Below are 138067 nucleotides of genomic sequence, written 5' to 3'. Positions count from 1 at the left end.
ACTGCTCTGAATATGGTGGCCTCCACCAGAAAGCACATAATTTGATGAACATGAGAAAGAAATGCAGAGCTGAGGAAGTAAAGAACGTTCATTTGGAATGACTGAATAGCCACCACAGAGCTGCTTTCTAGGATGGGCATGAGCTTTCACTTGCTTTTAATACAACTATTTAAAATGTGCTTTCTCAAATCATTCCCAATCACTTTTCGATACCTCTTTTCAAGAATGCAAAATATCCAGACCCATTGATTTGGGGGCTTAACCTGTTTCTTTGTACCTTCAAATTTTCTGTTTCAAGACATGTAAGACAGCTTAATATTTTCAATATCTGTGGTCAAAAATGTAACAATTTTATAATTTTTGTGCATATTTATTCTGTTATCATTGATTCCCTATACCAGTTATACCAGAGATTCTTTAATGAAATATATTACAATGATGCTTTGGTGATGCAGATGATGGCATCCAGCAACCATGAACCTCTTTCACAATGACTTAGAAAATACCCATCTGTGAATCCTACTGTGAGTGCAAATCTGAGTCAAGAAATAAGGGAATGGCAGGTGGCAGGAGAAAAAACCACAAGGCCAGAACTCCTGACAGCCAAGGGCTTATAAATGTATATAGGACTAAATTTTATTATTATAAAATCAGTGGGATGCTCAGGATGTTGAGGTTGAACATGTGCATAATCACAGGCTTAAGTCAGCACAACTGCTATTTTATCTTCAAAAGACACATGTTTGGCCTGTGGTTACAGTGGTTTGGTCTTTGATTTGTGGATGTGTCGTGTTCCTTCCTCTGTCCTGCACATAATTTTGGATTTATTTTTGCAGAATAAAAGGGGAGCTGTGGTGGGAGTGGGGTCAGAAGGTTTGTGCAGCCATATGAGCTACAGCACAACCCACCTAATCCATGGGAGAACCCTGCCTGGAGTACTGCATCCAGCTCTGGGGTCCTGACTACAGGAAAGACATGAACCTATTAGAGCGGGTCTGGAGGAGGCCACAAGGATGATCAGTGTGAGGGAATAACTCTCCTATGAGGAAAGGCTGCGAGAGTTGGGGCTGTTCAGCCTGGAGAAGAGAAGGCTCTGGGGAGACCTTGTTGTGGCCTTTCAGTACTTAAAAGGGGCAAACATTTTATCAGGACCTCTTGCAATAGGACAAGGGGTAGTTTTTAAACTAAAAGGTGGTAGATTTGGACTAGATACAAGGAAGATATTTTTTACAATGAGAGTGGTGAAACATGGGAACAGGTTGCCCAGGGACCTGGTAGATGCTCCAACCCTGAAAACATTCAAGATCAGGTTGGATGGCGCTCTGAGCAGCCTGATCTAGTTGCACATGTTCCAGCTCATTGCAGTGGGTTTGGACAAGATGATATTTAAAGGTCCCTTACAACCCAAACTATTCTATGATTCTGTGATTTTACCAATAGGTCATAATGTACTCATCAATTTCATATAGAACATCACTAATTTATACTCTATTATGTATGTACAAATATACATGTATATACTTGGTCATTGCACTGTTCCCTCTGTTATAAACCAGAAATACATTCTCCAAAGATTTAACTATTTTAAAACTTTTTGAAAAAGGAAGTCAGTAAATAGTGTCTGCAGTACATTTATCATGACATAGACTCTGGAACAGAGAACACTACTAATCAAAAGCTTTAATCACAGTGTTTAAAACCCATATTTATATTTATATTAAAAGGAAAAACAAGGGAGATCTAGTTATCTGCATCTTCTAAAATTAGATCTCCTTACATAAGCACATACAGATTAATCACATCCAAGAATTTTTAATGAGCCAGCAGAGAGTGTTACAGACTGTTAATATTCATTCTCAGACAGTTTTCAAACATTGGAGAAGTTCCAGAGCACTGAAAGAAAGCAAAGGTTGTGCCAATATTGAAAAGAGATATATAGGTATTATAGCCCTATCAACTTAATATTGATCCCAAGTATATGGCAGAATGACTAATAGGAGATTCCACTAAGAAAGAATTAAAGAAGAACAATTTAATTAATGCAAATCAATAGGAATGTATGGAGAAGTATACATATTTTCAGGATAACTCAATATCCTTTTGTGTGAGAATACAAGTTGAATAGATAAATGTGTTGTAGAAATGTATTTATACTTCTGTAAAATATCTAACTGTAAAATATCTGTAAAATATCTAACTAACAAAACTTTGAGACACCACAATAAAAAAAATTAAATAATTATTTTAATAGGAAATCATTATGGTCCATGTGAAATAAAAAAAGGCTGATATGCTTCAAAAGTGGCCATAAAGGGTATATTGATCTTGACTCCTTGTTGCTTAACTTATTTTGATTATCCTCCAGGAAAACAATAAAATCATTGCTGATAAAAATTTGCACAGAGCACAGTGATAAAGACAGTGACAAATAATTAAAATAACAGACTGACATGATGACAGTCTGATGAGCTAGTTTCAAAAACAGCAAAACTGATTGCAACCCAACCTTGTTCCCACCACTCCGAACAAAAACTTTAGGAGTACACAGTTAAAACAGGGGTCCTTGACTACAAGTAGGGTAAGAAGGTCCTGTGCTTTGAGACCTTCACCCACCTCTATATCCAAAAGGGCCAATGAATTCTGGACATAAGAGTGAGAATATTGAGTTTGGAGAAGGCAATACTTCAGTCTTGTATTACCTCTGACATTAATGCAAGTATTCCTGAAGCATTGTACCTAGTAGTAGTATCAATGATTCACAAAAGCTGTTAAAATATTGGAAAGATATAGCAGTGAAAGAATGAATTCACTGGAGTGAAAACATGGGTGAATTCAATTCTAAAGAAAAGAAATCCAGGAGCTGCTTGATTTCTATTTATACAGGTTCGTAGGATTGTTGGAGAACCCTTCAGGAGGATAATAGGGAGCTTAATAACCTAGTAGACATGGCTGCATGGGGATTGAAAACTGATATTTTTAATATTGTGCATGGCATTTTAGTATTATTCAGGGCATATTTTGCTGTTCTGTTTCTTTTGCATGGCAAAATGTAGTATTAGTATGTGTTTTCAGGATGTGTTAAAGTAATCTCTATGACACTGAAGACTTGGGCTCTTTAATGGGTACATCTTTGGGAGGAGACTTATAATGCCTCCTGAAACTGCCCTCTGCCCTCTGGTAGATAACTCTGTTTCAGATTCCAATGTAATTGTCACAGTGACGTGGCCGCCCAGCTCCCCACTAACTTTAGGGCTGCACTTCTGTCTTTATCTGCTGCAGACATTTAAACACCTCTCTTTAGGTGCATTCAGAGACTTCTGTGGTTTCAAGGATCATTTTCATTTTATATAGCTAAATTGTCTCTATTTCTTGGGTTATTTTTTAAAACCAACAGTAATTTACTTAGGAATCTATTCAGCAAGTTCTTTGATTTTTTTCTAGTTTTTGGGAAACAAAAACTGACAGCTGTCTTTTCTCATTAACCTATCATTTACAGAAGCTTTGATATTAACTTTCTCATGCTGAACATATGTTATAGTGATCAGAATATTTTAGTGCAAAGAAAACTAAAAAACCACTTAAGACACTTGATTTCCTCACTTTTCATCCATCCTATTTATTCATACAATAGTTTTCTACTTTAGAATACTCAGTCTAATAATTAATTTTTTGTTTTAAATGGCAAAACCCATAAGGTCTGATCTTGAGATGTTGTACATTGTTGTAGTTCACCCATCTACCTCATCTAAGTGAACTGGACAGGCCTTATCACCTCAAAACTATGAAGCAAAGACAGTGCCTTTATTTCAGTTGAGCAGAAATGATTTAACAGTATAAACTGAAACACTTCCTGAATTTCAAACTTCTTTCTCAATAAATCTTCCCAGATAAATTTTGTTAGAAATGTCTTGCAGCAAATGTGATCTGAATATGAGAGTGAAAAATACATGGTTTACAACTGGAAAAGTGTCTAGCTGGCACTGATTTCTACAGAAGTCTTGTTGGAGTGAAAGCTCCTCTGGACTCAGGCCCAGAGGGAAGCCAAAGCACAGGGGTTGAATTAAAACCTTTGGACAAGCTGAGATACATGAAGCCACACCAAAGTGAAATAGAAATATAGATTTTTAACTTTTAGTAGAAATATATGCTAAGTGCCTTAAACATTAAAAAGCTGTAGCAGAGACCTTAAACACAGTTCTTGCTGCAGCAGTGGTACCTTTTCACAGAATTCTTTACATTAGATAAAATATAGATAGAATTATACTGTTCACATTTTTTAGATAGAGTGTTCACATAAACAATAAGAGCTGATAGAAACTGTATATGCAAATCTGTGTAATACCTATGTAACATTTGTGTAAGACTTAAGACTGATAGAATTAGACCTGGATAGGTTAAGAAAAGGAAAACTAGAATTGTGTGTTAATCTTATTGGTCAGTTAACAAATATAATCCATACTTCTGTAAGAAAAAAAATAGAGTCTAGAGTACAGAGCATATAGAGTATAGAGCATATAGAGTCTAGAGTACAGAGCATATAGAGTATAGAGCATATAGAGCATAGAGTCTAGAGTATAGAGCATGTAGAGTATAGAGCATATAGAGCATGTAGAAGAAGAAGAAGCTGGTTTTGCCAGCTGTTTGCTGTTGCTGCTTGCCTTTATCATGTAACCCCCTTCGAACTCTGCCTTCAAGAAAGCTATGAGACTATGAAATAAGGAACTTAGCAGAACAGCAGCCTCCTCTGCTCTTTTACCCTGGTCCAAGAAGGAAGGGTACCCCATCAAAAGCTCAACAAAGTCTGATCTTTACTATGACTGGTACAGCAAAAGAGCTGGGTGCTTATGGGGATTGCAATGGAATGGGGGTCCCGTGCTGAGACACCCGATTAAACTCACTCTTAAATCCTTCTGAGAGCTTGTTGGAGGACTCATTCCAGTAATTCACCAATCTGTTGAATTAATTGTTGAAACCCATTTACTAAAACCACAGTGGTATATTTTCTGCCTGGATAAATATCCACAATGATAAACACAGGCCTGCAAATACTTGAGATGTTTGCCAGTTATATTCCAGGCTTTGTACACACATTAAAAATGTCATTAAAATCACCAAATTTTCACAAGGTCATTTTTCAGACTTGCTAGAAAGAATAATAAAATTCTTTGCTAGAGTTTTAAAAGAACATGCATAAAGTAAGGGTGTTTCATTTTTTTCCCCCTCCAGATACTGAAAAGAAAATATCACAAGAGCTGTCTGGCTATAAATACGCCATTGCATAAGCACATTAATATGATCCAGTCACAGTATTTTGTCTCCTATTCCCAAGAGGCAAATTACACAGGGATAGGCTGCTAAAACTTTAGAAGCAGTAGCTGAGAAGACAAGAAGCACAAATGTCAAAACGGAAATAATATACCAGACACACTTCAATTTTTCAGAGTCAAATTCTTACTCATTTGCATTATGAAAATGTGTAACACCATAAATATTATTCCCAAAATCAATCAAGTAATTCCAAATTTATATCACTGTAAATGACAGCACAATTTGACCTCCAGAAACTGTATATTTTACTGAAGGGAAAGGATTAAGTATTTATTACGAGCTGTCTTCTGTTGTTTAATAAGACACAGTTTGTCCTTGCTGCAAGATGAAACTACATACTTTTCAAAGCTCAGTTTACGGCTCTGTAAGGGAACGAGATTTTTTAAATGTTCTTTCTAGAATATGCAAAATCTGAACAATTCTCTTATAACTATCTGCTGGCTCTACAAGAACAATACCTTGAGGCAGTAAGGAAAACTGAACTTTATTAAAAATTTCATCAAAGAGATGAATAGTAGGCTTGGAGAAAAAAAGAGGGACTTAAGACACAATATGGCACTGCATTATACTTCAGAACCTACAAAGATATAAACCTGTAAAAGGTTTTGACTTCATAAGTGCTGTATAGTTCAATGCAAAGTCAAATACTGCTGCATGTCTTTGAAAGTATGATCATATTTTGTTCTTCAAAGAGCATTTTATGAAACAGATCTAAGCTTATATTCTTGTAACTCCATCTACTTTTTTGAAATATGTGTGAAGTGGGGGAACATGGCAGAAAACAAAAACATGGGTTGAAATATTGATCACTGAAAGACCTGAGATGCCTGAATTGAATCACTCAAAAGAGATTTGAAATGGGATCTGTTACCTTTAATGCCTTTGACAACAAGGAGGCTAATCCTTAAGCAGAGAAGCTGCTGTTAATAATGGTTAAAAATAATTCCAGTACTTAATCCCCAACTGTGAAATGAATGGGTATTTCTAGTTGAGTTATTAAGGGGTGTAACTGAACCTCACAAGGAAACTTCTATCCCCAAAAGCATTCTTGTTTGTGTCAAACTAGTCCTTTGCCCAAAGGGCTTTTCCCAAGGAACACAGATTGGCCTACATAAGTGAACAAATTTCAGCTGCTGTTTTTGCCATATTCATGATAAGTAAATAGTTCTCTTTCTCCAGAGCTGTTGGTTTTGACACAAATATCCTTCACTGTTTCATTAAAAAATCCTCCAAGTAAATGTTATTTGAAACATTAGCCTTTCTACTGTAAACAGTATAGAAAGTTGCTCCTTACAAAAAACTCTTGCCTTCTTAGACAACATCTTTTCATTCTTCATCAGCATGTAGATTTGACTTAGAAATTGTAATGCTAATTTAGTTCTCCATAATTATGACTATTAGGTTTTAAATAATTCATTTTTCCTCCCCGCTGGATTACATACTTCAAAAAGTAAGCCTTGCTAAAATTACATGCTCTTGGATCTGGTAGCTTACAGAACTTGCTCATAATGCATATGAGACTATGGTCCACTTTCTTGAGAACAATTTTTAAAGTATTCTGTAAAATACACTGCTGTGATTCAGACCCTTGAGGGAGCAATAGGCATAATTGGTTCCAGTTTCAGCTTTTCACTTGCATGATTTAACTGACTCCTTTGTCCCTCAAGTAAAATGAAGGTGCTCTTCAAGCTGGGCTGGGGTCTAGCTCAGCACTGCAAGCAACTGCTAGAAAACTAATGCAGTAGGATACAAATGAAAACTATATGAAGGGAGAGTGGCAGCTCACAAACAGCACAAAATTAGGATTGTGAGGTAGCTCCACACATCAGACTTTGATAGACTATCCTGTGGCATAACAGCGCTGAACTCGATAACCATCCCTAATGCACCTGTGAAGGATAGGTCCAAGGTTACACTCAAAATCATGATTGTCTGCCTTTTCTTCAGAGTTCCCCTAAATGTATGCCTTCAGCAACTCCAAAAGCATGCTTCCATACAAGATTTTATGTGTCTTAATGCTGCTAGGAATGCCTCATATTAGTGATTCATGGGCTCTCCATAAGTAGTTCGTGAAACACCAAGTGAAGAGGAGTGTGAGGACTGCAAATCATTCAGACATGTCAAGTGTCACACATTGCACTTGCTGCCAAATCACACTGGTAGTAGAGTGCCATGGTCTCTCCTCTCTCACATCTCAACTGATGGGCAGCATTGGTCACTGTTTCTATCACAGTTCCCAAAGTTTGGCTTCTCATACACTGGATGATAAAAAAAATAAGAGCAAGTCATACTTAAGATTACTTTGGAAACTGCTCTTGTGGAACAATAGCAACACAGCCCAGTTTAACATACATGTTATAATTAGATTTTGCAAGCATGAATATAATTTTGTTCCCTAAAGAATGGAGCCTAGGTCCTCCTTGAGATAAAACTGCAGATCCATTCCTGGCTGTCTGTGAGAGATGAGAGGGTCTCCTTTATTACCTGTACTCCACATTTAATTATTGTTAACTCTTCATGGAAGTCACAGCACTGAGAATGCAAAATATACATAAAGACATCTAATAACAATGCTAATTAGTATTATATATGAGCATTAAAATTAACTAGTCATTTGTGATATGTTCTCACAATATGTTCATCAGTGCTCAAAATTTGCCTCTCATTTACTATTTCATGCTTGTGTCAGAGCATGATGGTACTGATTATTTTGGGTTATTTCAATTACCTCATTCTGGATCTGCAGATCTTACACTCTCACACATCTTCAGTTCAAAGAGGGCAGCTTCTGTTTCTGTGCACGGCCATTATATAGGTTGTCATTTGCATCTCTTTTAAAGCCTACTTCCAGTGAAAGTCTGGGAACATTCATCATAAAAATGCAGACTGCATTTCTCTTAAATCAATTAAAAGGTGAACATCATTATGGATTGTCTCGGATAAACAGAATTTACACATCAGCTGGCGTCACAAAGAGCTCCTAATTTTTGTATTACTTTTTTGAAATTAACTCCTTGAATGCTCAAAGAATACAGAGACCCCTTTATCTTCAAAAAGCACTTCCCTTTGATCTGAGCTTCTGTCATTGCTACCTTCATGGATAAAAAAAGATGATAGATCTTAGTATGAAGCTCACAAGTGCTTTAGAAATCTAGCACTCAAAATGAAAAATGCAGAGAAATTATTCTGTAACATTCAGGAGTGGTGCAGTGCTCATAACACGGCTTCATCGTTTGCCCAGTGTGGGGAATCCTATCTGAACACCTCTGGAAGTGTCAGCTTCTCTCCAGCAAAGCTCTCCCCAGGCCAGCTGGCTGCTGACCTTGTGGAATGTACTAGCTCAGCAGAGCTGGGGCTGATCTGCTCTAATTCCCTCTCTCTGGAGCTTTTCTGTCCCACCAGAGGACACTGTGAGCACACAACTGCCTTCAGAGGAATTTAAAATATATATTGTGTACTAGATAAATGAACTGACTTGAATGCCAAGATTTTGTACTCAGTTCCATTCAATGGGGCTGTTAATTCATCCTGTTGCTCACTGGGTAAATTATTCCATTTGCTACAAAAGCAGTTGGTTTAGCATACTTTTGTTTGACTTTGCAGAGTGCTGGATGCGCAGCGCTTTTGAATAAGGCCATTCATTTATTTAGCTACTGAGCTAACTGGTAGTACTGTGCTGGTATTCACCCACATCTCTGGATACCATGGAAATAGTTGCTCCCTGGGTTCTAGGCATGCCTAAAATTTTAATGTAAATAAGAGTCATTGAAACTATTTTTAAAAATGTGTCTACAGTGGTAATTTAGGTGAATTGTGTGGGACTAGGTGCGGGTATGAGGATGGCTGTGAGGAGGGGAGGTAGCAGCACAGCAGGCTGCCAGGGTGCTGGATGGTAGATGTCCTGAGGATAGCTGAGGTCCGTAAAACGGGTGGATTATGACACGTTTCTAAATTTTCATTTTCCTGTATTGTGGCAATACAAGCAGGGGAGAAAGAGGGGAGGAAGAGGAAGACGAAGGAGAGAGAAAGAAACTACGTTTCCCGGCGTGCCCCCGCGGCCTCGGGGCGGTGCGGGAGGAGGGAAAGGCAGGGAGCCACTGTGGGAGACGCAACATGGGCGCCTGAGGCCGGGGCGGAGGTCGGGGTGGGCTGAGCGCGGGGCCGGGCGGGGGTGCGGACGAGGCCGGTCTGAGGTGCTGGGCGGGCTCTCCCGGCCCCGCCGGAGGGGAGGGCGCGGGGTCGGGGGCCGAGGCCGGGAACGGGGTTGGGGCTGGGGCTGGGTACGGCCCGGCACCTCCCGGCACCGCCCCCGTGCAGGCGGCTGCGGCGGGGGCGCTGAGCTGAGCCTGCCCCGCGGGACGCGGCCCGGCAGCCGAGCAGGAGGCGGTGAGGGGCCGGGGCCATGGCCGAGACCGGCTCTGTGCACGCCACCAGGTTCGAGGCGGCCGTGAAGGTGATCCAGAGCCTGCCCAAAAATGGTGAGTGCGGCGGGGGGGCGTCCGGCGGCACCTGCGCCACCGGGGCCAGGCGGGCGGCGGGGCGAGGCCGCGGCCGCGGCAGGATCAGGGTAGCGGGGCCGCCCCGGCCGGGCGCTGTCAGCGGCTGGAGGGCCGCTGGAAATTCGGCATTAGTGCTGCTCTCCGCCTCTCGGGGGAAGCGCCGGCTCGGGGGCTTCCGAGCCCTGCCAGGAGTTCCTGAGTCGGGAGCCTGGACCCGGGGATCTGTCAGCTCCCCGCGATTTCAGCCTCCCTGAAATCTTGAAGTTGCTTTAACAAAGCTGTTACCGTGAGTTCCCCTCTGCTGAAAGAGTGAACAAAATGGAAAAGCAAAAAAAAAAAAATCAGAACGTATCTTTTTGATAAGAGTTATGATAATAATTTTTTTTGGAAGTTGATTATTACATACATCATTAATTCTGGTGTAAGTAAAATCGCATTTTTTTGAGGTTCTGAGGTAAAGGTCACTGTAAACTTCTAATGATTAGAATCCAACCTCAAGCTACTTGATTTAATGGATTGGTTATGAATCTTCACTGCCAGCTGTTAAGAGTTTTATATTTACATTTTCTACCTCTACAAAAGTGTGTTCCACAAAGGAAGAAAAGAAAAACAAATCGGGAGGTATATTGAAACTGTTACTGAAAGTGTTGTCAAATACCTAAAGTAAACAAAAACACTGCAGAAGGCTGTGTTTTGAGTTGTGTTTGTTTGGTTTGTTTATTTTTGAGTTCTGGAGACTCTCAATAAGTTATCATTTGTTAACAGTAAAATGACTTGCAAGATACTTTATTTACTGGGAGCTAAACCTGTCCCTTTAAACTGAGTGAAAGGACATTGGCTTTATGTTACTTATTACCTTTTTTTATTCTAATTGTGGAGTCTGACCTTAGCAGTAGTAAAGGTTATAGTCCTTTAAACTCCATCTGAAACTTGCTGTTTGTACAGTAAATATTTTCAGTAGTGCTGGTTCTCGGTAGATGAGGTGAAGATGTTCTCTGTTGTACTGCTGTGAGTCAGGCTGTAACAGACTGCAGGCTGTTTTCTCAAAGAACCATTAAGCTTGTAAAATACTAATATTCTTGATGACAATTTAATTGTCTTTTAAAATGCTTTCACTAGGTTCATTCCAGCCAACGAATGAAATGATGCTCAAGTTCTATAGCTTTTATAAGCAAGCAACCCAAGGACCCTGTAACATTCCTCGGCCTGGATTTTGGGATCCAATTGGTAGATACAAATGGTAACTTTTCATGAGTTGTTGTTTTGGGGATTTCTTTTATGCTTGGAGTGGAGATGTTTAGAAGAGTAGCGCTTGGAGAAAGAATCTCACTAAACTCCTTCTTTTTAAAATAAAAATAACATTTACAAACTTTGATGCTCGAATTAGTTTTCTGTTGTATTCCAGCTTTCTAGCTCAAATAATTTATAACTTCTCAGAGTTGCAGGTGGAAATGTTCCCTTGGATTATGCAGGTGGGCAGGTTTTTCTTGGACAACCAGCATCATGGTACCTCTGCAGTGTTTATCCCGTGTTGTAAAGTGAAATTTTAGGTGCTCTGCAGAATAAGTGATGTGGATGAGTGTCTGGAGTTCTTCCTTCTTGAGTTTTCATGTGTGATGTGAACCTGAAGTAAATAAGTGCTCACTGGCAACCACTAATACAGCTTTGAGCTCTTTGTGGGGAGGTTGGGTTTATGTGTCTTTCTGGTTTGTCTGCTTAGTGGAAGGGCTTCCCACTGTCTGTGTTTGCCTTGTCCTGGGAAGACCTCTGATTCACCAAATTGCTAAGTTCTGTTTGAAAAACCAATGTGAATGTTTTGCTTACAGTATTTTAATGATGATTTGTCCTGAAGAAAAAAAATTCTTGCTGTGTTATGGTCGTGGTGGTCTTGGGAATCTGTGAAATGATTCCTAGGACTTTTTTTTTCCTCCTTCCTTCCTCCTCAGCCTACCCAAACCAGAGGGCAGGGGACAGACTAGGGCAGTGAGCTTTCATCCACCTGGCTGATTGTAGCTGGAGTGTGAGCCACCAACCTTGGTGGTTTTCTGTGAGTGGGACGAATACTCTGGAATGTCAAGTCATGTGCAAGACTGAGGAAATGTTTTATTACAGTCTGTGTTCTGACAGATTCCTTGTGCAATACTGATAAATTTGGTTAGAGTCTTCTGTCTTGCGGAGTTGGAGAGGGGAAGATTTTATTTAGGTTATAAGTAGCTGCTGTGGTAACTGGGCTGATGGCTACACTATTTGCCTAGTAGGCTGATGTGTCTTTTCCCAATTGCTAAACTCAAAAAGGACAGATTTTTCTTTTTGGCCTGTTCTGCCTCAGTGACAGCTGTTTGTAAGTGCTGGCTGAAGTGTCTGGGCCTGTTTGTTTTATACAGCAGAGGATCTTAAACTCAACTTAGTCAATAGGGTAATGTTTGTATCTTACTTACAGCTTACTGGGTACAAAATCATAGGCAGTCAGTGAGGAGCTCTTCAGTCCCTAGTCTGTTCAGTTTGTTGCTGCTTTTTCCGCTGTGTGATTATCCTAGCAAATTATATATTTGTACTTAAAAAAAAAGTGAATCGCTCTTGCATTTTACTTGTATCAGAGAAACTTCAGACATTACATAACTGACCTACTTAAGGCCAAGTTGAAAAAAATCCAGTATGCCCTGAAGATACTGAAGGTGTGCGACTTTCTTTCCTAGGGATGCTTGGAGTGCCTTGGGAAACATGTCCAAAGAAGAAGCCATGATAGCCTATGTTGATGAAATGAAAAAGGTATGTTTACTAATGCAGGGATTTTCTAGAACAAATGTTCCAGAAATAGAGGAATGTGAGTTGGGTCTTGCTGACTACTACTGCCAAAGCTCGAAATGAGTTATCCCCTATGTGAACTGTTACATTTCAGTACTATACTGTTTGGCCTGTGGGGAGAAGAAAATTACAAAGTTCCTTTGTAAGCTACAGAATTTGTGTTGTTTTCAGAGAAACATGAGAGTTCTAGCTGATTAGAAGCTTCAGTGACAGAGCTAAAGAAAGTGAAATACTGAAATCATGATTAAGGGGGCAGTAAGGAAAAAAAACTGTACTGCAAACTGCATCAGTTCTTAGAGCTGAGAGAGGTAAGTGATCCTTATCCCAGAAAAGAGACTAAAACAACTTTCCAGAAGGACTTCAGGAGAAAAGGTCTCACTCTCATGACTGGAGACATGAATATAATCATATATGTAAACTTAATATTTTTCGATTTTTCAGGAAGAACTCAGCAACCTGAATTTTCTGTACTTGTCATGAAAATACACCATGTATATTATAGTTGCAGTGAAACTGTTAGCATTGAATAATGTGCTCTGTTTTGGAATAGATGTGTAGCTTGTAAACAGTCACAGTTACCATATTAAGCAGGAATTGCAGCATTAACTAAATTAAACAGAGTTAAAGTTTCATGTCTTTTATTAACTAACCCTTTTCACTGCAGTCTTTTCACTGAAACTTCTAGAAATTACTTTTCCAGTTTAAAGATTGTTTGCTGTCAATCTGGATAAAAGTATAATTGTAATCTATTATTATAATGAGGTTAGCATCAAAGGGAGAAGATCAAGGGGAAAAAGTTCTACTCCAAATACACGTGCTTTTTTCCTAGGCCACTATCTTGACATCAAACTCTGAACCTGTTTAATGGACAATGCAACAAAAATTTTTACTAGGCAAGGAGCTGGAGTCTGATTTACTGTTCTTTTGCCTGTCCATAGTTTTGGTAATTTAGTTCCTGCTGGTATTACTGTATCTGCTTTAAAATGAAAAATAAGCTACTCCTGAAAACACAGAAGGCCAAATACTGTTTGTTTGATTAAAAATCCTACTAAATTTTAATAATTACTTTGAATGTGTGCCACAAGGTTTAGTGCTTAATTTCAAATCTTGGATTCAATATATGTTGATATTTCAGTAGATTGCCTTGTGGGTTTTTTTAGGTGCAGTAACTGGTTTGGTCAGGACACCAAAACTAAGTGATACTGCAATGTTTGTTCTAAAACAACTCTAGTAAGCCTCCTTCTAGGAAGTCTGCTTACTTGACCCTAATGAACCACAAATACTCTTCCTCTGTGCGGATTACATGTAGGGATTGGAGAGCAAAGGACTTCTTGCCTTGCTCAGCTTTGAAACTGGAGAGTCTGTTTACCTTGCTTTTGGTTTCAGCTCTCACATTTGGAATACTAGCTTCAGCTTTTCCATCCCAATTGATTCTACTTGAAATGTCAATGGAAGTGCATTTCAAATGTTTCCACTGGGTGGTTCTATCAGCACATACTGCACTAATCCTTGTGGACTTACTGTGGGCAGTCTGCTGTTGCTGCATCCATGTCTAAGAGACCAAAAACCCACTTGCAGGCTGATATCCCAGAACTGTGTTTAAGGGTGTATAAGATTCCCATATTCTCCCAGCCCTGGGGCATTCCCTGGCATTTGCACATTGTATTTGGGCTATACATGCATCAGATGACCCTGTCACAAAATTCTAAATTTGTTTTGGGTTTTTTTTCTCTCCTTATGTGGTAACCTTGAAAATCACAGTTGAGGAATGTGTCTTGGGTGAGATTTTGATATGCTGGTGAGAGATGATGAAATGTCTTATTTTAAAATAAACAAAATGCACCTGAGCTCAGATTCAAGGTTAGTTTGTTTCAAGTAGCATTTCTGAAATTTATTTTGCAATGCTGTTTAAACTAATTTGTTTACATTTCAGATACAATGTTTTGTTACATATTACAAATAAGTGATATCTTAGCCTGAAGCATTAACACTATATGGTGATTCTAATTTAAAACATGAGTATATATGAATTATGTGTCATCCAAGGAAAACAGTAAATCAGGATACATAATAACTTATTTTTCACTGTCAAATTTTGAGATTGCTTATTAAGCCTGGTGGCTATATAAGTAAGGAGTTGCTTTTGTTTGTGGAAGTGTTTTTTCTTTCCATGCTCACCTAAAAGCTAGCAGGTAGAAAAAATTCTAAGAATTGCTCTAAGTAGCACAGAATATATTGAGGTCTATTTAGAATACATGAAGAGCAGTAATGTGCAGACATCATAGAAATGCGTGTATGAAACAGTTTACAGAGCTGACTATAGAAATAAATACGTAACAAATACAAGCCTTATTCTAGAATAGGCTTCTTGTTTCTCTCAATGTTATTGAAGCGAAAAAAGGCAATCACAAAACTGTTCAATCTCTGTTTCATATCCAGCTCTGTATCTGAGTATTTCTCCCTAACAAAGACAGAATGAATTACGTTCACTGGACAGATCAGAGAAGTGGCAATGAAACTGCAGGTCGATAGAATTGTTGTCTCTTGGTATTGTTGACTGGTTTGCAAGTGTTGACTTGCTAGGTGTTAGCCTGCCTGGAGCTCCTGCTTTGTGCAATAACGCTGCAGCTTTTGCTTCTGCTGCTTACTGGTGTGCTTGGTGCCTTTGAGCAGCATGTTCTGTGGCAGCATGTACCTTCATCTGTTGCTTTCTTGGTGCCCTTCAGGAGGAGGAGGTGTGCTGTAGCTGTTAGTTTGTTTCAGTCTGAGTTTCTACCTATAGCTATTGCCACTTTTAAAATATGGTAACTAAAGAAGTAGAGGATGAAAAAGGAACAAAGCTATTGGCAAAAAGCTTGTTTGAAAGGACTTAAACTAGAATGGGACAATAATACCATGTGCTTTTAAAATAGTTTCCAACTATTTAATCTCTTCTGTTTAATTTATTTTAGATTTAAGATTTTGCATTCCTATCATATGATCAAAGGTATTGTTTTTGTAACTTAAAATGAAGAAATGCTCCACATGACTTCAAGAGCAGAACTTGGTTCTAGTTTGTTCTTCTTCTGAGTGTGTCTTTGTGCTGTCTCAGTTTTGCTGTATTGTGTCCATTTCTTCGTTTGGGTTTAGAAGCACCTAGTAGTGCACTTCTGATCTGCTCCTTGTGTTCCATTGAAGATGGCAGGGTTTGACAGTACAAAGAATCCTCTAAGACGAAAAAAGTATTTCCGTTTTATTTTCTTTGTGGAAAGACTTGTCTATAAAATAATTATATCAGATAATAGCAGCCTTTTGAATTTTGAGATGGTTTAGTTCGAAATTGCAGAAATAATGGATTCCAACGTCTACTAATAAATACGGTGTCAAGGGCTGTGTTTTAGTCTTGGCAAATGTGTTAGCTCTCTCGTCTTCACCTGAAGAAAATTAAGTAGAAGATTCTTGTTCAATAACTTAGTTTTATGTTTTTTCCCTGTAATTAAGAAAAGTTTAAAAAAATCAGAATAACATGTTTAGTGACTTAGTGAAGTGTTACTGAGCTTTACAATGACCAGCAGTTTCTAAAATCAGTTGAAATGAATGAATGAATCATTAAAATGCTGTTTCATAAGATGCTTCATGTTTTGGATTTGTGCAGATTCTTGAGAGTATGCCAATGACGGACAAAGTTGAAGAGTTACTACAAGTAATAGGCCCATTCTATGAAATAGTAGAAGATAAAAAGAACAGAGGATCTGACCTAACATCAGGTTCGGACAAATAACTTTCGTTGTACTACTGATAATCACAACTCAGTGTTTTGGGGGGCTTGTTTTCTGTAAATAATTTAAAAGCTAAATGTTACATGTCTCTGTTCATTCTCTTTACCATATGGCAGTTCGAATGGAGAAAGTCTCTAAGTATTTGGAAGGTAGGAATAATAAATTATGTGTAAATCCATCGTTTCCATTGTTTTGGTGCTGTAGGAACTTCCTGCTAACACTTGTGACTTCTGAGCTTGCCACCTCATTAGGCTGGATTTTGTTTTATTTTACTTTTGGGGTGATTAGATCCAGAAAGTTGCATGTTTAGTCCTTGTAGATGGGCTTTTTGAGCTTCTGAAGGAAGCCTGGAGACAGGAGAGTATTTAAAATAAAACAACTCTCCCAACCAAATCAAGTTGTGCCTTTCTATTATGAAAAGGAACAACTAATGTGTACTGATACATTCTGATGTAGCTGTGGATTATCAAACTGAATGCAGTTCTGGTAATCCAGCTCTGTCATCTAATCTAAAATTAAAAAAAACCCACAGTCAAACCCCATGCTTTTTAAATCATGGCTTCTTTAACACACACAAATTTTCTGATGCTCAAGTTCATTAAAGGAATATTTGAATAGTTTAAATTACTGTCAGGTGGCAAACCTAGTGGTGTCACAGCTGCATAAAAATCAGTGTGTTGATTTATATTTAGCAATACCACTGTGAGGCTGTTTTGATCATACCAGTTATTATGTGTTCATAAGGTTGTAATGTGTTCATAAGGTTGTCATGTAAGTCTTACAGTTCTTTAAATCTGGCTTAAAATGACATTTAAGAACTGAAATGCAACAGGGCAAAACTTGAAACTGATTTTAAAAACCAAATCCATTGCACAAATAAATTGGTTAATGTCCTTAAGAAGTATGAGTCAACTGGTTAAGTTGCCTTTTGTGTGTGGCTTTTTTTCCCCTACCTTAAAGGAAAATGGTTTTGTTATCAAGCGTCAGAGAAACAGAAATAGTTTTTCATTGTTTTGGGGGAAAAGTAATGGTAGAAGTTTTTACATGGCCATTTTGAAAGTGCATATGACTTTTTCTCAACTGAAGTTGTGTATATTTCATGTGTGGGATGCAGTAAGTTTGCCTGACAGCTGGATTGATAGGCAGGTACGAGTATCAGTAGATTCAGGTCGGTGATCTGTCTAATAAGGATTTACTTAGTCTTGGTGTCTATGGCACAGTGCCAGAAGCCACTTCTTTAAAAAATGACTTGCCTAGATACACAGAGAATCATGGAAGTTAAAGTGTACCTGTTTCCATAACAAATCTAACATACTTGTTTTTTAAAGAGGCAGTTTAAACATAAGGTGGTGTAAGTTAAACAGAATAGCAGATTTCAGCTTTACCTTGTTCTGTCATTGTTGCAATAATTCTGGTGATATGTCATCGTTCATACCGCTTACAGGTGCAAGCAATATCTGATTATGCCACAATAAATTACGGCAGAATTTTCACAAAGTCCCTTGTGTGTTACAACTTTACCATTGCATTTAAGGTTTTGAAGCCCTTTCTTTGGCGCTCTTAGCACTTCCCTGAATAAAAGCGAAGCTGGAAATAATTATTGTTGTTTACAGTACAGATATCAAAATATTTCACAGAAGTATGGAAGCATGATTACCGTCAGTCTTTCAGATACACACTAAAGAATAGAACCAACGTACCCAAGTCTGTGTTTGAGATAATACACTGGTGACAATACTGTTAAAAATTGACACATGGTTATGTTTTGATTGTTTGAGTTTATCCAGTCCTGTTTCTTTCCTCACCTCCAAGCCCCTACAGTCTGTATATTCTGTTGTGGAAGGTATGTTTTTCAGGGGTGCACAGTTGGTATGTTCTGAAAACTGGGACCCTTCTCTGGACTACCTTGCTTCATATTGTACCCCGTCTTCTGGTCCATTCTGTTTTGAGTTTGCCTTCTGTTCTTCCATCAAACTTTAATCATGCAGATCGTTATCTAACTGTTTAAGAATTGGATGCCACTACCTCAAAATCAACAGTTTCTTGAATTAGTGGAGAAGAATTGTCTGTAAGTTCAGTGTACATCACATATGGATTCTGTATTGTCTCTAGCAGATTGGTCTCAACAGAAAAGTATAGCCTTTTAAAATTGTATTTCTAGTCTTTGTGGTTTCTTTGAAAATGTTAAATACAAACCATTGAAATACTGTCTTTCTGAACCAATAGAGCCTGTGGCTCCTTAATAAAGAACACAGAAGTCTGTCATGTCAGCATTGAAATAAATGACTTGTAACATCTACTAGAAAACCAAGACAAACTTACTGGATCCATGAGTTACAAATATCCAGACTTGAATATGTTGGTAAAGAAAGAAAAACAAATAATTCCCTCCAATAGGCTGAGCAAATCTGAGAGTTATTTTGAAAGCATGTAACCTGGGTAGTGTTTGGAAAGGTCATCCTGCAGCTGTATGAGAAGCTTGACTTCTCTGGAAAGCTGTGTCAGTAGTCTCTTTCTGACAGGTATGAAGTGCTTCTTTACAGAAAAAGCCACTGACAAATTATTTTTGGGTACATGAAATACTTGACATCAAAGAAGAAAGTGGGCTCTTAGCTGACATAGCACTGCAGAAGGGAAGATGCAACTCTTGCAGCATTATAGAAAGACTCTTGTTTGTAGCTGCTGGAAGAGTAGAGGGACTGTCCCATAAGGTGGGACGGTGCTTTAGAGGAGCAGCATTTTAACGTTTTGTACTTGCTAGTAAATGCACAAGAAATCTGATGTCTAAGCCAATGCTAAAAAGGCAAAGAAGTTTCCAAACACCATTGCTCAGTAAATGTGAAATTTTTAGAATGCACATTCAAGCTTTCTTGTGTAATACTTGAAGAAGCCAAAGGTGGGCTAGGATTGGCACCCTAGTCATCTGATACTGTGTGGAAAATATTGAGAGTTTCAGAACCAATTCATGCTTCAGAATGTTCCCCTGAAATGTTTGTGGATGCTTTCTTTTTTCTGAATGAGAGTAAACCAAAGCGGGGCAAGAAAATCCCTGTCTGACAGGCCCACACTAAGTTAAGGTATCTGAACAACTAAGCAAAGTATCTGGAAATTGTTTACAAGTTGTTCAGTAGAATTTTTCTGTATAATCTTTCTGCTTTGTGATAAGACATTTAATCTGTTCTAAAATCCTATCAAATAAAGACGACCCTTTGCCTGCATGCTGAGTAGTAATGGTGTTAGTAAGCCTGTGAAAAAATGAAGTGCTCCCTCCAGTAACAACAAGCTGAATACTGCAGAGGTGGTAGAAAGTTTCAGCATTATAATACTCTTAAACTTTGGCTTCCTAAGGAGTGTTTCTCGCCCGAAAACTTTGCTCCCAGCTGCGTTGCAGTTGCACCAGATGAAGGTCTATTGAAGTAAGGTGCTGTGTATTGTTGCATATGCTGGTTTTGGGCAATGCTGATGGCAGCATGGGCTGTTAGAGAGGAGCCTGTGCAGGGCACTGCTTGTGTGCATGGCAGAAGTTGGCCTGGCTCACAGGCAGACACAGCTGTTTAACAATTTGCTTGGTGTCTTCCTGCATTGGATGTGGGAGCTATGTTTAAAAAACAATACTCACTGAGGTCTGTGTGCTTTTAGAACAACCAAATACATGTAAACATTTGTATTTCAAGGGCAGTAGTTAGTACAGGACGTAGGTCAGCTTTGAAAAAAGTGAACCTGTTCTTCATTATTACTTTCCAAGTGGAAATACTTTTCTTACTCTTAAAACAGTATGTTTTCCAACTGTGTTTCTTTAGATTGCCTATGACTAGTTTATCTTTTTGAATAGTTTTGTTTTATCAAAGACCTTCTCAGATTATTTTCAACATCTTGGCTTTCTAATGGGGAATTTGGTGGCTCTTCCTGCTCGTGTGCGAGCCTTTGCAGTGAAACACACTGTTTGCTTCATAAGCTCACTTTTTCATGGCAGTTTGACTTCAAAGATACTTGCTTAACAGATTTCCTTCTCTTTCCTTCCACCTTTCTTCACTAGAATTCAGTGTTGGTGAATCTTCTTAGTCATTCATAAGAAGAGGAAAAAAAGCTAAAATCCATGTTGCTCTGAAGTGCAGTGCGTTATTAGGTTCTGTTAGTGGCTGCACCATAGTGAGGAAGTGCACTGAGGCAGGAGGAGCTGCTGGGTGTGTGGGTGAATGAGGTTTTTAAAATCCCATCCTTTAAACTTTTCTCCCCTTCTAGTTTCCAGTGATAAATTAACAGGTGTAATCAAGGTTACAGATGATATTCAGAAAGGCTAGTGTGAAACTTACTATACAATTTTTTTTGTTACTATCTCAGCAATTTAACCTTCAGAAGTGTCTAGAACATTCTCTCCAGCATTTGCTGCAGGCTGGGATTATTATAAAAGATTAAGGGCTGGGCCAGCAAGTGTCAGTCAGTGGAGAATCTCAGTGAGATGTGGAATCAGTGTCTCAACAAGCCATGACTTGTCCTGTTGCAATCTATACCTGCTTCAGGTTTTACACGCCAAATCTCAGCCTCCTTTGTGACTCGACTCCAAGCTGATGGCTTTATGTCAGTGCTGTCTAACAGTGCTGGAAATTAGGGCAGAGCATCAGTGTAGCTCTAAGCTTGAGTATTTCAATGGCTCTCCTCTCATTCAGAGTGGTAGAGAATATATTGCCACGGGTGAGCAGCAAAGTATCCTATTGTGAAAATGTAAGATTAAAAATTGTTTCTTTCTAAGTGGAGGGAGCTATGAGAAGATTTCTTCTATGAAAAAAAAAGCCTGTCTGTATTGTGATTCATGCTGGGTTGAGTCAGCAGTAACAGTTTTGGTGCATAACTGGTTGTTGTACTTGGATTTTTTTCCTTCCAGCCAGACAAGATTTCCCTGTAAAAGGGAAAGTAAATGTCAAAAGCTCTTCAGGTTTCATAATCTAGAAGAAGATGTACCCACTTGCTATAAAATTCTGGTGTTTTATATTTTAGCTGTCTCATTGTAGTTAAGATCTTGTGATGAAAGAACTGGAATCCCTATTTCTCACAGCTCTGTTCTATAAAGACAAGCTACAAAGAAGCCGTAGATAGAGGTGTGGGAGGCTGGGGAAGGACAGCTGTAGGTAGTCCTATCTTGATTGCTGTCAGAAAAGTTCCCAGTGGACACGGACTGGTGTTTCATGTTTAACTTTGTATAGCAAAAATAATTAATTATAGCCTTTAAGATGCATGGAAAAGACATTTATTTTACCTCTGAGGCTGTGTTTGATACGGGCTTTGTAAAAGGCAGTTCAGATGGTAGGCTTGGAGCAGATGGCAGGAGAACATGATCTTAGTGTTGTTTCACTTTTGTTTTTTTCTTGTACAGGGCAAAACAATTTTCGATTCGGGCTACAATATGTGACTCAGTAATGTGGCCTTGTGTTGTTTTCAAGCATAATTCAGTTTTCTTTATAGAGTTCTGAGTTCACTGTGCTCGTGTTTTGCATTTTCTGGGACAGAACTCAAGAGTGTAATAATGCTCCTTCCTATTTGCCATGCAAAGTGTAAGTTCCAAATGATGACTGTATCTCGTCTGCACAGAAGAGAGCTTAGCAAGTTTTGCTCCTCCCAGAGGGAAGTAGTACCGAACTTGGGGACATCCTGGATCCTGGAGTGATCTTACTATGCTTGCAAGTTACAATATCTAAGAAGCAGCTGTTGTTCATGTTCATTCTCACATGTTGGCTAAGGTGCTGACAGTAAGCTGGCAAAGCCTGCATCCGTTGGTCTTGCTGCACGTGCACCGCGTAACCAACCTGCATGTGCTTGGTGGCCCTGTGCTCTGGACATCTGGGGGCCTTTGTGGAACTACCTGCTAGTGCTGGGAATGCCTGTGGAGCAGCTGCTGTTCTCCCTGGGCTTCTGTCTGCCAGGAAATCCCAGGAAGGTTGTCTCTACTGCAGAAGGCTGAGGAGCATCAGGGAGGAGGGAAATGCATCCAAGTCAACCCCAAAACTTGGTATCTTTATTTATATGGCACATATTCTGAAAATTCAAGGGAAAAGGTACTGGTGAGATGGATGGAAATGACAAACTCAGTAGATAATATCCATTAGATGCTGGAAAGTGTAAAGGTCTGGGATGACTAGTCAGTAATCCTAAGTACTGTACTTGCAAGTTAATATAAATGTCTGAAAAGTTGCTGTTTTCTGTGTTTGTTCTTATCCACAAGCTATTGTTTTAATGCTTATTAATGGTAAATAAAGGGATTAAATTGTTTTATTAAATACAGTGGCATCTCTTTGGGTGTAACAGCCTGAAAAGCACATAAGCAGAGAGAGGAGTGCTGACAAAACAAGGCTGTAGTCTTTTGGAGTATATTAAAAGAAAAATAAAAATGAGGAGAGGCTTCTTTTTCTGTTATAGTAAAGTTTAGGAAGACTAAACCACAAAAAAAAAAAGGAAAACTATATAGAGGAAGATGTGGCTGCCCCAATATGTGTATTTAGGGTGTACATTTTTCAGAGAACTTGTACCTAATGCACTTAAATTTAAAAAAAATAAAACCATGGTAGTTAAAGTGATGAATTTTAGATTTTTCAGTCTGTGTTTCTGACAGACTCTTCTAAAATCTCTTTTTATTTGTGATGGGCTCTTGTTTGAGTAGTGTAGAACAGATGTTACAGAGCAGGCTGGGCCCCCGGAAATTTTCTTTGTAGTGTCCTACATTAAAAAGAATGTAAGGAAATGAGGGTATAGAAACTCTTGTTCTAGCTGAAGAGCTTATTGCTCCCAGATGCTTGCATGTACCTCTTGTGTCTCCTGCAGGCACTCCTTGCAGTATTTCAGTATATCAGTTTCAAAATGAGGTGGGGATTTGTGTAACCACGTGTATTGGAAACAGCAGAACATGGTTGCACAAACTTGGAATTGAAGCAGAGAGCCTACTTGGATCGGTAACAAGCATGAAACATCAAGGGTTGATGGCTAGAAAATAATTATAGTTACCTGATTATCAAAACAATTTTGTACAGTATATAGGTCTCCTGGCGGTTTAACATAAACACAGGCGTGCAGGGAGATCCCTTTACAAGGTGATACAAGTGTAGGTCATGGAAATAATCTTCTAGTGGCTAAGATTTTGCTGCTATTGAACAGATAATAAAGTTAAGGTATTTCATGAAAGCATGTAATTTTTATTAAACAATGAGGGTGTACACAGCTAGCTAAATATTTTATCATGTCTTTCATGTGCTGTTGTAGACTGGCTCCTGATCACTGGTGTTTTCAAAGCATGTGAGAGGCTGTAGTACTTGTATGAGGATGATACTGGGCTAACCATCAGTACAGGTCCAGCAATGCATGTTAATTTTGTATAAGCATTACATGCCTGTTCATAAAACAAAAATACAAGGCATTTGAGAAAAACCTGCTAGGCAAGGTTCTCTTTGCAAAGTGACCTTCAAGCTGGGGCATATCTACAGAGGCATTTAAGCTCTGAACTCCCATCTGGGTAACGAAAACAGCCTCAAAATATGTGGAGAGTTAGAGATCACATACTTCTGAGAAACTTAGCCCCATTATACAGGTCATTGAAAAGAATTGTAGTGCTCCCTTTAAAGAATATATTTAGAATGGCTTTAGAAATCCCTCAATAGAGCTGTAGAGCTGTGACTAGAAAATAAACATCTAGTGAAAGTTTGTAGAGAAGCTGCATGTCTGTTCTTCACATCCTTTCCATCTTGCCTTTTTTTTTTTTTTTTTGGTAAAATCGTCTTCCTTTCTATTTCGTCTTGTTACTGTTACACAGCTCCTACTATTTAGCTTTAAAAGCTGTCACAAATCTCACAGGTTGATGTTGTATGTAGTGAGATGAAAGTAATAAATGAAGAGGAATTCTATAGTATATAAACTATGGCAACAGAAAGAGCTACTAACATTTTGCATGCAGTTGAAGTGAGTAAATGAAATAAAGGGGTGAGGGGTGGCTGGGTGGGATTAGCACAAACCAAGTAAGGTTTTAAAAGCTTGCTTAACTTGTGTCATTCACATTAAGAATATACATTCCTCACAGAACAGCCATTAACCTACTAACAGGGGATGTAGAAGTCACTGCTACTTGGCTCTGTTTAGTCTTTAACCCTGTCACCCCCAGGATTAGTCATCATATCTGGTTCCTTAGCAGATACTCAGAGCAACGAGGATGGTAGCCAACCTTGGTTTTACCGTGTAGTAAGAGCAGTTGGGGATGGACCTGAGGAGGGATAGCAGTGTAAGGGTTCTGAGGAAAAGCACACAATCAGGCCTGGCCTTTCAAGTGGCCAAACTGTACAGGGTTTTGTTCTTAGAGTCTGCATCAAAGCAATGCCTCTTTATGGTCTTTGGGAGCACTGTTGCTAAGAATGACTTTGTGGAAGAAATATGCTCCTGATGGATTTCAGTTATCCAGGTGTCCTGTGGTGTGATACCATAAATCTGTAACTGTTGATACATTCTCCTAGTTCCTCCTCTTAATTTAAATGTACGTGATGTATCACTTAGAAGTTTCCCCAAATGAATAATCTCCTTACTGAAAGTAAGCGAAGAAAAAACATGCTTGAATGTTCAAAGACCTTCCTTTCAAAAAGAAAATAAGTAAATCTTAGGAAAAAGCTTATGGTATAGCTGGGGCTTTTTACAGTAGCTTTGGTAGGCTGAGGAGCTTTACAGTTTTAATTCGCCTTCACAGCTCAGTGTTCCTCCTGGTCTTGTCTTTCCTGTTCACTCCCACGGCTGGGTAGGACGCATGGATGATTGTGTCCCCGCTCCCTTGTTGTTCAAAAGGAAGGGTGATGTGTGCCTTACGGTGCCAAGGGGGCTGTGTCTGTGCCTAATGCTCATGCTGTGAGGACATAACTGTTGCCTTATACTTCTTATGCTGCTACTTCTCAGAAAAACATCTTGAGAACTTGGATTCACAATTAATGAAACACACACGTGAGAAAAAAGATGAGAATATGTTGGTATTTCTCTTTTGTGAAACAAATTTCTGTGCCAATAAGAAGTGTCCTTCAACAAGGAGAAAATGAGCAGGTGCTTATATTCTTGTACTGTACAAGACAGACAATTGCTTTTCCAATTCTTGTTTTACAATAAAGCAGGGTTTTTTTAATCTTCAGATAAGAGATGGGTTAGCAATCCAAAACAGTGATGCAGGGTGCCCACAGAAACATTACCTTGCAATAAAACTCAGGTGAACTTAATATTTAACATACTCATTGTTACTATACAGTAAGTTATTTTACCTTTTTTTCTTTTTTTTTAAGTGCTGTGGATAAGCTTGGAAACTAGAGAAGTGTGGGAAGGCTCTTCATGGGAAGGTTAAACTAGAAAAAAGCCTTAGCCTTAAATTAACCATGCAGCAGAGAAAGTAGTGAAGCTGATTTGGCAACTCCAGTGTAATTGGATACTATTTTGCTGTTTAATGTTAAGCCTAAATGTAAGAATAAATCTTTCAAGGTTCTGACAAGGGAACGTAGCAATTATGTAAATGAAATGCTGTGGTGACAACGAAAACAGTCAGATTTCAGCCGTGGAGCCAGTAAACTGTGTCTCACAGAACCTCTGTACCTTTATACTCTGTCCTGACATAGGAGGCTTAAATGATCGTCAGGATGTATTTGACTGTAACTTTTTTTACAGGATGTGGTAGAATTGTCCTTTTATATACTTCATATTTTTAAAGAGTCTTTACATTTCAGTTCTTTGTACAGTTACAGTAAATTGTGATCAAAGATATGGAAAACAAGGATTTGGTAGTTACTTAGTCTATTTCAATATTTGTTTTTTTAAATATTTATGAAAAAAATGCTCAGTGTATATATTAATGTCATCAACTTTTTCACTGAAATCAGAGAACTTATTTCCATGTGTCGTTTGCTAGGTAAAGATCTGTATAAATGTAAGTCTTCTTACCATATTTTGCATCTGCATAAATTACAGCAGATGTGTGGAATATTGTATTTACCTTATTCAGAATTCTGTTGTTCACATAATTGAATAGATTGTTTCAAGATTTGCCTTTGAACTGTGAGCAGTTTTGAAGCATTTCAGCCCAAAAGGGAAATTCTGTTAAAACACTGACTTCTGGGTTTAAAAGAACATGGCCACATCAGTCCCAGCTGCAGCTGTAACGTAAATACTGTAATAGGCTTGGTCTGAGTCTTCTTCTGGAAGTGGCTGCAGTCTCTTTCCTGTGGGTTGTCTCAGAGTCATTGAGAATATCTGCACCAGCGGTCAGGCACTCAGTGATGGGCCACAAAAGAGAAACGTTAAACCAATTAATAAAGAGCTTACAGAAATAAGCTGCCATTATTTGGTACATCTTCTAATATGGAAATACTTTCCTAGAACTGTGACTGATAGTTTTGGGGGTGGTGGTGTATGTTTGTTTCTTTTAAACTACATCTTTTTTTCTTTGCTTTTTTTCTTAGACCTTAGTAATGTTATGAATTCCACTCCAAATATAAAGGCTGTAAATGGAAAAGCTGAAAGCAGTGATAGCGGAGCAGAATCGGAAGAAGAAGGGCTTCGTGAAGAGGAAGAAAAAGAACTGCAGATAAATGGAAAGGGTAAGTTTTCCAGACCATTGGGTCTCCCAGAGTTATTCTTAGTCACCTAAGTGGTGAAGTATCATGAATGCTGTACTTTTCTAAGAGAATTAGATGCGAGTATATGTGAATGCGTATGTGAAAAATGTCTGTGTTTCAACCTAGGCTGTAAGAATTAAAACTAGTACAAATTTGTAAACTATGCCATATGATTTTTGACTTGCCTAGCAAGTTCTGTCAGAAGGTTATCTAAACATCTATACCCTGCATTGTTTTGGGTTTTGTTGCCAGTGCTTTTTTGTAAGAACGGTGACTGGCTACATGGCCTGTATGAGTAGAATTGAAAATTATTTTCTTCAGAGAAAATAAAACAGAACTTTCAGTGAGATTCATTCAGAGAGTCCATAAAGAATTGGATGCTGAAATAAGAGCATCTGCTGAAAACCAAATGAAATTGCATACTTAGAATTCTATACCGATGTTCTCCAAGGACATTAGGATTATTATTTCGTTTAGCAGAGAGACGTACTTTGGATTTACTTACTTATGTTTAAAGTATCTGCTCTTTATGCAAATTAAATTTTACATTTATACTTTTTATAAGGACAAGACAATCCACACAAATGGGAATCTAGGAGCATTTACATGTTTTGTTCTGCAGATACATTGTACATACGGTCCATTAGCAAGTTAGGTGCTTGAAGAAATATGTTTTGAGCTATTAGGTGTAGAGCTTTCTCTTTGCAAAGTTTTCTTTTCTTTTACAGATTATAAGAATGTGAAACCTGAATCAGCAGCTGCTAAGGATTTGGAAAGTATTGTTAGTAATGGCTGTTATAAGGACAGCTTTATCCCAGATATGCAGAATGGCATCCAGACCAAATCTGCCTTGAATGGCTTGAACCCAGAGGAAGAAACAAATAAAATGGAGCCAAGCCTAGAAATAGCTCATAATGCTGCTCACCAAGGTATTGTCCTTCCAAGACCATGTTTTCATTTGCATATGTTTTTCATGAAATACATTCTTTTTCTGAAAGCTTAATCCCAGGATTCAGAGAGTAGCAATGGTGTCTTTCAGTTGCAAAAACCTGAAGACAGAATACTAAAAAAAAACCCCAACTAATTCCAGTTTAAAATAAAGCTTTTTTTTTTTACTATGTCCTACAGAAAGAGAGATGAATTCAGAGACAGAGAGGCCCAAGCCTACAGAAATAGAATTGTTTTCTTGTAATATCATTATGTTACCTATGCAAATACTATTTGCCTTTGAAAGTGAATTTGTAGTAAAACAAAAATCACTTATATCTGATCTATCATTCTGAAAGGCTGAACATTTTATAAATGCCAATTTGTTGAAACTGGGATCTGAATATATACTTTTAATACTAATGTAACTTTAGGCAAAACTACTTTATACTGAGCTTAGGAAGGAGATGGTAATGAAAAAGGCAAAATTAAAATTTATAATGCAGAAAAGTCAGTATGAGGTATAGTTTTCCCACAGTAAAGGTTTTATGTAATTCCTAAATTAATATAACATCTTTATTCAGAATCTAAGTTTAGGATGACAGTCGTAGATAGACAGGTCATTAACTGATGCTCACCTACACATTTTAACTCATTGCACTAGTCTTTGCCAGGGTTGGCTCAACTGACTCGCATTTACAAAGCAGGTGTGCTATCCCCCCTTCCCTGCAGGTGCAAGTGAAGAGAATACTGAAGAGATCTCAGCAGCTCAGCATTTAACCAGTGATTCAGACAGTGAAGTTTATTGTGACTCTATGGAGCAGCTTGGACTAGAAGAGGTAGGGGTTTAGTATTCCTGGGTGCATTTTGAAGCTGGTATGCTGCTTATTTTTTAATAGGTTCCTCTCCATCAGGTGAACATGGAGATGCAGAGGTGAATGATGTGGCTCATGCATGCTGTCCTTCTGTTTGAACTATTTGTCAGCATTTTACAACTTGGTTACTGCTGATCTAAAAGCCTTGAAGCCCTCAGAGAATTTATGTGAGGAGAAGGCTTCAAAAACAACAGTATAAAGAAACAATTGTTAAAAAAGGAAGAACAGTACAAAGAAACTAAGGTCTGTGCCCACAAATTAATTTATGGTCTCATAACATGTGTAGGGACCAAAATTCAGCTATTTTTAAGAAACGGGAAGTATCTTTGTAACAATTCACTTTTTGCTTGCTTTTTTTATGCCCTGATGAATTCTGCATTTGTTTCTTAGAATAAATAAAGAATAAGCATTAGCAGGTGGCCTGTAGACCAGTGCCTGCAAGTAGCCTAGGTCTAAAGTGGGAGATAACAAGGACTTCTGTGTTCTCTTGTATTCTCTTCAGTCATAATGTACATCTCTGACTTTCCTATAAAAGGTGAGCACCAACTGTGCTGCCGTAGTTTTGACTGGATTTGTGCTCCTGCTCATTACTACTCATAACTGTAGCCTTAGGTGGCTTACTGGTCTAGACCTCCTTCAGAGGCCCAGGTTAAGTGTGGGCTTTGTAGATTGTACTCAGATACCTTGTTTCCTAATTCTAGAGAGGAATATGTGAATGGGGCCTGGGATCAGAAAAGCCAGTAAGCACTCAAATATTGCATCATTCTCTTGTCTAGCTTTTCCCTGAGTATGTAGGGAATTAATTTTAACAAATCAAAATTTTGCCCAGTAATGAAGCATGCTGGGAAATGTAATTTGATAGAAGTGCTGCAAGCTGTCTTATCTAGCTGATTTCCCAATCTTGTGTATTGTTCAAGCTTGTTTGACATTCTTTAATTGAAGTGGGTGGATAATTTGTCAGTTTCCCAACCTGCATGAGGAAAGTTCTAGTTTTGCACAAAATAACAAATGTTTAGGTATATGTAAATAAATACACAAGTAGAACTACAGGTGAATGAACTCAAACTAGAAGAGGTTCATTTAAAGAAATAAATACAGCTGTTTCTTCGAAAAAAAGTGGCAAGCACTCTGCCCTTCAGTTCTGATGATCCAGAACTGCTGTTTGACAAATCTGGGCAGCAGTTTCCATTTCTCTGGCCATCCTTTTGGTTATTTTGGCCTCTCCATGAAAGTATTTTTTGGCTAACTGAGGTCCTGAGTCTGCTTCAGCATATCCTTGTGCAAGGGCCTGTCCTTGCCCTATGTCAAGGGCTGATAGAACCACCCACCATAAGACAGTCCTGGTGCAGAACCTGAACAGCCCCTGTGTCCTCCTTTTTTAATGTCCTCCTCCAGTACCACCAGTTTTGAGTGAGAAGTCGATAGAATACTCTGCCTTTCCTTTGTGTGGTACAGGGTGCCGCCAAGCTGTTTTGAGCAGGCTGATGATAAAGCAGCGTGCTCTTTTTGCTGTGAGTACAAACTGCCTACCAAAGGTTGCTGACAGCATGGGCCTTCTGACTGCGGGTCCCAAATTCAAGTGAAGAGACTGTTTTACTGTCTAGGTAGCAAAGCCAGTTTTACAGGGAAAACTGAATGGTTTTAGACCTTAATGTTCTATTTTAGTAATTATTGAGTATTAGTGTATGTTGGAAATGTCTAAAGAAATTCCTGTGGCATCACTGTTGTGAGATTTGCCTGAAATGCCTTCTCAATTTGGAAATGACATTTAGACAATAGTAAGTATATTCTACAGGAAAACAACTGCTGCCCTCAAAAGAAAAGTCTTAATTCTGGGCAAAGTATTTTCTTAATGTGAAAGTAAAGATGATATTTTTTCCTTTTTAATGTTTAACTGTCATATTTTACAGAATTTAATTACTTGCTAATGTTAATTTGTAGCCCTTGGAGATCATCACATCAGCTAAAGGATCTTTAAAGCATTCATCCCATTTCTTGGATGTAGATCACAGTCTTCTGTTAGAAAATACGGATTTTCCAAGGCACACTTGCATGACTTATGGGAATCTCCAACCTGGAAATACTGGAGAGGGAGTAGCTGAAGAACAAGGTGAAGTCAAATGTGGAGGAGAAGATGGCAAAGCCAGTAATGGGGGTCCTCACAAGGAGAAAAAAGGTGGAGAAAAATCAGATTTCTACAATGTCAGAAGAGGGAGAGGTACTGTGACCCTGCATTTGTGTTCCCCACTCTCCTCACTGCCGTAAGTTACTGGTGCCTGAGAAGCACCTGTCAACACGGTCCAGTGGGACAGTCATGTGTATAGTGCTTCTGCTCTTCACAATAAAAATAGATGACAGAATGCTAATACAGTGGGTAACTTATACTCCAGCTGCTGCTTATGGCACCTAGGTTTTTAGAGATGTAACCCTCAAAACCAGTCTGTGCCTGAGAAGAGTTTCTTTAGAAGTTACGTATTTATTGTTAAATACATAGGCATTTATAGCTCTGTGGTGGTTTATCTGAAACCATGGAATGCCTTGGAAAGGTATCAGTGACACATTGTTTTGTATGTAATTGGACTGTTAGCCACACCTTTGAGTGATCCTGATACTATCCATTATGATTCTTAAAACTTAATGATTCTTAATCCCATAATAGCCCAGATGTTCAATTTATGTTGAACCTCTGCGCTTTTTAATTCCGTAATACTTCTAATACTGTCACCTACAAGAAGCACCGTATTCCAGTGGCATGATCTGTAAAGTCAAGGATAAAATTAGTTTATCTTGTACTTACAAAAAAAAAAGGCAGAAAGTATTTTATTTATATATAGCATGTCTTTTTGTATAGCACCTATAAGTAATCAGATGGAAAAATTAAAAAGAAAATCCAGATAAAACATTTCTGTTGAAAACTATTATAAAGAACATACTATAGTTAACCATCTCCTCTCCTCTTGTTTTACTGAAGTTTGCTACTTACAGGCAGAAACATGACAGGCTAGTGGTAGTTGTATCTAGTTTAAGCAAGTATTGTAGATTTCAAATAATTATCTTATCACTGTATTCCAGAGATCTTTGTTTTCCAGCTGGACACTTTGCCAAACTTAAAACACATACTAAGACAGATCTTACTTTTTGCTAGGGCAGAATTTACTACTGAACTTGACTGGTTGTGAATTAACAGCTTTTTCTAAATGTTTTTGCAGTTCTAGGAATTTGAGTTGTTCTAGGAATTTGTCACACTGAGGCTGTAGGGAAACATCTCAGATGACATTTCAGTGACCACCCAGTGCTGCTGAACTGTCTGAATATAGCCTGTGACGAGGAGTACCACACTCCAGGGTGAAAATTGAGGGAGGAAATTGAACTGTTAAACATTTTCAGTAGAGTCATAGCCCATTCTGTGTTTTTTGTTTCTGTTTTTCCCCCCTCAAAACAGGACATAGACTTCAGCCTTTAGGACATGGTTCCCAGGGTGGCCAGATGGGCAGTGGAGGGGATGGTGAGCGCTGGGGCGCCGACAGAGGTCCCCAGGGAAGCCTCAATGAGCAGATTGCAGTAGTGCTGATGCGGCTGCAGGAGGACATGCAGAATGTCCTGCAGAGGCTGCATATGCTGGAGGCTGTTGCAGCATCACAGGTACTATTCTTTGGAGTTACTTGATCACCTTTTACTAAATGTCTTTGGATATTTGTGTGCTTTTTCAGATTAAAATTTCAGACAATATTTTCTTAAACTGTAAAGACATTTCAGTTATATTCTGTAGCTGAGTCCAAGTTAAAATTTCCTATTGGTACTTACTCTCAGGAGCACAATTCAGGACTCTGGTACATGTGAGCAAAACCATGCATTTTCACCTAGAAATTAACCATATGTTATTTCACTGATTCTGATCAGACTAATCTTAGCCATAGTTACTGATACACATTACACAGTTTCTATATGGAGACTCCGTAGTTAATGTTAGTAGTACATGATCCCAGAGAATTCAGAGTATTTTCAGAGAAAGTGAGAAATTATCTTCATCTTTCAGATGGTGGATGTTTGCAGGCAGAACTTCAGATTCCATTTTTCAGTTAGCAAAAGACTTGATTGTTCATAGCTTTCTTTCCTCGTGAAGTAATCCAGCTTTATTGGAATTGTACATCGTGTCCTCATGCAGCCAATAGAGCTCTTAAGCAAGTGTGGATGTGGATTGATACAGTGTTTCTTTTTCCTTCTGTTTCAATAGAAATACTGTATTCTTCGGGAGAATAGAACATGTTGTGAATATAGTTGAACCAGCAACCTGAAAATGTTTGGTTTTGTTTGACTTGCTGATATATTTCGATCTCCATGAGAATGAGCAAGCTGTACAAGCACTATCCTATGGGATGCACATGTTCCAAATCTAAGGCAGCCATGGAAAAGGACTTATTAAAAACATAATTTTGCTGCATCACAGATACTCAAGAATCTAATGTTTGGTTAAATACAGATTGATTTTCTTTCTTTGCCTGAGCAATGTGTGAAGAAAGAGTAAAAGATTCTTCCCCAGCAGTTCATGCTGTGCTTGCTGTCCTTATGTAAGGAGAAGCAGAAGCTTCTGTTCCACGCTTACATAAATTAAGAAAGACCTAGAAAACCAGCTGCTTTGCTTCTGTGGTAGCACCACAACAGTGTATGGGAATAGTCTTGGAAAGTTTCTTGTACTTCCATTTTCAGGATTGTCTGGAAGACATGGAACAGAGTATTCTCTTTCCTTTATGGTGTTAGACATGGCTGTAGCTGTAGCCTAGGGCAAACTAAAACAGTGCTTTTAACCTTAGTATAGACTGGTGTTGAGACATGCAGTCATCCAAATTAAGCTGCTGGGATTTCTGCTCTGGGTTGGAACTGGGACTAGACCAGAGTTGAGAAAGTTTTAATGACAAATTGGGCAGGGGAGCCTTCAAAAGCTGTAAAAGAGGTCCAGTAAGAGACACTGATTAATTTTCTAAGACACAGAGATGTGATAAAATTACTATAAAGAGTAGTGGAAACATGAGAGGTAAGTTAGCAGCTATGTGGGATCGCATGGGGGTGGTTCTGTGCATTAAACTGTGATATATACAGATTGCAAAGCCATCACAAGATGAAAAACCTCATATTCTTGTTTTGTGAAGCAGAAGAATTTTAATTGCAATTTCCTTTTTTATACTTACCAGCATTTGTTTGTATTTAAAGGCAAAACCTGCAACACTACAGTCAAACTACCAGCCCGCCTCCTCTGTCAAGGTAAAATACTGTTTTTATGATCTGTAAAAAGTGTGAACTGTGAAAAAAGATGAGTTTTTTATCTCTAGCTCTTGGTACATGCTTTTTGTATTGTCTCTTCCTTGACTAGGAGATAAAAAATAATCTGTCTAAGGAAATTACTTGATAGAGTAATCTTTTCTTCTTGTCTTACTATTATTTTCTGCTTTGGTACTATAGCATTTGAAGTGATGGAAATACACAGGTGGTATTCAATATGTGCACATAGATGGCTGACTGGAATTTTTTTCTATTTTCCTTAGAAACCATCATGGTGGCCCTTTGAAATTTCTCCTGGTATTTTAGCTTTTGCTATTGTATGGCCATTTATTGCCCAGTGGTTGGTACATGTGTATCTCCAAAGAAAGCGAAGGTAAAGAAGTGCATTCAATAGAATACATACACTGTGTGTCACTTGTTTAAACCAATAGGTAGTATTACCATGTTATTTAGACAGGACATAAAATTCTTTGCCTTCCAAGTTTGTCAATATAAGAAAGTATTGGTTAATTTGCCTTTATATGTAATATGCTTTATATGTGGCAATTTATGTTTAAATCTGTGAAATGGGATGCTGGATGAATAATTTCGAGCATACACAAGTGGAGTGAGGCTGGATAGCTTGGAAGCGTCTCCATGATCCTCTCACTTCTCATATCCTCTTGAGCTATTTTCGCTGCTTCTAGACTCCCTATTCCCCTTGTGCCATGAGAATTGTTTTCCTATCACATCCTTTGTAGAGTGCCATCTGTCACCTATATTTACAATCTACTAGCACCTTACTATTATATTTTTGTAACATCTACCTTGACTTCCTTCAGCTGAAGGACAGTTGTACTCTGGTCTTGCCTTTTCTTAGCTCTTTAAGCATCAGATCAAGTGAGTGTTGTCTAGTTGCTGTCTGCTTACTTCAGCCTCATACCTGATTTTGTTAGCTTAGTATGCTCTTGGCTTTTACATTTTTTTCCTCTGTCAGTCTGCAGAGAGTTTGCATGTGTGTGGATCCTGGGAGAATTAGCTGAATTTGTTCTAGCTTTTTAATGTTTGCTAGTTTTCATGGTATAGTTTTGTCTCCTGTGGTAAACCACAGGAACAGAGTGGTTGAGGTTGAAAGGGGGCTCTGCAGGTCATCTGGTCCAACATCCCTGCTTAGCCAGTTGCCAGTTGCCCAGGACTGTGTACAGGTAGGTTTTGAATAGCTCCAAGGAGGGAGGCTCCACCACCTCCCTGGGCAACCTGTGCCAGTGTTTCTCTCTCCTCAGAAATGCTCCAGTCCTTTAATGTGGCCCTTTGTTGGACTCTCTCCAGCTTGTCCATGTCTCTCATGTAGCCAGAAGCAGATAGAGCACTCCAAGTGCGGCCTCTCCAGTGCTGAGTAGAGAGGAAGGATCACCTCCCTCACCCTGTTGGAAGGGATAATGCAGCCCATAAAACCATGGGCCTTTGCTGCAAAGGCACATTGCTGGCTCATGTTTACATGGGGTCCACCAGCATGCCCAGATCCTTTATTGTCTAGCTGCCTCCCAGCTGGGCAGGCCCCAGCACATACTGGTGGCTGGAGTTGTTTCTCCAAGCAGTGCTGGGCTCAGCACTTCCCCTTGTTGTACTCCATGAGGTTCCTGTCAGGCCATTTTTCCAGCCAGTTGTGGTCCCTCTGGATGGCAGCACCAGCCTCTGGTGTATCAGCCACTCCCAGTTTTAATCTGCAGTTTTGCTGAGGATGCACTCTGCCCCATCATCCAGGCCATTGTTAAAGGTGTTAAACAGGACTGGCCCCAGTGGGGACCCCTGGCATTCACCACTAATTACTGGCATCCAACTACACTCCTGTCGCTGATCACCACTCTTTGGGCCCAGCCCATGGCTTTGTAAACAACACAGCACCCACAAAGGCTGCAAATCTGCCAGGGAGTTCCCCAGGCTCAGAGCTGTCAGCAGCAGCACTGGTGTTGCTGCACTGTGATGAAACCAGAGATTGCACTACTAAGGCTTTCAGGCAGTTACACACATTTTGCTTATTCTTTGCACTAGCAAGTGGAAATTTCCCCTTGTCAGCAAGGACAAAGTTGGGTTTTTATAAAACAAAACATTTTTTTTAGTATTTTACGTGAAGCTTCTATGAACTTCAGTGTTCTGGTAATTGCTCTTGCATGGCTGTGTTTTCTCTCTCTCTCTGAACAGTGCTGTTCTTGAACACCTTTTTTGATCATCTGTTCTGATCTCTGTAGCACTCTCAATCCAAGCACTCTCAATCCAGTCACAGGTTCAGTCAGAAATCAGTTTTTAGAAAAGCATCCTTTCCAGCAATTTTTCTAGTATTTTCTCATAGTGATTCAGAGCTTTGATGAATAAATACATGGTACACTATTAAAAAAAAAAAAAAAAGCCCTAGGGTATATTACTGTGTCCTGCAGCCATAGGGAGGAGGAGAGAAGATCCAGCAGGCAGGAATTGTGCAGCAAGATTGATTTATTTAATTATTTTACAAACTCTTGACTTTTTTCTTCATAGTCTAATTGGACAAAGGATCAGCCACCCCTTGGGGTGATTGGCTAAAATCCTAAAACATCCATTGTCAAAATAGTTTTCTACTATACCATAAACAAGACTTTTCAAGGCTGCAGGTGTTTCATTGTTTACATAACTCTGCTACCTCTCCTGTGAGAGAGAAAAGTCTCTCATGGGCTTAGAAAACAGCAAGAAAATCCTTGCTAGCAGCATTTTTGTATCCACAGTACACTACTTTTAGTTTGGATTTGTCTAGCTTCAGTTTTCATCCATTAGATTTTCCTGTATCTTTATGTAGCTGACAAAGAGCTTGTGATGTGTTTTTCCATGGGTACTTTTTTGCTATCACCAGGTCATCTCATAATCTCTTGCTTAAACAAAACAAATGGAGCAACTGGAATCTCATTTTAAAATTGTTTTCGAGTCTTAGGATGATTCTTGTGCCTCTTTCCCAAACGCTTCAGTTTTTCAACATTCTTTTTGAGTTCTGGACACCAGTATTTGTACCAGTGGTAAAACCAGTGCCAGTGTGAAACACAGAAATATAGCCCCATGTTTTGTTTACTCATTCATGGATTGTTTTGAGATGAACTTCAAGAACAGAAACAACGAAAGAATCTTCTGTGTTCTTCAGCTTTTCTGTCTGTTTCTGAAGAAGTCTACTCATAGCCAGAATTTAAGGACTATGTGCTTCTGCAGCACGTTTCTGCCTGGAGTTCTAGCTCCTTTAGCAGTGCGTAGGAAGCTGATCAAGTACACTCAGTGAGAAAATGGAATTGCAAAATGAGTCTTGCTCTCCTGTCCCGTGGCCAGTTTCAGTTTGTGCTCGGTTAAGGTGTGCGAGCTCTTAGGCAACAGCTGTTCACAGTGCCTGCACTGACCATGTCTGTACTTTTTGTTTTAAACTACATGAACTGTCCCTGCAGCAGAAACCATGAGTCTCTGCTACCATGCAAACTTCTCTCATGCTGCAGCTGTGGAGCCATGAATTCTAAACTCTTTTGCACAGTGAAGCAAATTCCGTGTAACTGGTGGAGGGACAGCCTTCTGTAACCAAGAGCTTTGTGTTTAGCTCTTGTCCCTGGACAAAGGTAGCTCAGCTCCCTCTGAACTCCCCACTGTACAGCATCTCTTAACCTGTCCCCTCTTCCTTTATGGGAAACTTAATGCTGAAAATCTGGGTATTCATACTGGGGCCTTCACTGAAGAAGGCTTGAAAACCTGAGTCCTGAGGGCCCTAAACCCAGATAGAAATATATTTTTATAATAATAAAAGTTGTCTAGATTCAGGGCATGATTTTAGAACCCTCTAACTGTAAATTTTTTGGAGTCCTGGGGAAAACAGCTCTTAAGTGCTGCTCTGCTGAGCCAGCACACATGGGGTCAGGGATTGTTCTGAGGAATTCCATCTGCAGTTCCAAATTCTTAGTGAATTTTCTACTCCTTGGTGTAAGAGGGCAAATTTTCAGGTGTCTTGAAGCTGTGTTGTGTTTTATTGAAATGGAGACCTTTCACATGTGACCTTAATTGACTGGTTTGTTTAGACAAATGAAAAATCATGTCATATTTGAAGGTATATTAAACTAACTTATTTGTTTCCTCTTCTAGAAAACTGAACTGAGAATTCGTGACTATGCTTAAGGACTTCTAGAAGATGGCCCTGGAAAGCAAAGGAAGTATGAATTCTCATAGAATCTCAGAATTTGGGATGATCTTCCTTATATTACAGTAATATTTTGTACTACCTTTGAGCTAAACGTTTAAGGACTAATATTATTGAAACTTGAATGATTCACAGCTCCTAGGTTACAAATAAATTTAATAATTCCATCCTCAAAACCATATGAACAATAATTATTTTGGAATGTGCTTGTGGATAGGGCTTCAGTAATTACTGGCCTTGCTGATGTCAGTTGATGAAGAGAATAACGTCTTTGTAAAAGAATAAGTCAAAAACATGTAAAGCTGTCACCTTAACATTGAAATAATTTTACAGTCCCAAGATCCCTGCCTGTTTTTCCATAGGGTTACATATTACCAGGTGAAAGCTCTAATAAAGCATAAATTCAATGCATTATAAGCTGTTGGAAAAATACAATATTGCTCTGAGGAATTCAACTTGTTATTTTTGCTGCTAAATCAGTGTGGGGCAATTTCCATATATATTGGTCTGAAATGAAGTTGAATCCTTCACTTATCCTGTAAAATTGTAAAGGAGATTTGGGAATTTGTATATATCCTGAAAGTTAGAGCCATTAATAACGGGGACTGTCAAATACAAGTTTGGAAACAGCGTGTGGTACAAGGGATCCATGCAAAGAGGCTGCACCTTATCTTTTTAACTTTCATAATTGTATTCTTGTTGACAACAGCTTATTTTAACTGAAATGCATAGTTTAGGCACAAGGTGCTTTAAAATGAGATGAAAACTAGCTCTGTAAGTCTAGCTCTAAGCCTCTAAAGAGCTCAGTGCACTGTAAGTTTTCTGTTGGCAGTTTACGTTAAAATAAATTAAGATTTAATCTGTTGTGGATTTTCGCCAAGTCACATCATGAAACATATCAATTCTGGTATGTCTCTCTTACCCTTCTACTTCCGATCAAAAAAACCTTTTCAGCTAATTTTGGAGCTGATTTTTTTTCCCCACAGAGTATTTATTAACCCATATACAGATAGAGGAACAACATCGTGAAATTTGCTTGACTAAAGCATGCTTTACACTTAATTTTAAAATAAATTATAAGGTGTCTAAATCTCTGGAAAATGCAAATGCACTAAAATTAGATTTGACAGAAAACTTACAGTTTGCTATGAAGAATTGTATCACAACATAATCCATGGTTAAGCTCTGAATCTTCAGAAATTTCACCACTATTGATGTGCTTTCATTTTCCACCTGGACTACATCCTATAAATAATTTTTAAGGAAAGTTTTTTTGGTCCTTCCTGAAAATTTTTTATAGTTTGGAAAACATTTTTCATACAAGCTATACTGTATAAAAATGTAATCACAGAATTTAATGTTGGTTTTACCAGAGAAATTTTAATCTTGTTTTTTAGTTACGTGCAGATTTTTTTAGTTACTTTTCCCCTCTTCTGGTTTTCTTATTGTAAAGCTGAATTAAAAAATAAAATAGTTGTAAGCTCTTTCAAGACTTCTGTAACAAGCAGATGATTTCATGTGCCAGAGATGAGTTTTGGCATGAGATGTACTGAAAACTCAGGTTTGAACAAAGCTTATCCTGGAAGGGAAGTTCCGCTGGGACCTGAAGCCATTGTGCCTGAGCTTAAAATCCTTAAAGTGATTGATTTCTTATCATAAGGGATAGAAATCACACAGGAAGGATGCTTGAGCTTGAAGGTCACATGAAAACCCCAGCCTCCTGAAGCAGCATGTCTTCTGCCAGGACAAAACACCCTGGAGTGCCTCCCCAGCTCAGAACGGTGTCACCTGTAGGAGTCCAGCTCTTAGAGAGGGGACAGACATTCCCAAAGGTACCTAATTGTTAATTTCCCCCTGAAATAAATATAGGCTTGTACTATTCTTGTTATTTATTGATGTTTCAATAAATCACTCCCTTAATATTTTGTATTTTATCTTGAACTTAATATTTACTAAATGCTCTACATCAGATGCTGTGACTGTACAGAAGAGCCTGGTGGCTGTACCATGAAGAATCAGTCTCAACCTGAAAGTTGTAATACAAAACAACATCACTTGAGTAACAATTCACTTGTAACTCAGAACTGGGCCTATCTCAAACTCACCATAATTTGAACAGGTTCCTATTTAGCTGGTATTTCAGCCTAAAGGTAAGGAAAACTGATTTTTATTTTTTTTAATCATTTGCCCAGGTGCAAAGAGACACAGCTGTGATGTGGAGGCAGTAATAGAAGCAGATGGCTGGAGGTCAGACCTGGGTTACATAGTTTCAGCCTGTGCTCTCCTCAGGAGGGCTGGGAGCCAAAGCCCTTCTGCAATAGCGCTGGAAAAGGCCAAACCCAGCCCAAACCTCCACTTGTGAAGCAAACATCAGGCTGGTTTCCTGCAGCAAGTCAAACTTCACCTGAAAGGCAGAAGTTTGCTCTGTATCAAACCAGATTAGAGACATTGCACCCCCTCAGAGCTGCTCAGCTGAGAGCATGGAAGCAGCGCCAGGTCTGTGTGTGTGCATGGTGCGGTTGTTCCATCCTCAGGGCTCTGTTTCTTCTGTTCTGGTGCTGTGGCAGCACAGCAAGTGCTGAGATGGAGCCATCTTTTCTTGACTCATTCTAGTTATGCAGAGGAGGAGACTCCCACCCTGCACCAGTTACAGGCCCGCTCAGGACTCTGCTCTGCTGCCATTAAGTACACAAATGTAGCTGGTACTAAAGATTGCAGGCAGAGGCTAGCAAGTTATGAACTAACTGAAGGACATACACTGTATGAGAAAGTAGTAGGTATTTCCTTACTTAAAATCACTGTCTTTGCTGAGGTAGTGGGATGCAGTCAGGGTTTCTTTGTGTAAAAATCCATCTGCCCCACTCCCAGCACGGGCAAAAGTACCACAGCTTAAAGAAAAACAATATGCAGAAGCAGCAGCACAACTACACTATTTTATTTTATATATTTACACAAAAGTAAAGTAAATTTTGAAGAGTGAATTTTGAAGTAAGTCTGAAGTGAACTTTTGGAGAATGGAGTATAGAGGAAAAGAATGTATTTTATTGCCAGAGTAACCATGGGTAAATCTGATCATGCTGAAACTAGAACCTCTGAGCTTGACAACACATGGCAGCACTTCAGCACCTTGGCCCCCAAATATTGCCCCGTGTGTTTAGGGGAGCCCAACAGCACATGAGGGCTGGGAATAACTGTCCAACACTGCTGCTTCTGTATAACAAAGTGCTACACTGATCTCTACAGTAGTTTTTAGATGGACTGTGCTAATGGCCGATAAACTGTCTCCCAAGATAACCTGGTAGCTACAGAATTTATATGTAGGTTTTGCACATAAAGTTTACGCCTTCAGGGAGCACCATGTAACAGCTGGAGTACTTGTCAAGTGGTACTCCACAGCTCCTACGGATCACAAACTTTTGCCAGCCTACACAATTATTTGTAGACCATTACTAATGAGAAGAAACTTTAAATCTCTTCCAGCTACTATATTACACCTTTTAAACTTTTACCTGTAGTTTCAAGTCAAGCAACAAGTGGGGCAAAACCAGTGGGATTAAGAGTTGACAAGGAATTCCACGTTGAACAATAAAGCTAGGATTCACCTTTTTACAAAAGATAAACCCCACCAACCAAAACAGCCCACAACAAACAAAACCACATTGGGGAGGCCAGTGGGCCTGCTGGACAAGGAACAAAAGGAGTCCTACAGTGAGATAAGTCCTAGGTTCCTTTCCAGCTTATGGTGGCTCAAAAGCTTCCCCCCAGAATGCTCTGTTCTGTTATGTTAATGTACCCCAGTTCTGCTCCCCTGGTTGGCTCCATTGGCCACCACAACCCTTGTTACCTGATACACCCTCAGAGTTTCTCGATTAGTTCCCTTACCCTGGACACCCCATTGCTCTGCCCCAGGACTTCTCTGAAACCTTGCACGAGTGCGGGTGCATTAAATCTCTCCTGTAGAACCCTATGCGAAAACTCTTCCTGCTCATTCATTGTCAGACTGTTTTAGCTGGCTGTCTGTTGTGTGTGCGTGCAAGTGTGCTGGCTGCACCAAGAGGCTTCCTTGGAGGCACTTTTGGGAAGGTCATGGCATGTTACCATCTAATAGAACCGCAACAATTGGCGCCCAAACAGGGACTTCTTCAGAACACCCCTAAAAGTGTCTCTAGCAGCCTGTGCTGCTGGAAGTTCATGTTTGGCACAGCTGCTTCACCGAAGAGGAAGATTACAGGGTCAGTCAGAAGTGGCGAAACAGCTTGCCCAGAAGGCATGGGGATGCTGCCAGGGCCCCCAGGCGCACCTTGGCGCGGGCCACCAGGACACAGCCACTGTGCATTCCTCCACAGGACCCCACCGCCTCCAGCAGGCTGTCCAGCGAGTGCTCCTTCAGCCGTTTCAGCAGCAAGTAAGTGATGGCCTTCAGCTCCTGCTACAGAAGTAGCAGCAGCGCCCACGCCTCCTGTCCCCCGCAACTCCGGGAAGCTGCTGTTGACCACACTGTACAGGCAGCGGCAGCGCTTTCTTGTTCCCCCAGGCCCTCCAGCAGCAGCTGGGGGAGGACGGCAGCGGGAGGAGGCTGTGTTGCCCAGCTGCCGCTCCAAGAAGAGGCAGCAGGTCACAGTCCAGCTGGGGGCGCGGAGCCGGCCCCACGCCACTCCACCAGGAGGTCCCCGTGTGGTGCCGCCTCAGCTGCTGCTCCTCCATCTCCCGCTGCAGCAACCTGCACGCGACCGCAGAGAGGGCCCCTGAGAGTTTTCTTTGACCCCAGAGTTTCGTGAGAGAGATATTAAGTCACTTTTCTCTCTTTTCCTTTTATTATTTTTCTCTCTGCTGTTAAGAAGATGGGAGATAGGAGCTAAACTGAGCCACGCCCAGCAGGACATTTATATCCAAATCAAGTCAGTTCTTTTGTTCAGGGAAATTGCTGTTTTTCAAGGGGGGAGCTGAAGCATTTCGTTCACTGGCTGTGTAAACATTTTCCTTACATTTCACGGGACTCACTCCTTTCTAAAGACTTTTGGGATCAAGTTAGGACAAAGTTGGGCGTTCTACAAGCGAGAGGGGACTTAGTGGTGGGAAAGTTTTATCCTTTATTTGCAATGATTGTTAAATGAGTTAAAGGCATTGAGGAGTGTTCAGGAAATGTTATCCCCAGTTTAAAAACCCCCTCACCATGTTTCTCTCCCCCTGTTCCCAATCCCCTTTCCCTGCCTTGGAGGGGATCGAGGGATGGATCTCGCCCAAGGGCGCAGGGCTGCTGCCGTCTTCCTGGCACTTCCCCTTCTCAGGACGGCACCAGTCCTGCTGTCCCGGCTCTTCTCCAAATCTCCCACCTATACCCACTTTCCAAGCTATGTTCCAACATGGCGCCAGCCATGTGGTGCAGGCTATTTCGCAATCTTGTAACCTCCCCCCCCGCCCTCTCCCGTACATGTCATCATGCACGACATGTCCCCCAACCCCACTGCCACCCCTGGCCGGCCCCTCCCCACCAGCTCCCGAACTCCTGAACCTGAAAGTGGGAGCAGCACCAGCCCAGTGGGAGAGGCCCCAGCCCCCCTGGGCCACGGTGGCGGAGCCGCACAGCCCGCTGTGTTGCACACTGGGATAACCCCTCCTCCCTCTCCTGAGAGGGAGAGAGCAACCTCTCAGATGCTGAAGATTATTGGGCAAAAATAAAGAAAAAAGTGGCAAGGGGGGGGGATTGGGAATTGGCAAACAGGACTGAAGTTAAAGCAGCTCCAGTTCACTATGATAGAGGGAGGAGGAACCCGAGGTGGGAGGCAATCCCTTATGAACAGTTGAAAGAGTTATGCAAGGCCACGAAAGATTATGGGCGGGGGTTGCCCTACTTTGAAAACTTGCTCCAAGTCACTCTCTCCGTCTCACCCTAGTGCCCCAAGGTATTAAAAACATTATGTCACATCTCCTCTCTCCCACGGAATATATGCTGTGGGAAAGGACATGGAAAAGACAATTAAGACAGCTTCTACAGACTTATCAAAGAGACTGTACTAGGGCTCATTTGACAGCCAAGCATCTGAGCGGAGAAAGTGACTTTGAGCGCCCCCAGACCAGGCCCAAATCATCCCCAAGGATGTCCTAGGAGACATAAAAAGAGTAGTAGAGGCAGCGCTTCTCCAGGTCCCAGATGATGCCACTTCCACCCTGAACTTTTCAGATGTTAGGTAAGGCACAGAAGAGACTTTTACTAAATTTATTGATCGTCTAAACAGTTCTATTGAGAGGCAAGTCGAGAATGCAGAAGCCCGCAAAGAGATTTTGCATAGTTTGGCAATCACCAACTCAAATTCAGAGTGTAAGAAAATTTTAAGGGCCCTCCCTTTTGACTTTAAGCCTACAATAGACCAAATGATCGAAGCCTGTGCCAAACTGACATCCACTGAACACATAATAGCAACAGTGGTCTCAAGAGGGGTGGCTGAAGCCTTAGTGGCATCATCAAGGGATAAGCAGAGGTGTTTTAACTGTAGAAAGCCTGGACATTTTATAAAAGACCGCCTAAAACACTGTGTAGCCAAAGACTCTCACCGACCGGGAGGGTGCCCACACCACCAGCAGCAGCATTTGAGAAACAGATATTTTGCAATCTCACGACCTCCCTCCGCCCTCTCCTGTACACGTCATCACGCACAATGCATCCCCCATCGCCGCTGCCGCCCCTGGCCAGCCCCTCCCCACCGGCTCCCTCACTCCCAAACCCAAAAGTGGGAGCGGCGCCAGCCCGGTGGGAGAGGCCAGTGCCCAGCCCCAGTGTAGGCAGAGCGCGGGGTGGCCTTAGCTACACCTTTTCGGGAGCAGTGTTTCCCTCACTCCACACAAGAGAGAAGGCCATAGATACCATCTGACACTTCCTCCTGGTGTTTGCCACCCTGGGCATCCCTGCAAGCCCAAGGTAGCTTCCAGGAAAGAACATCAAGCCTTACACCGGCCCAGCAAACACTACCCCCATGGACACAACCCCACCAGAAACCACCAACAACCTAAAGACCAAAGAAATGCAGCCCGGAGACAGTGCAGATCTCCATTACAGACACCGACCTGCCATCCCGTCACCAGAACTTTAACCACGACATCGACCAGGTGTCGACTATTATGGTGCCTCCTTAAGTCTTTCCCAAATTGCCTTCATTATTGTAATCCCTACCCCCTTCATCCTCCTGTTGCTTTCCCACCAGCTAATACTCCCTACCTCCACCCCTCTGCTTTGCCCTTCCTGCACCCACGCTCCCCAATACCCCTGTTGGGATGCTTTCTGTTGCATTGCATTCCCCTTTTATTTACTCCTTGTTACCCCTTCCTCAGCCACGTAACCCCATACCCCTGTCACCTTACTACCACCCCCTTTTTCCCAGGCTTTTAATTAATAAAGAAAGGGAAATGCAAAGAGGGAGAGAAAGGAAGGCCCCCCTCCTGAAACTTTGCAAATTTTTTTTTAACAATCTTGTTTGAAAACCCCTACAGAAGCAGCTACCCGAGCCCTTACCCGCACCCAACACCATGATGCCTAGCACCTGCCTCACCACTTTCTTCTGGATGCTCTTGGCAACATTGGCCATGGATGCTTGGTTGGTAGTGAAGCCCAAAGAGAACATACAGCGAAAGCATCCATGCCAGCATCCAAAAGATGAAATACTTAATCATAGACTTGAAGAAAGAAAAACCACCTCAGTGGTTTGAGGGCTTGCTGGGAGACTGGGGACTCACGAGGTGCTTAGCTTCCCTGTTGAAAGTTGTGTTATGGATTGTTTTAATAATTTTAGTTGTTTGTGTGTGTTCAGTTGCTTAAAACTTTTGCTGTTGAGATCCCTAGGAAAAGCCCTTTCAATTAATATAGAAGGGGTGTAGTGAAGGCCGGTGGGTCTGCTAGACAAGGAACAAAAGGAGTCTTACAGTGAGATAAGTCCTAGGTTCCTTTCCAGCTTATGGTGGCTCAAAAGCTTCCCCCCAGAATGCTCTGTTCTGTTATGTTAATGTACCCCAGTTCTGCTCCCCTGGTTGGCTCCACTGGCCACCACAACCCTTGTTACCTGATACACCCTCAGAGTTTCTCGATTAGTTCCCTTACCCTGGACCCCCCATTGCTCTGCTCCAGGACTTCTCTGAAACCTTGCACGAGTGCGGATGCATTAAATCTCTCCTGTAGAACCCTATGCGAAAACTCTTCCTGCTCATTCATTGTCAGACTGTTTTAGCTGGCTGTCTGTTGTGTGTGCGTGCAAGTGTGCTGGCTGCACCAAGAGGCTTCCTTGGAGGCACTTTTGGGAAGGTCATGGCATGTTACCATCTAATAGAACCGCAACACCACATCACAAATCTCAACAATCAACATCTGACATTCAACTCCATGTTTGCTATAACCAGGATAAATACAAGATAATGAAGAGAACAGGGTATTGCAATATCTTCAGGGCTAATTGGGAAAAATTTAAATTTTGGACAGCAGTGTAGTGATAACTTTACAATAAACATTCATATTTGTCAATTGGCTTATTTACTGTTCTACATAGTCTATGTTTTTGTACTGCATTAATCAACTGGCAGATACCTCACAATCTTAGAATAAAGTTTTTATAGAAGCTTACTTGACCCTTGTAGATGATTAAGAACTATTTTAAGAGGTTAGAAAAGATTTTATCAGTGCAAAAAGTTTCTTCCACCTTGATGGGAATGTGTAATACTGCCAAATGGCAACAGGTGTAACCATTTGTAAAGCACTGAAGACAAAAAGCTGTTGTGGTGTTCAGTTTATATTATTTCTTCAACATGTAATCATAGATAATTCTTCTAAGACTTGCTTTCTTAAACCACACTACTAGAAATGGAAGAATAAATTGCATAAAATACCAGTGATTAAGGTACCCTCCTGCCCCGGTTTATACATTCTAACTGTACACAGGAAAACCACTAAAGAACTTCTTATCACTTTCAGAGAATGTTGTCTATGAATACTGCTTCAGTAGTGCATTAATTTGTTTGCACCTTTTCCATCATGTAACAATTTCAGTGAGACTGAACAATTTAGAAGTTTTCTGAAACTGCAGTCCTTAGCACAAGGAGTGAGATTCACTGTATGTTTTGCAACTTGCCAAGATTCTGTTTCACAAATTTGAGCTATCACACAAGAGCTGGGATTGGTCGTTCTGAGCTATTAAGAATCAGCTCTCTTTAGATCTTTCTAGGAAACTTCCTTTTTCTTCACCATTCCCCCATTCCTTTCCCAACAACCTGAGGGGACAGCAGGAAGCCTAACAGACAATGTTTGCTCAGAATTCCATCAATAAATCCTGTCTTCCAGGAAGCAGGGTAATGAAGGGACAACTCACTACACTACAAAAAGGGTCAGTTCACGAAACCAAAAGCCACTTGGCAAAAATCAGTGCCAAAATGCTTGGCTTCTGGCACATGGCCCTTGGCTGGCAACAACAGCTAGCACAAATGATCTTTATCTAACATGTATAAACCTGAAAAATTAAAATCTTCTTTAAGTTAGAGGTATCTATGCAAGAAAAATACTGAAGATTATTTAAACAGGATTATGTACAAATAAACTTCTAGAACCTAGCAGACAGAAGTTTTGTATTGCATTTAAAGATAAATTTAAATATACTTCCCCCTAATTCAGGTTTATAATACAGAATATACACTTCTATCTTATGTTCTAGTCAAAACCCAGTCTCTGGCTGTGAGTTTACAGAACAGTCTGTTAGTCTGCAATACATTATGGTCTTCAATATTTGGCAGCTTCAGTATGAATACTACTTGTCAGAAAACAGAAAAATCACCTGTCACTTGTCATCTGACACAAGTGAGCACATACACACTGGGCATTTTCTATATAAAACCAGTTACTACTAAAATGTATGTTCAGTCCAGTTTCCTACAGCCCAGGTGGCTACAATGCAACAATTTGAGCAGAGCAGTTGTTTAACAGACTTGCCCCAAGTATCCATTCCCTGCCCCATTTCTCCAGGGAAGGATAATAACCAGAGGAACTACTGCCAGTCTCATGTGCCACTTCTAGCTGTGTTAACTTGGAATACTTTTGTATCTTCTTGTCCCTTCCGGGGAATAAGATAAACAGAAGACAAGACATTTCAATGCTGCATTAAGATTTCAATTTTCCATCTTGAATAGAAATGACTAGTTTTGCACAGTGGCTATATATGCACACTGATCAGAAAGGACTGCTCCCAACCCAGCCTGTCACCACACTGAACTTACCAATAGGTAAGTTATTAATTAGATACAATTAGAATTCATTTATATCCTTTCCATATTACGTTTAGCTGGGAAATAATGCCACACTTCCTAATTGGAATAACTGATTGCTATTAAAAAGCCCCATTATTGCCAAGCGTTATTAGCTCCAAGAAACACAATGCTCTGGCCTCTTAGTAAGGTGCAGTGAGATAAAAAGTAGGATGAAGGCACTTGATACCAGTTTCATACAGTAGTTTCACTTTAGAATAAAGGAAGCTGTAATAAAAATAGACTGGTAACTTGAAACACACTAAATTTGGCCAGGAAACTTAGCTAAGACCAAACTAGGGTTACAAGACAACCTGTAAGTGTGCAAAACCACAGAGAATGTTCACTTATCTTGATGCTACAAGCTAAATCCAGACACAGTCAGGTGCTGAGCATTGTTTCTAGCATCAAAGTAAGAGGTGTCAGTCTCATCATCCGGTTGAGGTATAAATGGCATAGTTTGATTCTGGAGATTATCCCAGTCCACCCCGTGAAAGAGGGGGTGATGCTTCAGCTCTGAAACAGAAGTTCACATAAGCATTATAAACTTATTTATGTCCAAGCCCCATAGTGACTTTGTTCCCTCATCTATAACTGTCAGTAGATTTGCTCTATATTCCTTTTTTAGAAGTTCATAGAAGTGTAAATTGTAACTGGGCTTTGATTATCCCCAACTTTAGTAGGATCAAACTGTTGGCATGACAAGTAACTGCCAGCCCCATCCAGGGAACCTGTTCCACACAGTGCACAGAGCCAAAGGTGGCTTTAAAGCTGCTCTTACCCAGAAAGATTGAACTTAGAGAAGCACAGCAGCACAACATAACTGGGATTTCCCAGTGCAAAAGGCTTCATGCTGTAGCAATAAAAGGGAGAGCACACATCTTGGAGAGGGGAGAGAAGATGACAGTGATGGAAACTTAGATATGAGAAAAACTGAATGGTTGTCCTAAAAACTACTCATCCAGCTTCCCTTCAGTGGACTATAAATTGGACAAAGAGGCCAGATATAGTTTAAGTCTTGACAAAGAATGACTGTCGAAGAAGGTCAGAGTGGAAGAAACAATTGTGTCATCTATTTTAAATTTCTGTCCTTGACAGGCAATTAGATTTCACTCTAAAATCCAGAAATAAAGACAATAACTTGTGTTTAACTAAAACATTTTCAAATTGCTTTTTGGGAAATACTAACGCCACAGGATTTTCTGTTGACATAATCTTAATTCATAATCCTGTGCCTTCACTAATTTGATTTGGTTTGATTTCAGCTTCTAGTATTTAGTCTCTTAATGTGTAAGCATTTCCATAGTAATTTCCTTCTGTAGTGACTTCTTTCTCTATTTCCAAAATATCTCACTCTAAATTTCTTTCATGTTATCAACTTTTTTAAAATAAAACATAGCCACTGTTAACAATAGCAAATGTTTAAGCCCTTCTACAAGGGAAAAAAAAAGCAAACTTTGTATAGTAAGTATTGTCCAACTTCGTATTCTTCTATGCATTCAGCAAAGACAGGCTGATTCCTAAGAAAAAACACTCTCTCTGAATTAACTGTTTGTTGTAGGAGGCTTCTCTCCCAAACTATCATCTTTTAATCAAAGTTCCCAATGTCATTTAGGTTAAAAATTCTAAATACCAATTAGATAAGAGAAAACTTTGGTACATCAGATGTCAAACACTAAAAATGCATAGCAGAACAGCAGTAAAGCAAAACAGAAGTTCAATCTAAAAAAAAACCCCAAAAAATCAACAAAACAACCCACCCCCAGAATTACCTTGTTCAAAAAGGAAAAGTCCCCCAAGAAATACAGAAAATACCACAACTTGTTAAGTTCTGTGGTACTATACATGGAACCTAGTTAGGCACTGAAGTTTATTAGTCTAAGTTTCAGGAGGAGATCACCACTTTGAAATTTGCAATTAGTTGCAAAGAACAATTTTAATACTTACCCTTCAGTCCAGCTCTCTTAGTAGTGTCAATTGTTAGAAGAATATCTATTGCATTTTGGGCATTATCAGACAGCTTTTCTTCACCCTCAGGCCAGGGAATATCTACAGACAAAGATACAAATGAATTGCTAACTCAAACCATAAAATATTGGAAATGCACATTTACCATGATTAATGAAACAGATTACCTCTTTTCAAAATATTTTGGAAGACCTGTGTTGGGGTTTCATCATTAAAAGGTGGAATTCCAGTTAGAAACTCAAACAGACAAACTCCAAGGGCCCACCAGTCCACAGCAGAACCTGGTAAAATAAATCCACATCATTACACTTACACAAATGATACTTGCAAAGACTTGAAGACTAGCAGAAACTGAGGACTGTTTAAATTCTGCAAGTTTCTTGAAAATTATGAAGAGACAAAACAAGTTGTATTTAATATTCATGCAGATTAGAAATATTAAAAGGCTTTTTAAAGCCACTCTGCTCATTAATTCAATATAGATAACACTGGGTTTTACTGATAAAACCAAAGGGCTCTTAGTAACAGTCTAATTATCAACTCCCATCACAGAGAAATCAGAGATTGTTCAAGAATCTCTTCAAGAGATTGTTTTGTGATAAGAAACAGATGCCTCGTGACTGCTCTAGAGTCTGGATGAACACTCCATATTGCCGCCTGTGCCTTTCTCTCAGTTCTTTAAAAAGTCTCCCAAACTTCAAACTATTGAATCTAATTTTCATTTGTCTAAATTATTGTGAACATCATGAAGACAGCTTGCAGAAACGAGCCAGCACACATGAAGCTGGCATTACCTTCCATTACACTGAATTGACTGGGGCAATGTGTAGTTACTAGCTATCTCTGCTCTGTAATTACATGGTTCTGGTTTTCTGCTTTCCAGGGGTTTGTCCCTTTTGCCAATCTCTTAATTATCTACATCAAAACAAGCAGCCAAAGCAATCCCAGACACCGCTGCATGCATTCTAAGCTTTCTGCATCTTCAAGCCATGCCCACTCCACTGTAAAAAGAATAGATGCCACAATTGCTGTTTAAAAAAAAAAAAATGAACTAAATCTAATTGTTCTTGGCTTTTCTGGCATATAAAAAAACCTAAGACACCTCCAAGAAAATGAATGTTTTGAGCCATTTCACAAAGACTACTGTTTAGTAATGTTTAGAAATGCTGAAAACCAAAGTGTTTTACCAGTAATCTAATAAATACACTTTTAGCAACTTTTAGCAGCAGTAAGAGTGCCCCACCAAGCTAAGCACATCAAAGCATTGAGTTCACATCCACTGTTGTTAGAGTACTTGAATGTTCAGTAAAATACTCCCAGCTCCAGTCAAAGTCTAATAAGATCACAACTCTGAACAATGTAATAACCAGGTTTCAGCAGCAATTTTTCCCACACAAAGTCTAACTAAAATTAGATTAACTCCTACCATATCCCTGCTAAACAGGACCCAAGGACAGCATGAAGCTGTGCCAGGGGATGTTTAGGTGGGATATTAGGAAAAGCTTTTTCACCCAGACAGTGGTTGGGCACTGGAACAGCTCCCCAAGGAAGTGGTCACAGCACCAAGCCTGACAAGGGTTCAAGAAGCATTTGGATAATGCTCTCAGGCACAGGTGTGACTTTTGGGGCTGCCCTGTACAGGGCAGGAGTTGGACTCGATCCTTGTGGGTCCCTTCCAACTTGGGATACTCTGTGATTCTGCGATTTGAAAGAAGCAATAACACCAAGCCTTGAGCACCTGAGCCTTCCTCACCCAGAGACAAAGTAAATCAGACTGACTGCAATAAAGTGAAAGGCAGCAATGAGAAAAAGAGTCTCTGGCTTTACCTCCTGTTACACAATTTCAGAATGCTGACTTTCTTTCTGAAGTACCTGCTTACATGTGTGATTCCTGATAGCTTAGTCACACTAATACTGATGTTTCCTGACTCTTGTGAGCATCACACATTTTTATGTGGAGGAATACTGGACATGTCTTTCTATATAGAAACATTGTTCACCCAAACAATGTGCTCAGAAATTGTAATCCAGTTATACTTTGACTGTTCAGTTACACTGAACACTTCAGTTCTGCACAGAATATAGAAAACTCACCAGAGATGAGACTCCCTGCATATGAAAAGACAATGAAGTAAAAATATTACAATTATTGCCAAAAAACCCATAACAAATACGAACATTGAATATCAAGTACGATATGAAGGCATAGGAATGAAGATATTTTTCTAAGGTGGTATTCCACAATAAAGAAATATGGTAATGTTAAATCTAAGTCAGAAACAAAAATAAAATAGTTTTGTAACAATTAATTTAGGATTAAAAGTACATTTACAAGCATCTCAGCATGTGAAATATTTAGTGAGGGAAAATTTGGAGTTCCAAAAACTCCAAATGAAAGTAATGGGAGATTTGTAATTTCCTGACATAAACCCCAGACTCTGCAAGTTTTCACTGAAGTCCCGAAAACCCAGTAACCACAGAGAAATCACATTGTGACCAAGTTTCACATTGTCTAAGTAGCACTGACTACATTTCCAAAATATTATCCAGTTTCAACATCTGCCAGATAACCAGGAATCCTAAATGGATGTGCAAAACAACAACTACATATGTTTAGTATTTTCAGAGTTTTTACACTCTGAAATTTTAAATTGCTAAATCTCTTCATGGAGTTTCAGTTAATTTATATCAGCAGAATTTTATTGTTCCACAGGATACCTCTCAATTAAGGTCTCTCTCTCATATAATTTTCCCAAGACTTGTAGCTCTACAAAATAGTAGCATACTTTTGACAGGGAAATAAAATGCAATTATACCTCAACAACTGTATAGGAGATAGATACGCTGCATTTAATTTTTGTTAATGCTTCTTGCAAGTTAGCAGAAAACCATTTCAGACTTTTTGTTAATCTCAGTGGATCTCAGAATTTGAGACAAAGAAATTTATGCCCTTCAAAGTTGTGCTATTTTAGTACAGTATTTTGAAAACAAACAAACAAACCAATCTCCAAAAATTTGATGGCTACTGCTGCACCCTTATATAGAAGATCCTGTCAGATGTCTGAAGTGTTCCATGAGGTCACTCAACTCAACTGATTTTAAGGCAACTTCATTAAATTGTCTAGCTTCACATAACACTTTAATATCAATAAACACAGAAGACATTCTAAAAATAACTGGAGGCATAATCCTGTCACTCCAAAATTTCACTAAGTTCCTCCTTTCCCATCCCAAAGAATCTTTAAGGACACTCAGGATGACCAAGTTGTTACTCCTAAGCCACATACAGGTCTCAGGCTGCCAAAGCAGCTTCCAATGCTGACTGGCAGCAAGCAAGACTGATGGACTACCAAGACCTCTAGTTATAAGAAAGCAGTAAATGAATGGAAGGAGCAGCTGAAGCAAACACAGCCATTCATGATGGCAAAAGCTTCGCACTAGCTATTTTTGAAGAATTCCCAATCTTACTGTTTGAAGGGTTTACAGTTCTAGTGACATTTAGAAATGTAAAGATGTCACCTTTCAAGTACTTACAAATGGCTGGTTTGTCTTACCATGAGGCTGTGTCAAAAGCAGCTCAGGAGCCAGGTAGTCTGGGGTCCCCAGGATGCGTTCACCTTCTACAGGGGCAGCTCCTCTTCTAACACTCTTTGGAGTCCTGTATGGTGTGCCAGCATCCCCCCGAAGAGGGGTCTTAAAAGATGGGACAAAGATTTCAGATGTCAAACAAAACCAGCTCAGAAACTCCCATCTCCAGGTTTAGTCATGGATGTAATAATTGACACTTAAGTTCAAGTCAAGAACAAGTTACAAAACATTCCCTGCAAAGTATGTGTGAAATGTGCTTCCATTGCTTTATCTCAACAGTCTTGAAGCATAAAGATGCCTACTGTTTGAGAAACTTTTCCCTAAGTTCTTCCTCCAGTGTCACATCCACAGCAGCTATCACTGTTTACATCAATCTTTGTAATAGGCTTTTAACTGGCATCTGACAGTATACATTACACCATCACTTTTACCAGCATAAAAAAAGAGAAAGTAGCAGGTACAGTGGCAGTTAGGAGCAGCTGAACAGCATTTACAGACTGTCCTGGGAAGGGTGCAGGATGAAAAACAATAAAAAATAATCAAAGACTTCCCATTACATTACACAACCTATAATGCTCACAGTAAACACTACACTGCACTAGAAGCAGAATGAGACAAAACAGCACAGGCTTTGTTCACTGTAACTACAAAGATGTCTCAGGGATGGACAGTCAACGCATGTTGAGCCAAAGGCAAACAGTGAACACAAAGCTACTGCTAACCTCTTACAGAAATTATCATTTTGGCCACACAAGTGCAGTAAATGAACCCTGTCTGCAAAGGTAATTTTGAGACTACCTCAAACTACTCAAGTTTTCCCTAAATTTACAACTGAAATAATTTCAGGTCCCTAATGTCCAATGCACGCACAAAGTTTCTACCTGTCTCCTTACCTACCTGATAGACCTGATATGGTCTTCCTTTCTGTAATGGAGTGATAGCTGTTGGGTAAGAGCCACTGCAAGCAGGTGAAAGATCCATTATATCTAAGGAAGCCATGCTACATGGATCAGATACATTAGATATATTGATTGGACTATTATAACTCCGAAAAACAACAGCATTTTTTTTTAAGAGACTCAGTGCTTCCATCATCTTTTCTGAAGGAGAAGATACTGTGTCAAGGTAAGTTTCTTCCATGTGTTTCTGGTTATTATCCTTTATCTGATGTAATGGCTTGCAGTCCTGGACTGTATGTGCCCCCTCTCCGATCTGTGAGGCATCTCGGGACTCTGATGATGTTATTAGCACAGCTTCAGGTTTTGGTTCCTCAAAGGAGAGGTCTTTAACACTTTTGTCCAAATCTAAAAGCTGCTTTTCTATATGGCTTTCTGTAACAGACACTTCAGGAAGTAAGTCAGAATCTGCACTGAAGACTCCCAAAGGTTTTTCATCGTCAGTGCCTAAAAAACTTGAGTTCATGTACTCCTTTTCATCATCCTTTCCACAATCTGCATCCAGATCACACAGAAGATTTTTGGCTACAGTTGGAGTAAGCAATCTTTCTACTGTTTCCTGGTTATTAATAAAACTCTTAACTTCTTCCTTGCTTTTGCAGGTGTCACACAGGCATCCATCATTACAAAGCATTAAGGACTGAATTTCGGTTGTCAAACCTGTCCCTTTGTTTGCTGGAAATTCAGAGATCTGACAGCCACGTTTATATTCTGCATTGCTTTTTTTAACATAGTTAAGTTCCTGACAAGGACTAGTGTCAACTGATTCAAAGCTTCTTTTTACACCTGGCTTTTCAAACATTTCTTCCTCTTTGATAGGCTCATTCTGCCTTGAAGGGGACTGTTGTAGACTGGAAGTCTCTGCTGTTTCATTAGTCATGTCTCTTTTATTTACAAAGACTTTTTCTTTCCAAATCTTATTTTCAGAAATACACTTTCTCACTATGCCTTTCACACCCAGAGTGCTCACGGGAGTATCTGCTATATTAAAATGTTCACTTCCCAGCTTCTGCCTACTGCCAGAATCATTGCTGCAAATGGGAGAAATGGCAGACTCAAGTTCTTTTTTCTTTAAAACTTCAATACCTTTGCTATTTGGCAACATAACATTTGAAAGGAGAGCTGACCCACTGTTACTGGTTTTGCATGTTGTAGAACAAGGTTGATCTTCACTTTGCTGCAAAGGAGCACATTAAGTTTTGAGTATCAAGAAAAATACAATTACAGCACTATAGCAATGTTTAATACGTGTGAAATACTTTATTACAACCTCCATAATGAAACGCAGATTTGCAAGCATTACTCATTCTTTCTAACTACTACCAGTGAAAAACCATAGTTCAAAATACGAAAGTCAAAACCAAATAAGGGTAACTTGATAATTGGGCTTCTTTTAAGAACATAAAATAAGCTTGCTAGAATACAACAGAAAATACTGTATTTTTAAATGCCTAAGGATGAAACAATAGAGCAATTGAAGCTTTATTAGTGATTTTACGTTAAGAAGTTAAGCTACGAAGTTTTCCATTTCCAAGAAAGTCCAAAGGAAAGAATCCCATCATACTACCCTGTGGTATATTACACGTCAGAGATGACAAAAGGAAAATCTGATATTACTAATGTTTTGATAGTACAATACCAAAACCAAGGCCTAAGAAACAGATAGATACAGAATAATAAATTGTTTTAAATGTAAGTTGGTTTGTATGCTCTAAATAGGAATCATGGCAAGGAACTACATAGCACAGCAGCATTTTCTTTTAGGTCTGTGTTTGTGCAGAATTTCAATAACAGTTTAAAATAGGATAAAATATTTTAGGATAAAATATTATCAGCTGTAATTATTGGTGTTAGATTAGTTGATACAAAACCCTTCAGTAATAAAATCATTAAACTCTTTCAGGTTTAAGAGCTAGTAGAAGTTTGAACTGTATTTTATTATTTTCCCAAGTTCTGTGTTTTGAAGAAATTCTTTTGTCTGCAATGCTGAGCAAATAAAGCTATAGGGATAAGATCAGCTTCCAAATAGCCACTGCTCCCAGCAATGCCCACCTTGTGCAGGATAGGGCTAAACCAGTGATGGTCAGTGAAGCCTTCTCTTTCACTCCTTTGTTGCAGGCTCAATAGCATTTGCTTTTCCTGTTATATTGCAGAGGACTAATATTTGTTCGAAGAAAAAGGTTATATCAGTTTGATCCAAAACCCTCCTCAACAGGAATCATAACCCCTGTTCCTTCTACTCTAGGAAAGTTTCTCAACACTTGAAATAACTGAGGCAAGTAAGTAGAAGACGTTTGCAACACTGCATACACAAGTACAAACTAATTTTAATTGAGAGTGGGAAGATGAAACAGTCCTGACCTCTACGTCTTTCTCCCACTTAGGGCTGCTGCAGTTTTCTGATTCCACACTGGACAGGTATGTGTGAGACTGACTACTGGCACTGGAGGTACCAAACCTTTTTCTTGACTGAAGCAGAGTAGGAGTTAAACTTCTCACTGGCATCACAGGTGTCAATTGAGGATTATCCAGATCTTAAGAGAAAAAAAAAATTCAAATGTTGATACAAACAGACAACAAATACTGACTGACTTCACACTATGTTAAGCTTTCACATCAAAGGAAGCTATGGAACGCTATGTGTGACAACAATTTCTCTTGTCATCTTTCCTGCAGTCAATTCATGCATTTTTGGAATTAGGGACTTGCCAAGAATATAGAAGCAGTACAAACATTAGCAGCATAGCTGCCTTCTTTCTCATTTCAGGTTAGAAATGAGAAAGGAGCAAGATAAGACAATTTAAATGAAACCATACTACATTAAACAATTTTCAGTGAAAATATGCCAAGAACTGACACTATTTCTGCAAAATGTTAAACGATAATTTTGAATTCAGGGGTCATAATTTGAAAAAATCCAACCAAACAAAACCACTTCAGAAGATGACATAAGTAGAGTCAGTGAACACATGTCAGATGTAAGGCACTGGAGGAATGGTGGACAGCAAGACACCAACGAAATCACACTTTTTATTAAGTGGGTCCAAACTACTCACATAAAATTAAAAGACCACAACCTTACAGCCAGAGTATTCCTCAGCACAAGGCCTGGTATACTCACGTGTTTTGAACAATTTAGTTGAAAGAGGGGTATTTTGCTTTTGGGCCATAGGTACAGGAGAAACCACTCCATGCAGACTGTCAGATGATTGACTTGAATTGTGCCCTGGCACTTTCATTCCAACAGGAGGAGTATACTAACAAGCAGAAAGAAGCACAGTTAAAAGTTAATGGAGTCTGAACAAATTCTCAATCTAGGAGTGAGAGTGTAACTTCACCCATTCTTTATTATATTTGCATTGGAGCTTGGCCATGCCCATTTACAAGTCAGCAATTCAAAATACAGTCCAAGGTAATCACTTCAGAACTTCAAAGTACTCTAAACATATCGTAAGTCATTTCAGCAGCTGCCAAAAGAGATGCAAGAATTATTGAATTTAATTTAATTAAATTAATTATTGAATTAATTGAAATCCATATTGAATTTAAGATAGTAAATAAACTAAAAGGATGAAGTACTTCAAAGACAGTGAAAATTACTTACAAAGCCCAGAGAACTGATAAGAGACAACAATTGTCCTGGAGTACGTGAGTAGTCTTGTTTTGGCTTTGCCATTGATGGGGTAGTAAGGATATCTATCATATTTATCTCTACAGAGAAAAAAACCAAAATCAAATAGGTCAGGTTTTCATTTTGATATTAAACAAAGGCAAAGTTACAGACATTTACTTCAGTTTCACGAAGAGGAAGAAAAAATTTAGTCACATACTCAGTTGAAGACTTACCTGTACATTCTTACTCAACCCAAGCTGGTTTTTCCTATACATCCATAAATTTATACATACAGAAGTTGTAGAAGTCCAATTTCTTTTCCAACATACTGTGCTAAAAGCATTACATTTTCTAATTTGATATCAGCTGAGGGAAAGGTGTGCATCCACAAAAGGCCAAAGCCACCAGCTGCAACTGTCCCCAGCTGAGTTTGGGGTGGGGGGAGAGCACAGCTCACAGAAGCCAGGTTTACACAGCCTCCCCCCAACCGAGGGGGGAGGAGGAGGTTTTGGGTGCATGGTGCAGCCTCTGGTGAGAGGCAATAAACACCCATCCTCCGATTACACAAACCGGCCCAGCTGTGGAACCCCCAACCCCACAGGGCACATCCACAGGACATTTATGTGAGAGGATTTGCCCCACAGGTCTGCACGTGATGCAACAGACCCAGAGTCTGCTGTGAGCAGATATACCCATCGGACTCTGCCTTTTGGGGGGAACCTTCACCACCACAAGACCAGCTGGAGACATTGTTGGGATCCACAGAGTGGCGATATTTTCCTTATTCTGTCCCTGTCACTCTTTCTGTCCCCTCCACCTATTTTCTACTTCTTTCTTCCTTTCTTTCTTTCTCTCTCATATTTAACATCAAATAAAACCTTTACTATGTCACTTGCATATGGTCTCATTTGCACCTTAATTCAGGCAGAGGCATTTCTAAGAACCCTAAAACTGGATCATAACACTCTCCAAAAGACATCTCAAAAAAGTTACGGAAGATTTTTTCATAGGTGAAAATTCAACCTTGGTTACCTTTTTTTGCTCACTAGCAGTAAGTAGCTTTAAAGCTTCCATATAATGTTCAACTAGACACAATAACCTGTCCCATTAGAACATCAGTTAAAGCAGTATATCAAAAAAATACAGAACACTTAGGATTTTCCTTTATATTCTTAAAACCATGAATCAAACTCCACAGACAACTCTGAATTTCTACATTCCTTTAACTACATAAAAAGGATGCACCCTCCAGCAGCTGTCTCAAAAAACGTAAACTGGTGCTGTGCAGCATAAGTTTGGATGATCTGGCTTAGGAGGTACAAACCAGTTCAGAAATTGGCTATTCACCTTAAGACCTGCAGCCTGTGCCAGATAGTCATGACTATTCAGCTATATTTTCTGCTTCTTGAAAAGAGAATGTTCAGATGCCAAAGCACTGATCTGATCTTCTGTTAAGGACTTAGCACCTTCTCCCGTCCCTCAAATTAATGTCTGGAATGTCCCAGTTAATTTATTGGAAATTAATATATACAAGGACTGAGACACATGAACTGAAGGGCAGAATTAGTCAGAGAAACAGGAACAATCCAGAATTACTCATTCACCCATTGAAATCTCCTAGCGGACTTCAGAAAACTTTGAAATCCACATCCCTCCAAAGAAAGGGCTCCAGATCATATTTCATACACTCTTGTCCCAAAGAATAAATATTTTACCTTCCAAACTGCAATGCAAAGAGCAGACCCTTTCCTAGCACATAGCTAATCAGTACCTACCTATGAGAAATCAGGTATTACTCCAGCATGTACATTTATTCAATTGAAAGCTGCCCTCTACAGGGATGCAAAGCATTCAAGAACACAGAAATGTGACCCAAAAATACATTTTAATATAACTGAAAGGATAGGGACAACTCTTACCTCTGTTCAGAGTAACTCTGGATAGCCCAAAGTCTGTCAACTTTATATGTCCTTGATTAGAAATGAGCATATTGTCTGGCTTCAAATCTCTGAAAATACGAATATAGTTGAAGTCAGCAAAAAGAGCACTGAGTAACACTAAAAGTTAACTGACCAGAAACACTCAATACAAAACACTGGTTAGAGCTGTTTCACAGTAACATCTCTTAGCCAGCAGAAAATTCCAGTTTGTGGAACACACTAAAAGAATTAAATATATTTAGCATTAAATATGGCACAAACATCTCAGGCTTTGTAAAAACCAGTGTGCATGTCAAGAATTGCAAATTTTGTGTTTCAGCAGGCTCAACAAGTAACCTTCACAAATACCACCATCATAACATTTACTAATGTGCAGCTCCTACAGGTGACAAGCAAACCTCTAGTAAAAGTTTTCATGTGTGTTCTCTGTAGCACTGCTGAATGCAAAAAGAACTCTCACTATGGGGGAGCTTTAGGGTAGTCAGTGTCCCTTTGTCCTACAGGCACATGAGTGCAGTACCCAGAGGGTTCCTGAACCATCACAGCTGCTAATACACCACTGGACTGGGAAAGAGCCGGCAAGGGAAAGCAGCATGCTTTTGTGTGCTCAGCACACATGGACAGATTTGACTTTAGCCATTGTTACACGACATCGCTGCAGCGCACAAGTGCAAAAAGAGCTTTCAGGAGCTCTAGCAAATGAGGTACCTGTGGAAGCTGCCACAATGAAATGGTGACCGTTATGTGTTAGAGTGGAAAAATAAAAAACCCCAAGCTACCAATACTTATTTGTTAGAAAAAAAAAAAAATTCACCTGTGGATTATTCCATGCCTATGAAGATAGTCAAGAGCCAATGCTGCTTCAGAAATATACTTAACAGCCATTTCTTCATCAAAATATCCATAAATATGGAGAAGAGATTTGACATCTCCACCAATAAGGTACTCCATCACCTGTCATTCAAGTATTTTAAATTTAAAACACATTTCAAAATTGCAAGTAGAATACAAAGTAACTTTCACCCCTAGAAAAATATTATTTCAAGGAGCAGAAGCAGATAGAAGTACCTTTGTGCAAACCTCATTTCCCACACAATACTTTTCACTTGGGTAAAATAACCAAAGTTTCAAGTAACAGCAGACATGAAACATTTTCTTTCTGTAGACCATTTGCTTATTTTATTTGCCTAGATTACTCTTAGAAGCTAATTAAAAAGCTGAGTACAGCTATTTGAGAGCTGACTACAGCAAAAATGCTATATTATATATTTCTATATTAAATATTATGTATTTTAGCATATTTATATCAGTATATTAATATATACTTAATTTAACATTGTGTATTTCTGTATTACAGAAAATGAAATGCAAAGTACTGTGAAACTCAAGGCCTGAAGCCAAAGAACACCTGTTCTATACAAATCATAGTATCTCAGTATTTTGTCTTGCAATCATTTATACACAATATTTAATTCAGACCTAAGCTTTATGAAATAAGTACAAATTGTCAAAAACGCAAACAGTGAGAGCTACTGTGCATTTAAAACACGTGAAAAAGAGAGTAAAAAGAATACACACGTCAAATAAGTCATTATGCAGACACATTATGATGGCCCATGTCATATTCAAAATAAAATACAAGTCAGCAGGGCTTCTGAAACTCACTCTTTGATGCCAAGAGTGCATTTACGGGGTTTTGGTCAGGAAATCTCACCAGTACTTACATTCCAAAATACAATATTATTCGTTATATCTGTGTATATATATACACGCACACACACTCAGACATGATTCTAGCATCTCCTTTACAAATTTGTCACCCTGAAGTCCTTTACTCCATGCATCATTTCAGAGATTCCAGAAAAAGAAGCCTTTGTTTACACTCAAAATGCATTATAGGAGTGCATAGCAACCTTATCTCCAAATTTCATCAAGCTGTCCCCTGTGTGTGCTTACAGCAATCCACACAAATTGTGCCAGACATTTGGCAGACAGTCTGAATCCTTATGTGGAGGCAGTATATAAAGCCATACACAAGTCCTGCTGTGCTCCACAGTGCTCTGTGTGGACCAGTACTTAGTTCTGCCACTCAGTTATCATCTTGTCATGTAGGCCAACAACCAAAACAAAATTTGACCACAGGCAATAAGTCAAATAGCTTTCCTTTAAGTGAGCCATGGAGTACCTTTCAGTCACTTGGATTCTGCTTGAACAGAATGATTTCTTGTTTTCCCTAAGACTTCTACACATCCTAAGACAGAGTAGCTATGAGAAAAGCTTCTCCTGTAACAGAGGGGAACATGGGTGGAAAGAGCCCAAAGATACCAGAGGAAGAGAAATATTTTACTTGTTCAACCACTCTGAGAAAGATGTAAAAGTGACTAAGGAATACCATTAAAAAAATGTTTTCAGATATCACTACAGTACACACTCAATTTTCAAGACTACCATAAAACACCACAGCCATTTTTTTACTCACTAAATAGACGTTGTTTGCTGACTGAAGTGAGTAGTATAAGTGCACAATGAATGGACTTTTACTGAGAGCCAACGCATCCCTCTCTGCCTGCACCTGGTGAACCATATTCTTGTTGATCATGTCTGCTTTTTTCATCACCTGAAAAACAAAACAGAGTACACAAATGCTTTAAACTTAAAATGTTAATGATAAAACCAGGTATAGACATATAGCTCTGCAGAGAAACGCCTATTATGCATTACTTTTTTTACGTTTCCTATTCTTTGTGTACTGTGCAGCTTGTTATAAGCCTCTTAATCACAAAGTCAAGTTCGCACAAATAATTGGCAAAGTTCCTACTAATGACAAGCTTAGATTTTAGTCCTTGGTGTAACAACACAAAACGATTTTTGTTGTTTTTTTTAAAAATACGAACGTTTTTTATAATTTATTTTCGTCTTGCCCCCAAGATGGGGTGCTTTCGCCCCCGGGAAGGTGCAGCAGCTGAGGGGGCTCAGTTATGGCAACTGTTTACAAGCGAGAAGCCAGCAGCGCTCTGCGGCTTGAGGTTTTCGTCGTTATTTCCCCTTCTTTGGGGTACTTATAAAAGCAGCTGTCGTTATCAGAGGCCCCCTGACCGAGCCCTCCAGGGCTTTAGCGAGAGGAGAGCGGGACACGGCCGTGCTGACAGCGCGTCCCTGGGCACCGGGTGTGCCCGAGCGGCGGCCGCTCGCCGAGACCCGGGGGCTCCTGCCGGGGCCACACCTCCCCGTCTCGGGGCGCTCCTTTCCCGTACGGGACTGCTCGGGAGCGGAGGCGGCAGCGCCGCGACCCCGGCGACCCCTCACCTTCACTGCATAGAGCCGGCCCGCCTTGCGGCCCAGGTACACCTTCCCGAAGGCGCCGCGGCTGATGGGCTTCACAATGGTGAACTCCTCGATAGAGGGGGGCCGGGGCACCTCGACGCGCCTCGGGCCGGCGGCTGTGGCGGCGCCGGGACCATCAGCACCGGCCCGCTTTCCCTCGGGCCGCTCCAGAGCCATGGCGCAGCCGGCCCCGGGCCCGCCGCGATTCAAAGCGGCCCCGCCCCGCCCGCGCCGTCACCAACGGGCAGCGGGCACTCTCGCGAGACCCCGCGCGGCGGCCGCGGGAGGCGGCGGCTGTGGCAGCTCCCCGGCCAAGGGCCGGCCCGTCCTGCGCCGCGCTCGGAGCGTGCCCGTGACTGTCCACACGCCTTTGGGCTGGCTGACCGCTGCCCAGGTGGTCATCTAGGTGTCCTGTTTGGCACTAGGTTGTAACTTGCTGGGAGCAGGTACTGTTCCCTCATTCCCATGGGAGGCTTGAAGGTGTAGGAATTCAACAGAGCTTGGTGTTGAAAGGAACGAGGGACTTGCCTTTACAAACAAGCTGTGGGCCTGCTGGAAGATAAAACTAGTACTGAGAGATAAAAGAAACAATGAGAATGATTCCACTGATTGATGAATGGAAAGAAATTTGTCTTTACAAATAAACTATAGGTCTGCTGATAAATGAAATTGGATATTGAGAGATGAAAGAAACAACGGGAAGAAACGTAAGTTCTGTAAGAATTAAAATTAAGGGGGGGGGGTATTATACATTAGAAGGGAGTCTTAGGTATTAGGCATTTTGGGAAGTCTGTACCTCTCGAGTACCTCAGCCAATGGGGAAAGAGGGAAATGCGGTTGGGAAATTACGATAAATAGGAGGCTGCGCCCTCCAAAAATTTGAGAGACCCCATGGGAAATGCCCCATGGTGTCTCCCTCTAGCCGAATAAAGTAATAGGACTCCTCTGTCTCTTTTTTCGACATAAACCTCTGGTGTTTGTGGATTGATTTTCCTGACAGTGTGAGACATAAGGAACTGGAAGATAATATTTATTTAGAAAGAAACAACTGACTTTGGGCCCACATTATCATTTTCTCTCATGCTTCACTCACATCTAAGTTCAAGAAACATTTGGACAACACTCTGGGGCACACGGTGTGATTGTTGTGGTGTCCTGTGCAGGTACAGGAGTTGCACTCGATGATCCTGATGGGTCCCTTCCAACTCAAGAATATTCTATGTTTCTATGATTTTCTCACACTTGCATACTTGATAGGTCCAAGACCAGTGTCCAGATGGTACAGCTGGGAGGGCTTGTGTGCTACAGAACACGCCCTGTCCAGTTACCACTGTTGCTGTTCATCCCTTACTGTCTCTTGGCATTCTCTGGGTTGGTGATGGCAAACTGCTCCCTGGGTGGGTCATTACTGGTCAGGAGTTACATTAATGTAATCTGTTGCTTCCCACCAATTCTTGATTACTTCACCTGCTATTTATCTTAGGCAGGGTTGTTTTGCAATTGGTTTCCTTATTTTGGGTATCTCCATGGCTACATTCTGCCTCCCTCTTGTGACAGCAGGGGCAGGGATGGCATTTACAATTTACTCTGACCTAGCTGCCATCCTCCTGTTCCCAGAGCACAGGCCTTCTGCTCTGTTTACACTGCACAGCCCTCAGTGTTTACCAGTTTTACTGCTCTCAGCTGTGTTCTTGGTCACTTTTTTAACCCTTGCCTTACTGCTTTTATGTTGCTTTCACATATACATTGCTGTTCATGTTTCATTCACACTGATTTTAATTGTTCTGTTGCAGCCTGTGCACCAGCAAAGAGCTGTCGCTGCAGAGGTCAGCGCAGAACAGTGGCTCTCCTTTCACACAGCAGATTAGTCATTAGGCCCTTGTTTTGCTCCGAGATACATCACTCATAATCTGACCCTGCTCAGAGACCACGCCTTGCTTGTATGTGTGACAGAGAGCTGCTGTCCCACAGATCCCAGCAATACCTGCAATTTAATGAGAAAATGTAGAAAGCATGTTTTAAATTAGCTTTGAAATGGTATGAAATGCAATGTATCGTTGTCTGTGTTTGTCATTTAACTCTGCAATGTTAGTTTAGGTGTGTCTCACCGGGTGCAATGCCAGCAGAAAAACACAGCTGAGAGAAGGGGGGGTTGCTTCTTGTGCTGGCATCCTGTGCAGACATCAGGTTATGCCAGCAATGTGAGTGCATCAGGAGCGTGTACTCCACTACAGCCTGAGCTCACTGGAGAGAGGGTAATGCCTTCGCTCCCTTCCCTCGAGGCAGCATGGGCCGTTGTACAGCTATGTGGAAAACTGCTTCATGGGGTGGATCCAGGTAAATGGTCATCACCTTTTAGGTTTTTTTGCTGTTGTCAGGTTAGGTTTCTGCCAAATCAGCAAGCTGAGCTACATGACTTTGATCACAAGAGTGCTAGTGGAAAACAGAAGAGATGTGCACAAAGGCAGGGGGAGGCAGCACCGGGGCTGCACTCATCCAGAGCAGTGTAAGTTGGTGTGGGGTAGCACTTTCAGTGAAGAGCAGTGGTCAGGTGAAAGAAAGAAAATGCTAATAAACCCCCAAGATAACTGGCTTTATGAAGTCCAGATAAATGACATCTGTAGCCCTTCCCTTATCCACTGATATAGTTACTCCATCATAAGAGGCCACTAGGTTGGTCAGAGAGGATTTTTCGCTGGTGAAGCTGTGCTGGCTGTCTCAAAGGACCTCCCCATCATCCATTGCTTTAGAAACATCATACACTTGGCTAATATTTTAAGGAAGAGCAAAGACAATCCCAAGACAAACAGGCTGTCTGGATAAGAGCCACCAGGAGTGAAGTCAGGACTGAGCAGTGACTCGGGAAAGGAAATTCTGGCAGTGGGAGACCCTGACCACCAACTCACTGACCACCTACTCAAAAAGGACCCCAGACTTAAATGGAAGGAAGAACTGCACCTGGAGACTGATTAGCATGAGAAGCGGGATCTATAGCTACCAAATAAGGGGTTGAACTAATTAACCTTAGACTTATGTGATTTATAACCAATGAATGCTGATGCCTTTCTTAAAATGTATAGTGTCAAGTTTTCATGATTGGTGAGCCAGCCCTTCCTGGGTTACCACCTATGTCCCTACTTAGTGCAAACTAGAATAAAAATTGGAAATACCTCGCCTGGGTGAGTGAAATGGCGCTGCGCGCCGGTTAACGAGCCCGCATTCGGGACAACACCCGGGGGCCATGACCCCGAGCAGGGGCAGGTCCCTCTGGCAGCTGCACCGCCCCCGGGTGACAGCGGGTCCCCCGCTGGGCCCTGCCCGCCCCTCTGCCCGGGCACCCCCGGCCGCGCCCGCTCCCCTGTTCCGCCCGCGCCTCGAGGCGGCGGCTGCGCGGGGCAGCGGCAGCGGCGGCCCGGAAGCGATTTCGGCTCCCGCCGCTTCCGGGGCGGCTCGGCCCGGGCAGCGCGGCCGCGGGGCGGACATTTCCCGGAGCGGAGCCTCGGGGCCTCCTCAGCCGCCGGCGGCCACAGCGGGCAGGCTCCTGCGGCTGGGCTGGGAGGCGGTAGAGGCGCCTGTGGCCGCCGCCGGCCCCGCCGGGAGGATGTTTTCCTTTTCCACCGTGCAACCCCAGGTGAGGGGATGGCGGGACGCCCCGGCCCGGTGCGGTGCGCGGTTCGCCGCGCCCCGGGCCCGCTGTCCCGCGGGGGCTCGCTTCGTGTCCGGGCGGAGGCGCTCGGAAGGCCCGGGGGTTGTGGGCCGCGGCGGGAGGAGCCGAGATCCCGCCTGCCACGTTCCTGGGGCTTTGGGCGTGAGCAGGGCCGCAGCGGGGAGAGGATCGGGTGGGGGCTATGGCGGCCTGGGGTCCGTATCGAGGAAAAAAAGTGCTTACATGGAGGAGAGAGGAAGGTACAATAAAATCTTATAAAGAGTAAAAGCAGGCTGAAATGACGAAATAACCGTAGATGGCGTTTCTTAGTATCTGTTTTTGTAGTAAAAGCAAAGGGTGGTGATGTGTGTTACTAAACTGCTGTTAATTTTAACGGGTTGTTGTGAAAGCCAAAAGGAAGTGACTTAGAAGCGTTAGGGGAGGGAAAGCTGTCGGTAATTTGTTGTATAGAACAGTCCGAAAGCAATCGGGAAGACATCGTTAATTAGACAGTGAGTTTGATGGGACTGGTGAGTTTTATGGACTTTGATCTTAACCAGTGGTTTTGGTTTTATTTTTAAGTTTTGTATCAGTATATGATAGTCTTATTCCACAATGCAATGTGATTGTTCTTTTCACATGTGGAGAATGTATTTATAGCTTTCATTAGAGTAGTGAAATAGAAGAATTTGTATGTTTCTAGGAATGCATCATTTCACCAGAGTGGTAAATGCAGATGGAAAGTCTGGTTAGTGGTTGAGGTGTTGGCTTTGACCTCTGGAGGCTTTATGGTTTTACCACAAACTCTGAGTCTAATTATAACTTTAGACAATTAATTATGAGGCAGTTTTCATGTCTCACAGCACTGTGTCTTTTGATTGTCTGTCTAGTCAACACAGAGATGGTAGTCCTTTCAGAAGGACATTCAAAGACGTACCCAATTAAGCTTCAATCAGGTATTGCAATCAGGGATCATTCCAGCAGCCAGTTATATTCCAGCTCCTTCCTAGTGACGTGTACTGAGAATGAGGAGTTTCAGAGCTGCTGGAGTTATTTGTACCTTGTATTCACAAGAGATGTAGTCATGTTAAGAGGAGGAGCCCTGGTATGTGGTACACCTGGACTTCTGTACTGATTCATGAGGTGGAGTTGGCTGAATGCTGCTGAACTGCAGATTTGACTGTGTGTTTTGCATAGTTTTATTTTGATCCTTAAGTTGAAATCCCAAGGAAGAAAACATAAAGGCAAAATTTGGGAATAGCTTTTAATAATGCAGGAAAAAGTATAGATAATTCAAGTTATAAAAGTATTGCTTTACAGATGAAAATATGAGATTCTAATCTGTCATACATCCTTAAACTTCCTTTTTTTTCTCCTTAAAAAGAGGTATCAGCTAACACTGTGGTGTTGAAGGTCATGTAGTTTATAGTTAAGACCTCAGTTAAAAGGCAGTGTACAAGTTACACAGTTATAAGTCAGAATTTGGAATAGAAGTATGTTTAAATAATTTAAACAAGCTTAAGTCTTTATCTGTTTTTTTTTTTTTCCAGGCTACTGTTCCTCTGAGTCACCTAATCAATGCCTTTCATTCACCAAAAAGCTCCACAACTTCTGCCAGCAAAGCATCCATAAAGCCTGTTCAAAGGGACACCTCCCCAGAGCATGATCCTCAGAAGAGTGAGGTACTAAAAACCTTTTCAAGAAGTGATGCTTTGGGTTTAACTAAGTTAGATCTGAATAATATCAGTGGGAGTGACTGTAATATTCTACTGGTCTATAAAATAATGTAATGGGACTAAACAAAACAGGATTTTTTTTTTCAATGCATTTCTTACAAGCTTTGTAACTAAGCACGTTTTTGGGAGGAAAATCATGGAATCTCTCAATAACTGCAGAACGCTGGAAATCAGCATGGGATGTACTACTCATCACTGTGTTGTGATTCCATTGTTGGGTTTTTGTGGGGGTTTTTTGTTTGGTTGGTTTGTTGGGGTTTTTTTTAATCTGTATTTGCTTTTGGTGCTGCTGGGATTTTTTTTCTCTAAAGTAATCTTACGTAAAGTAATCTTTCCCTAAGGTAATCTTATGTAAATTTTGAACATTTATATCTATTTTTCAGTCTGTGCTTAGAAATTTAAGAGATCTGGGTTTGTCTGATTTGAAAGCTAACCAGTTCAGAGAGTTGGTGAACAGGCTGCTTCCTGGCTACTGTACAGAAAGCAAAGTCTCCTCGCAGTGGCACACATCATACATCTCTGCTCAATCCTTCTTTGAAAATAAGCATGGTATGTTTAAGTGAAGTGTTTATGAGAGTCGGTGAGAGTTAAATTGTAAAGGTGAATACAGTTATTCTTTAGTTTAATCTCTTGTGCTGTAGATAATTTGTAGTTAAATGTATTTAATAAAAATAGTATTGATGTATTTTTTTTGTATATATATGTTGTCTCTAGAGTGGTGCTTTTGAAACTCAGGAAATTTAGAAAATTCAATAAATTGTTTCTTCAGATTTCGAGTTGGTTGCTGTTAAACTTTTCTGAACTCAGCTGTAGTACAAGTGCATTTCTCTTAATGATGAGCTTGAGCTGTGAATTTTTCCACCAGTTCGTTTCACCAAGACATTAGATTTTGCTAATCTACTTATGTCATAGACATTTCCAGTTTACATTGTTATTAATTTTTTGCTTGAAGCAATGTTACACAAAGACACTAATTAGAAAGGAGTTCAAGGTGGCAAACTGTTAAGAGTCCATGTAGAGTGTTTCATTGCTGAAATAGACAAGAGTGGTTCCTTGCAGGTAAAGATGTTTTGTTGGAATTAGTCTAAAATGCAGGAAGTAAGACCATTGTAAATACTTAAGAATGTATTAGAAAAATAACTATATAGCTGGCATTTGAGATACTGCCTATATAGTATTGCAGTAGAGAGAGAGAGTATTAAGAATAATATAATATATTAATATATTATATATATATTATATATATATAATATATTTTATATATATAATATTAATATAATATAATATATTAAGAATAATATATTATTCTTAATAAAAGAAAAAATATTAAATTGCATTGTGTTGTGAGGTACAAAAAAAAACCCTCAGTGACAGTTACCTGAAAGTGAACAAAATAGTTGGAAATGCTTCAAAGCTTTGATAGATGTTCTGGTGATTTGTTTAATTAAAGATGCCTGGAGGACTGTAGGAAAATAGAATTAATATTTAAGAAAATAAAAAACCAAACTGTGCAAGAAGTAATATTGAGTTGCCATTTAAGATAGGGTGTATTTACACTTCGTTGTATCTTTTTGCAGGTTTTGTGGATGTTTTCAGTGCTTTACGCTCATCTTGTTTGTACAGACAACATCCTAATCCCCTCCAAAATTTTTGTTCAGATGTTCGGTGTTGGCCAGGTATAAAGCAATAAACTACACTGGTTTTAGTCACTATAGTATTTTTCTATTCTGGAAAAGTATTTTTCCATTTGTTGTAGAGGTGTCACTTGGGAAATACCAGTAAGCTTCCAGGAGAAACTGATGTCGATAGTAACACTTCAAAACATGAAGTTATTTTTGCATCCGAGTAGTATGTTTCCAGAATTTAGTAAACACCATGTTGTTCCAAGATGTCAGTATTTGTGGATCATATTCTTGAAAGACCATAGATGAACTGACTGTTTTTGAATCAATAAATATGTTGAATTCAGTACTCATCCAGTTGAATTTTCGGAGGGGTTTGGTGACTGACAGCATTAGGGAAAACATAATCAAGAGTTCAGGAAGTTCATGTACTGTCCTCAATTCAGTTCTTCTGATGCTACATCTGGGTATATCTATGTTTGTATCCTGTGCTGAAGAGAAACGCTGACAACATGGAGATAGCCCAGTGATGGGTCACAAAGGAAGGGTGCAGATTTTTAAGCATTTAATGTAGGGGGGAAGCTGAAGGATCTGAGGTTTTAGTTAGCAGAATAGAAGGAAAGGAGTGATCCAATTGCTATTGAACCATTATCAGTTCCCCTTCTCACATACACTTTAAAGAAGAGGCAACTATTCCAAGTAAAAGCATGTAAAATCTCTGAAAATTTTCAAAACGAGAATGGCTAAGTTCTGAAACAGATTGTCTGGAGAAGTTTGGTTATCTTAATCCTTGGAGATATTCAAAACTGAGCTGGACAAGGTCCAGAGCTACCTGATCAAATGTTAGACTTTTTTGAGCAGGGCTCAAAGGTCAGCTCCAGAAGTTCTTTTTATCCGGTGCTGTTCTGGAGCAACAAAAAGCTTAGTGAAGGCAATATAATTGACTGGGATTGGTGTTTATTTTAAAACATAGTAGTGAAAGAAGATAAATATTCTTAGCTGGTGGTAAAATGTCCATCACAAGGTTTCTGATGTTGTAGGAGATGACTTAGAGTGCTATAAACTCACTGGGATTAAGTGGTCTCATTTCTTTTGTCAATTTCAAAGGTAACAGCACACTGAAGCTGTTCCAGATCTCCTCAGAGCTTTTAGACAAAGCATTATTCCCATCCTTCTGGATTTGCTTCTGAATGTTTCATGTTTGTCAGCCTGCCTGGGTTTAATTGTCTGAATGTCTCCTGTTCCCCAAGTTGGTCAATTAGCTATAATTTATAGCATGAACTCCTGATTATTTTAACATAAAATTTTATGTGAAACAGAAGTTTGCTTGCAAGGTCAGACTATAAATAGGGTTTGTGATGACATAATTATCCATTTACAGTACAGTGGATATGTTGGGAAGATTATATTCCATATTCTTTCATATAATAGTTTCTGAAATTTCTTAAGGCCTTTTTTTTGTAGTGGTAGTAATGATTAGTTTTTAACTGTTGTTTATTTTTACTGCTTAAAGTTTACATACAGTCACGGAACTTTAAGACTTTGAGATCAAGAGCAAGACGTCTGCAGTCAACATCTGATCAATTCACAGAACCAAAAAGTTCACTTTCTTCAATTTTGAAGGTAAATACAAGTAGCGTTATGGAGTTGTTTTGAGCTTACTCAGACCATCTCTTTCTCTTGAATGAACCTTCAGAATTTACCAGTTTTCTTTCACTAGCATGAAAAAAATCTCCTAATTTTGAAACTTGGGCTAATGGCAATGTATTGTTTTTTCTTATTAATACATATATTTGCTTCACAGATCACCAGTAATAAGATTATTTGAATTTTTAGGAGAGCAGTTTCAGCATATAACTATGGTTGTAACTCTAGAAATTAAATTCTTTATACTCTTATTTCTGTGACTTTGAAACTAAAAATAGCTTCAAATCAAAGGATTTTTTTTAAAAACAGAAATACATCTAGTTTAACATACAAGAATGTGTGTTTTCAAGTCAGCAGATAACTATCCAAGTTTGGGGTGGAAAAGCACTAACGAAACCAATTTAACCTGGGTACTCTTTGCTTCTAATTGCTTGTACAGAAGTCAGGTCAATTATGATTTCTGATTTAACTGTGTGTGTAAATTACCTTTGAACTCTTCTCTTCATCTAGGCATATGTGGTTTATTTAATCTGTGGACTAGGTGTACTGTGGATGAAGATAAACCAGAGCTAGCTGCATGCAGGGCTTCTCCTAAATGTGATAGGGCACATGAGATGTATTTGCTTAAGCTCCATCTAAACTATACTTGCAAAGGTATTTTGCAATTGGAAATAAAGCAAAAAGCTTAAGCTAGTACGTCCCACTGAATCCAGTGAATAAAGCTGGCTGTGTACAGATCTGTCTTAGGCTGTGTTTTCAGTTTGGAACTGGGATCCAGGAGGGCTCCAAAAATGATCGTCTCAGCAAAAATGGGAGTGCCCCTGCTCAAACCATTGGGGTTCCACACTCAGGCTGCTGGCCTGTACCATCTAACTAACCCAATAGCACATGAATTATATGGTGTTGGTAGTTTTAATTTTTTCCTATCACCCATGTTAGCCAGGTGGTAAGTTAACTGTTTATCCAAACTTGGTGTATACTAACACTGCTTTGTAAAATATTGCAGGGTTTTATCCTGAGAAAGCGACGAATTGATGTTGAAAACCTAGACACACTAATGAAAACAAAAAATATCCCAGAGGCACACCAGGATGCTTTTAAAACTGGTTTTGCAGAAGGTTTTTTGAAAGCACAGGTATTCCTGCAAAAAACACTTGGTAAGTTGTTTTACTTTACATATCTTGTCTTTGCAATCAGAAAGTAGTTTATTTTAGCCCATGTTAAATATGTTTTTGTTTTCTTTTACAGATTCCTTAAGAAGATCACGTTTGCTTTCTTTCTTTCTCTTCGTTCTTTGTTTTTATCTTGCTATATATTCGTCATTTTTACCTGGGAAAGGTTCCTTTTCTGATGCTGGTTAGTTAACTTTTTTTTCCACACAGTTTCACTTGCGTTGTTTCTTCCAGTAGGTTTAGCATAAATTCAATATGTTTTGACATTATGATTGGTTTTCATTAGTACACTGAAAAGTTATCATAAGAGTAATTTGCTACTTCTGGCTACAGCCTTTCAGATGACAGTGTGACAAAATGTTTATGAAGACAAAAATGTTCTCTGTCAGTATAATTATTTTATTTCTTTTGGTGAAACAGTTACATAGAACCAGAGAAGTCAGACTGGTCACCAATTATGTATTTGTCTTTCAATTTAGATGATGTGTTACCTAGATCAACTGTAGGCAAGATGGCTTGATTTTGTAATCCCAGCCTGGTTTATAGCAACTAGGAACTTGGATTGCCAAATTGCCATCTTGAGAAATCTGTTGGAAATAATGGAACAATCAAAAGGCTGAGCTAATGTAACTGGAGATATTCAACTTGATGCTAAGTTACCACCTGGGTCTCAAGCACGTTAGGATATGTGCAGAAACATTGAGGGAGAAGTTCTGGTTTTGTGTACATGCTTCTGGATCAAGAGCTTTCTGTACTACACGTGTCTAAAAGGCATATCACCGAATTAATTGCAAATGTTTTAAAGATTTTTTTTTTTGAAACATAGATCTTATTCCTGGTGGACACTTGTAAATGAACACATGCCCTTTCAAAAGGGCAGGTGTAAGGTCAGTGTCTTACCAGCATGTGTTCAGGTGCAGCACTCAGTCTTGGAATGAAATGACGTTGTGTATAAATTTGTTGTTCGTCGTCTGCTGTTTGCTCTTAGTACGCTTTCGAACATCAAGTATCTTTGATGCAGCAGTTGATCCAATCCAGTTGAAAAATGTCACCTTCGAACATGTTAAAGGGGTAAGATCAAAAGTAAAGTGTGTGCAAGTTCTTGTTTTAACTAATTATTATGAGTCTGATGTTTAACTGATCATTTTGAGTCTGATGTTTAACTAATCATTACGAATGTCTTACTCTGTTCAGGAGATTTCTTTGTATGAACTGAATCTTTATATGCATTGGCCACTCCAAGATGAAGGAAGGTTTTAACCACTCTTTTTTTACTTTGTTTTTGTGGCATTTAATACCTTTTAACAGGTGCACTCTCCACTTGTTGAATAACAGTTTTAAAGGCAAGAATAGCAAATGGCAGGCCAAATATCAGTGTTAATCTACCTTTTGCAGAAGTTAATTAGTACAAAAAGATAATAATGCCATTTGATCATTTCTCTCTTAGTACCATCTCTTTCAGGTGGTGTTATTAGGATAGGAGATCTGGAGATTCCCAGAAAGAAGTGGGCATGTCACTGCTGATGGGATACCTCTTTTTTTTCTGTTCAGTTGTTCTTTGACTGTTAGTGGCAAAATGAGGACCTCCCCCTTTCCTTCCCTTTGGACAAACAGATAGAATTAATCTCTTTATAATTAATAGGACTAATATCTTGATGTAGACCTTTTGACTTTGTATTTATTTCTTTGGTCAGATCTGGTCTTGAACTGTTTGGTTGTTCCTTCACTAAGTTTTATGCTTACTTAGTCCTGCAAACTTTTTAAGGATAGGTTGAATTAAATATTGGTATCCACAGAAGGTCTGTGGTACACTTTAATCTTTTTCTGTCTGTATTTTTGATCAATACACAATTAGGGACTTAATTGCTAATACAAAACTTACCTATGAAAACATGCAGTATTTTATAAATGCTTAGTTATATTTGTGGCATGTTTTTCATGTATAGGTTGAAGAAGCTAAACAGGAATTGCAAGAAGTAGTGGAATTTCTGAAAAACCCACACAAATTTACTGTATTAGGAGGTAAACTTCCAAAAGGTAAGAATCATTGCTCAGCAGAAATGAAAATCCTATGTAGCCATGGCTATGAGGCATGTTCTGTCCTGAAAGACTACTTTACAGCCTAGTTTCTTGCTATTTTTTCATATATTATGCAAATGAAAATTTTGGGGTTAGACAAAATATACTGTGCCTTTTTTAGTTATTGAACTAATAAACAGTAGTACTTTTCCCTGTAAAGCAGGGGCGTTTATTAATCTTTATTTCTTCCTTATGGCTTTTAGCACCTTTAGTGCTTGCTAACTGCTTTAGATAATTCAGAAACAAATATTTTCATGTAAAAGGATGATTAAGATCATAATGGAAGTCCACATGAATCTGGAATGCATCGACCTGATAAATCTGTTTCCTGTTAGTGCTCTACACTGTTTAAAGACAATTACTTGGAAGGATTTAATTTTAAAAAAAAGGTTCCACATAAACAGCCAGGAAAATGTCAGTTTGAAGGAAACACTGTTGTAGATTCAGGTGCTTAAGTCAACAGTAAATTTACAAAATACTTCAGGCTTCTGTTTTGATGGTCTTACAAGTCTTTGTTGTTTCTTAAATACGGATCGGATTGTATCTAGATTTGTTACACGGAGCTCCTTCACACTGGCAGTAATGAGCAGTACCTGAAATGGGATCTTAACAACTGTTTGGAGCCAAGTGTACATGATTAGATTTCTTCTAATGCGTGGAAGAAACTAGTCATATAATAAGACTGTGTGGATTTGGTGGTTTTGTTGGGTTTGTGGGGTTTTTTTTGTCTTTTAGGTATTCTGTTAGTTGGACCACCTGGCACTGGCAAGACGCTTCTTGCACGGGCTGTGGCTGGTGAAGCTGACGTTCCATTTTATTACGCGTCCGGGTCGGAGTTCGATGAGATGTTTGTTGGTGTGGGAGCCAGTCGCATCCGAAGCCTGTTCAGTAAGTGAAATATTTGTGGGTTTGAAGTCTTTTCATGTGCAAGATTAAGTATTCAGCGTTGTTTACATGGCTTGATTAGTTACAATTCTGGTTACTGGAAAGTAATAGTGTATAAGGCTAATAAATAAAGCTTAAATTGTGTAGGTAAATGTCACAATTCTGTGAGCATCAGTTAATTGTAGAATCTTCCTAACCATCACATAAAATTAGAGCAAAACTTAAACTGATGTTAAAACAGTCCCAGAGAAAAGTAGTAATTTCATTAGAAATGTAATGTTCTATAAACTAAATTGAATATTTGAGGTTGTAACTTACTTAGTCATACATAAATTGTTGTAAATTTGAATTGTAAATTTAAGACTAAAAAATTGTGTTAACCTTCTCAATTACTGGCCTCATTTTTAGATTTTTTTTTTTTTAGTCTTAATGAGAGCTTTATGTCATCATAGCAGTAAGCTGAGATTTCCCTTCTCACACCTACCAACAGGCTCAGAATAAAGGGCATTATAATAAAACTTTCAAAATGAATGTCTAGATTTATAACTTTCACAGAAGAATCTTCCTATTTTAAGTGTGAAAATATTATTGGGGAGGAGAGAATCCAGCTTCCCTCTTAAATGGAAGATTGATGGTGTCAAATATATACAATGCACAAAGTAGTTTGCATTTGTAGAAAAAACGTGATTTGCTTCACATGGATGGGATGCAAAATGTAAGGCATGTAGTACCTTAAAAATGCATTTCCTTCTGTTGACTGCCAAAGTGTAGATGCCTGACTTGTACATTAATATTAATGTTACAGATATATCTGGCTGGGTGAGATGAGTTGCATCCTGGTATGCATGTACCAACTGATGGTCTTCATGTTTATTACTGCATTTTTGTGGTTTTAATACCTGTAAACTTGAGTGTGAGCCCTTCACTGTAAAATAACAAGTTCTATTAAAATAAGTTAGTGATGAGACCCATCACATTTCATATTGTTTTTATTTAATAGGCAAATACTCTCTATCCAAGCCTGTAAAATAAACTCTTGTAGGGAGTTCATACAAAATACAAGAGTTTCTTAGTTTATTTTACTAGTGATTTCTTGCAGCATGATAAAAACAGGCTGATAAGGAGATATGTATTTGAAATGATAGATACAGAGAATACAGAGAGATACAGAATACGGAGAGATACAGAGAACCAAGATTCTATTTCCTTTTTTTTTAGGCTAAAAGCAGGACAGTTTTGGTGATGTCTAATAGAACACTTTATAATCCAAGAATAATAGAAACAGTAGAGTCCTAAACTACATGATATACTGTCTGTTCCTTTGTGTGGTTCAAGGCTCCTTCTGCTATTTTCCTTTTGTCAGGGGAAGCAAAAGCAAATGCACCTTGTGTCATATTCATTGATGAATTGGACTCTGTTGGTGGGAAGAGAATTGAATCTCCAATGCACCCCTATTCAAGACAGACCATTAATCAACTCCTTGCTGAAATGGATGGGTAAATATATGGATTCTGAGGGCACAGAAGGTGCTTGACTGACTGGCATTTTGGATATGTGGGTGAACTTTTTCTTCTTGACAGCTTTGAAGTTTTGTGTAATTTTTTTGTTATGCTTTTAAGGATATATATTTAATATGTTTTTATGGTTACTTTCTAGTGCTGACAAGAGTAGCATTAATGGCCTTGTTGGAAAGAATATAGAAGCTTCTGAGTTGTAGTTGCACAGAAGCTGCAGTTATTTCAAATAATTTCTCAATTTTTTTAGCCTGGTTATATATCTAAAGGAAGAAGTTCTGCACTGAAATTAGAGCATGTTTTTAACCAGTTGCTGGGTTAAACGTGGTCATTCTTGGATCACATGTGTGAACCATGTTTTTGATGGGCCAGTGAGGTCAGTAGCAGTAGTTATTGACAAAATTGTAATTTCTGTGTCCAGAACAAAAATAATTCTCACCTTGTTTTCCACACAGCTTTAAACCAAATGAAGGTGTTGTGATTATTGGTGCAACAAACTTCCCTGAAGCATTAGACAAGTGAGTATAATGCATTGATTGTTTTACAGACCATGTAGTAAAAAACCCCTGCAACAAAACCAAAGTTGCCTGTGATAATCTTCTAGTATTACAGTGTCATAGCTGGAGTTTTCCCTCTTAAAAAGGAAGTGTATTGACCAGTTTTTGGCATTTAATAGGTTGCAGAGTTAAATATGGAGAAATAATTAATATGTTTCTAAGCATTTAAAATTTCTGGAAGTTTTTCAGCAAATTGGTAAGCTGCATCCCTTGTTCACAAAGTAAAATGTTCAAATGCAAAAAGTCTTTTAAAATGAGTTGGCAATAATACCTTTCATTTGTCTTTTTGTAAGTAGGTAAGAAAAATATATTCTTTGTGTATGTTCATGAGACATAATCTATGTAGATATCTATAGAAATAGCAATGGATTTTTGTCCCTTGATATACATTAATTAATTTACTGCAGCATTTTTGAGTCAGTGTACTAAATTGTCGTTTCTTTTAGTGCTCTAATACGTCCTGGTCGCTTTGATATGCAAGTTACTGTTCCCAAGCCTGATGTAAGAGGTCGTACGGAAATTCTGAAGTGGTACCTTAACAAAATCAAGTATGACCCATGTAAGTAAATACTTTACTGTAGTATTTTTTTTGGTAACAGTTTCTGTACTGGATCAGCCCCTGTCATATTAGTCCTTTATTCCATCAGCACATGCAGCTTTATTGTGTTAAGAGAACAAAAAAATTGTCTAGTATCTAGTGTTTTCCTCTAGTCGCTAAGAATTCATAGTGTCTTGAGAATAAGCTCAATTTCTTTTAAAATGGATTTTTTTTTTGTTTAATGAATAATTTTCAATAGAATATGATTCTTGCTTAAAATTTCAGGAGCCATATGGACTCTAATAAACAAAAGGGTTTTGGTTTTTTTTTCTCCCCCTACAGCTGTTGATCCAGAAATAATTGCACGAGGCACAGTAGGATTTTCTGGAGCAGAGCTTGAAAATCTTGTAAATCAAGCTGCCTTAAAGGCAGCTGTTGATGGAAAAGAGATGGTAACCATGAAAGAACTAGAATTCTCCAAGGACAAAATTCTAATGGGTAGGATTTTATACAAAAGACATACATGTATATTGTAATACACACATAGTGTGTATTATAAGTATGTTATATTACCTCACACAGAGGTTTTTTTGGGGGGGGAGGGGGGATGGTTTGTTTGGGTTTTTTTTTAACTAATGAAGTTTCCTATTAGTTATTTTTGAATAGAACCTTTTGAGACCAGAGAGTAGTGTGTAAAATCTAGTGTGGAATACATTCTTTAAAATTTGATACTATTTTTAAAGTTAAAAATGCTGCATGTTATACTTCAGCCTAGAGGGAGAGACAGGCTTGACTTCTTATCCTTCCCCTCCTATGATCAGAAGCCTGGACTTCTGTTTAACTTCTCATAAGGTAGCACAAAGCTTAACTGTCTCAGGCATAACCACTATAAATCTGGTCTGTTCATGCTTGAGAGAAGAAATTACATTTTCTCAGATACTTAGACTGCATTTTAAATCTATTCCTTTAAAAGCAGCTTGTCTGTAGAATATGTTCGGGTCCATTTTTAGACATTAAAATCTGACTTGTAAACATTTTGCACTTAATAAGTGTTAGTTCCCTTTGATTACATGTTCCTTGGCTGCTTTGTGCTCTTGAGTATATGTAATGCGTGGATTGTGGTGGCCAGCTGTACAAAAAGGTTAATTTAATGTTCCTCTTTTTAAGGACCTGAGCGTAGAAGTGTAGAAATTGATGAGAAGAACAAAACCATCACTGCTTACCATGAGTCCGGACATGCCATCATTGCCTATTACACCAAGGATGCGATGCCGATCAACAAGGCCACGATCATGACACGAGGAACAACACTGGGACATGTGAGTATTTCTTTATCCAGCTCTTTTAGTATTTTTAAATTTTACTTAGTTTATTAATATTTCTTTGTTTAGTTTTATTTTTATGTTGGTTTGGTGATGTAGAGGAATTTGTAGTGATACTATTTGCTGTGATTATGTTAATGAATATTGTAATCTGTTGAAATACTCAAGTTTTGAGCAATCTCTCGGAAAACCCATAGTCATCTTTTCTGTGTGTTAGAAAGCTTTCTTTCTTCATTTTGTAATAAGTTAGTGTGCGCTAGTATAACAGTTCAGATGTACAAGGAAAGAAATATAAGTAAGTTTGGTTCTGCTGCAGTTAAAATAGCACCTAACAGCAAAATTTTGAAGAACATCCAAAGGACTGTTAAGTAGAAACTCAGCTGTACTTTTAATACAAACATCCTTTATTAGGATGTTCTTTGTCCAGTGTGGCTTTTTTAAACTTCATCAGTTACCTGTATTGTTTTTAGCATGGATATCCATAAGTTTTTCTACTTTGCCTTTATCTGCCAAGCATTTGAACAGAATAATATTTCTGTCTCTTCCTGTTGAACTTTTTTCAAGTTAATGTGTTTGGTTAATGAAAAAACCATTGGTCTGAATCCCCTGGGCAAGTTGATTTGTACTCAGACCAAGTGCAAGGAATAAGGAGAAATTGATAGAACAGGTTGTGCTGTTTCTTCTGGTAGTAGATGTAAGTTGCCCACATTGATGTGGTGCTCAGGGTCTGAGGAGACTGTTTCAGTGGTTCAGCTGAGCACCTCCAAGCAAACCTGATGAATGCATATACCAGGGGCAGGCCAGAGCATGCAAAGAGTTACATAAAATCTTTATCAGCTTTGGATATAAATAGGAACATTTTTGAAATTACTTCAGTATTTCTTCAGTTTTTGTTACCTGACCACAGTTCTGTATCTTACAGGTATCTTTGCTCCCAGAAAATGACAGATGGAGTGAAACTAGATCCCAGTTGCTTGCACAGATGGATGTCTGTATGGGAGGAAGAGTAGCAGAAGAGCTCATATTTGGAAGTGATCACATCACAACAGGTCTGCTGATTGGTAGTTAAAAGAGTTTTTGATCAAGGCTGTGGACTGGCATGTTTAACATGGTTTCAGTAATGTAACTTAGATCTGTTTGCTCTCTAGGTGCTTCCAGTGATTTTGACAATGCTACTAAAATCGCAAAACTGATGGTGACTCGATTTGGAATGAGTGAGAAGGTAGTATCATCAATCCTTTAATATTTATATGGAGCAAAACCAAGTTCTATTCTGTAGCTAAAGCTATTTGTCTTTCAGTGATCTCTGAGATTAGGGTAAGTAGTTTTCACAAAAAGAGTAAGCCTTATGACCTGGTCTGCTATACAGAGCTCAACTAGAAAACCTGTATACTTGACAGTTTTAAAAATTATCTTGCAGGATTTTCACTCCAAAATTGCCTTGAAAGTTACTAATATCTTCAGAAAATAGTTCCAATAAAGCCAAATGTTTTGGAATTGAGGATAATTTTGAGTCTGGGAGGGTGAAGGGGGTAACACCAGTGAGTTTTCTAGACTTTCTTTAGAAGCTTCTTTAGTCATGTTTATTGTCCATCAGGTGTCAGTAGTCTAGGCATTTTGCTTTGGTTTTTAAGTAAGAAAGCACTTAGGATCTGTACTGTGACCAATTGAAATGGAATTCTGCAGTAACTACATAGTTGATGAATAGGCTTCTTGTTTTGCTTCTGCTGAAAGCACTTCAGCAGGCATTTGACTTCATGATCTTATTTGTTTGCATGCAAAAGCAATAGGTGCTGAAACTCATACAGTGTTTTATGTGTGTGACTGCAACAGTGGCAAGATAAAGTTATTTTTGTTGTTGTTTAGCTTGGTGTTATGACCTACACTGATACGGGGAAAGTCAGCCCTGAAACCCAGTCTGCAATTGAACAGGAAGTGAGGACGCTTCTACGGGTAAGAGCCTCTCCGTCTCCACTCTCATACTTCTGAGATAAATTGAACACCTGATTGCTTAATTCATTTAAGTAATGTATACAGGTTAAAATACACAGGTGGATAAAAGTATTCCCAAGTATTTAATGTAGCTGCAACTTTTAACCTCTGCATATCAGAACTTTTTTTTGATTGTCGTGCACAAGTAGAGTGAATCAAGTTGGTGGGATTGGACTCTTTAATATACTCTTTAACACTTATATTTGGTCAGGATTTGTATTTTGCCTATTCAATTCACAGGAAAAGTATGGCTACAAATTGTTTTAGAACAGATGTGAATGTTTTATGTTACTTTCACATTTCATAACTCCCAAGATGAGTAATTTTGTATAAAATCACAGGAATGGCCGTATCAGATCAGTGTTGGCCTTCAGTATCCCTCACAGGGATCAGTGTCAGATGCTCAGGGAAATTTGTAACATTTGATAATCACTGAACTTTCTGATCACTGTTCTGGTAATCTGAATTAGTTTGGTACAGGCAGGAGAATTACTCACGTTGTAACATTTAAATGATTAACACTTTTGCTGTAATTGTTGAACTGACTTGGCCTTGTGAGAACTACCAGGATAGAACTAAAAGCTGAAGGTGGTAATGCTGGCATTGTGCATCTCCTTGCAGCAACTGGTGACTTTAGCTTTCAGCTTTCTAAAACTACATAGTGTTTTGAATTTTTTAAGTATTAAAAAACGATAGTCTTTGAGGAACAATCTGTGAATGCTGTAGCTTTGCTCATAGTGCAAAAAAACCTATTTTGTTATAAAAATCAGGAAATTTTCCAATCTAGTAAGTCTTTCCTAAGTCATATGTAACAATACTAAGGTTTGTCTCAGGATTTTGTTTTTATGCCTACTTGTGCAAAATGCAAAGGTGGCATAAACTGTTTGGTTTTTTTTCATTAATTATGCCAGCTATATTTTACATCTTTGTGACTCAGGAGCTGTGCTAGCTTTGAAATATAAGGCCCAACTTCAAATGTTTGTCTCAAGCTGTATTTACCTGGAAACAATTTTTGAAGTGGAATCTTACTGTTGTTCTTGTTCTAAAGTCTTAAAATCTCCTTCTACCTGTTCTTAATATTAGGACTCCTATGAGCGAGCGAAGAACATCCTGAAGACTCATGCAAAAGAACACAAGAATTTAGCAGAAGCTTTATTGAAATATGAGACTTTGGATGCCAAAGAAATCCAAATTGTTCTAGAGGGGAAAAAACTAGAAGTAAGATGATAACTTCTGGGATATGTAACTGATAATTTGAAGAATGTACATCTAGCAATGCCGTAGTCTTACGCAGCATAGCCTTTTTTTCTCTTCCTGATGTGTGTATGGCATTAGTGTCACTTTAATATTAGTCTGTCTCTTGTGAGCTTCTGTTACTCATCTATTTGTTGTGTCTCATGAGAATAAGACACAAAATAAAGCAAAGTTCCTCATCCTCTGCTCCCTATACTCTTCGCACAAGAAGTTATTCAGAAGGATAAATCTCAGGGTTGAATTCAGCATTTTGATTCAATCAAATGTGTTGAAGCTGAGAAGAAAAACATGCAGATACAGTGGTGTGTGTTGGCACAGCTTCCTGGGCCATGCTGCTACATGTGCGTTTGAAGTGATACCCCACAGTATGTGCTCTGGAATGTGTTAAGGAGAGTGACAGACTGAGATGTAAAGCATTAGGATGTCATGTAGCTATTGCTCATGCTCTGTTTGAGCCTAGAGATCACTACTAAAGGCTTTTTATTTAGAAATGTAACAAAACATCTCAAAGGATGAACAAGCTACATTGTGGGAGCACCATGCTAGACAAAAATATTAGTGGTCATGTTTCCAGTACTCTTGGGGCTAAAATACACATGTATGGCTGGGAGAGAAATTTTAATGCAAAAACAACAGGCTAAACGTATCTAAGCCTCTTTGGACCATGTTTTGGGTGGAACCATAGCAGGGATAAGAGAAATACCTGTGACCTCTGATGTGCTGCTGACAAGTTTCTTAAAGTTTTTATTACTGCAGTAGACAGATGACAGTGCTTTGATGACAGTGCTTTTACACTGCTGGAGATTCTACAGAACTAGTTTCTAGTAATACTATGTACGGGCGTTTGATAATCCAACAGATAATCTCTTTGAAGAGGACAACATTGCTCACTGAAGAGTAATTCAGAAAATGTTTGAAGCATGTGTTACTTCAAGTAACATTCCCAGTTCTGTTCTATGGTAGAAGTAGGGAAGTAAAACCTTTTCTTTCAACCTTTACAGAAACCTCGGGAAATTCTAAGAAAATACAAAAAAGGTTTTGAAAACAAGAGCTGTTTCCAATCAAGTGGAAGTGATGGCTAGCAATTATATGCCAGTATTCTTCTGATCTCATGGAACTGGTTTTTAGGAATAACACATATTGATCATAATCCTTCTGCACAATCAATTGTAGCCTTGTGGGATTACAGGCTTCTGTTGCGGAGAGGGCATGTATTAGCATATAAATGTCGAGGGTTAACATACTTGGACATGAAAATAGCTGGGCTGGTGCCAATAAATGTGATTGGAAACTGGTAGCTACATGTAAAACTAGAAGTAACATAGTATTCTAGAATTTTCTGAGTGTAATGCTTGATTTATAACCTAGTTTTTTTAGTAAGAGCACATAGGGTTTTTTCCCCTTTCAAAATGAGATCAACTTTGTTTTGCCAGTTTTTGTCAGCTTACTGTAGTGACATCCCGCTCAGCGTGGGAGTCGAAATGTTATAAAACAGTATAGGAAGTGTCTAGGCTGACTAGTTACAGTTGTACATGTATTTCAGAAATATGCCAACAGAAATATACTGCATATTTGGCATCTGGTTTTGGAGTAATAAAGGTTAATTTTAATTATGCACATTGGTTTTCTGTTTATTCACTGTAAATTGCTATAAAATGTAATACCAAGTTCCCTAGTATGTAAATTGAGGTGTATAAAACATTTAAAATTGTAAATAAATTTAAGAATTATGGCAAAATTGCTCTCTCTAAATGAGATTTCTAGGGAATGTTCTCCCTAGAAATTCACACCTATTTTCAATTGCTGCTTCAGTAGTGGGACTTGAAAGGGATCTTTTCCAGCTAAATAATGCAAATTTGCATTTAGAAAGAGAAGCAAAAAAAAACTTCTCTTGTTTGAAGTTACTAATACCTATACTGAATGATCTTGTTTGGGGGTAAGTCCTTGAAGTCCAGCTGATTTTTCTTATTCAAAAGCTTCTTGCTATATGCATAGAAGTAGGACAGTCTCAAAAATGAAAAAAAATAGTGATATATCATTGGGTCATGAAAGATTGTTACAAGCTTAGCCATAAAGTATAAAAGGTATCTTTGCTTTCTGGCCAACATAACAACACAAGTGTTACTGAAGAGTTTACTGTCTGTCATTCCTAGTTAGTTTAGTGCATGTAACATGTGCGGGGTTTCCAACAAACTTGTCTACTGAGAGATTGGATTTGACCACTGGTGTTCTTGGGAGCATCTAGGAGCTGGAATTTCTCCTTTCATAACTACTGGGCAGAGATAGGAGAGCACTGGATTGGGTTTGTTTGGCAGGATTTTTGTAATGAGGAGGCTACATGCGTGGCATCTGGTAGAAGATGCCAGAAGCTTCCCTATGTCCAATAGAGCACTGCTAGACAGCTCTAGGAGGACCTAATCCTGTCCAAGGCTGAGCCCATCAGCCCCGGTGGTAAAGCCTCTGAGACAACACACGTATGAAGGGGAAGAAGCTCTGTCCAAAACCAACTGCAGCCAGAGTGAGAGGAGTGAATATGTGAGAGAAACAGCTCTGCAGACACCAAAGTCAATGAAAGTGTAGCAGGGTGAAAGTGGGAGTCCCTGCCCTGAGGAGGGAGGAGCAGCAGAGACAACCTGTGATGAACTGACCACAACCCCAATTCCTGTCCTCGCCCCTGCTCTTACCACTTGAGGGGGAGGAGGTAAAGAAAAGCAGAAGCGAAGTTGAAAACGGGAAAGAAGAGGGTAAGAGAAGAGGTGGTGTTAAGATTCGGTTTTATTTCTGGTTTGATTGGCAATAAACGAATTTCCCAAACTCAAGTCTGTTTTGCCCATGACAGTAAGCGATGAGCGATCTCTTTCTGTCCGTATCTCAACCCACAGGCCTTTTGCCATGTTTTGTCTCCCCAGTCCAGCTAAGGAGGGGAGTATAGAGTGGCTTTGGTGGGCACCTAGTGTCCAGCCAGGGCACACACACCATAACCACAAAAGCAGCTTCCAGAAATGAATCAGAGGGTGTACTAGTTTGAAAACAAACTAGTGGGAGACACCAACTCAGAATAACAATTTAATAGGGAAATAAAATAAGGAAAAAAAAAAAACAAACCAAAATAAAGGCAGAAAACACTGGGTTAAACTGACAGTCAGGATACTACCAGACACCCTGTTAATGAGGATGGTGGTAGCAGTCCTCCTGAAGCGGTGATCCTCTAGAAAAAGGGTCTGTTCTTCCTCAGAAGGTCCAGTGGTGGCTGTGTAGCTCCTGTCCTCTGGAAATCCAGTGGAAAGGTTTTCTCTGGTGTTCAGAATCTCAGATTATATCCACGATGGGATGCTTGGTTCCTCCCTCTGGGTGGAGCATCTCACAATGGGGTAATGAGTCATGAGGCAAAGTGTTGATTAAGCTCATTAACAGAAGATAGTCCGGAGGGAGTTACCTCTGAGTCATGCAGCAGGACAATGATGGGCCATTAACAGAAAGATAGTCTGGGGGGAGGAGGCAAGGAAACACTGCCCCACCTGATTTCAACAGCTCATGAGGATGGTAATGGAATACACTGCAACCCAGGACAGAGGGTGAGAATAATCTCAGTACCTTTAAGTAGGAACAGCCTCCTGCTGCTGAAAACGGGGCAGAGCTAGGTGCTTAGATGGACTGTTTGCTTTCTAAATATGTCTGAAGTGGTCACAAGCAGAGTGACACATAAAAATAAGAAATTCAAACTTAGACATAATTCTGAATGTTCCGTATTCCTGAGGCTGGCATGCCAGAATTCTATCAGCAAGCTTAATACAAAGGAAATACAAACTTCCAGTGGAAGTTGTGGCCTGCTCTTCTGGCTGCTTCCTACTCTGTGATGATCTGAGTCAGCTGAAATGTCAGAAGAGTTTTCTAAATCCCAGTCCTTTAAACTGGCCGTGAAGTTAGAGCAATCAAGCCATTCCTAACTTTCTGCTCTCTTGATCTGCTTGGAAACTTTGACTAGAAGCAAGGAGAACTATTTTTGCTTCTAAAACATGGCCAAACAACACAATGAGAGGTGAGAGTATGCACTTCAAATAGGCCACTCTCTCTACTAGCATCAGAAGTAGATTTCCCTTCTCTTTCCAAAAGCATGACTCACATTCTAGTGTTTATTAGGAGGCCTTCCTCTGGTGTTGGCCAACATGAGAACATCATCTGCTCCTTCCACAGCATCATCAGTGCATAAATGGCTGTAACATTTGCCATTAGAGCATTGGTATTGACCATGAAACATTTAATGGGAGAAGGGGGGACTCTAGTGCATGGGGTTGGGGTTTTGTTTCATTTTATTTATTCCCAAATCTAGTTTTGTGGTTAGTGCCCTGTCCTGGAAATTTAATGCTGCCAGTTTTAATTCTGAGATTTCAGCACTGGGTTTTGACATTGAGCTCAGAAGTATATGACTTCTAAGATTAATATGAGTTTTCAGTCTTTCACTACTCTTTCAAAAACTGTTCTGGAGGAAACTGAAGGATCCTGCCCTGTCTACTGGGTCTATGAAACTGGCCAGAAATCACAGAAAACAGAGGTGGACCCTGTCACACTTGCTCAGTCTCTCAGAAGAAACCCTCCACAGCAGCAGATTTGGACTGAATGGTTTAATAAGTTCTACACCAATTTTTCCAGAATTATAAACATCAGTTACCATAATCCATTTATTTCCAATGGGTCATTCATTATTTTGGCAACAAATGATGAATTGCCTTTCACCTACTGTCTTGTCCCTACAAGTTAGAAGACCACTTTGTATATTCTTAGCTCTTATTCAGTGAAAGGTCCTCTGCTCTATCAACACATCACAGGACAAACAGAATAGAACTTACGGGTTTACAGTTTTAGGGCTGACCTGCTTAAAATGGAGTTGCTTTTTCACTTTGTCCCAAATCAGGGTGTGATTCTCTCTAGTGAATTCTTGCCCTGTCATACCATGGCACAGCATCTCCCAGGGTGGTTACTCAGGAAGTCCACATAAGTTCAATAACCTACAGCACATCCCTTTGCAAACTGCAGCCAACAGAAGCTACACACAAACTTCTTAAAGGTACCAGATGTTCAAGCTTAGCTAGAAAATGGGACACCAAGAAAAGGCTTTGAATAGAAAACGGGACACCAAGAAAAGGCTTTGAAGAGAAAATGTCAGCTTGGGGTGAGTCTTCCCCAAGGGTTTCTTGTGCTGCATTAGGAACAAGCAGATTTTGTCACCTGAGGACTTATGAGTTATTGCAGTCTGAGACAGTTCTGACCTTTTGTAATCTTGCTGTAAAACACCCAGATTTGAGCCTCTTGGGCAAAAATTGCCTTCCAGCTCAGTGCTGGGATGAGTTACACCAGCAAAGCAAACAGGTGGAAAATGCAGTCCTCTCATCCCCACTGTGAACACATCCTGACAAACATGTAATGTAGTCCATTAACCTGTCGCAGTGGTCAGTGTTTATAATAATTTTAATACATTCAGTAAACACAAAAAAATATTTAACAACATTAAGATGTTGAGGCAAGAACACACAAAAATGAGAAATACAAATGCAATCTCTAAGTTTTAATTTATTCTGTCATTTTTCTTACCTGGCTCTTCTGAAGCCTTTGCTTCCTGTTGTGTTTATTTTTTTGTCCTTCTTTTTCTTCATGTCTTATATTCCCTGACAGTCATTGCAATTGAATCTACATATAATAAATATAAACTATAGTACATTAAACTTAGTCATGAACAATCTTTATAATTTCTCAAGCTCTAGGTTTTTAGATTTGCTATTGGGTGATCTGCCAAAGTTTCCAAAAAATGTTAAAAACACTGGAATAAAAACAAGACCATGAAGAGCCCCAAACAAAATAACAAGGAACATGATCTTGAAGAATGTCCTAAAGATGTAGGTGTTTGCTGCAGCCAGGACAACTACTCCTAGTATTGTAGAAACTGCACCTTGAAGTACTGGGTAACCTAGCAGGGACAGAGCTTCAATTGCCCTTTTATTGGCTGATGACTCTCCACTCGCAACAAAGGCATAGGAAATATGAGCAGAAAAATCTACAGAAAACCCTATGCAAATAACCAGGTTGATCATGGATATGGAATCGAGATTGACGTTCCAGAACGTCATGAAACCAGCAACGCCAACTATAACAGAGGCTATAGCAAAAGTCACCCACAAGCAGCACAATGGGTTAGGAATGAGCAGAAGGGAGACAACGAGCATCGCCCCGGCAGCCACGGCAACGTTCTGAACAGTGTTCTGCACTATCACCAGGTACTGGTCGTAGTAGATGAACGCTGGGTGATACACCTTCAGTGGAATGCTGCACTGCTCGGCTGCCTCTCTTAACTGATTGAGGAGATTCTTCTCATCAACGGCTGACGTCACGTTCACTGTCTGGATGAAGAAACGTGAAGCTTCTATTGCATCCTGAGTCTTGTTTATGTCCCACTCAAAACTGGGACGAAATTTGAACAGTACAGTTAAGTTATTAAAGAAGTCAGTCTTACTGTTTATATTTATCAACCCCCTTTTGGCAAGTTCTGTGTATACCCTCAGCCATGACTCTGAGAGGTTCTTATCTACATAGGAAATGTTCTCTAAATTCTGTGCACAGCTCTCAATGCCAAGACGCACCGTCTCATTCCAGTAATCTACGCTCTCAGTAATGACAACCATGACCCTGGGTCCGTATGTCGAGAAGTATTTCTCATCATCATCATAGTATGGAATAACGTAGGAGTCATCATTTGCCAGATTCCGGAGATCGATGCCTTCCCTGATCTGAGTACACCCATAAACACTGCCACCCAAGTATGCTCCGTACAGCAACACCACGAGCAGCTTGATCCATTTATTTGTAATAAAAGGGCCATAATACTTTTTAAAGAATATGCTCATTGGATGCTCACCTTCTGGCTGAGATGGCTGCCTGGAACAGCTGCCAATACAGCAAGCATTGTACAAGCAGGAGTTCTCAGCCTGATCTTCACCTACTCCCACACGCATACAAGTCAGCCAGTGGCGGTTCTCTTGCTCCCTTTTGTGATTTAATACCAGAACAGCCCCAAAGAAGGTCATGGTATATACATAGCAGAAGACAAAAGCTGTGCCCGTATAGAGGCAAAAAGACCTCACGGATGGAAAAGCCGTCCAGGTGCCAATGAAGAAGGCCAAAACATCCGTGAGAGTGGTGATGGTCACAGAAAGTGCTGCTTCTGCATAAGTCTCGGCCAGCAGAGACTTAACACTGGATTTCTCTTTTTTCCTTGAACTTTGTTCCCAGGAAGCAATCATGATGAACATGTCATCAACGCCAACCCCTGCAAGAGGAGACACTGTTAATGCTGCGCTGCAGATGGCAGCTTCCACCAACACCCAACAAAACGACCTTATTCACATTTCGGTCTGCATACAATTTTGAAAAAGGAAGCTGGGCTACTAACACTGCTCTAGTGTTGATGCAACTTACATGAGAATCTGGAAAACACATCCTTCATGTGTAGCTGAATGCGTTATCTTTCAGCACCTCCTGGTGACCTGATAAGTTGTTGATCCCCCACTGACTCTGCTGAAGGACTGAGCACACCTACTGCATCTCTGACAAGTATCTTGTAGCTGATGTCCATGTGTCTCCTGATGCAGATGACAGATTTCAAAGCATCACATACTCTGATGCTCAACTATTCTTATCACTGGAAGCATCCCCCATTATCTCTGGAATCTCTTCTTCAGCACTGCAGCAACTTAGACCAATAATTTCTTGTTCTGCCTTCAGAAGACAGAAGAGCAGTTGCTACCAAACGGGAGAAGAGTGATTCCAGTTTTCCAGTGGCTCACTTTTTAATGCTCTTTGCCCTCCACTTCTCTCCAGTTCATCTTTCAGCACTTACTCACGACTTATTATTCATTTATCTTTACATTTATACTGATGCACTCACAAATATTACCCACCAGATCCCTGGGAAACCCTGCCAGGAAGACTGGATCCTGGGCCTGGGTTTTTGCTAAGATGCCAAAGTGAGAGGAAGTTCAAAAAGGAAGAGCCAATGGGCTTCTCTCAGCTCTGCTAACTCTCAAGACTTTAATCACACACCTTTCAGTATTTTGCCATGTTGTCAAGGGCTCTTCTATTCACTGAAAATTAATCACACAAAAGGGAAAGCAGGGCTGTGCTAATAGTGGAGTGAGATTTAGTCAAGCACAGAAGAATAGATGAAATCACTACTGGCTACCTGAACAGGCAATTGCCAGTAAACATTCAAAGAGGAATTAAGCAGCACGGCACAAGGTACTACTGGATGGCATCGAGCCAGGCTGCTTCGGAAAGCAAGCAGCCTTCAAAGCAAATCCTCTGATGTACTGAGAATTTGTTTGCTTTAGCGCAAGGAAGACAAAAGTCTGCGTGTTATTTCTGAAGATCTGGCTTAAGAGACTGGCTTAAGCCCTTTCCCAGGTAAACAAAGGGGTCTTTTTGATAGTCAGAGCCACTGCAATTGATGAGCAAACAACAGCAAATAAAAAATGCATTGGAATTATGCAGGAAACAAAGAAACAATGTCTGCCCTAAGGAGCATTTGCACTGGAAAGCTAGGATGATGCACAGCCTCTGTCAACCTGGGAGCTCCATGTGTTTTCCTTAGCACTGTACCAAGCCCAAGAAAACATCACATGAATACATCATATAGGAGATCAGTAAGGATCAGTAAGGATCTTTGTTTTGCAGTAATTTGCAGCAACATTATCTAACAGTATTTGGAAATTTCAGCACAGGCTGTTAAGCAGTCTGTGCAACAAGGCTACAATGATACCAACTTCCTTGGGTTTTTTTGGGGGCAGGACTGCTTGCACAAATGGTGCATCACTTCAGTTGTGTAGCTGAATGAGACTGGTTAGTATATAGCAAAATAACTATATATATATATATAGCAATATATATAGCAATATAACTATTGCAGAGGATTAATCATCCTGGCTACATTTCCAGGGACACTGGAACAATCCTGGAAAGTGCTAACCTTACCACTGTCTCATTTACAGTTTTCCGGCTGTAGCAGTGGATCTAGATCAGGCCTTGTCTTCTGGGAAAAGCTGCCCCTGCACCAGAACCCATCTGCAGTCCTGCTGTGGACATGCTGAGCTGAGCTGAGCTGAGGGGCTCGCCCACCTTTAGGTGTTCTGAGGAGGCTGCACCTCTGGGTATCTCCTCCACTCACTTCAGGAGAAAATGTTGTATTATCTGACATTCACATCATAAAAGACTGACACCATTAGGTTGTTTTAACTTCACTTTAGTCTTTGTAGCTGAATCTGACTCACTTTTTCTACTTACCCAGAATCAGGAATGGTGCATTAGCCACAGTGACCACAAACGGAACTCCACAGAAGAGCATCAGTCCAAAGCTGCTCAATACAGCTAAGCCGGAAGAAAGCACTCCACAGCTTGCAAGCCAGATATTATTTCTTATACAGCTCAGTCTGAAAATATTTCAAGGAATATCTTAGTTATGTGTCAAACACTTCACCAATGTCATGTTTGGCATGACAAGTGCACAGATACAGCGATACCCTCTCTCAGAAGAACTCCTGATGAAAGCTGCTAGCAGAGTTCCCAGGTGTCAGCATTACATAAAATTAATTTCTCTAGGAAGTGTTATACACATTATTACCACTGCCCAACTATATTTGGAGGAGTAAAGATGTGTACTGCTCTTTGCATCAATAACCAGAGACGTCAAAATAAGGATACATAAGATCTACCAGTGACACTAGACTTAGGGTGACCCAAAAAACTGGTGAATTTCTAGCTGCTCTTTGATTTTACATGAATTCTTGCCGTAGCATATCACTGGAAGCACCTTTCAGGCAGTAAGTGCTGTGTAGAGAGATTTTCTCAGCAGACAGATTGGCTACCAGCCTTTTGCCAAGATGCCCCTGAGCACTGGTTCAAGCATTCCATAAGGTGCTTTAATAGGTATGATGCTTGATGCAAGCGCTAAACCAGGCTGCTCACCCTGCAAGTAGAATTTCTTTTGGAAGTACAGGACACAAACACTGCAGTACAGTTGTTGAGTGTACAATGGTTCACTTTCCATCAGCACAAAGAAAGGGCAGATTAAGTGCTCTGTGGACAGCAGGTAAGCCTCTGATTCTACTAGCAAGCAGAGCAACTAAAGCTGTACCCAGACTTGCAGGAATCTAGGAAGCTAGTGCACATCCACCCGAACCTTAACTAAGTACTGAACACTTGCTCAGGTTCTCATCTGCCATCTAAGCAGCTGGGAAATACCCATAGGTAGACAAGAAAAAGCAAAAAAATACATTTTGCCTATAAATTGTCACAGGAAGTCTGCAGCTTCAAGAACACCTTCAATCGGCAAAAGCAGAAACCAGCTGAGGCAGGTAAAGAAGAGCAGACATCACTACTCACTGAGCCATAGCTTAGAGACATTTTACCTTAGGCAAGAGATGACTGCAAAGGTTATTGTCAGGAAATATGTTATGGAGAAGAGTGGGATCACACTCTTGGCATTTCCTTCAAACTCCTGTTGTCTGGACAGCGAGGTAAAGTAGGTCACCTGCCGTTAAAACAACAAGGAAAGAAACAATGAAGCACTTTCCCTCTTCTTCGTGGTCTTTGTACACACGCGCAGGCAAGGCCAAACATCACGTTGGCAGAGGAGCATTGCCCTGGCCCTCGCAGCCCGCCCGCCTTGTCCCGCCGCCGTCTCCTTTCCTTTCCTTTCGGCGAGGGGGCTGCCCGGACATTTCGGGCTCGGCCGCTGCGCACGGCCGTACCCGCCCGTGCGTTACCTGAATAGAGCCGAGGCGCAACTCCGCCACTCTGGACGAGATGTTCTGCAGGAAGCTCTCCAGCCACCGCCGGCTGTCCTGCGCCTCGGGGCCGTCCTCCCGCAGGTAATACATCAGCTTCAGGGCCCGCGCCCTCCGCACCCGCCCGTCGTCCGTCTCCACGCCGCCCAGCGCGGCCCCCAGGAAGACGCTGTCGTTGACGGGGAAGCGGAGGCTCCCCGGGGCGGGCGGTCCCGCATCGCCCCACCGCGACAGCAGCGGGTTGGGGCTGGCGCAGCCGCCGGCGGTGCGGGCGCAGAGCCGCTCGTACTCGGCGTCGTGCACGGTCGCGTTCAGCCGCAGCACCTCTGCCCACGCCGCCGGCTCCAGGACCGAGGTCCCGTTCGTCGCCACGGCGATGAGGGAGGCGTAGGCGCCCTCGGTGGGCAGCCGCGGGGCGGAGAAGCGCTCCGAGTCGTCGGGGGGGAAGTGCCGCCGCACGAAGTCGCGCTCGTCCTTGGCGGGCCCCCACGTCGGTGTGAACTGCCCCTCGATGTCGTTCGCCTGCCGCTGCGGCAGGAAGAGGAAGCCGGCGCCCAGCCCGCCCGACAGCAGCAGCGGCACCAGCACGAAGGGCCAGGGGCAGGCGGCCACGCCGCTCGCCAGCCCTTCGAAGAGCCGGCGCAGCGGCCGCTCCACGCAGTTGGTGTTGCGGCAGGAGCAGCGCTCCGCGGGGTCCCGCGGCCCCGCCATGGGCGAGGCGGGCACGGGCTGCCGGCGGCGCGTCCCACGCCGGGGCCCGACGGTGCGGTCTGTGCCGGCGCCGGAGAGGAGAGGGAGAGGAGAGGGAGAGGAGTTCAAAACCGCCCTCTGCTCGTCAGGACCTCGGACCGCGTTTTTCAACGGGCGGAACCGCCCCCGCCGTGACTCAGCGGGGCTTCCGCCGCCTCCCGGGTCCGGCAGGGGGGGCCGGGAGGGCAGACCAGGCTCCCCCCGCCGCGCCCCGCCTCGGGTTCATATCTCCCCTGCCCTCCGTTTCCCCCCCGGCTTTGGCTCCGCGGGGTCCGGCCCGTTTGCAGCGCCCGCCGTGCTGAGCCGCTGCATTGAGCCTGGCTCTGGTTCCGGCTCCGTGCAGACCCTGCCGCTTCCCGGCACGGCCCCGCGCTTACATTTCATCCTCTAGACATCATCGGCTTTTTTTAGTGTTTTCCCCGAAGCTGCTGCAGTCGTTGCTTCACTACTGTGCATTTTTCTTCTATCTGAGAGCAAAACACAGACGGTGATGCACATCTTGCGGTGTTTGCTCTCTCAGTGTACAGGTTTATAAAACGGGAGAGTGACAGTGAAAGAAATAAAAGACTTTGAAACAAGGGTTAGCAATTCCAATTGGCAAGTCCCAAGAATATCACCAGTGTGATGTGCCAGAGCTTTATGCAGTAGGAATGATAGAAAGGATCTTTCCAAGTCCAGACACTATCCTGCAGCCTGGTGTTCTTGACACTGGTGACAGTGATTTGAGTAGTTTCGGGCTTAGAAGAACATTAAGCTCAGATGCGACAGTGCTAGAGAGGTGTCCAGACAATATGTCACAGGCAGGCACTTCTTCTCATTGCCTTTGAAAGAAGCAACTCTCTCCTCTCCTGCCAGTAGTTGCAGAAAAGTTGTAGGTATCTCTTCTCTCCCATCTAGGGAAGACAGACTTGGCACCTGTGAGTGTAAAATAGCCAGCCAGGCTCTGAGCAGCATTATATATCTCCTGCTGTGCTCAGCATCTAGGGCAGGTTGGATCCTGGTGATTCCCTTTTCCATGCACAGGTGTTCTGAGACAGGTATGTCAGACAGGCAAGTTAGAAGCTATTTCCTGTAGCTTCTAACTTATTGAAACCTAGGAACTGGCTTGTTGGCAGTAGCTACCTAGGGCACTCATTTGGCACAGACTAGTGCCTTTAGGTTAACTCTGAGACTTGGGCATCTGGCCTACAGCATGGAAAGATGGCTCCACCAACTCTCAACTCAGAGTGGTGTTCAAGCAGGTAATACATGCCAGTCTTCTCCCAGAATCTGAATGCTTGTCCTTGTTCCCTGGCCCATTCATGCACTTTATATTAAGTTCTAATATGATAAAATATGCTTCTTGGGGCAGGGCCAGGAACTAGTCATAGGACTTCCAGCAAGTCAACCTTTCTGGTATTTTTTGGATGAAGGCACAGTCTCTCTGTTGTTATGTTGCTTTGCTGGAAGTTTCAAAATGAGATTCCAGTGAATTACTGTTAGGCCTTCCTTCCTTCCTTCCTGGAATCCTTCCTTCCTTCCTCTTGTATAGGAGGTCAGGGACTAACTTTCCAATTCCCATGCCAAGTGTGTAATAAAACTTTGTGATTTTTTATGGACCCTCTAAGTTTTGTTGTTTCTTTCAACCATGAGCATTTACAAATCTTGGGTGCTCCCTTCCCTTAAAGGGTGTGACATCCCTTTTTTGGCATCACGGACAGGATGCTATGGTTAAAGGGGTCCAGTTGAGATATCATCCGTGAATTCCAGATAGGTAGTGATGGGAAGAATATAAGGCATGCCCAACTCCCCTGGGCACAGAATGTGCAAGTGGAAATTGGTATAGTCCTGAGGCAGCGGTTAAATAGATAAATGTGGTGTTAAGTGAACAAAAGGTATGGAAGGGGAAAAGTAAAGCAGTTTTATGTGCAATTTTTTGCCCAACAGGAGAGGTATGCTATTACCGCAGGCCTAGGCCCTAGGGTATATCACCGTGTCCTGCAGCCATAGGGAGGAGGAGGAGAGAAGATCCAGCAGGCAGGAATTGTGCAGCAAGATTGATTTATTTAATTATTTTACAAACTCTTTTATAGACTTTTTTCTTCATAGTCTAATTGGACCAAGGATCAGCCACCCCTTGGGGGTGATTGGCTAATACCCTAAAACATCCATTGTCAAAATAGTTTTCTATTGTACCATAAACAAGACTTTTCAAGGTTGCAGGTGGCTTGGTTGTTTACATAGCTCTGCTACCTCTTCTGTGAGAGAGAAAAGTCTCTCACGGACTTAGAAAATAGCAAGAAAATCCTTGCTAGCAGCATTTTTGTATCTACAGTATGCCAACAAACAGGCAGAGGGAGAAATGATTGGATCTCTGCAAGGTTTGGTGAAAGAACTGCACGATCAGTTAAATGAGAGAGGACATAGGCTTCGGTAGCAAGTGTTGCCCGCTGCCGAGTGCGACGGTGAAAGGGAGAGTAGGCTGCAGGTGAGAGTAGGCTGCAGGCTGCTCGCTGCTGAGCGCCCTCAGGGAAAGGGAGAGGCTGCCGGCAGGGGCGTTGCTTGGAGCGCTCCAAGAGGCTGCAGGCACAGGGGCTGCTCGCAGCTCAGCAGGATCGGGAAGGGGACAGGGAGCTGCAGGCAGAGGCAATGCTTGCGGAGTGCGATCAGGGAAAAGAGGAGGCATTGAGAAGCGGATGTCAGCTACTTGCTCTGCAATTAAAGTTCATATTGAAAACATTCTGGATTTTGATATTCTGTGCCTTTAACTGCTGCTGTGCTAAATTTTGCGAAACTGATAAGTCAAATTCAGAGAGCATCCCACTCATGGAGGGCAACTCTAATCGCAGGAGCCGTCCCCCTGAAAGGTGGAGGAAGCAGCAACAGCAGTATGACAAGCACTTCATTAATTGAAAGTTGAGATTCTACCTGAGAAATATCAAGGCCAAACTGTCCCTGACGGACCAAAGAGATATTTACTATTCAACTCAGCTGCATTTAAAGAGACAGAACAGAGATATCCTGAGAGGGGAAAAAGGACTTCTATCACTAACCTGAGCTGTTAAACAACTTAAGCCACTGTTTGGACTAACGCCTCCAGGACTTGTATTGTTTTCTCTTCCCAGGAATGATACTGGGAATGATGCCATGCACCCCCACTGAAGATCAAGCTAACCATTGAAGGACTTCTTATCCTTGCAGGAGCAATCATTGCCAGTGTGAACTAAATTTGGTTCACACGTCAACAAGCTCAACCCATAAGGTGGAGACCCTCACTTCTTTATTTATGTTAATCAGTATGGCAACTCTAGTACATTCTGCACCACACATGCTTCTCAGTTGTGGGTGCAATTTACTGTGGCAGAAATTATAAAAGAGATGAAAGCAATTTGCCTACTGAAATCCAAAAGGTAACCTGAGGTAATGGAAGTAGATTTAAAAGGAAATTCCACTCTTTGTGTTAACTAGTTAATTTCACTTATAACCCAACCAACCGTAAAGGCAACGTTTTTGTTTTAACAATGCACAGTGCTATGGTATATACTATATAGCCAAACACTGTGTCAGAATTAATCACAACGGAGCTGCACCCTATCCCCCAGAGCATAAAGTATGGGCCTGAAGGAGTGGATGTGCCTGGATGAGAACCTATTGTGACTCTGTACTTGTAGACAACCTTATGATAGATTCAAGTAGTTACCCTTATATTTGTGTGTGTAACTTTGTTGAAATGATATGATGTGATTTTATTATTCAGGTCCTGTTATATCTTATCTATTGTTATGATTTAATTATATATAAGATCTACAGTCTACCCCTATTGGCATCAATCTCACCTTGATGAGAAAGCTTCTATTGAAGGAAACACAAGAAAAAGGACAAAAGACTTTGATTATTGTTCATCACCATGTGGAAGAAATCCCCTGGTGCAAGTGAAGAAAGACCTGGAACTCCCATTGGTGGGACATTTTATTTGGATGGTGGAACAAACTGATACATACTTGACACGCCTAAGAAGAGAGCTGAGAGGCATAGCTGGTGCCCCACATTTAAGCGGGTTGTACTTGCCTCTTTTCAAGATCTGTGGGGACCAAGCCATACAATCAATTAATTTTTAATATCTTATGTGGCCTCATCTCTAGGTGGTGTCAGAATGTGCCTGACACTGTCCACTTTAAGTCTACATAAACCAGCCAAGAACAGCTGTAATAAAAAACCTGAAAAGCAAAAGAACAAGCAGATCCCATTCAAGTGTCTGAGTTGTGTCCCTGTTGCACAGGACTCATGGTCAGATCATTTCTCAGGTGAGCAGGAGACCCGGTCTCAATCCCACCTTCAAACTGAGGTGGCAGAACCTTCTCTCTTCCACAGCAGAGCCCACCATCTGTCTCTGGGGCATTTATACCATGCTTGAAACAAGAAGAAAGAAGAATGATTCAGCCCAGGTCTCTCTCAGGCAGAGCCCAGGTAGGCTTGCAAATGCAGACATGGCTTTGGTTGTGGCCTGAGTGTCACAATGGCTCCAGGGCTGAGCCAGGACCTAGCTGAAGAGACACCAGGGTAGGGAGAGAAAATGCAGTTTTTTGAATGTATGACCTTCTGCACAGCGTTTGAAATTAAGAAACAACATGTGCCTGGCTGGTGAGACTCCCTGCTTCACAGCCTTTTTTTGTTTGAAAACTCTTCTTCAGTTTGCCCCATCAGACTCCATTTCCCTCTACTTGGAACAGGGCTCATCTCCTGCTCTGGCCACTGCTGCCTGTTTTCTCTGCTCACAAGCTCTGTGGTAATATTTATTTATTTTGAAAGGTAAAGCTGTCCTCAGTAATGCAGACAAACATTTTCTTCTTGGTCTCTGTATTCTTGTGTCTCCCAAACATTTACTGAGCCTGGAAGTGATTCCAACAGTTTTGTAGAATCATGGAATAACTTGGGTTGGAAGGATCCTTTGGCACTCGTCTCACATGCGCCCTGCCCAGAGAAGGGCTGCCGTGGGTGCTAGGCCAGGTCACTCAGGGTATTGCCTAGTTGAGTTTGGAGTTTCCTCCAAGCGTGCATATTCCAGAGCCTCTGGGCAACCCGATTCAGTGTTTGACTACTTCATCATGATTTGTCTCCTCATAAATGTGAAGGTTTTGGTAGAGGGGCTGCAGAGGTGGCCTCTGTGAGGAGAGACCAGGCCTGTCCTAAGCTGGTCACAGTTGATGCCAGCAGGATCCAACACACTCAACTTAAGGCATGGCTGGGCCCATCCTCAGGGGAGTCTGTGGCACCTCTGGGAAAGTGCCTTAAAGCGAGGGTAGCAAACACGAAGCAGAAGGAGAAACAAGGCCAGGCCGGGAGGAGATGGAGGGAAGAAGTCCACACTGGATCAGGAGGAGGGAAGAGAGAAGAGGATATGTGGGCAGGGGTTGGATCCAAGGTTTTGCTAGAGCAGGAGCTGAAAGGTGCAGCCTGGAGAAGCTGCTGCCAGTGAAGGAGCCAGCCACGTGTGTGCTGGTCCCAGTCTCCTGCCCTGGCCACTGCCTCAGCAAAGGAGCTGAGCGTGGCCTGGGTGAGGGGACTGAGGAGCAAAAGGTCTGGGGGGCGGGGGGAAGACATGTATGAAGGAAAGCAGGTTTTTTTCCTGAGGGTTGGTTAGTTTTTTTGGTCTCCCTTGATACCAGAATCTGTAATTAATAGATTGTTAAGTGGCAAATAAATTAAATTAATGGAAATTCCCTGAAGGAGTAAACAGGTTGTGCCTGTGACAATATCTAACTGGAATTTCTCTCATACAATTTGTGACAGTTGGTCCTTGTTCTTTCCCAAAATATGTCTGAGAGCAGCCTGGCTGTGTCTTCCCTGTACCTTCCCATCAAATGTCTGAAGACAGCAAGAAGATGCTCCCCGCCTGTGGTCATCTCCAGACTAGATCTAGGTCCTGTGCCCTGGTACATTGGGTGCTCCAGGACCCAGCCATCATGGTGCCCCTTCACTGGTCTCACTCCAGTGAGCTGGTATCTCTCTTGTACTAGGGAGCTTTGCCCAGAGCACCGTAGTGATGATGAGTTATTGTGATGAATGGAGGAAGATAATCACTTTCCTTGAAGTGCTGGCTACGCTCTTGCTAATGCAGCCCCCAATGTGGTTGGCTGTCACCACCACAAGGTTGTGTTGTTGACTCATGTTCATACACTGCTAACTCATGCTTATTTGTCTGGATGGTGAATATAGACTTAAAATAAAACTGACATGTAAATTGTTATGAAATAAGGAGGAAGAGATGTCAACAAACTTAGCACTTTTTAGTTTCTCAGCTCCATGAGTAATTCTTTCCAAGCATGCATTAATGACAATCTCTATCTGCTCTGTGTTTCATAGAAAGAAAGTATCTTTGTGATTTCTGTCCTTTCAATAAATCCCTTTAGCCTAAAGTAATTTCCTTTGCCAGCAGGCAAAAAGACCTTTTGCAATCATGTTATTTGAAGTAAAATGCCGTGAGATAGCATTTCATATAAGTTTTCCCAATTTCTTGAAAACCTTGTCAGGAATTCCAGCATGTATGTTCTATTGTTTGGAATGTTCAGTTTACAAAGGAGAAATGACAATTTTTCTTTGCTTTATTTTAAGTTATGTTAATATTGTTCTTTAACTACTTTTAATTTCTCAGCTGTCTGCTTTCATGAAAAAATAGGAAATCAAAATATTGCAACTAATTTTAAAACGAAATAAATTTCACAGAATAGTTCTGGTTGGAGAGCTGTTTAGAGATCTAGTCCACCCTGCCCTGCTGAAGGGTCAACTAGAACAGGTTGCTCAGGATATTGTCCAGTCCAATTTTGAACATCTTCACTGGTGGATACTCCCCAATCTGTCTGGGCAACCTGTTCCAGTACCTGAGAATCCTCACTGTAAAAAGGTCTTGGTTTGATTCTTACTATAGAGGTAGTCCAGAAAAGTTGTAAAATCAGCTGTGAACACCAGTGTAGCGGGTTTGGTTTGCAACCAGGCAGAAACACCAATTTAGTGTAGTGGTTTGGTCCAAACTACTCATTACTGTTTACCTTCTGTGAGATAAGAATTAAGAGAAATGCAAAGCAGGCACCAAACTTGAAAGAATATAAAGAAGTTTATTAACAGACCTAAAAGAAGAAAAAAAAATCATACCACACCTTCAGAACACTTCTCCTCCCCCCACCTTTCTCCCCTTTCCCACTGACAATGTAAAAAGACAACCCTTGAGATGTTCAGTCTGTTTACCCCTTCTGTAATAGCCTTGTTCAGTCCATTTAGGAAGAGGAGTCTCTCTTGCCCATGCTATGAAAACATTATCACAACGAGACAGCCGCCCGGGTTGGTTCTCTGCTCGCATGTGAGTCCCTTCCCATGACTTGCAGCTTTCCCCACAACTGCTTTCGAGGGTTCACTCTTGAATTACTGGGGTACAATTTTAAGGTTGAGCCATTCAGAAACAAAAGTTCTCTTCACCCATCTCTGGGAGCATTTCATCTCTAAGAACAGAGGCCCTTCTCCTTCCCTGGGAGCAAAGGGTTTTCCTCATCTTCATCTCTAGGATGGGAGCATCTCTAGGAACTGAGGTTTTCTCCTTTTCCATTTGGAGCAAAAGTCCTCATCGCTTCCATCTCTCCCTGTTCAAACTTCTCATGAAATTACAGCTGCATCAACATCTGCCTATCTCAGCACAGGTGCTTTTGCTCACAAGTACAAGTTGAGCGCTCCACCCCCCATGCCTTCATGAAATTACAACGGGTACTCTGATATATCATAGCTTTACAACAGAATTTCAGCTTTAAGCATCTCCTCTTTCTCTTCCCTCAGGTTTTCAGCTCTCCATAGCACTAAAAGGGTTAATCTCACCCAGGCCTTGCAGCTGGAATGGTGCTTATCACTGTTGCTCACATGATCCTGGACAGCAGGGCAGCTTCAGCTGAATCTTGGCTGCACTGGAGAGGGAGAGCCACCTGTCTGCACATAGCAGGGCTGTGGGGAGGTTCCACGGGTGGAACAGGGCCCATCGGCTCCAGGATGGCTGTAGCCCGGCCCTTCTGCCCATAGCAGGGCTGTGGTGGGTTCCGCAGGTGGAACAGGGCCCATCGGCTCCAGGATGGCTGTGGCCTGCCCTGGCCTGGCCTGAGCAGGGCCTGGGCTGGGCCCACCGGCCCCCGCACGGGGCCCGCAGCCACCTGTCCCAGCACTGGAAACGAGAGAGAGCTTGGGGGAGTGTCTATTCTTAAGTGTGGATCACAGAGGCGGTCACAATTTTAAGTGGCTTAAAGAATTGTCCATATTCAAACTGGCCAGCTGATAGGCTCTATCAGGTCCCAGAGGAAGCTGTAAGCACCCCTTAGCAAGGACATCACTTCCGGGACTATGCTTTTGCTAACCCATGACAACCAGTGCAGCTCTGAAGAACCTAAGGAATTAATTTGTCTTGTTTGTGTATTTTCATGAAGTCTTTGATCTCAGTGGTAGACTGTAGTGAAATGTGACACAACCAAGTCTCAGAAATTACAGTGTACTTTAATTTCAAAATGCAGAGCTGTGTTCTTACATCAGGAATGGATGTTTGTAGTTCCAAGTTCTCAGTCAGAGCATAGATGGCTTATTTCTGACCTTCACTTTGGAATGCCAGGACAGAGGGGCATTTCCAAGTGCATCCAGGCTGCCCTTGGAAAGTGCTTTGCCAATTGTGTGAGACACACTGGACACTGGAGTAAAACAAAGTGACATCAAGAAGTCTTCCATCCCATTTCTTCCACTGTAATGCAGCATAATTATGCTGGTGCCATTTATGAAGGAAATTTGATGGACCTGATCTTTACAGTGTCCCCCAGAGCACCTGACAGAGAAGTGCTATGCTATGCTATGCTATGCTACGCTACGGTACGCTATGCTATGCTATTCTTTCCATGCATGTGGAAAATGCAGTGCCTCAAAGCCCTGTGTCCAAAGGGAGCAGTTTAATTGTCAAGCTGGGGGCTGCCAGTGGGAGACGTGTGCCCTCTGTGCCTTCACCAGCCAGTGTGCAAGAGAGGATCACGTTTCCCTTGGCCTTCAGGAAAATGCCCACAAAGGAATGATGGGGGTGGCCAGGTGATGGGGGCAGTAGGATGGGAGGTGAATTCCTGGTTTCCTCTAGAGTGAAGGAGAGTCTGTCTAGAATATAAGATTCCAAAGAGAACCCAGAAGTTACTCTGGCACCAGGACCCAGATATTTATTTGTGTTGAGAAGCTGCTTTTCCTTTGCTTTGGGAGCGCCCAGTGACGCTGTGAAATTGCCACGTGCTGGGTGCTGGCAGGATGAGTGGCTCCTCTGCTGCATGATGAGACTGGTTTCTGTGCTCATTTGATTTTTCATTTTTGTTTTTGGGAAGAATGAAGGTGCCTAAGTGTTTTAACTGTCTGGGTGATACTGTGGTTAGAAACTGTCTGTTTCAATTGAACATTATCATGATGAACAGAATTTCAGTGTATCAGTGTAGGATACCAGAGAGGCAAGGTGAGCTGCCAGATTTTATAACCTTAACTCTGGGAATATTTCTTTCCAAGCTAACTTAAAGAAAACTTCCTGTCTCCACAGTGATTTCATAATCATGAGGTTTTCCATTAAGACTGCATAAAACCCTGGAAGGCAATGATATGATGTAACATGGCACTACCAAAGAACCTAATCAACTTTTGTGCTTGTACATCCTTATAAAGGGTCCCTAACATTTCACTTTCCTTAAGGTACGTGAATGATTTCCCAACTTACTTCCACGAGAACTGCAAAAGGTTTGCCTCTTTGATCAGTTGTTGTTCCTAGGGAGTATGTTATCTTTGTAGACTCCTTTTTTATTGCATACATGTTTATAAGTTTCCTCATAAAATGGTCACCCGGGTCTCGGAGATCTTCAGGAACTGTAAGCACATTATTTATGGAGAAAACCACAGAGTAAAACTAAAGTGCCTCTCTTTTACTCGTGCTTTGATCAGCCAATGTCTGCTTGAAATTTTTTGTTAGCTTGTATTTTAAACACTATCTTATTATATTGAATATTTATATATCAGAGAATACTGATCTGAACACGAACTGAACTCTGACTTATTAGAGCTCAGAGACACAACAAAGATATTGCATGGGCTAATGTGAGCATTTATTCTGTTATGCATGGAGGGGATGACCTTTCAAATCCCTCCCTATTTTATTTACTGGAAGGAAATGTTATACTTCCCTGTAAGGGAAATTTTCTGCCAAACACACAACTAATGTAACTATTGCCCTTCTGCTCCACAGTGTGTCTGTGCCAACAGGATGTTAGAGAAGTTATCTCCATGTCAGGTCAATCCAGTCTCTCCTGGCATATGTCGATTTATTATGGGTGTGCATGTCAGGGTAATACCTTCTTCTGTTGCTGGTGCAAACATGGAAGTCTGCTTGTCTGGCTCTATCTGTGCCTGTATATTTTTATCAACGTGTGGTTTTAACTTCATTTTGTGAGCCAGAGTATTTGCAAAGATGTCAGGACCTGCTTTACATACAACATAGCAGAACCCTGTAGAGAATTTCAGCTTCTTGCATTCCTGTCAGCTTGGGACTGTGTTTCCTTGAATCTGACATGTCACATGGAGACTTCATATCCTTAGAAAAAACCTTTTTGATCCCTAAGTATTGACAACCACATTCAATATTACTTCTCGTAAATGAACCAAAATGCATCCTGATCCCACTTTGGTCTTTGCCTTGTACTTTCTTCGTCCTTTTCTTTTTCCTCACTGATCAGCTACTGGAATATGGTCCAGGGAAATCACTCCTGTTCAGTTAGCAATGCTTTCAGATTACTAACTGATTACAAGTGTAATGCTGGCTGCCTTCCTTTCCCTTTACTTTTCTTGGATAGGAATTTATCCTCTAACTGAAAGAGTCTATATCCCTCCTTTCCCAGCCATTCCTCATGTTCCCTGCATCCACTTGGAGTGGGAGTGCAGTGACCACTTGCACTGGTCCAACATCTGGCTCTCTTCAATGCTCCATTCCCTTTGTTGACCAGATGCAGTGATTTAACCCCAGCCAGCAACCAAGCACCACACAGCTGCTCACTCCCTCTGAATTTCAGGTCAGGTTCAGACCAATGTTCCAGCCTGTCCAGTGCAGCAGAACAGAAACAGCAGGAGCACCCTGGCCACCTGCCAGCCCAAGCACATTGCCATGGCTGTTATCAAGGTGTTCCCAGGCACAATTCTGTAAGGTGGTAAGTAGCAGAGCACTACAGCAAGCAGCAAAAGCAAAAAGCAAAAAGCAAAAAGCAGTCACTAAGTTGCACTAGGCTCTAACATGCAGTCAGGAAAGTGAGCCCCATGGCAGGCATAGGTGCCCACTCATTACCAGCTAAACAGCACTAACAGATATAAATTCAGTCTAGCACATCCCAGTCAGATCTGTCATTATCTCAAACCCTTCAAGCCCCATCTTGGGCATGAAAAAGGACTATCGTGGTTTAACCCCATTCAGCAGCCAAGCCCCAGACAGCTGCTCGCTCACTCCCTCACCTGCAGGATCAGGAGAGAGAATTGGAAGAATAAAAGATAGAAAAATCATGGGCTGAGATAAAGACAATTTAATAGGGAAAGCAAAAGCTGTGCAAACAAGCTGAGCAAACCAGGGAATTAATTCACTGCCTCTCATGGGCAGGGAGGTGTGTTCAGCCATCTCCAGGAGAGCAAGGCTGCATCATGTGCAGTCGTTACTTGGGAAGACAAAGGCTGTCACTCCAAATTGTTCTGTCTCCCCCACCCCTTCCTCCTTTTACTCCCCAGCTTTATATACTGAGCATGATGTCATATGGTATGGAATATCCCATATATTGGTCAGTTTGGGTCACCTGTCCCAGTTGTGCCTGCTCCCAGCCTCCCAGGCACCCTCAACTTCCTTGCCAGAGTGGTGGTACAAAAAGCAGAAAAGGCCTTGCCTCTGTGTAAGCCCTGCTCAGCAATAACAAAAACATCTCTGTATTATCAACTCTGCTCAGCACAAATCCATAGCACAGCCCCACGTCAGCCAGTGTGAAGAAAGTTAACTATCCCAGCCAAAACCAGCACACCAGATCTCCATAAATTGTTAAAGGCACTTTGATACTCATCTCCCATGTAAGTAGATCCTTATACTGTCATCATCTAGAGTGGGTGGGCAGTTGTTGCACATAGGTAAAACCCTATAAAATGAAGGCCTTGTTGCCTTTGTAAAATCACGGCTCAGGCCTGTTACTTTGGCTAAGTAGAAAAGGACTGTGGGAAAGAGACACAGCTGAATTAGGGATAGAAAAACATGCTGCGTGACCATCACGTGCTCACATCGTGGTGGGTGGTTGAATTATGTTTGTTATGCCTTAAAACTATGTAAACTGATAACCAGCTAACTGCTTAAAAAGGCTGGGTTTTTGCAATAAAGTGGCTCTCCTTTGCACTTGCCTGGGGAATCTGTGTCACTCCTTATCGCAACAGGCAGTTCTAGGTAAAGAGGCTTTAATTTATGTGTGCTAGATTAGTACGTAAATCGGCAGTTCATGTGCCTGTCTGCCAATTCCATGAAGTCTGTTTAGAAGAATAATGTCTTCTAAAGAACTCTTCTGTCAATAAAGCAAAAATTCTGCTGTCCAGTTTCTTCAGGCTCATTCTAAGGCTACAGGGTTACCAAAACAAGTTTTTAGGAAGAGCCAAATTTCCACAACCAGAGACTAGTGCTGAATGGTTCAATATCCAAAAGGAGATTAGTGATGAGTGGCGTTATCAGGCTTCCAAACTGGGATCAGTACTATTTAATACCTTTATCAATGGCATAGACAGTGGGGTTGAGCACACCCTCAGCAAATTTGTAGATGACACCAAGCTCAGTGGTGTGGTTGACAGCCCTGAAGGACAGGATAACATCCAGAGGGAGCTGGACAAGATTGAGAAGTAGTCCCATGGGAATCTTATGAGGGTCCACAAGGCCAAGTGCAAGGCTCTGTACCTGGGTTGGGACAATCTCTGGTACCAATATAGGCTGGGGGATGAAGGGAATGAGAGCAGCCCTGCTGAGACAACTTGGGGATACACTGGTCAGCAAGAGGCTGCACTTAGCCAGCAATGTGTACTCGCAGCCCTGAAAGACAACTGCATCCTGGGCTACATCAAAAGATGTGTGGCCAGTAAATCGAGAAAGGTGATTCTGCCCCTCTGCTTTCCTCTTGTGAGACACCACTGTGACAGTGTGGTCCCCACCCTGCCTTTTTCTGCTGAAGTAATAGCCACCGGTGGTGGTTGTGATGGCTCTGTCTGACTTACAGATAACAACACAATAGCTAAGGGTCCTAAATCTTGCTCAACAGCTAAGGGCAGTTAGTTTTGCTCAAGAGCTCAGGGCTAGTTGAGTGTGCAACAACCCAAACTACGTCTGGCATGTAAGTATGACTGTAAGTCAGTCTTCTTATTCCATGAATAGTGGACAGACTGGGCCCGTTGAGCTGTCCTGCATGGGAGTAACTGCATGCCAGGATCTCCCCTTGAGCAGGAATGCCTCTCAGGTCTACTCCTCGTGGCTGAGAGACTTCTTACTGCAACAGATTCTTGGTAAGTGGTTAATAGCATGCTAAACTTTGAAATCATAGCTGAATGATATAAAGGATTAATTGTGTACAGATTATCCTTGAGGCATAAACCATTGACCTAGTCTGAGACTAAGTCTGCATCCAGCTGCATCTAAATGCCCCTCGGAAAGCAGTTTAGAAAACAAGGGGTCTTTCTGAACCTCGTGACTCAACAGGAGGGTGTCCCTGATAGTTTTGTCTGACTCTGTCCTTTATGCAGTAAAAAAATCAATTTTTTTAAACCACTGTCACATTCACACTGTCAGACTTTGTTAAATTGCTTGTTTGTATCGATAAACATATTGCTACCTCTCTCTTACAGGTGAAGTGCATCACTTAATCTAATCTGTGATACTGTCCTGGAATACAGCATTCAACTCTGGAGTCCTCAGCACAGGAGAAACATGAACCTGTTGGAGGGGGTACAGAGGAGTGCCACAAAAAAGATCAAAGCAATGAAACAGCTCTGAGAGAGTTGGGGTTGTTCAGCCTGAAGAAGAAAAGGCTCCAGGAAGACCTTGTTGTGTCCTTTCAATACTTAAAGGAGGCTTATAAGCAAGACTGGGACAGATTTTTAATAGGGTTTGTAGTAATAGGACAAAGTTGCATGGTTTTAAACTAAAAGAGGGTAGATTCAGAATAGATATAAGGAAGAAATTTTTACAATGAGAGTGGTAAAACACAGGTTGCCCAGAGGGGTGTTGGGTGCTCCATCCCTGGAAACATTCAAGATCTAGTTGGACAGGGCTCTCTGCAACCTGATCTAGTTGAAGAGATCCCTGCTCATTGCAGGGGGCTTGGACTAGATGACCTTTAAAGGTTCCTTGCAACCCAAACTATTATATTTCAAATCACTTTGAGATCTTTTGCTCAGTGGGAATAGCTTGAGTTAAAAAAATCAATAAACAAAAGACCAAGAAACCAACTCATTCTTCCTTATTGGGAGGACTGTTCGTTGATGTGGAACAGAACCTCTTGCAGAGAGGCAGACCAAAGGAGCAATTATTTTTGGCACAGCACAACACTGCTGTTCCTCTCCTGAAGACTCCTTGAAGATCTGTATTTACCTGTCTTCCTTCCTCTGTTTTGTGATTGCTCTCACAGGGTGCCCTGCTCAGGAAGAAGCAGGGTAACTATCTGCTACAGGATAATTGGGTCAAGTGTGCATCATGTTCTTTATGCTTTCATTTGGAGCATAATACCTGTCTCTGAATGGGATCTTCTCTGGGATTTTGAAAGTTCAAAGGCACTTTTTGGTTCATTTCTTGATTTTGCAGGGTTGGGGTTTTTTTTTGTCATTTGAGCAAATATGTGGAAGATGAAGATTAGTTCATGCATCTTTTTAGGCTTATTTTCTATGACGTAGGTTGTCAAGAAATCCCATCTCACTTGGCACTTTGAAACTTTTCTACAGCTTTTAGAAGAAATCAACTGTGGATTTATAAGGAAGACTATAGCCAGAAAGGATAAATTCATTTGGTGGGTAGGTGGACTTTAAGACTTTGATGATGGACACTCACCTCGCTGATAGGCTTACAGACTTTGCAGTGCATCCAGAAGCTAAAGGTATATAGCTAAAGGGCTATAATCCCCCAGTGGGATGAAGAAATTGGAGACTCAAGAGGCCAAACAACAAACAGTGCAGAGATTAAGGAGTGGAAAGAAGTCCTACCTACCAGTGAAAAAGAGAAAATGACCACTCCGGGTGGCATTGTTCATCCCATGTTTTACAGGCTGCAGATGGGTGATTTTGGGTACCTGGACTTAAAAAGAAGTGAACAGCAACCAGGTAAAGAGGTGCCAACTTCAATAGCCACTTATTGCCTACAGCCACTGTCCAGGAAGGGTTGAGCGTGGGTATGAGTGCCTTTAGCTGAGTGGCTGCATGAGGATGTTAAAGAGGGTGCCAAGAGGGCAAGCACAAAGGAGCTTGACTCTGCAGCATAGCAGTGAGGGTGCTCATTTGGGAGGTGAAAATGACTGATTCCGCTTCTGAATCAAGACTAGGGTTTTTTCTGAAACAGCTACTAACTCCACTAGCAAAATAATTCAGTGTAGATGGTCCAAAGTCTTTCTGGTGATTCCCTAGTGATTAGGTGTGTAGATGACTGAGAACCTCATTATGGTGAGCAATATATTAGCTCTGGCTAAAGGCTGAAAATGTGTCACCACCTTCAGTGTCCACAAAGATAAATTAAATGAATGTCATCGGTGCTATGTTTCGAAATAATCCACATGTGTTGGTTGTGCTCTGGGCCTGTTAAACCAGATTGAACTCACAGGAGTGTGTAGTGTGTCTCTGGAATCTCATAGGCTTGCTAGAACAGGATGCTTACTTTTTCATCGCACAGAACTTTTGGGTATGAACAGGACAACAAGAGCTCAGGGATCTTTTAAGTTGAAGATAGAGGTATCTTATCAGTTCACATCCTGGTTGGATGGGTGAGAAAGTTTGGGGGTCTTTTTGTTGGTTTGGTTTTGTTTTTAATTAAATTTGTCTGTTAACTCCCAAACATTCACTGGAATCCTGAGATAGTTCTTGAAATCTTTATTTGGATATAGACCATATTGCCTTCCTGTTGACAATGGTAGATAAACACAGTTTGTAAGATGTTTTTTAATCAGAGAACAAAAATAATCTTTGTTGGAGTGCAGCATGGAGTACAGAAAATAAAAGGGTCATTGCATCCTGGTATCTACACCATAGAATCACTTACTTAGTAATTTTTTTCTACTTCCATTACTAATGTGTTTTGGAGCCTTTCCAGTTTTCACAGAACTCTGTTGACAAGTTTTAAGTCCCTGCTTCAACAGGGGAGTTGAATCAGATGATCTCCATAGGTCCCTTCCAACCCATCCTATTCTATGATTCTATGAAAACTTGCATTTCCCACAACTTTTGTTGACATGCCAATTAGTCATGCCTGCAGGGAAGCAAGCACACAGGTGGTCAGAAGAGTCACCAACAGTCTTTCTTCCAGGCTGTTGTTCACCTGTTATTTCTTCTGCTCGAGATAGTGCTGTTAAGAATTATAAATACTGGAACTGTACCCTGAACTGCAAATGTCTGAGGTGGATCTGAGTTTACTTTGCTAGGAGCCTACAACACATATTACGTCTCAGGAATACTTCTGTTAGTGAGAAGCTCTGTCTCTTAGTCTGCCCACTTCTTAGTCCCAGAAGTATCTTTACAGTGCAGTGCTTATCTGCATGACCAGTTATATGTTGACTGCTTTTTTTCACTGTAAGTATGAATGTGTGTAATTGGTATATCTGAAATCCTGCAAGGATTATTTAGTTCCTTTGTCTTTAGCAAGGATTATTTAATTCCTTTGATTTTACTTATCTCTCTGTTGGCTAATATTAGCCATTTGCACTTCATGATCTGGTGTATGTTTGGGAGGTGTGCATGTCTTGTGTGTGAATGTATGCGAAGTTTATTAAAATAGTTAAATATGTTATTGCTGCCTACAAGACTGACAAAGCAACCTGTACATTTGGCCAGTTAGAGGCTCCCTTCAGTAATACCTATGTATATTTAAATAGTTATATGGTTGTCTCCCCACTTGCGTAAGACCCTTGTGACTTGCCAGAAGATGTAATTTCTGTGAAAACTTGTTTGCTGTCTGTAATCATGTAATAGCCTGCCAATCTACAAAGGCTGATGCATGCTCTTAAGTTGAGGGCTGCTAGCAGGTTTATAGGGACAAGGAAGAAAACCAGCTTATCTTAAAGGAACAGTTTTGGGTTAATTGAGCTGTTATTTGAGGCCTCAGGCTGCAATTTAATAGCTGTCAAATAGAGAGCTTCTGCGTTATAATTGTTTTGGTTGCAGGCTAGATTACAATGTACGCAATTTATTTTTACATTAAAATTCTTAATTGTTCAATAATTTAATACTGGAGAAAAGTATAAATTATCTGCTCTTGAGCATTAAGGAAAGTCAGTGAGGCATGCAGTGGTGGCAATGGCAAGGCCTATGGCTGAGCATGGATCAAAGGGTACAGGGGGTTTCTGGTGCCAGAGACACCCAAGGCAGGGCAGAAGCTGCTTCCTGCAGCCAGCAGCTTTCGTGAGACAGGCTTATGCAGTTCAGGCCTTGCCAGGAGCCACAGTGGGAGACTGAAATGGCTCTGGGGAGTGATGCGAACAGGATGGGCAGATGGGGATTGAGAGGGTAAACAGGGATTGAGAGAGTGCAGCAGTTTGCACAGATGGGCATGTGAGAAGGGCTGTGCACCCTGCCTGTGGGCCCACAGCCCAGGGAAGTGCTCTAGCTCTCTGCCATAATGGTGGGCATGTGCCTGTCATAGGTTAGCAAGCATAGTCCCGGAAGGGATGTCCTTGCTAAGGGGTGCTTACAGTTTCCTCTGGGAATTGATAGAACCTATCAGCTGGCCAGTTTGAATATGGACAATTCTCTAAGCCACTTAAAGTTGTGACCACCTCTGTGATCCACATTTAAGAATAGGCAAACTCCCCCTCCAAGCTCTCTCTCGTTTCCGGTGCTGGCACAGGTGGCTGCGGGGCCCGTGTGGGGGCCAGCGGGCCCGGCCAGGCCCTGCTTGGGCCAGGCCGGGCCGGGCCACGGCCATCCTGGGGCCGATGGACCTGTTCCAGCCGTGGAACCCCCCCCAACTGCCTTGCCGTGGGCAGCCGGAGCGGCTCGGCTCTCCCCCCTCTCCACTGCGATAAGAAAAATTCAACATTCCAGCTGCAAAGCTGCAAGGCCGAGGTGAGAGTAACCCTTTTACTGCTGTGAAGAGCTGAAAACCTGAGGGAAGAGAGAGAGAGGAGATGCTTAAAGCTGAAATTCTGTTGTGAAGCTATGATATATCAGAGTATCCTGTTGTAATTTCATGAAGATCTGGGGGGTGGAGTGTTCAACTCGTAAGCAAAAGCACCTGCGTCAAGATAGGCAGATGCTGACGCAGCTGTAATTTCATGAGAAGTTTGGACAGGGAGAGATGAACCAGATGAGGACTTTTGCTCCAAACGGGAAAGGAGAAAACCTCAGTCCCTAGAGATGAACCTGATGAGGACTTCTGCTCCAAATGGGAAAGGAGAAACCTCAGTCCCTAGAGATGCTCCCAGAGATAGTCCTAACGATGAAGATGATGAAGACCCTTTGCTCCCAGGGAAGGAGAAGGGCCTCTGTTTTTGTTTCTGAACGGCTCAACCTTAAAATTGTACCCCAAAAAAACTTCAAGAGTGGACCCTCGAAAGCAGTTGCGGGAAAAGCTGCAAGTCGGGGGAAAGGACTCACACGCAGGCAGAGAGACTCCTCTTCCTAAATGGACTGAACAATATTTGGAAGTGGGCGGCTGTCTCGTTGTGATAATGTTTTCATAGCACAAGCAAGAAGAGACTTCTCTTTCTAAATGGACTAAACAAGGTTATTATGGAAGTGGTGAACAGACTGAGCATCTTAAGGGTTGTCTTTTCACATTGTCAGTGGGAGAAGGGAGGAAGGTGGGGGGAGGAGGAGAGTTCTGAAGGTGGTATAATTTTTTTTTTCCCTCTTTTAGGTCTGGTAATAAACTTCTTTATATTCTTTCAAGTTTGGTGCCTGCTTTGCATTTCTCCTAATTCTTATCTCACAGAAGATAAACAGTAATGAGTATTTTGGACCGAACCACTACACTAAATTGGTGTTTCTGCCCGGTTGCAAACCGAACCCGCGACAGTCCCTCAGATAGAAATCCAGTGTTTCTACAGAGAAAGCCTCTGAGATGTTTGAGGCTTCCATGAAGATGGGACTGGTAAGAAAGGAGACTTCAGTAGAGGCAGTAGGTTGCAATAAGTGACCCTTCTGCAGAAAAGGTAAATGTCTGCAAAAGATGTGCACAGGATGTTGCATCAGCTGGCTGAGTTTCAGGAAACAGTTAAAAAACTCTGCAGTACTAGAGAGGCTGAGATGGAGATAAGTGATTTCAGAACCATACATTTGTAGCAGACAACACAGAGAATGTGACATCTTTGACCCTCGTGACCCACAAAAGCCTGACTCTGCTTCATTCCCCACTCTCCATCATTGCAACCAAAAACAGATACGAAGCTTTAACTGCTGTAGACACCCACGAACAAGGTCTGCAAGGAGAAACTGTACCAGCAGCATGCAGTGGATGCCACAAAAGGAAATGACAAATGCTTGTAGTGGGTGATGCACTGTTAAGGGGTATTGAGGCACCCATCTGCTGGCCTGAGAACTGGACATCCATTGATCACTGCAGCTTATTCGGGTGGGATCGGACCCACCTCTCTAGAAGAGGAAGAGCGATCTTTGGTAGCGGACTGGACAACTTGGTGAGCTTTAAACAGGAGGACTCTGGGTGTGGGGTCCAAAGTGGCAACACTTACACCATTGCAACCAACTGTGCAATCAGTCAGGCCAACGGAGTAGCGACGATTTTCCATATTTGCCTGGCCAGATAGAACCAGAAGGCAGCCACCTCACACCTCAAGTGTATGTTGCTCAATGCACACTGCCTGGGGAACAAACAGGAGGAACTGGAACTTCATGCATCAGTCAGAAAGTTAAGATATCACAGGAATAACTGAACCATGGTGGGACAACTCACATGACTGAAGAATTACGCTGGATGGCAATAGGCTGTTTTCTAAAGACAGGCAGGGATGAAGAGGAAGATGAGTCATGCTGTATGATAAGGAGAACCTAAATATGTAGAAGTCAACTACAGGAGTTGTGGAAGTCCTATTGAATGCCTCTGGATCAAAATCTTCTCTGTGGGCATCTTATAGTTGGCATCTTCTACCAACCTCCAAACCAGAATGACAAGGCTGATGCAGTAATATTTGGGTCACTTAAATAAGCTTTGGGTCAACAGAACCTGGTACTTACAAGTGACTTCAATTAACCCAGACTTTTGTTGGAAGAACAATAAAATGGCTGACATCATCCATCATGTTCCTGGAATGCACAGAGGATTGCATCTTACACAAATGTTATATGTGCCAATGAGGAAAGAGGCACTGCTTTGTAATTGTAAATGTAATCTTGTAACATTTTATTGTAATATTGCAATGTTAGTGATGGCCGTGGTTGCAGTGATCACAACATTGTGGAGTTTGGGATCATGTTGAGTGTGGTGAGTTACTCTGCTGCTGTGGCAAAGAAGCCAACAGGATCCTGGGCTGAATCAACGAGGGCATCACCAGCAGAAATAAAGATGTCATTATCCCACTCTACTCAGCACTTGCCAGACTACACCTGGAATAATGAGTTCAGTTTTTGTCCCCACTGTGCAAAAAATAGGTGGGCAGCTGGAGAGTGTCCAGAGAAGGGCCACAAAGATGATCCAAGGGCTTGAAGCCTGCCATGTGAGGAAAGGCTGAGAGAACTGGGCTTGCTCAGCCTTGAGAAAAGAAGGCTCAGGGGAGACCTGATGGAGGTAATGGTTCTAGTATTTAAGGAGTGACTACAAAGAAGATGGAGAGTCAATTTTTAAAACAAGACACATGGAAAAGACAAGGGGTAACAAGTTACTCCTGTTGAGATTTTAGTTGGACGGAAGATGAACATTTTTCACAACAAAGACAACCAGTCATTGGAATAATCTCACCAGGGAAGTGGAATTCCCCAACTTTGATATTTTTAAAATTCAGCTGGAGACAGGGCTGGGCCATCTGGTGCTTCTTCTAAAAAGATTGCACTAGATGATCCTTGAGATCCCTTCCAACCTGGTATTCTATGATACTATGAAAATGCTTGTTTATATTTACTATAAAGGCTACACATAGCTCAAGGCTGGTTCTACCATTTTTCTTTTTTGGTATACCTATTTGGGCACAGTTATGTTCCATCTTTTAAAAAAAATAGCAGCTTAAACATCTAAATTTAAGCCTTGATATCAGATGCAGTTACTCAATACTGGAATTGTCAGGGGAACTTTTTGAGATAGCTGAATGCAATGTCATGAACCAGGAATAGAGAAAGAGGGGATTTGACAGGGTGTGATATTTCTTTCTGAGAAGCTTCAATTCTGAAAACAAAACTGGGAGTCCTGTTAGATAATAATCTCCTTTCACATCTCAGATTAAGTATATGGAAAAAAGAATTTATGTCATCCCTGCATACATGAAAAGGACTAGGTATAGAGAAATTATTGTTGTACTGCATTTGCCAGTGAAAGTGGTTTTATATAACTCTAATTACCTAAATTGATCTGATTTTCCCACTGCAGGTTTTTCTCTGTTGTCTTTGGAGAAGAAAGCTAGATGGTTAGCATGGACTATGTGCATAAGACTTAGGTAGCTTAGGCTAAATGGGGCAAACCCTATCTATGTCCCAGCAATGTTCAGAGTTTACAAGGCATGCAGCTTCCAGATTCTACCTTTAGGAAGTTAACAGAAATCCTCTTGTGCTCCATCCTTTCCTTATCTTTCAAATTTTAGGAAAATTTTGCATACATCTTCCTACATCTTCATGATGTCATGTCTTCTATTTGTTGATCATCAGGAAACCAGTTGCTTCTGTCCATGCTCAAACTATTAGCAATGGCACCACATTATGCACAGTTGGTCTGAATGAGGCAGGGCCTGGATATTATTTCAGGCTTTCAGCAAATGCATGCAGACAGCTTTGCATCATTAACTGTCATATAAAAAGCTTTTTTTTTTTGCAACCATACATGAGATTACTATTAAAGTGGGGGGGAAAAGAAAAGAAAAAATAAATAATTTAGAGGCCAGAAGCTGCTTCTTACTTCTGTTCCTCCTGAGTAGCCCCATAGTGCAGAGCTAATAAAAAGAACTAGGGGTTGTCACATGTATTACTCTTTGTGGTGGGGTCCTTTTTCTCCCTATGGATTAATACAGCTCCTGGCATAGCAGAACCCTGCTGTGCTTGGTGTTATTAAAACTTCTGTAACAGTAACCACAACAGCAATAATAAGTGTACTGGAAAACTTCATAGCTGTAGAATGAAAAATGTAAAAACTTCTCCCTTATTCAATGACACATGAATATCCATTGTTGGGGAAGATGAAACAGGAAAGCCTTATAAATGTGATTGCCTGACAAAAGATTTTGGGAATATGAAAACTACAGGCAACATCGAAATGAAAGCCACTTTTGAAATACCAAGTCTTAGTTACTGAACAACTGGAAAACAATGGTATGGCCGACTGAAGATAATCCCCTCTTGATGGAACAATACCCTCTGCTTGCAGGCAGGTCCAAGGGTCAGAGCAGACCCTACTAGCTCAGCAGAAGGGGTCCAAAGAGTAGTTTTTAGAAGTTAAGATGTAACACTCTATGGTAATATAAGAACTCTTATAGGCTGTATGTAAATGCTATAGGATTTGTATCTTGTATTAGATTGGTTAGTGACAATTAGAATATTCAGTACAGAAGATGATTTATTGTATTGTAACCAGGACTTCACCATTCTATTCCATTCTATTCCATTCCACTCCTCTCTTACTCTTCGCACACTCTTACACTCTCTCTCTCTCTCTCTCTCCTTACTTACTCGCTTACTCTCTTGCTCTCTTGGGCCTGCTCAGAGCTGCCAGCTGCAGCTCTAAGCAGTGCCCCTATACCCACGCCCTTTGCAATAAACCGCCTGTGTCCCAAGATCAGACTATAGAGATCTCCCGACCGAACCCACCAGAGTCCTTACAGTCTGGCGCCCATCGTGATTGCCGAACCCACACCCAGCACCTACAATCCATGATTTATAATTATGTTCAAAGCAAATTTTTGAGATTTGACTGATTGGAAATTGTTTTGCCCAAGAGCCAGTTCCTTTTCTTACCAGGTTTTCATGATAATGCAGAATGACATATTGTGTCACAAACTCCTCTCTTGTCAGAGCACTGCTTCAGTGAAAAAATAACATCTAGTGGTTTGTGTAGTAATCCTTCTTGTGTCTTGATGGAAACAGGGAACCCACAACTTGTGTCTTGATGGAAACAGGGAACCCACAAGTATTTTACTCTTAATATATACTTGGAATTAAAAAGCATTCAAAACCTTTTTGTCCATGTTGTCTTTGAAAGACATGCAGTCCCATAGATACTTCACACATGCATGTTTTCCCACCAGAAGACATTAAAAACTCAATTGAAATAATGATAACAAGGCAAATAAATAGCTATTTTCCTATATTTGAGTCTCAGTAGGATGTAATTTTTTGGGGAAATACACATATATTTTTATCTGTTGTTTTGGAATTATCAGATATAAGTCTGGATAGAAGAAACCAAAGGTTTGGTTCAGAGGTGAACACTGTAAGGGCGTGGGAGACAAAACAAATGTAGTGCCTCCCGTATGACAGGTCTTTGTTTCCCTTTTGAACTTTTTACTTTTAAATTTAGATAAAATGTGTAGTAAACTTGATGACAAACCAACATGTAATTCAGCTATAAATACACTGCCTACGTTAGTAACAGACTCAATCCATTATTGCTACATGTCCATACTTAGTTCCTATTTCTGTTTCAGGATTGAGCAATCACTTGGATTTATTAATATATTCCAGCTATGATGTGACTAGTGCAAGTCATCAGCACTCAGGCAACACCCTGCTAAACTGTAAACAAGTATGTTCAGAACCAGTGACATGAACAGCACTTTCTTACTCTGGCACATTGTTTATATTGTGTTTGGATCACTGGGGTTCAGATTGGTTTAACTTGCAATTTATGGTCACAGATGTGCAGGATCTATTTCAATATTCTGCCAATACCTAACCAATACCTCAAAATATGGCTTAGCAACCATTGGTTTCAGGTGCTGATTGTGAAATTGTAACGGAGGTCCCACAGTGCATTCATAGTTCACTTGATGAATCCACATTCTGTTCTGCCAGGGAATGTTGATGGCACCAGCACTAACAAGAGTGCTCTTCAGAGACGTGTAAACTGTGGAGATTCTCAAGTCACCTTCAGACTAGCCATCTTGTTAATAAGCCTTATAAGGATATCAGGGAAGTGGGTTAATTAAGTTAAAAAATCGTTAAATAACTGCCAACAACCTCAGAATTCAGAAAAGTAAGTGACTGAGGTATTCAGCTATGAAATGGAGAGCAGAATTTAAAACTTTTCAGAGCAGGTTATGAAGCTATTTAATGGCAGAATAAACTGTCTCAGCACAATGCTTTTTTGCTGTCTTTGTGGAACGAGGTGGGTCCTGCAATCAAGGAAAACTAACCATAAGTAAATGTAACCCTGTGTTTCCATTACAAAGTCAAAAGAGGAAAAAGATGAGTTTAGGTGGTTGGAATGAATTCAGATGAGGGAGAGTGAAAAAGGCATCTAGCAGTGACTACCGGACTTGATCCCTTCAGAGGTTACTTCTGGATATTTCACTGTTGTCTGGCTTTAAAGAAGATGGCAGTTTTTAGAAAGAAAGCTCAATATTACCTTTAATATTTATTGATATAAAGAGCAAACCAAATTGAGTTGTTATTTTAAGATAGAGCCTTTTAAATAATATTCTTAGGATCATAAATTTTTTATGGGCTATTTAATGACAAGTTATCGCTAATTAACTGTTTTGCTAACTGTAAAAATTTAGATAAGACAGGTTTTACTACTGCTTTGGTGTGAAAACTTACGACATCAAGAATTTATTACTTCAGGGAAGTAGTTTTGAGCCTTAGTCGGGGTTACTGACTAATCACATGACTCATTTTCTTTTTTCCTTTGAAAGGCGTTAACAATTTAGCATGCCCATTTAAAAAAGAAACCACACAGAATCCTATATAAATGACTTCCACAGACAGCCTATTACTCCACCCCATTGGGATGATATAAGGTAAGAGTTATATAGCTCACTGGATAGCTCTAGAGATGCCAAAGATTTGTTTTATGTTGTGATTGGAAGGTCCTTAATTTTCTATTACTTGCTATTTAAGTGCCAACTTAGGAAAAATGCTTAGAAGTACTTTTGTACAAAGTATTTTGTTGGGCTTTACAGCTTTAGTTTAGCAATTACATTAAAATAAGAAATCATACATTAAAATAGAAATCATACACAATTCTGAAAGAATTTAAAGGAAATAATTCTTGTGTCAATTTTGAATCTACCTTATTGGTAAAATGGAATTTGCTTCTAGAAAGCCAGATTCTCATCTCCTTATTTTTGCAAGGTGGCCTTTTAACTTTTTCTCTCCTAGCTAATGGAACCTGGAAGTAAATTTTTCAAAGTGTGAATCTGAGCAGTTATTTCTGATTTCACCTTTCAAATCAAACCTCCGAGAAATGATAACTCTGAATGATGTGTGGGGCTGTAAAACAGCCTCATCTCTGCTTCACTGCTGTCAGTCAGTGACTGAGAAAGGCTCTCTGGGACTTGCTGTGGTATCCCTGAGATGAGAATCTCTCCCCACTGCCAAGAATTCCCCACAAAACTTTTCTAGAGGAATCATCTCCTCTTTGTTGGTTGAAGGAAGTCCAGGAGGACTGCAGGGCTTAGAGGTGGGCATCCTAGCGAGTTCTAATTAGTTCAATTGAACTGATTCTCATCTGACAAGTTCCTTTCCCAGAATCAAGGAAAAAGAAATCATCTGTCACTTCTATACTGGGGTATTTAATTTGATCCCAAAGGGAATTCTTGTCTTTGCCATCTAATTTGTTGAAAAGATTCACATTTGTTAGCAGAGGTTAAAAAGTAAAAAGGAAGTGTCTGTGCATGAGAGAGTTTGGGGAACTAAATGGGGATTTTCCTCTAAAAGTAGAGACAAGAGGAAAAATATAGTCCAGCTCAGGTCACTTGTGGGAAGTGTCGTTTGTCGTCAGAACCAACAGTAGATGATTCAAGATTAATCAAGTTTTGAACAAGTTTGTGTGTTTGTGGGAAGTTCACCTTTTAACCGAGTATTTATGTAAAGGTAAATGCATAATTGTTTGACTGGACTGACACTACTCCTGTCTTGTGCAGCCCAGGAGATGGAGATTGAGACTGCAGAGGAAGTTGCTATTGTTGGAATAGGATGCAACTTTCCCGGAGGTGAGTCGGGGGTAAAAGCAAAGCAGGCTCTGAGTGGACATTGAAAAGCAGAGTCTTTTATTAATGTTGAAATGGAGGAAAACACCATGTTTTCCCCCTAGCAGAATCTGTTGCTTTGCTGCCTGTGGGATCTTTTTGAAAGGTGGCGCTGTGGTTGAAACGAATTGGTTTGAATCTGTCTGCTGACAGACAGACAGACAGACAGACAGAAGAAGCTGCAGTGCTGGCCGTGGGCAGGGCATTGAGCTGCACACGAAACTCATACAAAGGAGCTGGATGGGTCTGGGGTGATTTGAACTTTCTGCGTGTTCACTGGCTGGGTGATTGTGCATTGTTACAGGACTCTGCATGCCTAGGGACAGGACAGACCAGAGGCTGGACATTACCATCAGCTTTGCCTGTACCATAAACTGGTTGGGTTTTCCTCCAAGAAAGCTTCTTGCTTTATTACAGTATGTAGAATAGATGCAGTGAGATGGTAGGGAAATGGGGAGAGAAGGTGGTTAAGGATTTTGTGGGGCTCCTTTGCTTTTAGACAAGCAGTGAGGAGATCAGTGATGCTTTTTCATTTTCCTCTCACCAAAGACTGATCACTTCTTTCTGTGGCAAGTCTTCTTGAGCAGCTCTAGATTGACACGTGGGAGGTCCTTGTAGCTGATTGTGCATTTCTGAGCCTGCACGGGGAGGGGGAGTGCATAATTTAATCTGTTTTAAAAACTCTGTACAACAGGAGATGGAATTGACAATTTCTGGAAAGTCCTGGAGGAAGGCAAAAACTGCACGGTAGAAATCCCCCCCGAGAGATTTAACGCCAAGGAATGGTATGATCCAGATGACAACAAGCCAGGAAAAATATGTACAACACGAGCTGCTCTTCTCGATGAGTGAGTGTGTTACCCTGCTGCACCTCGGGTTTGTGTGGTACTTAGATATGGGTACAGCTGTTCAGGGGCTGTGACCAGTGTGAAGAATAGCAGATTACAGATTAAGGTCAGCATAAGTGTCTGTTACTTGAATTCCACATTCACCTTAAATCCTCAGGCTGTAGAGCTTCATTCAAAGGAGACGTTGACATGCACAGAAGAAATGTTATTGTCTCCTGAGATTGATACTTGGCCAGGTTGAATCACAGGACCCAGAATTAATTTACTGCTTAGTCCCATGCTAGCTATTGAATCCTGCTCTGAAATCAAGAGATGATAGAAGGCCATACAAACCTGATCTTGGGACACAAGATTGAACTTGGACTTGGTCTTTTGTAAGTATGGGCCAATTTTGAAGGTGCTTTTAAAGACAAACACACACATACACCCACTGAAAGTATTTTGAATATATTGTTGGAGAAGCATGGGTATCCCTTGAAAACACCTGAGCTGATCCTCTACCTTTTGGTTTTAAATTGTGAAGCATTGGTCTGTATTGGCTTAAAATGATGTAGAAAACAATATTTGTTTATAACTCGTTGGCCATGACCACATTACAGCAGAGGGAGTCTCATTCTGCACATTTCATGATCTGAGGAATCCAGTTGGTACTAGTGCAATAACTATAAGAATAAAAATGGGTAGGAGCGGGCTCTTACCTCTGAAATGCAGAATCATTGATAAAATGACCTATTTTGTGGTGGGACATGAAACATCTTTGGTTTATAAACATTTTCTTCTGAATTTCGGAAATGGGACCAAATGTGGCCAAACACCAGTTACTGCTCTGCTTTTCATTGCAAAAAATGCTTACTGTGAATCTAGAAGTAAAAGCATCTTCTATACGTATGTCATATCATATTCTGGTCTGTGCATTTCAGATTTAATTCATTTGACAACCACCTCTTTGGGATTAATAATATGGAAGCTGAACGCATGGACCCACAGCAGAAGTTACTGATAGAGTGCACATACAAAGCCCTGGAGGATGCAGGAGTTCCTGTAGAATCTGTCAGTGGCACCAGAACAGGTGTTTTTATTGGTAAGATGAAACTTTCACAGCAAAGAAAAGAAAACCTCACAAAGATTGGAGCACTCCTTCATAACCTTTCCATGTTATCTAGGCTGGATCTAGGCTGGATCTAGCCTGGAGATCTAAGGCTACTGTGCTATGGCACTACTGGTTACTTTTGGTAAGAATTACCAGGAGACTCTGGGAGTTCATGGTAGAATTCCTGTGTCTCTTTTGGTGCTCTTCTTCCTGTGTTCAGACACTGAAGTGAAGCAGGAAAGAGTTAAAACTGCCTCCCCAACCCAGCCCTTCTTGGGAAAGATACTCCCAAGCCAGGCTGTGACGTTTCACCCTTAAGGGGAAGGGAACACCCAGGATTCGTAAATGATGAGGTCTGCAGGAAAAGTTTTATTAATAAATTACACACTTGGCATGGAAATTGGACTGTTGGTCACTGACCTGCTATATCAGCACATGGCAGTGGGTTGTGGATAAAGAGGTAGGGTGGTAGAAAAGGGGGAAAGGAAGAGATAAAGAAAGGGAGAGAGAAAGAGAAAAGGAGTGAAAAAGAGATAACCACTCCTGATTCCAGCATCAGTCTGGCCAATGACATGTCCAGTGTCCTGGGGGCACCCCCTGGCCTAGATGGGGATACCTTTTTTATAGAGAGGTTTCCCTGCCCTGAAGACATGTTTCTCTCTTTCTATGCAAATTAGTTGTCATGTCCAGTCCCTTCTTTCAGTCTTTTCTGGAAATGCATCAGAGGCTTTGAAGGTCTTGGGTCTTGAGTGCTCTTGACCCTTCCCCTGCCCAGACTGACCTTGGGTCAATGCTTCATTCTCACTTCTGTGATGATGCTGTCTTTCATTTCTTGATGGGGACAGAGTGGTCTGAAAGTGGCCCAGCAGAAAAGAGCCTGGGGGTGCTGGTGGACAGCAGCTGAACATGAGCCAGTGTGATCCCAGGTGGCCAAGAAGGCCAGTGGCATCCTGGCCTATATCAGCAATAGTGTGACCATAGGAGCAGGGCAGTGATTCTTCCCCTGTATGTGGCACTGGTGAGGCCACAACTCAAGTCCTGTGTCCCCTTTGGGCCCCTCAATTCAGGAAGGACATTGAGGTGCTGGAGTTAAGTCCAGAGAAGTGCAGCAGAGCTGGGAAGGGCCTGGAGCATAAGTCCAATGAGGAGCAGCTGAGGGAGCTGGAGGTGTTTAGCCTGAGAAGAGGAGTCTCAGGGGTGATTTTATCTCTCTCTACAACTGCCTGAAAGGAGGGTGTAGTGATGTGGGGATCAACCTCTCCTCCCAGGCAACTAGCGACAGGATGAGAGGACATGGCCTCAGGCTGTGCCAGATTGGTTCAGGTTGGACATTAGGGAGAAATTCTTCACAGAAAGGGTGACTGGACATGGGAATCGGCTGCCCAGGGAGGTGGTGGAGTCAGCGTCCCTGGAGGTGTTAGAGGAAAGACTGGATGTGGCATTTAGTGCCATGGTCCAGTTGACAGGGTGGGGTTTGACCACATGGTGGACTCAATGACCTTAGTGGTCTTTTCCAACCCATTTGATTCTGTGGTTGTGTCTCTGGAGCAGAACAAGGAATGTTTATCCCAGAAAAGTGTTGCCCTACTTCCCCATGGTGCCCTTCTCCTCTTGTTCTTTCAACAATTCTTGGTTATTACTGACAATCCTTGGTTGGCTCCCTGGGTATCTGGCAGCCAGTGTTTGACATGTACACATTAGCCCCTTATCTTCTGGGCTTCTACACAGGCCTACCCTTTTTGCCCAGCATACTGTTTTCCAGTATAACGTTGGTTAAGGTGTTGTGGGGGTTAATATCCTTTCAAAGCAGCAGAAATCCTCCTGTGGACATTAGAATGGTACAGGGGTGCACTTGTCCAACTGCTTGTGTCAGTACCAGAAAAGTTACTGAGGAGATGATACCGAGGGCTGTTGGAAGACATTTAAAAGACAATACTAGAGGAACAGCACATTATTGCTGGTATAATCTGTATCTCTTTAAGGAGGAGTTTTCTGGGGTAGTTTGGCTGATGTGCCTATAGGGGAAATGCTTTAGATTACCTTTTAGTCTGAGAGTGCTCTTCTTCCACTGAGGGCACTATTCCTTGCTCTCTGAATACAGGTACTGCATTGTCCACATGTGGACTTGGGGATCCATGGTATTCCAAGCATAGTGTTCCCAGAAAAAGGACACAACTGCTCTCAGAGGCCCCCTTCTTCTTTTCTACTTCTTACTGGCTCACAGTGTGAAAAGTGATGATAAATACAAAGTATTGGATGTAGTTTGTGCTGTGACCTTTAACTTGGTACATCTGAGGAACTGAAGCTAATGTCTTGTACATTTATATCCAAGCTATGCTATGTGTAACTTGTTGATAACTATTCTCATAGCTGAACTAAACCACGCCGTCTCAAACTGAGATACAGGGGTCTCGGCAGGCTACAGAGACCTTAGCTGCATCACACAGTGAGCTAAGCCATCAGGAAAGGCCTGTTGTTTCCAGGGCAGGTAGGAATTTCAAGTGTTAGGTATGTTTGTGTAAGTTGAGTCCAGGGGAAATTGCTGTGAGTTTTGCCTTTGACTTGTGTTGGAGCAAAGCTTCACCATAGGAGCACGGATGCCACGTGGTTTTGTCTTAACGCTGAAAACCGAAACACGCCGTCAGGTTTCGAGCTGTACATGCCTGTTGTTGGCTTGGGTTAACTTGACACAAATCTGATGTTTTCCAGGTCTCATGAATCGAGACTATGAAATCATAACCAGCAGAGCAGTGAGTGAAATAAATCATTATGATGGTACTGGAACAGCAATGAGCATTGCTGCCAACAGAGTCTCTTTCACATTTAATCTGACTGGACCGTCCCTGACTGTTGACACTGCGTGTTCATCTTTTCTTTTGCTCTGCACTACGCCTTGCGAGCCATTAAATCAGGTAACGGACTGGAGAGATGCTGGACAATGGAATCAGGATTGCTACTGTTCCTATCTATCACCTGGGCCATCTCAACATGAGTATGTTTCTGTTTGACTCCAGGAGACTGTGAGGCAGCAATCTGTGGTGGGGTGAACTGCATCATCGATCCCCGCACCTTTGTGTCTCTCAGTAAAGCAAAAATGATCTCTCCGGAGGGCATAAGCAAACCCTTCTCCAAGAAGGCAGATGGCTATGGAAGGGGAGAAGGCTGCGGTGTTGTTTTCCTCAAACCACTGCAAAAGGTAAGGCTGCTTGTGAAGCAGCCTGAAATAAGACTGGTTGCTTGCCTGGATTTTGTGTCTTCAGCTCTAATAACTTCTTTTCCAGAGAAGTTTTTCCAATTCAAGCTTAAGATTAATGAAGCATTTCTTAAGCATTCATGCACTTCCCCTAGCATAGGAAAAGGATCCCACATTTAAAAGTTAGCATCATATTCTGTGTATTCTTGGCTTTGTTGTGGTGTTTTGTTGTCTCCTCTACAGAGAAAGCATGAGTTTATTAAAGAAATTTAACTTTTCATGGAACAGGCAAAGGAAGACTACAGCAAAATCTGGGGTGTGATAAACATCAGTGCGGTCAATCAGAACGGCAGGTCCATGACTCCGATCACGAGACCATCTCAAATAGAGCAAGAGAAGTTACTGCGTAGCATTTATGAAAGTCGTGTTGATCCCTCAGTTGTGCAGTACATTGAAGCCCATGGCACCGGAACTGCTGCTGGAGATCCTACTGAAGCTGAAAGCCTGGGTAGTGTCATTAGCAAGAACAGGTCTTCCCGAGTTTCCATTCTGAAAATCGGTTCAGTGAAAGGAAATATTGGGCACACGGAATCGGCTGCTGGAGCAGCCGGGTTGATCAAAGTGCTCCTGATGATGCATCATGGAAAGATTGTTCCCTCCTTGCATTACTCGAAGGAGATGAGCAGCATCGATGCAGAGAAATTAAACCTTGCCGTGGCCACAGCTGTAGAGCCCTGGGAAGAATCCAGTGAGTACGGAAGAGTAGCTGGCATCAACTGCTTTGGATTTGGAGGAACCAATGCTCATGTTGTAGTCAGGCAGGTGAAGCAGCCAGAGGCTCTTCCTGCCTTTAAGAAGCCCCTGGAATTAGTTCTGCTGTCAGCAGCATCCCGTAGGTCCCTCCAGATGGCAATGGCAGATACAGCTGAGCAGCTGAGCACAAGGAGCTCTGTAACTCTCCCAAGCCTGGCCTATACATCTGCCTGCAGAAGAAGCCATGCCAGCTACAGGTACCGAAAAGCGTTTGTCACAAATTCCCTCCAACACTTGCAGCAAGAGCTTAAGTTGGCGGCGAGCACTGAACCTGCCATGTCCAAGGTGGAACCACAGCTGGTGTTTGTGTTCTGTGGCAATGGTGTCACGCTGCAGGAGTTCAGTGAGGCACTGCTGAGCTCAGAGCCAGTGTTCAGAGACAAGTGTAAGGAGATAGAAGACCTTTTTCAGGAGCACGCTGCCATCAGCCTCCTGCCAGGGAGAAATCGTAGCTCAAAGGACTTGTTGAATCCAGAGCTTTCCCAGCCCTTGCTGTTTGCCCTGCAGGTTGCTGTAGCTTCCCTCCTGAAGCACTGGGGTATTAAGCCCATTGCTGCTGTTGGCCACTCAGTGGGGGAAGTTGCTGCTGCACATATTGCTGGCTACCTTTCGCTGGCAGATGCAGTCAAAGTCATTTATCACCGGAGCAGGCTGCAGGCAAAGACTGCCAGTGGCAGAATGTTGGTGGTTGGAAACATCCCTGTTGAAGAGATTGCTGAACGCCTGCATCCCTATTCGGGAAAGGTGTGCATTGCTGCTTTCAACAGCCCCGTTTCCTGCACCTTGTCTGGGAGTGTAGGCACTGTGGAAGCTGTCCAGAGAGACTTAGCTGAAGCTTTCAGACAGAGAAACATCTTTCTTCATGTTTTAAATGTTCCAGTTGCATACCACAGCCCCAGCATGGATATGATCCTCGGGGAGCTGGAAGAAAAAATAGAGCCTTTAGAAAAGCAGAAGGGGGAGATTGAAGTGATTTCAACACTGACTGGTGTGGCTGCATCTGAAAACGACTTTATTCAGGGCGGATTCTGGGCGCAGCATACACGTGAGCCTGTTGCTTTCACACAAGCCATCCAAAGTGCAGCCAGAGGCAGGGAAAACGTGGTGTTTGTGGAAATAAGTCCTCACCGAGCATTGCAGCGAAGCATAAAGGAAACTCTAGGAAAAGGCACAAAGGTGATGTCCTCTTTGCAAACGGATGTAGAATATCAGACGCTCTTCACTCTGGTAGGAAATCTGTTTGAACTGGGGTATAATCCCAACTGGCAGCACTTTTATAACGGGTATCAAAGTGTTCCGGTGGCCATTCCACGATACCAGTTTGATCGCCAAAAACTCATGGCCTGTCTGGATATCCACCAGCAAGCAAACCAAAGAGGTGTCAGCGCCAGTCATCCTTTGATTTATGGCATAAACAGTGACAATGTGGAGTTTGGCTGCCTGGTGTCCCAGGACACAACGCCATACTTATATGAGCACAAGAACAATGGGTGGCCTTAGTCCCTGGTGCTTTCTATGTGGAGCTTGGTCTGGCCTCTGTGATGAGCAACTCAAGGCCTAAAGTGCCTCTGAGCACTTGCCAGCTGAGTATCAGTTTTTCTGCGCCGTGTGTTCTCACACAGAGTTCCCAAGTGCTGAGTATCAAGCTGAGTCCGCAAAAAGCCATGACAACCTTTGAGGTTCTCTCTTCCTCCAGCGCGGTTTATGCTGCTGGCCAAGTGGCAAAGCAGCCTGAAACTGTGGTGGAAGAAAGCAGCATCTCCTTCCCAGCCATCTATCGAAGATGCAGGTCAGTGATTAGCAGAGAGGAGGTTTATGAAGCACTGTCTCAGGTTGGCTTTCAGTATGGCTCCATATTCAGGCAGCTCAGTGATGTGCATTATTGCCAGGAGCTAAAGGAAGCTATAACCAGCATAAAGGTGAATGAGGAGACCGTCAGAGACATGTACAGCTACTGTATCCACCCAGTGCTGCTCGACTGTTTTCTGCAGATGACCGCTGTCTTGACCTCAAGGACATTCCAGTCCAGAGCAGGCTTTCCCTCAGGGATAGGCAGCCTGGTGGTGCTCCGCCCACTGGAGGAAGAAATGATGATATATATGAGAATGAGCAAGTCCACTGGAAACTGCCTTGAGGTCTGTGGATGCTTTGTGGGCAAACACGGCTCTGTTTTGGCTGAGCTCAAGCGTGTTGCCATCACTTTTGTGAAGGAAGCGTCTTCCAGAGACAATGAATTCCTGTTTGAAAACAAGTGGAAAGAAGTCTCTCTTTCACAGACAATTGGACATCTGGGGTTTAAGCCCAGAGTCGTCGTGTTTGCAGACAGATTTGGGATAGCTGAGCAGCTCAAAAAGTACTTGCATCCTGCTTCGAGATATGTTATGTATGAAGACTGGGAATGCCTTGTGGAAGGCCAGACACAGAATAAAATGAGAGCAGAGGTTGAGGCTTATGATGAAATCCTCTTCCTGTGGGGAATTCAAAAGTTAAATGAAGACTTCCCAAGGGAAGCGGTAGATCAGTTGGCAAAGTGCTGTGAAGCCTATCGCCAGGTAGTGGTGGCACTAAGAGAGAAGACATCCCACTGTTCCATCAGAGTGATCACCTACAGAACAACGGAGAGATATGTGGACCACGTTAACTGTGGGTTTGCATTATATGGCATGACCAGAACTTGTATTGTTGAAGTTCCAGAAATCACATTTCAGTTGATTGACCTCAGCTCTTCCACCTCCCTGGACATCTCAGTGCTAGCAGATGTTCTTGTTAAATACAAAGGTGGGGACTATCCAGAAGTTTGCATCAGCCAGGGAAGGATTTATGTGTCCGAAATCAGACGCACACCTTTTGTAGATGCAGATTACAACCAACCCGTAAGATCTCTCCAGAAATCACAAACGTTCACTTTGTACACTTCTGATGCGTACGCAGCAAAAGACTTGTCTGGGGAATTATCCACTGGCACTGCTACTCAGCTGGACAAAGAGAGTGTTGAAATTCAAGTGGATAAAATTTGTCTCCACTCAGAAGATTATTTTCCCATTAGTGTTTCTAGCTGCAACTTTGGTAATACACTGTATTGGAACTCACAAGCAGGAGACAGGCACAGACTTTTAGCTCTTGATTTCAGTGGCACAGTCACTGCAACAGGCATTGACGTGAGAAAAGTGAAAGTGGGAGATCATGTGGTTTCATGTTATCCCACTGCTGCGTCATCCAGAGTTCAGATTCCAGCAACAGTTTGTTTCAATGCAAAGAAATTCCCTTTCCTCCAGAGTGTTCCTTGTGTGTCATACTTCATCATTGCATGGGAAATTTTCACTCAGAGGTTACCCAAGGGGAAACATGGCAGAACTTTGGGTATTATAACTACAGAGCCATCATCGGTTTTGTGCCACGTTCTTTCTGCAGCAGCAGAAGAAATGGGTTGGAGGACAGTCCTTGCAAAGCCCGCTCCTAACGTATTCCAGTATATCAACCTGTGCAATGCCCTTGTTCTTCTTCCTCCAGTGAACAGACTGTCTTTGGAGGATCTGGCCCATATGTACTTTCTTAAAGATGTGGTGATGGTGTGTGGCAATCAACAGTCCGAATGTATCCAGAATGTCAGTGAAATTGATCATGAAAACATCAGCTTTCATGTCCTTGTTGTTTCCAGCCTCTTCCGGAAAGCATCTCTAAAGGAATTGCACAAGACTGTACATGCCTGGGTCAGTTCCATGGATATGAAACAGTTTAGACATCTCTCGGGTTCTGTTTTTCAGCAGACGGAGAACTTTGAAGGGCTAAACTCTGTGATGTCCTATTTTACCTGCACTTCTGTTCCCCTTGCTGTCCTGAGAAGGCAGAAGGACATCAGTGTGCTTTCAGATATCCCGTTGTACGAGCCCCAGAGGCAGCTGTTCAAGCAGAACGCTGTTTATGTGGTAGTCGGGGGGCTCACTGGACTTGGCTTTGAAACGGTGAAATTCATAGCCGAGAATGGAGGAGGGTGTATTGCAATACTCTCCAGGAGAATTCCCAGCAGCGAGAAGCAAGAAGAGATGAGGGCTTTGCAGCAGCAGTACAAAGGGAAGCAAAGTAGTGTCTGTGCAGTGTGACGTGACTTTGACCGGTGATGTTGAGAAGGCTTTCCAGTCCATTGCCAACACCTTTGTGGGGAGTCCCGATCAAGGTGTATTCCAAAGTGCTGTTGCTTTGCACGATGGCCACCTTGAAGTCCTGAGGCTGGCTGACTTTCACAAAGTGCTGAGCCCAAAGGTCGCAGGGACCCTAAATCTTCACTGGGCTACCAGAGGCCAGGAGCTGGACTACTTTGTGTGCTACTCCTCTGTTACTTCCTTTCTGGGCAATGCCACCCAGACAAACTATGCAGCTGCAAACTCTTTCCTGGATCTCTTCTGCCTCTACCGGAGGAACTGTGGGCTTTCAGGCCAGGCCATTAACTGGGGTGCTTTGAACCTTGGCATTCTGCTCAATCAAAGCCACATTCAGAGCATCCTGGGATCCAAGGGCATAGACATTCTGCAAGTGCATGAAATTCATGAGTATCTCAGGAAGACCTTACTTATAAACAACCCTCAGCAAGCTGTCGTCAAATTGAACTTTCAAGCTTTGTATCATCATGTTTTCACTCGGATTATTTCACTCAAAAGTCGCTTTGTATCACTTATGTCAGAAGATTTCAGGAACAAGATTGGAATCCCTGAGGAAACTGAAGTCCCAGAGACTGCCTTTCTCAAATCCGAGGACTACATCACCTCATTGGTGAGTGACCTCACAGGAGTGAACGCAGATGAACTAACCATGAATACACCACTTTCATCTTTGGGCATAGACTCTATGTTAGCTATGACAATTCAGAACCGTGTCTTTCAAGAGAGAAAGGTGGACATACCTCTTGTGAAACTGCTTGATCCTCACACAACCCTGTCAAGTTTAGTGGTAGTTTTGGAAGAAACAAGCAATGCAAATGGAACAGTTGAAAAGAAGAATGCTGCAGTTGAAAGTGCAGAAAATGAGACCTTGCTAGAGGTGTCTTCTTATTCAGGAATTGTATAACTTGACAATACTGAGACCCTTTGTAGCATCTCAGAATGTGTCATTTTGGACGGGGTAGGACATCTGGTGATGCTGAATGTCCTCTTCTGCATTGACCCAGAAAACCCACACCAGGTTCTTCTGCCATTATTCTGCTAGCTGTGTTAATTTCAGTCAATTGTTTGACTTTTTGCTTTCAATGTCTTTTACCTTAATTTTCAATAGTTTTAACTGGAAATATGTAGGTAAATACCTACATATTTTCACTGTACATTGCATTTTTAAACTCTATTCAAGTTTTGATGAAAATTGTTTATTTGCACCTTTCAGCGGTAAGTATATAAAGCTGCATGAGCTTATCATATTTTTGTCATATTCTATTCTTAAAATATAATTATTTTTAAAATATTACTAAATATTTTGAAATACAGGCATCTTTTTGAAAGTCTGATGTGAATTTCAAAAACCTAGTGTTTTGCTTATGTCTTCAAAAATATTAACAATTTATCAATTGTTTCCAATTGTGAGGCATACAGTAAAGTAAATGTTTTTTGTTATTAATTAACCAATTTTTATGAAAGCCCAAATAAACAACAATAGCAAAAAAGTTTTTAAAAAAACAAACCTGAAGTGTATCTTTATCTTATTTGATTTTTTTTTGTCCCTAATCTGCTCTCCTACTTTAAATTTTTGTGACTCTAATACCTGCCCTGCTTTTGTTCCAGTGAGAAAATACAGACTTGTCCCCAAAGACACTGAAGGAAACTTTGTTTAGTCTCTTAATATGGGAATAGGGTGTTGTACTATTTCTCCCTTATTATGATGAGTTGTCCCTTGCAGTTCTGGTAGTATTTCCAATGAGTGGAGTATCCATGGTCTATGATGTCTCCCTGAAACCAACTGATCTCCAGACTGAAAAGTTCCCTTGGTCTCTCTTAGCTCTGGTGCTGCAGCCCCAAAGATCTTGGTGGCCTTATGCCAAATGTACTCAGGCTTATCTATATCCTTCTCATAGTGGAAACCCCAGAATTGGACCAGGGTTCTAGATGTGGTGTAATGAGTCAAGTGTGGTGGAGTGATGGTGCACGTTACACCAGTGTGATGCAAAGAGTTCCCTGCCCAGCTGGCTGTTGGCTTTCACTGCTGTCAGCATGCACAGTGAACTTGTGTTTAGTTCACTGCCCATCGGGATCCCCCAGTCCTTTTCATCGAGGCTGCTCTGCAGCCAGTCAGTCCCTGGACTGTAATGCTGAGTGCTTTGCCTGTCTCATGTGTAGAATAGGTGGAGGGGGGGCTAAGCCATCCCAGGTGCAAGGCCTTGCATTCACCATGGTTGGAAATAATGAAGATTCTGTAAAGCTGTTTGTCCCTCTGAATAGTGGCCCTCCCTTTCAATGAGCCAAATGCTCTCACCTAACTTGATGTTGGCTAGGCTGTTAATAAAGAGCCTGCAGGGTGCTGCTATTGGCTCACTGCCAGATGGACTTGGCACAGCTGATATCACCCTTTAGGCCTGGCAGTCCAGTGAATATTCCACCCAGCTTATAGTCGTCTTTTTCAATCTATCTATCATCAATTTGGCTACAAGGATGCATTGGGACACTGCCGAAAGTCTTTGTGGAATCAAGGTGCATAAAAACTCTCTCTCCTTAGTGTTTTCATTCTTCAACGTAATCAGGCTGGTCAGGCTGTAGGGTATGCCACTGTCCTGGAGGAACGTCTGCTGAGATAAGGAGATTGCTCAATCTCCCAGCAGGACCCCCTCTGGGAAGGCAGCTACTCTGCAGTTACGGCGAGAAGAAGACAGACCCAGAATCCTCTGGGAGACCCTATGCAGATTCTTTGTAGCCCATTGGCCTTTACCCTCTGACACCCACCTCCTGTATCCCTATAAAGCCAGCCCCCTGCCCCTACGGGGGCAGAGAGAGTTGCTCGTCCCTGGCTCCCCTTCGCCAGAGTACGGACCAATAAAGCTGCCTCGTGCGGAACAGCTACACGAGCCTCTCGTCTCTCCCTGGTCCGGCCTGGAGGCTGCCCTGCAGAGCTGAGCTGAAATCATGAGCTGACAATCACTAAAGAGCTGACAGCTTCTGCAAGGGCCCTCCTAGGCAGCAGCTGAGGGAAGACACCGGGCCTCGGGAAGGCGATTCCTTTTGGGACCATCTCTCCAGACCAGTCACAGCTTCCTCGGTCAGAGCTATTGACCCTACACCAGCTGTCATAGTCAGCTACCGTATCTCTGTGGAACATCCATGATGGTTGTTCCTAACCACTTCTTTGTTCATGTCCCTTACTACCTGAGTCATTCTGAGTTTATGGTTCTGTATGGGCAGAGATCCTTCTGACCTTGCTCAAACATTTGGAGGGAAATACAGTAATGAAGTGAGGAGCAGTTAACTCTATATGTATACATATACATGTGCAGAAAGGCACAGGGAGGATTTCAAATCCAGAGTGCTTCTGCTGTGGCAGAACCTGACCAACAGCCAGGCAAATCACAAAGCAGAGAAACACACATTTGTTGTACTTTTTGTCTGTGCTGCTCCCTGTGCGAAAACACAAGAACTGTGCAGCACTGATGTCAAGGTCAAAGCAGTAATCTAACAGGGCTGATTTGCACAGCAGGAGTAGCTAAAGGTATGTTAGACATATGTTAAGTGTATGACAATCTCTTACAGCTGTCCATGTTGCACAGTTGTGACTGAACCTATTGATTTCAGCCTTTATACAGACAGGTCTGATTCTGAGAGACTGCAGCACCTACTTTGGCTGGCTGCAGCCAGTACTGCTCTTTGGCTTTCTTTCACCAAAGCAATAACTGCCCTGTCAGTACTGTGAAATCTCTTATCTCTTCTACATGTTTTGCTTTTGACTGCTTCTGTGAATCTGCCATAAATGTCCCAAAGGTCAGAATATTTGAACAAAAACAAGATCATTGCCAGCCTCCAAAAGTACAGTGAGAAACCTAATCTCGAAAGATGCTCTGGCAAAGGGATTTTCAGCTGTATCCAGGTCGATTAGAATTAGCAGTTTGTATTGCAGGGTAAGGCAGCAATGGCAGAGCACTGACTACTCTTTCATTTGTGTCTGATAAATACATAGAAAATATTACCAGAAAAATAGCCTGGAAAATCCACACAGATGACACAATAGCTCAGAGATATGTTTGATGTCCTGAAGGCAACAACCAGCTGGAGGAGAAGGCAAAGATATCCACAAGCAACAAAATGGACTGCAAAAACATAGAAACAACCTACAGAACTGTAAGAGCAGTGAGAAAGTCCTGAGTCCTGTTCTGTACTACCAAACATCATAAATGGAACAGATAAACAGGCCTTTGCAGTCCTTGCATATGCCTCTGAATTCACAGAATTGCAGAGTGGGTCAGGTTGGAAGGGGCCACAGTGGGTTGTCTGGTCCAAACTCCTTGCTCAAGCCAGGTTATCCTAGAGCACATGGCACAGGATTGTGTCCAAAGGGTTCTTGAATATCTCCAGCAAGGGAGACTCCACAACCTCTCTGGGCAACCTGTTCCAGTGCTTGGTCATGCAAGCAGTAAATAATCTTTTCCTCATGTAAAAAGTGGAACTTTCTGTGCATCAGTTTCTGCCTGTTGCCTCTTGTCCTGTTGCTTGGTACCACCAAGCAGAGCCTGGATCCATCCTCTGACACCCTCCCTTCAGTTATTACAGACATTGTTGTGGTCTTCTCGCAGTTGTCTCTTGTCAAGGCTGAACAGGCCCAGCTCCCTCAGCCTTTCCTCATAAAAGAGATGCTCCAGTCCCTTAATCATCTTTATCACCCTCAGCTGGACCCACCCCATTAGCTCCATGTATCTCTTGTACTGAGGAGCACTCCAGACACAGCACTCCAGATACGCCTCACCAGGGCTGAGTAGAGGGGCAGGATTACCTCCCTCAACCTGTTGGCAATGCTCTTTCTAATGCAGCCCAGGATCCCATTGGCCTTCTTGGACCCCAGGGCATGCTTCTGGGCTCATGGACAGTTTGTTGTCCTCCAGGACCCCCAGGTCCTTCTCCGCAAAGCTGCTTTCCAGCAGGTCAGCCCTGAGCCTGTGCTAGTGCAGAGGGTTATTCCTCCCCAGGTGCAGGACCCTGCACTTACCCTTGTTGAACTTCAGACAGTTCCTCTCTGCCCATCTCTCCAGCCTGTCAAGATCCCTCTGAAGGGCTGCACAGCTCTCTGGGGTATCAGCCACTCCTCCCAGCTTTGTGTTGACAGTGAACTTGCTGAGGAGGCCTCTGCCCCTTCATCCAAGTCATTGATGCGTAAGTTAAACAATACTGAGCTTGGTATTGAACCCTGGGGGACCCCACTAGGGACAGACCTCCAGCTACACCCCGTGCCACTGATTTTCACCCTCTGAGATCTGGTGTTCAGCCAGTTTAGTTTAAATAGGTTTAAAAGATGATTTTTTTTCTTCATCAGCTGCTGTCAAATGTGATTGCAGAGATCTGTACTGCCATTTCCTCCTGAAAAATGATGTTCTTCTCAAAATCTGAATTGTACTTAGATAAACTACTTGTGAAAAAAAATCTGTATCTGTATTTAACAGAAAGCTTTTAGTGACAATGTTCTTTGGCTTTTGCAATTAATCTCAGATAGTTAACTACATAGGGGTATTTTTAATGATTCTGTGCCCTCAGTCTCCAAACTCTCAATACTGTTATCAGAGGAAGGATCCCATTAGCAGGATGCGTATTCAGTAATCAGATAAATGTGACTCTGGGACAATACTTGAAAAACTATTAATTTTTCCAGTCAGAGCCTGAAGTGATATAACATTTGGACAAACTGCTAAAACACCTGGCTCTCCTTCTCTGAGTGCAACCATAAATGAATTAGTCAGATACGTTCTAAACAGAAGCAACATAAATACAGAATTAATGGCACAAAGCCCTAATGTTTCTTTGGAAAATGTGCTTGTGGATGGACTTTTTGCTTAGGCACTTCATCAAAACATCCTCCTGTTGCGTAGCAGGGCCTTGCAGACTGAATTAATAAATCC

At 41.4% G+C, this 138067-nt stretch overlaps 5 protein-coding genes across 9 annotated transcripts; 3 read left to right on the top strand and 2 right to left on the bottom strand.

Annotated features, from left to right (window-relative positions):
• Nucleotides 1-9604: 9604 nt before the first annotated feature.
• Nucleotides 9605-40185, top strand: ACBD5 (acyl-CoA binding domain containing 5). 4 transcript variants are annotated; one of them, XM_032114786.1, is made up of 13 exons: nt 9606-9806; nt 10947-11067; nt 12524-12596; nt 16267-16378; nt 16507-16539; nt 26848-26985; nt 27732-27932; nt 28663-28769; nt 30747-31023; nt 32248-32447; nt 34014-34064; nt 34346-34455; nt 38199-40185. In XM_032114786.1, the coding sequence occupies exons 1-13, from the start codon at nt 9731-9733 to the stop codon at nt 38209-38211; spliced, it is 1512 nt and encodes a 503-aa protein (XP_031970677.1). In that variant the 5' UTR covers nt 9606-9730; the 3' UTR covers nt 38212-40185. The 4 variants fall into 4 exon arrangements, with proteins under 4 accessions (XP_031970851.1, XP_031970677.1, XP_031970759.1 ...); XM_032114960.1 differs by lacking the exon at nt 34346-34455 and having other exon boundaries at nt 9605-9806; XM_032114868.1 differs by lacking the exon at nt 16507-16539 and having other exon boundaries at nt 9608-9806.
• A 6821-nt stretch (nt 40186-47006) lies between these two features.
• Nucleotides 47007-64124, bottom strand: MASTL (microtubule associated serine/threonine kinase like). The gene is made up of 12 exons (XM_032111050.1): nt 63897-64124; nt 63070-63207; nt 61405-61544; nt 60570-60658; nt 58642-58748; nt 58159-58294; nt 57399-57571; nt 54979-56214; nt 54048-54186; nt 50661-50774; nt 50473-50574; nt 47007-49041 (listed from the first exon to the last, which is right to left on the bottom strand). The coding sequence occupies exons 1-12, from the start codon at nt 64089-64091 to the stop codon at nt 48884-48886; spliced, it is 2727 nt and encodes a 908-aa protein (XP_031966941.1). The 5' UTR covers nt 64092-64124; the 3' UTR covers nt 47007-48883.
• Nucleotides 64125-67333: 3209 nt separating this feature from the next.
• YME1L1 (YME1 like 1 ATPase) lies at nt 67334-85495 on the top strand. 2 transcript variants are annotated; one of them, XM_032111406.1, is made up of 19 exons: nt 67334-67545; nt 69111-69242; nt 69680-69845; nt 70874-70972; nt 72432-72541; nt 73572-73722; nt 73814-73921; nt 74726-74808; nt 75684-75774; nt 76552-76704; nt 78065-78197; nt 78671-78733; nt 79219-79331; nt 79653-79808; nt 80478-80629; nt 81555-81681; nt 81781-81854; nt 82499-82585; nt 83708-85495. In XM_032111406.1, the coding sequence occupies exons 1-19, from the start codon at nt 67516-67518 to the stop codon at nt 83849-83851; spliced, it is 2172 nt and encodes a 723-aa protein (XP_031967297.1). In that variant the 5' UTR covers nt 67334-67515; the 3' UTR covers nt 83852-85495. The 2 variants fall into 2 exon arrangements, with proteins under 2 accessions (XP_031967297.1, XP_031967212.1); XM_032111321.1 differs by lacking the exon at nt 67334-67545 and adding an exon at nt 67552-67820.
• A 2990-nt stretch (nt 85496-88485) lies between these two features.
• PTCHD3 (patched domain containing 3) lies at nt 88486-95636 on the bottom strand. Its single transcript, XM_032111179.1, has 4 exons — nt 94687-95636; nt 94330-94451; nt 93206-93351; nt 88486-91196 (listed from the first exon to the last, which is right to left on the bottom strand). Exons 1-4 carry the CDS (start codon nt 95416-95418, stop codon nt 89617-89619), a joined length of 2580 nt encoding a protein of 859 aa, XP_031967070.1. The 5' UTR covers nt 95419-95636; the 3' UTR covers nt 88486-89616.
• Nucleotides 95637-121743: 26107 nt separating this feature from the next.
• Nucleotides 121744-133637, top strand: LOC116444780 (phthiocerol synthesis polyketide synthase type I PpsC-like). Its single transcript, XM_032110496.1, is given in 9 exon segments — nt 121744-122018; nt 122749-122902; nt 123823-123983; nt 126702-126863; nt 126866-126904; nt 127007-127188; nt 127474-129487; nt 129490-132065; nt 132067-133637. Coding segments are annotated over 9 exon segments (6396 nt in total). The 5' UTR covers nt 121744-121903; the 3' UTR covers nt 133060-133637.
• Nucleotides 133638-138067: the final 4430 nt, after the last annotated feature.

Source organism: Corvus moneduloides, chromosome 1, assembly GCF_009650955.1.
Source record: "Corvus moneduloides isolate bCorMon1 chromosome 1, bCorMon1.pri, whole genome shotgun sequence".
In the NCBI taxonomy this organism is placed as follows: Eukaryota; Metazoa; Chordata; class Aves; order Passeriformes; family Corvidae; genus Corvus; species Corvus moneduloides.
This window is presented reverse-complemented; position numbering and strand designations above follow the sequence as displayed.

Coding starts and splice junctions, on each gene's coding strand:
- ACBD5 (XM_032114786.1), top strand. CDS start 9,731: ATGGCCGAGACCGGCTCTGTGCACGCCACCAGGTTCGAGGCGGCCGTG. Junction 16,379..16,506: donor AGGATCTGACCTAACATCAG/GTTCGGACAAAT, acceptor ACCATATGGCAG/TTCGAATGGAGAAAGTCTCT. Junction 31,024..32,247: donor CAATGTCAGAAGAGGGAGAG/GTACTGTGACCC, acceptor CCCTCAAAACAG/GACATAGACTTCAGCCTTTA.
- MASTL (XM_032111050.1), bottom strand. CDS start 64,091: ATGGCTCTGGAGCGGCCCGAGGGAAAGCGGGCCGGTGCTGATGGTCCC. Junction 56,215..57,398: donor AGTGGGAGAAAGACGTAGAG/GTCAGGACTGTT, acceptor GCTCCTTTGCAG/CAAAGTGAAGATCAACCTTG. Junction 50,775..54,047: donor GCTTTTGACACAGCCTCATG/GTAAGACAAACC, acceptor TTATTTTACCAG/GTTCTGCTGTGGACTGGTGG.
- YME1L1 (XM_032111321.1), top strand. CDS start 67,554: ATGGCGGGACGCCCCGGCCCGGTGCGGTGCGCGGTTCGCCGCGCCCCG. Junction 69,846..70,873: donor CTTCTTTGAAAATAAGCATG/GTATGTTTAAGT, acceptor ATCTTTTTGCAG/GTTTTGTGGATGTTTTCAGT. Junction 75,775..76,551: donor AGGAGGTAAACTTCCAAAAG/GTAAGAATCATT, acceptor TTTGTCTTTTAG/GTATTCTGTTAGTTGGACCA.
- PTCHD3 (XM_032111179.1), bottom strand. CDS start 95,418: ATGGCGGGGCCGCGGGACCCCGCGGAGCGCTGCTCCTGCCGCAACACC. Junction 94,452..94,686: donor TGCGCCTCGGCTCTATTCAG/GTAACGCACGGG, acceptor TTTTAACGGCAG/GTGACCTACTTTACCTCGCT. Junction 91,197..93,205: donor TGCACCATTCCTGATTCTGG/GTAAGTAGAAAA, acceptor CTCCTCTTGCAG/GGGTTGGCGTTGATGACATG.